At 37.2% G+C, this 144,179-nt stretch overlaps 7 protein-coding genes across 16 annotated transcripts in view; 3 read left to right on the forward strand and 4 right to left on the reverse strand.

The window, feature by feature from the left end:
* Positions 1-7,890: 7,890 nt before the first annotated feature.
* On the reverse strand, positions 7,891-80,587 carry LOC119075956 (casein kinase I). Of its 9 annotated transcripts, none has more exons than XM_037182524.1 (13): positions 80,403-80,587; positions 75,934-76,560; positions 45,897-46,075; positions 38,223-38,333; positions 27,416-27,491; positions 27,201-27,273; positions 22,227-22,341; positions 21,881-22,149; positions 21,635-21,805; positions 17,430-17,507; positions 14,216-14,314; positions 10,713-10,819; positions 7,891-10,462 (listed from the first exon to the last, which is right to left on the reverse strand). In XM_037182524.1, exons 2-13 carry the CDS (start codon positions 75,990-75,992, stop codon positions 10,411-10,413), a joined length of 1,389 nt encoding a protein of 462 aa, XP_037038419.1. In that variant the 5' UTR covers positions 75,993-76,560; positions 80,403-80,587; the 3' UTR covers positions 7,891-10,410. The 9 variants fall into 9 exon arrangements, with proteins under 9 accessions (XP_037038419.1, XP_037038420.1, XP_037038423.1 ...); XM_037182525.1 differs by having other exon boundaries at positions 27,416-27,494; XM_037182528.1 differs by lacking the exon at positions 14,216-14,314.
* LOC119075965 lies at positions 44,511-45,835 on the forward strand. The gene is made up of 4 exons (XM_037182548.1): positions 44,511-44,651; positions 44,712-45,059; positions 45,120-45,404; positions 45,472-45,835. Exons 1-4 carry the CDS (start codon positions 44,592-44,594, stop codon positions 45,724-45,726), a joined length of 948 nt encoding a protein of 315 aa, XP_037038443.1. The 5' UTR covers positions 44,511-44,591; the 3' UTR covers positions 45,727-45,835.
* A 1,265-nt stretch (positions 80,588-81,852) lies between the features above and the next one.
* LOC119075948 lies at positions 81,853-99,777 on the forward strand. 2 transcript variants are annotated; one of them, XM_037182514.1, is made up of 11 exons: positions 81,853-82,011; positions 82,207-82,354; positions 82,416-82,548; positions 82,914-83,033; positions 83,090-83,254; positions 83,310-83,541; positions 83,600-84,123; positions 84,178-84,519; positions 84,577-84,873; positions 84,938-85,077; positions 99,553-99,777. In XM_037182514.1, exons 1-11 carry the CDS (start codon positions 81,984-81,986, stop codon positions 99,641-99,643), a joined length of 2,220 nt encoding a protein of 739 aa, XP_037038409.1. In that variant the 5' UTR covers positions 81,853-81,983; the 3' UTR covers positions 99,644-99,777. The 2 variants fall into 2 exon arrangements, with proteins under 2 accessions (XP_037038409.1, XP_037038408.1); XM_037182513.1 differs by having other exon boundaries at positions 83,600-84,519.
* Positions 95,260-96,601, reverse strand: LOC119075967 (farnesol dehydrogenase-like). The gene is made up of 3 exons (XM_037182551.1): positions 95,776-96,601; positions 95,571-95,708; positions 95,260-95,505 (listed from the first exon to the last, which is right to left on the reverse strand). Exons 1-3 carry the CDS (start codon positions 96,349-96,351, stop codon positions 95,464-95,466), a joined length of 756 nt encoding a protein of 251 aa, XP_037038446.1. The 5' UTR covers positions 96,352-96,601; the 3' UTR covers positions 95,260-95,463.
* A 948-nt stretch (positions 99,778-100,725) lies between the features above and the next one.
* LOC119077181 lies at positions 100,726-104,079 on the reverse strand. Its single transcript, XM_037184363.1, has 4 exons — positions 103,920-104,079; positions 103,495-103,858; positions 103,075-103,446; positions 100,726-100,735 (listed from the first exon to the last, which is right to left on the reverse strand). The coding sequence occupies exons 1-4, from the start codon at positions 104,077-104,079 to the stop codon at positions 100,726-100,728; spliced, it is 906 nt and encodes a 301-aa protein (XP_037040258.1).
* A 4,660-nt stretch (positions 104,080-108,739) lies between these two features.
* On the forward strand, positions 108,740-110,920 carry LOC119077182. Its single transcript, XM_037184364.1, has 6 exons — positions 108,740-108,988; positions 109,055-109,566; positions 109,963-110,062; positions 110,125-110,214; positions 110,384-110,539; positions 110,867-110,920. The coding sequence occupies exons 1-6, from the start codon at positions 108,740-108,742 to the stop codon at positions 110,918-110,920; spliced, it is 1,161 nt and encodes a 386-aa protein (XP_037040259.1).
* Positions 110,921-141,310: 30,390 nt separating this feature from the next.
* Positions 141,311-144,179, reverse strand: part of LOC119075949 (sulfoquinovosidase-like) — a 3,405-nt gene continuing 536 nt past the window's right edge. The window contains exons 2-7 of the mRNA XM_037182515.1: positions 144,045-144,179; positions 143,103-143,979; positions 142,886-143,040; positions 142,669-142,830; positions 141,753-142,006; positions 141,311-141,589 (exon numbers count right to left, since the gene is read on the reverse strand). The exon at positions 144,045-144,179 is cut by the window's right edge and continues 76 nt beyond it. Coding sequence (XP_037038410.1) covers positions 141,404-141,589; positions 141,753-142,006; positions 142,669-142,830; positions 142,886-143,040; positions 143,103-143,979; positions 144,045-144,179 — 1,769 coding nt within the window. The 3' untranslated portion in view covers positions 141,311-141,403. The remainder of the gene's footprint in view (positions 141,590-141,752; positions 142,007-142,668; positions 142,831-142,885; positions 143,041-143,102; positions 143,980-144,044) is intronic.

Consider the following 144,179-nt stretch of genomic DNA (forward strand, 5'->3'; position numbering starts at 1 on the left):
AAATAATTTTTACCAAAAAAAAAAAATTTGACTGGAAACAACCAAAATTTTACCAAAAAAATCTGACGAAATTTGACGAAATTCGAAAATTTGACGAAATTCAAAAATTTGATGAAATTTGACGAAATTCGAAAATTTGACGAAATTCAAAAATTTGATGAAATTCAAAAATTTGACGAAATTTGACGAAATTAGAAAATTTGACGAAATTCGAAAATTTGACGAAATTTGACGAAATTCGAAAATTTGACGAAATTCGAAAATTTGACGAAATTCGAAAATTTGACGAAATTTGAAAATTTGACGAAATTCTAAAATTTGACGAAATTTGAAAATTTGACTAAATTTGAAAATTTGACTAAATTCGAAAATTTGTCGAAATTTGACGAAATTTGAAAATTTCACAAATTCGAAAATTTGACGAAATTTGAAAATTTGACGAAATTTGAAAATTTGACGAAATTCGAAAATTTGACGAAAGTAATTCTGTATCTGCCACCATTCAAGAAATATCTCAAAAACCCCAATTGACCCACCCATTTCCAACTTTCGACATTTTTCACATATGCCCCTCTGTTCTACTCGTAAAACTCTGAGACTTTGCCGAAGAAAGTAAGTCTCTATCTGTCATAACCCAAAAAAATATTAGTCCTTTCATCCTACGCTCGAGTAGCTCAAAATTTGGCAACTCTAATCACTCTAGCTCAAACGAATCTGACCCGATTTTTTTAATTATTTTTTTGTTCGAATCGTGTTACGAATACCTTTCATTTGATGGGTCGCACGCCTCTGTAGGTTTCAATACAGCTAAGCTACAGCCGAAAACGCGTTCCCGACCCTCGAAAACCACACTCAGAAACCACTTCGAGGCCAATAAAACAAAATTCTGGTTTTTCCTGGGGTAATGGCGTATCACATTTTCATTTTTATGCCCACCCTGAGGTTCCTGCAAAATTTCATGGAGATTGGCTGACTGGTTTCCGAGATCGACCGTCGGTAGATAGATAGATAGACAGAAACATACAGAGTAAGTTGAAAGATTTTGATTGTTTGGAAAACGTTAATTTGGTGCATTTTCTTCAAAACGATGTATCTCCGGCAATTTTAAAGTTACATAGTCGAGTGATAGCTCGTTTTGCTCGTATTTGAAGCGCGAATATGTTTTGTGGTGATATAAACCAAAGGGCAGAAACTGAAATGTTCGGCTATATATAGTTGCCGCGTCTCAAAAAAAATTCTTCGTTCTTTTTTTGGAAGTTAGACTGCGTCAAGTCCTCCGCTATCGCTCCGGACATGATCAATGAACGTGTAAAATAAACTAATTTACTATCGTGTGGAAAAATGTCGGTCTTTTCTGTATGAATTTCGCGTAAAAAGGATTTGACAATTTGGAACGGCTTGAAGTTGTATCTAGTTAGGTTGCGTTTCGCAACGATCTGCAGTGCTGGCAGCAACACGGATAATTAGTAATGATTCTGTCATCAGTGTGGTTAAATATTCTACCATATTTAGAACACACAATTGCCCATTCGGATCAATAAAATTGCTTGGGAGGGTACAAGCCTATTGACCAACACTGGAATTAATGTGCAATTACTCTATCATTTTGTTTGAATGAATTTAGGTGTTTGCAACGTTTGACCTGTAGTTGGTATAGAATCGTAACGAAATGGGAGGTTGTTTGACGAAATCAGAAGGATCGAAAGTGTCACCGAAAAATCAAACTCAGGTTCGTACATCGTTGCAGTTTTTGCTAATAAATTAAACGAAATTGCGGCTACCTTTTTTTCTCGTATTGATATTTCCGTAGCACGCGATTCGACTGTCTAAAAATGGTAACTGGTAATTTACCGGCAATTTGTAATCCCAACCAAAATCTCTTCGAGAAAAGGGTGACGCAGTCTTTGAAATACAATTTCTAAAATGAATGATATCGCTAGAGTTGACGCTTTCAGCTTCGTTACGCAAAAATTAAATTTTACACCCAATTTTAGTTCAAACAAGCTGGCTTAGTTTTTCTCATCATCCGCCAAATAATTTTTACCAAAAAAAAATTGACTGGAAACAACCAAAATTTTACCAAAAAAATCTGCTTCGTTCATGGCAGATAAATTTTCTTGCTGGTCTGTTCCTGAACATTTGCCACTTTGCGACGCAAAATGGTAAAAAAAATTTTTGGAAGTTAGACTGCGTCAAGTCCTCCGCTATCGCTCCGGACATGATTAAGGTTGAAACACTTTTATTCTTTCACTCAAAAACGCGAGGTAAAGTTCATTTTACTTCATGGCCTCGGATCGGTAAACTTTACACAAGAAGTACCATAATTTGTCACACTAATTGAATCACGGGTAATTTGCAAAATTGTTTTGATTCATTACATCGGTGTACATTTTACTTCATTGCGTTGAACATGCTTGCTTCTACATAAGTCCGCCTCAGGCAGAGCTTGTCATTTATTGCTGAACACTCGTTATGGATAAAAGGATAATGGTAAGATGAATTATGCTGCCTCCATTGACCGGCGTACTCTTTCAATCGGAGAAGTGCATTGTTGATTGCATTATGATAAAAATAGAAAAGAAACTCTTGACACAATGGACTTTTTTTAAATGATTTTTTCTTGGATTTTTATTTCATTTTTCTTTTTCTTTTTCTTTAATATTTTGTACAGCTTATTTTTCATTAAATAATTTTTTTTTGTTTTTTTTTTCATTCATTCCACCCACTGCTTTTCTTCATCATTCGGTTTTTTGTTTCTGTCATTTTTTTTAATTTCTACATTCCAAATCATTGCATAAATTTCACATTAAATCTTCGTCTCACATTCCGTTTTATCTAGTTTAAATTTTCGCGCCATTTCCTTTTCTCGCTTTTCTATTCATTCTTTTTCAACACCAGAAATGCTGAGACCGTGAGCCTGGTGTTCGAATCAGTTGGTCATTGGGCCACGGTTTGAGTTCGATGCCAAATTGTTACATTAATCAATGCGGAACAAAATATTTCGTTCGATGGCTTTCATTTTTGAGCGCTACAGTTGGAGACGAACGAAGATGGGTGGGCCTACTGTATATCTCTGCAGTAAAAAACATTGTGGAAAATCGAAATGGATGTCAAAGTGAAGGCATATTGGTTCAAAACGATGAATAAAATAAAAAAGTGTCATTAAAAGGACTCGTTGTAGTGTCAGACAATTGAATTTCAACATAAAACGTTCAAATCAAAAATCGAGGGAAGAAAAGTTGAAAATTGCATTCCGAGGGTGTTGTTTACAATTCACACGAGAAAATGTTATTTCCAACTTTTTCCCGTGTTAACCACAACGTTTGTCACAACAAAGGCTTCCGAAGTTTCAGCGGAAAGGAGACAATAACTATTTTCTCGCCTGCGCTGTGAAAATATTTATTAAAACTTATCGGTGAATTTGTGAGCCTCGAGAGTATGGCAACATTCTGATGCGATTGGGTACCTCGCCTCGTTTCACTCGTTTTTCGACTCTTGCAATTCAAAAGACTATACATGCCGTAAGTGCGCCTTCTACTTCAAAACATACTGTTAGCGGGTCATTTTAAACGCTTCTTTTTTGACATCTATTATATGACGTCAGCGTTATTTTGTGCACCTGTCAGCTGTAAATATTTAAATTTATGGCGCACTTATAGCGTTTGAGCTAAAAGTCAACCTATTTTTCATCTCTTAATAGGCCACTTTCGGCCCTTGGGCAAACAGAAGTATGTAAAACGAATTTGTGCCACCGAGAATTGAAATACGACGGATTTCAATATCGATAACTAGATTGAAATGTCCAAAATTACAACACCCGTTTTCATGGCTTATTACAACACTCAAACCAGTGTTGAAATGAAATTCGTATGAGTTATTACAGCATTCGTTTTAAAAAAATGCAAGGCAACGTGATCGATCAAATTCGAAGAGTGATTGTTTACAATGAAAATTCTGAATTTTTGTGCATTTGTCTATTTCAATTCTCGGTTGGCACAAAGCATGATGTGTTACACGTATTGTAATGAGATTTTTTCAGCACACGACCCAATTTTCCTTACTCGCTCCGCTCGTAAGGAAAACTTGGGTCTAGTGCTGAAAAAATCAACATTACAATACTTGTAACACAACATACTATTCTCCTACTGAGTAACATAATTTGACGTTTTTCGTCATGGCAACTACGATCGAAAAGTTCAATATTTTGGTAGCATCCACATAGTAATTTTCTCATCAGGTACACAGGGCCATCGACAGGGACTACAATGGAATTTCATTGTCTTTTCGGACACGATCGAGTGTGCAACGATGGTTGCCAAGAAAAATTGAAAATGGTTGCAGACTGAGTTCTTTATGTTATCGTGGTTTCGCCTCATTATCATCCAGGCGCAGAAAATGCCGTTTGTGACTAGTGATGAAAGCGGAATATTTTAGTACTAGTCGTAAGCTTGTCCCAACGAGGCGAAGTCGATGCATTCCTTTTGACAATGTGGATTTTCTGTGATGTTTGACGGTGGAGATATTCTCTAATGGCTTATTTGTCGTTAGGATCCTTCTGGCGGTCACAAATAAAATTCATCTAACAAAACATTTCTCGTAGTGGGTAAAATGTGGCAATATGGCATGGGTTTCGAACCGTAGCCCGATATGACGAACTGATATAGCAGAGGCGTTCGGTCTACTTCTTATCTCTTTCGTTTTGTTTTTATTAATTTTTTTTGTTTTTGTTTTTGTTTTTAATAATTGTTGGGTTTTTGTTTTTGTAATTAATTAATTAATTAATAATAATATTTTGTTTTTCATCTTGTATTTACACATAAAAATGTTGGTTTTTCATCTCTCATTTTAATTTTTATCTTTTGCTTGGGTTTTTTTTAAGGGAAAATGCTATTTTCTGTAATAATTTTCTTTCTTTCTTATTACTTTGCTCTGCTTCATCTTCCATTATTTTATATAGTTTTTCAGTGTGTGATATTTTGTGTTTTCTTGTTTTTACTTTATTTAATTTATAAAAAAAAATTAATTAGAAAATTATGCGGATAATAAAAATTGGGTTTCCGTTCTGGTTTTTTTTATGTTTTTCTTTCAATATTTACAATGTCTTTACAATTCATTGTTTAATGTTTGTAATTCACAACTTAAACCTTTCACGGACGGCTCATCCATATCGGTTATCGGTTATAATGATCTTATAACTCATAGCAAAATTTATGTTGAAACAATTTGAAGTAATAGATTTTGTACAAAATTTCTTCAAAATTCTTCGATCGATGGAACTTAAAGCCCTGATAGTCAACATATTCTGCTTGCCGTCTGTGAAAGGTTAGTGGTAAAATTAACTGCTATTGATTGAGAAGGGTGCGATATAATGGTTAGCCCGAAGAAAATGACATTTCGATCGTCGGAATTCTTTTTTTTTCGTTAGAGGTTCTGATGAACAATTTTGATAAATTTCTAACCGGGAAATATAAAGGACAACTTTAGTATGTCTTGCCCCGATTGCGGCGGCAAATATTTACACTGACAAAATGGTTTAGAATTTTCCGTGGAATTATTGCACCTTGAAACCTTGACGTAGGATTGTAATTACTTAACGTCTTTCGTTTGACTGAATTTTGCATTTCTCTTGTCATATTTCAATCAAAACAATTTTTTTGCCAAGATTGGTACTCCCCAGAATGTCTGTACTTGTCAGCCTTTTACTGTTTCTCTTTAATACTCCAGTCTGAGATGAAGGAATAGTTTTACGTTCTACTTAGGACGACGCCCGTTTTAACTAAATTTTGGAGAAGGACACAATTGATTTATGGTGAACAAAAGACCTACTATTTGTTAACTGTAGTTCCGTAAAACTAAGCGGAGTCCACACGCAGAGTTAAGAGAATTTTAAGAGAAACTAAATACACAAACCACTGCTCTTGCCCGAACATTTGACGTGGTCATTACCTAACTGTCAGATAATGGTTGTTAACCCATTTTGACGTTCATGATTGCAGTAGAGTGGAAGCGCAACATGAAAATTTGGTTTTGCTAAAGAAAGTTGGGAATTTGTAACAAGTAAAATGGGCTACTGACCCTATGTGGACACCGACTCGTAATCAGTAACCAGTGACGTCTTTAAATTTTCAGTGACGCCACGAACTAGTTCCGCAGTTCCGCAGGAAAAGGTTAGTAAAATTCGAAAAAAAAGGTCCTTTGTCGATATAAAAATGCAAAAGGCTCTTCGGGAATCGTCAGAACTTCCAATATGGCCAGTCTGACACTGCGAACAATAAATTTTTAAATGGGCACCAAACGTGTCTGCTTAAGGCAAAAGAAAATGCAATTATTGTCCTCTTTGCCCAAATTCAACAGGAGACACTGTACCAGGGCATCTGAAATTTTTTCGGAGGAATTTTTCGGAGTCTCTGTACTAGGGTTTAATTTTGAAAAATTCTGAAAATAAACGAAAAATTTCAAACTCCGAAAAAGACTCCGAAAAAGACTCCGAAAAAGACTCCGAAAAACTCCGAAAAGTTCCAAAAACGACTCAAAGAAACTCAAAAAAAAATCGGAAAAAAAAACTCACAAAAAAGAGCTCCGCGCTGTTCGGTAACATATTTTCGTTCAAATCTAAAATGACTCTCTAGCCGCTTGACAATATTTCCTTTTCGATCGGCAAACCACTTTCGCACCCTTCTGCTCTATAACAGAGCCTTTATTGAAAGATGATAGGTGTGACAAAAACCAGGTAGCTGCTGGCTATTATTCATCGCTTTGTACAGTCTCAAACACACGGGCTTACACGCACACTCATTAATCGAAAGCATTCGTACACACACACACACGCTCGCAATTCACATAGGCAATACGGAAATGAATGATGAGTAAATTGATAAAATGAATGGTTGTTTTGTTGTGGCTGGGTTGTTCTGATGTAGCGTTGGTTGATTGTTCTTGTTTGATGAACCGGTCATGACACATTATGAATTGGCATGCAACAAATTGTTTTGTTTTTTTAATTTAATTTTTAAACATCAAATCAATGAATTTTTCGCACTTTTCATTTTTTTTTCTTTTTTTTTTAAATTGAATGAAACAGGAGCGATGTGATATAAAGCTTCTTAATACTATCTAACTTGATTTTATGTTTTGTTTTTTTTTTCTTCTCGGTTATTTCTGGTTTCCATTTTTCACTTTTTCTTTTATTTCATTAAAAAATGTTTTTTTCTGCCCCTCTCCCGCTCATTTTTGCTGTATTTGTTTTGTTTTTATTAGTTTATACACAGGATTTGTGATTTTTTTTTAAATCTTTTTTTTCTTTTATTTAAATAGCCAGTAGCTCTGATCCGATTTCCTGCAGCTGATGATTTTATTAATGCGCGCAAAATTTAATGTTTTTTTTTTAAATTTTAGTTTCTTAAATGTTTTGTTTTGTTTAATGCACTAAATAAGTAAAACATAAAAAAATGGAATAGAGATCACAAAAATGAAAATAAATTAATTAAAAATATTTTTCTTTTGTTTTTTTTAGTCATTAATTGGAACTTTGTTCGTTTTCAATGTTTTTTCTTTCTTTTGTTGTTGTTGTCGTCGTTTTTTTTTCTATTTTTTATCGTGTTTTATACAAAAAAAAAACAACTTTTTTCAATTACATTTAATTTAACAATGGAGCACAATGTTTTCTCTCTCTCTCTCTCTATTTACTCGTGAAGATTTTCTTTCTCTTCATCTGCTTCGATATTTATAAAACAAAAATTCTCTTGAATGCAAATATTTAGTGCGAAAGGAACTGAAATTAGAACATTTTGACTAAGGTAAATTTACTCTCTCTCTCTCTCTCTCTCCTCCTATTCATTCACTTTTAACAATTTAATTTTTCTCTCTCTCTTTTTTTCTGTGTTTTTTTTATTGAATTTTTCTTTTGTTTTCTTCTATTTTCCTCCTCTTTTTCACTTAATTTTACTTTATTTCTTCAGTTGAAATTTAATTGAATTTTTTACCATTCAACAAGCCACATTTATTATTTTAGTCATTGGATTGAAGCAGACCTCTTGTGCCGCTCTATCCTTTGTATCATTGGATAACAACAAAAAAAAAACTCAATTTTATTAAGGGAAATTCGAACCCAAATTCCTCGGAGACCTTAGGACTAAATAAATAATTTTTGGAAAGAAATCCAAAAAATTAATCGATTTGGTTCATTCATCCCGATGTTAATTAATTGAACTGCTGGATATATAGCTGTAGGATTAGGAAGTCTTTTAACGATCGATCTAACTTTCAACAATCACACTAAATAGAATATCTTAAAAGCAGATCCAACTCGATCCAAAGACGAGGATCACATAACACAGTATAGGGTAAGCGTACCAATCCTCCGACAAGAATGAGTCCACAAGCACCTTTTGTTCTTTCAATAATAAAATCATACTTATGAATGAGCGAACAATAGATGTACGACGACTCATTCTAGTCCGATTATTGGTGCGCTTACCGTATGGTGCGTTCGGATTAGCCGAAATAATTCATTTATCGAAACGAGTAATGTAAAGTTTTAATAATCTGCAGAAGAACATCTCGACGAATTTTATATTCCTTCAAGGTTCTCCCGCGCAACCTAATAAAGAGGATCATCGAAAATTTTGACTAACATTCGTCGCGACATAGTGAACCTATAATGATTGTCTTCGGTGACAGAATTTTGGATTTAAATGTGACTTGCAACCGTCGGGTAAACATTTGAAATCTTCTGAAGACGCTAAATGTGCCACCCAAAAATATTCTTCCCGACTCGGTGGCTTCGAATTCGAATTTAGGTTTTTAGATTCCCGGCTAGTAAATCCACAAAGAATTATACATCGCACGCAATGAATTCCATCGCATGTTTGGCGATTGTATAGGCAGAGCCGGGCTGCTTTCTAATTTTAGGACGAAGAGAAAATCTCATCAATAAATCGGGAACAGTTGTTTCCTCATACACTGGTGACTCATATCCAGCAGCCAACATTAACAAAATAATTCTTATAAAAATGATTTGGCAAAACTAATAAAGTCTAACGATTCGTTAAAAACACCGAAAAAACTGAACGAAAATTTAACGAAAATTTATAATCAAAAAAATTAAATCGAAAAAGTCTTCAATTTAGGCAACAGAAACGAACAAAAATAAAAGTTTTTATTGCAATCTCCATGCGAAAGTTGACCATTACAAAGCAGTGTGTCCTCTGCGAAAGTGATCCATGACATGAAGGAAAATTATTGATTAATTTTACGTGAATTCCGCTGTGATAATCAAATCTTTTGCTCGCATGAAACAGGCAATTAACCAGACTGGATGATGTGAAATTGATTTATTACAAATGACAGTTGGGTTCAAAAGTGGGTCTATTCCATCCGTCAACCTGACGTTCTTAAGTTCAAACATAAATAAAAATACGAAGCCGTCGCCGCAAAGTCGTTGATTTGTCTTTAATTCTATATTACTAACAAAATGACTAATTCGTAATTTTTTCGTTTGACGTTTAACACGTCACTTTGACAGATGGAATAAAATATGCGACTTTGTCACAAGATCGTTTATTTTTCCTAAAATCTATCAGTAAAATAGAATTAACGACAAATCAGCGATTTTGTGGCGGCGGCTTTGCATATTTATTAATGTTTGACGTTTAAAACATCACTGTGACAGATGAAATAGAACGACTTTTGAACCCAATTGTCACTTGTAATGAATTACTTTCGCAACATTCGACGTAATCTGCTATTTTCACTCGAAAATCTTCAATTTGGCATTGGAAAAAAACAAACGAAAAATTTTGGAAGTTTGCGTTTTTATCCGGGAAACAAATTACAACAATCCCGTATCGGTAACATAAATATCCCTAAATCCACCATCGGTGTTTTTATGCACATAAATTTCCGCACTTTCTTTTCTTCTCTTTAATGTGTCCAACAAAACAATAATTATTACGAAAAAAGAAGAAAACATTTTCCTAGGAAGTGTAATACAGTTCAACAACGGACGAACGGTCACACACACACAAAAAATCATAATTTATCGCTCTTGGTTCAGAAGGAAAAACGAAACAAAATTTTCTCGTCACAACGCAAAATAAACAGAAAAATTGCTTTAACATTCAAAACATTCTCCACTGTAAAAACTAAAATTCTAAATAAGAAAAAAAAATTTAAATTTAAAAATGAAACTTTCAAAAAAAAATCCTAAATATTTTATTACAAAGGAAGTGTCGGTGTATTGGTTGGTGTGGGCGTCAGCAACGACGCGGATGGATAACGCAAAGTGTGTTGCGACGATGCTTGGATATAGTCCTGGCTTGGATTTAAAACACTATCCCGGGAATTCGAATGTGACGTGGCACGAAGCAAAGTGACTGCTTCACGTTCGGGACTACATTGCACTGCTTCTAGTCATTTTTGTCGTGACGACTTCTTCTTCTTTCGCTTAAAGAAACAACAGCATCTGAAACAACGACAACGGTTAGTTCAAAGTGAAAAACTTAAGAGGAATGGACTCTTTGTACATTTGTAGCCGACATTTAGGCGGAAAAATGTTTGTTTTAGATGATGAATCAAAATCTTTTCTTGAAAAAGTAAAACCCATTTTTGAGTGCTTCATCAAAAAACGAACATTTTCCCGCCTAAACGTAGGCTACAAATTTGCGAAGGGTTTATTGCTCTTAACAAAACCCCTAACACACAAAAAAACTCACTTCGTTTCATCGACTAATTCGACCTCTTGTTGCTGAGTAATTGGAGTATTTGAGTGGCCAGCGGTCGGATCGTCAGCGTTCAATTCGCCGTTTGTTGAGCTCACAACCTGGAAATATTTTTGCCGATAAATTATTGGAAATGAAGTTAGCGGATCGGCGAAGGTTTTGTAGAAATAAGCGGGTGATGGTTTGCCGGTGGCGTCACGTGAGATTTTTGCTTGGAATTTTTCGATTGAAAATCAAAGAATTTACCTAAAAAATGACTAAGAACTACGGCTACAAAAGCTCTACTAGGTCTATGCCATCGGAGCTCCATTACCACTAAATTACATCATGCAGTCAATCCGTTCGAGCGGTTCCCGGAAACCATATTTTAATGAACACTACGCACTACAAATTCTACTCGTTCACATAGCAATTGAACCTTAATGTTCATCCTTCACCCCTGGTTCAAAAACATGTCCACTGCCGTTTAGGTTTAGTAGTGAAAGATAGCCACAAGCCAACCAATGTGCGAGCACCGATTTCTCGTGAGCTTCAACACAGACATTTTTGTGATATTTAGTAAGAGATCGGGTTCGGATTGACCTGTTTCAATTCAGATTAATTCGAACCTGAACTCGATCCGAACCTGAACTAACTAGCTTGACCTAAATCTGAAATCTTGTTCGGCTGACGTCAGAAAATTTTTTATTTTCGAGAAGTTAAAGCTGGAAACACAAGAGGAATTCTGCATTGCTGAGATCGGCAATTGTGCTACCTTGTCGATCATCCCAGAAGGACAAAGTTACTCGTGTGTTTTCAGCTAAAGTCTTTGCCTTTGAAATTGTGACTCGAAAAGCTACATTCAAAAATGTCAACATATCGAAAATGTTAAGAGTTCGTAGGCCCGATGTACCATTTATCATACTTGTCCTCGTTGCTTCGACTGAATATTTTGGGTGTCAGTCGAAGCGCAGTAATAAATGGCCTATAATTGGTTGACTTGGCTGGCAAAGAGAGTTAGACTCAACAGAAAACTGTATGTGTTCTTGCCCTCCCTTGAACGTATTCTAATCGGCCATATCTCATTCAATCAACATGCAAGATTCGGTCTTGTTTTTCGTCATTTTTTGTTAACCAAAGTAATATTGGGAAGCAATATGCATAGAAAGCCTGGGAAGCATTAAATGACCAATGTCGACTATATTGTCTACGTGTAGCATATCGTTCAAACTAACCTCTAATTAAAATGTCATTCGCACTAATTCTAGAAAATTGTTTTTTTTTTCAAAGTCTGGTAAAATGTATTAATCGTAAAAAATGTACCTTGAAAGTATGTAGAACAAATCAATAGAAAACATTAGAAGTGAAAAGGCCAAAAATAAGAGAGTCTGCACGACACGAAAAGAAAAATGGAAAAGAAATAAACAGAAGAACAACCACTATTAGGAACTATGGGAACAGTTTCCAAACGAATTGAAAATGTTTTCATATTTTCCAATTTTAAAAAGCTCGAGCAAGGGTACGGTTTTGAAGCCACAGAATTATCGATATATCCATGAACTAAGAATCTGAGAAAATGGCAGAGTTGGATTGGGAAGTTCAAAGAACCGGGCGACCTTCATGAAACATCAGAGACTCTCAAAATGTTTCTGCTTTGGACACGACAATACGTTTGAAAATACATCCAAGTTAAGTCTTGATTTCCACTTACCAAGAAAGTACTCAGTGTAAGGCTCGGAACGGGTTCGGGTTGACCTGATCAGTTCAGGTTATGACCCGAACCGGTTTTAGACCCGAACCTGAACTAAGACTTTGGGTTCAACCCGAACTTGACAAAACCCTGAATTTTCGATTTCTGGTTCAAACCGAACCCGACCCGAACCAGAAGTTATTCAACCCGAACTTGACTGGAACCTGAATTTTCATTTCGGGTTTGACCCGAACCTGATCTGAACCCGAATTTTTCAAATAGATCAGGTCCGGTTCGGGTGACCCGAAAATTTTACACTAAAAAATGCCAAAAATTTCGGGTTAACCCGAACCGGACTTGATTTGCTTGAAGATCTCGGGTTCAGATCAGGTTCGGGTCAAACCCGAAATGCAAATTCGGGTTCGGGTCAAGTTCGGGTTGAATAACTTCGGGTTCGGGTCGGGTTCGGGTTGAACCCGAATTCTTAGTTCAGGTTCGGGTCAAGATCAGGTTCGGGTTTCGGTCTGACCGAACCCGACCCGTTCCGAGCCATGCGTAGGGTTAACTCAGTGTGAGAGACAAAATTGATTTTTTTTAGTTTTTGCTTTGTTTACTTGACAGCCTGCTCTCTCACGGCTCACACACTGAGTTCTGTCGAGTGGAAACCTTTAAGTTTTCTTTTAGAAATGAATGAATGAATGAACGAAACCAAAGTGAGGTTACGTTACAAGGGAGAAATGATATTGTTTTTGAGATGAAGAACACGCATACAATATACGAATGACAGCTGTATGTCAATGGCGTGAGCGGCCGTTATCATTTTAATGAAAAGCAATGAAAAATGTATTTAATTGTCGATCTGAGCAACGAAAAATTGCTCGTGTGTTTACGTCCTAAGGTATGAGCAAATAGTTGTAATATTCCCATATGGCAAAAAGCATTGTTTGCTTGGCATGTCCTCTTTTGCTCGTGTACGTCTACATTCGAGCTTACTTTTGTAAGCTATTGAAGGATTTTTCTGAAAGTGGCCATGTAAACAAAGAGTCATTAAAAAAAGCTCAGACGAAGAAGCCTGGTCCCCTTTCAAAAAAATCCCTCATTGGATTAGTTTCGTCATCAATTCTAGAACAATCATGTCAATGATAACTGCGGTGGTATACTTGAAACAATATTAAATTTGAAATTTGAAATTTGCCGCAGAGAGGGTAAGAGAAGTAAGAATTTCGATGATTTTGTTAGCTTGGAGGTGAATTGAAGACGATTAGAATTTCTGGACTTTACAAAACGACAAAATCTAAGGTCTTCTAAGGTCGCTATTTCTGGAAATAGTTTCACTACAATCCGAAATCGTCGTGGAAATTGTTGTAGAGAACTCTAACATACTCTACGACTCTCCCTCGTCATGGATACAGAGGCCATTCTGTGGCTTCACTTGTTTTAGCTTTTTCTTATCAAATTCTATCGACTAGGGACTGACCACAATACAATGAAAAGTCTAACGCTAAATACCGACAAACAAAAAATGTATCAAAATCCAAAACATGTACACACATCACAAAAAACGTGCTACTTTGAACGCCAATCTATACACACAAAAAAAACCAAACATTTAATCGTGGCAAATTGGATCCACAAACAAGATAACATGGTCCGAGCAAATGCTACAAATGTACACCACACACAAAAAACAAAAGAAAAATTAAAAATTTTTGTTCGGATCAGCAAATGGAGGGAAGAAGGTCATCTCTCTTTTTTTTTCGTTATTTCATTCTCGAAAGTTTTTAAATTTTTTAGCAAATCAAAAAACAAAACAAAAACAACAACGTACCTGCACCGAACCATGTCGGTCAGCTGGCGTAAGATTTCCCAAGGTTGCTCCTGACTTTTGAACATCCGGCCAAGCAGCAACTCCACTTTTAGCATTTGTCTGTGCATATTTAATGGGACAAATGATGTGGAGCAACGGATTTGTTTTTTCATTTTTTTTTTAATTTTGCGTGTTGTGTGGGTGGATTTGCACCATTTTTAGTCAAAAGGTTTTTTAATTGGTTTGTTTTCGAATTGAAGCGCACAGCAAATTTGATTTTGTTTTTTTGTCAAATGGTTTTGGCCGATTGGTAGAGACAAATTGAGTATTTCGTAGACGATTAGGCACACAAGACGAGCAGGCAAACAGTGTGTGTGTTTTGAATAGCGCAATAAAAAAACAATAAAAAAGAAACACAAACAAAGTCTCGGTTAGTATCAAGTCTGGTAATTGAATAACATTCTTATAAATTAGCTAAATTAACTAAATTAAATGAGATTGTCGGATGGGTTTTTTGTTAATCTCATAGAAACGACAAGCACCGCAACAAAATAGTCAAATCTAGTACTTCATTTGTTAAAAGTAGTATCACCAAATGTTCGATACTTCGATTGTTAAAATACACACTTCGGTAAATTAGAGAACCCCAGCTAGTGTTCTGCGCTAATTCTTATCGTTGTTGTCGATAAGCCGTTTCGATGAGGCTAACAAATCGCAATGAATGGTCTAACATCATAAACAAATCTAAATCAAATTGATGAATGTTCCAGTTACTTATTTGGATAGCTTGATCATATACTCAAAGTTTTACTCTATTGCAGAGCACATAGACCTGGAGCCTGTGGTATTTTGAGTAACTCATATGGTCCTGGAATTCTCTTGGATGCTAGAAGGTGCCCATGAATACGAGTGACAAAAAATGTTCTACGATTTTCCTGGAAAATTCATATTGCATGCCAGACAAAAGGGAAATTGGAAAATAGCCAAAATTTTTGTCGTGGTAAGCCCTTGATCTGAAATTGGTGTCATTCGATGCCCACGGACCCTAATGAACAAAAAAACCATTGCCAGACAAAATTGAGTGTGAACTGTCAGCCGCAAGACAAAATGAAAAGTCCAAAATTGTCAGTTTTCGTCGCGATTTATGGACAGGCTCCAGGTCAAATACGAAAGTTTTCGTGGATCATTTTTCTCTTGTGTTCAATCAATAACGAATGATAAAAGCAACCGACTGAAGAATTGGCGAATGGCGATCATACGAAAGACGAAACGGTAAATAATAATGTCGTGCGCCTAGACTTTATCTTTGCCTTCAGCACTCCGTGAAGGAGGATTTCCATTTGATCCGACAAATTTTTAACCAACCCCCCATAATGCCCCGAATTTAGTGTTAAACGATTGTAAAATGTAAGTGCGCGTCAGGACTGAAATTTATGTTCAAATAAAATCTTCCGTTCGGTCACTGCTACGACCCACACAATTTTGATTATCGCCAATGCTGTGATGGCTTGTTTTGCATAATTTACCCATTGTTTCGACATAATACGTTTAATGTAACTTAAAACTGTGTCAGTCAACACGAGGAAAAATGGAATGAAAAAAATTTACATTTTCTTCTCAGCGCGAACATAAACTAAAATTGAATTTAACCGATGGGTTTATGATGTTAATTTTGACGATGTATAAAAAAAACGTCGGATGTTTTGATGGCAGATCCGACTAATGAGATGAAACATTTTCGTTTCCCGCTTTGAATATCAAAATAACAAAACAATTTTCAACATCTTCTCACGACAACTAACAATGACAAATACGAAGCACATCAGAAGCGTTACACTCAGCAAGAATTTTCTCGGCTCATTAGGTTTGTGATTGAAGAATTGTGACTACGCTAAAGTAGTCTGCTATCCCTTAACATTGTCTTTAAACTACCAAGTAGGGTGGAAACATATCTGATTTTGACCGAAATGGTTGAAAATGCTTTTATCAAGCGACATAGCAAATTCGGGCAATTTTACTTGCTTGTCGTCTGTGACTAAATAATTGAAAGCTTTAATAAAAAAACACATGAGACTGTTGGGGTCAGAACTCATTCTATTCCATCCGTCAAAGTGACGTTTTAAACGTCAAACAAAACTAAATTAGCGAAGTGGTCACAAAGTTTAATTTTACTTCAGAGGCAGTGAAATTTCATTATGAATTTGATTCAGCTGTTTTTCAGCTGATCCACACATACAACCAAAACTGTTTATACGATTGAAGTTGCTATACGCATCCGCTTGGTAGTTGTAAAACCGTATAAACAATTTCGATTGTTTGTGTGGATCAGCTGACAAACAGCTGAAGCAAATTCATGATGAAATTTTACTGTCTCTAAATGTAAAATTATTAACAAAAATTAAACGACCAATTTCTATATTTACTTTAGTTTGACGTTTTAAACGTCATTTTGACAGATGGAATAGACCGACTTTTGATCCCAACAGTCTCTATTAGAGTATTGTTTGAACCAATTGGCAAAGTGCGTGTTAGTCTTCGAAACGGTTTCAACACATCAAAGGTTATGACTTCGCCTAAGCCTCATATATTTCTAAAGCTTGAAAACCGTCCGAGCCAAATTAAAAGAATATTTTTGACAATCGGCTTTTAAGAAGCCGTACATGAAAACAGTTGATCACTGAACAGAATGCCGGGGTTCGATAACCGACAGTTTAAAATTTTATTTTCCTTTCCAATGTCATCCTCGGCTACGAACAAATTGTGTCATAAAGGCCGTCCGAACGTTTTACTAGGACATTTCCGAAACATTTTCTTATCTTAATGAAATGTGAAAAAAGCAGAATGGACTACTGCACTGTAACGATCTCTAGCTACTACTGTTTGATCGACAGAAATTTATGCGATATCAAAGTGACATTTTAGCAATTAGCTACAATCAATGTCTCGACTGAATTAAAATTGAATCTCATTCAGCTAACCTCGAGTATCAAAAGACCGTCATCCATAAAAAACTCGGAATCATCATATTGAAATAAATCGATGTCCTATTCATAGTGGAAAAGCTCAATGGTTTTGTTAATTTTGTTGGTTTTTGTTAAATTATTATCGAACAAAGGTCAAAAAATAAAAAAAAAATTTGAAGAAAAATTCTCAACGAAAAATCATTTTTCATATCCCAAAACATGCACAAAAGAATATTAAAACGGAAAATTCTAATTGGTTTTGCTGTAATCACCTTAGCGTTAGCATGACGATCACGGTTTGGTGACACGACCACCTCATGTCCTGTCTGTATGGAACCAACTGGAGTAGACTGGAAAAAAATAATTTTTAAATTTTCTGGTTAGTTTCAAAAGTCAATCAAAAGCTTGATATCGATTTCGATTGAACGACAACGTTTTTCTAGCTAGGCAGCAAATGGTTCAATGACCGACTATTTTCACTAAAAACTTGTTAGCCTATTCAGATACCAAAGGGTTGACGAGTTCGGATACTTAGGTAAAGGAAGAAAGTTGGAAACACCGACATTCGTGAACGGAATAGATCGAGCTGTTGCGCAGATAGGGTTGAGCGTTTGCACAGTTTTCTCGGAGGAAATACTGACACAGTAAACAGTAACAGACTGTTACTAACAGTGGTTAAAACGACAAATTGCTGACTCATTCAGTTGATCAGCGGCTACGGTAGTTTCATTTCGAAGGAAATGGTAAAACTCGAAAAGTAGACATTACGTCAAAATGGAGCAAATTTTCAAAGACCTTAAAACATTCATAACACCCAGAAAGCGAGAAACATTCTCAGCATCTCAGTACGGATACGTTTGCCACCAATTATTGAATCAGCGACAAAAAATTTTATTTGTTCGTTTAACGATCTCGCTAACACCTGTTACAGCCAATAACAAGTCCAGTTTGGACAACCAGCTTAACGTGATCTCTGAACCACGCCTCGAAGTATGCAAATACTCTCTGAGTATAAATAGGCGCCCAACTCATATCTTCTCGCCTAAATGTAGGCTAGACATTATTTGTGCATCAATTCATCGTATTTGGGTTATGACATAAGAGTCATTCAGTTTGTAAATTGTTGCTGAATGAAGCTTAAATGAACTTTAAGACGTTACCGATGCGTTATGATCGCTAGACAAATTCAATGTGGAATTGTCTGACACGAAACTCGAACCCGGATCATTGTGGTGGAAGGTCAGTAGGTAACCACTGAGCCATCCCGTCCGTAAATGTCAGAGGACGGATGATTAGTGATAGCAATAAATGACTGGCTCTGTTCCTTCATGGCTCGGTTTGATTTTAATCGGATCAGTGCGCATTATGTAGTCCGAGCCGAGGAGTAGCACCAGCCAGGAAATTTCCAAGCAAGTACGTAGTGCATTTGCAAATTGAATGCAAAAACAAACAATTTTCAAGGACGTCAGTAATGACACATTTACGCATCGCCATCACGTAAACAAGATTTGACCTCTGCTTCTTCGTTTAATATTGTCACGGACATGAAACGCTGCCAATTCGAGTGCACATCACCCATTAAGTACTCGACAATGATCGATACAAAGCGTCTACACTTAGAAAATTGAGTGCATTGAAAGTTCATCTAGCTTGCATCAATGATGCATAAATCCAGTGCTGACACCTGTTTTATACATCATTGACTTTGAATATGGCGCAATATTATGGAAACAAAACTACGAACAAGCCGTTCAGCATTTCTTGACTGGTCTACTGTGATAGCACAACCAAAGAAATCGGAACATTTTTTGATCTTGCCAATTTCATTGTCAACTAACTACGAATGTTTGAGGAAAAACAAACTAAAGCAAATAACTCTTACCGGTTTATCGTCTACGGTTAGATAGGGGGGTTGACGTTACGGAATTTTGAAAATTGAATAAAAAATACAGACGTACTTGCGCAGCGCCAATTGGGTTTCTTTTTTTGAATGCTTTGATGTGAAACATGAAATGGAATGATCGGCTTGAGACTTCTGACTTCCCGGTCTGTCGTACTTCGAGTCTAACGATTCACTTTCGTTTTCATTCTCAGAACAGGTCGGTTTCTAGGTTATGTCAGCTGTTAATATGTCATCCATAGTGACATAACCAAAAAATTATTGTTGACGAAATGCTCGCAAATGCATTGAGTTCAGTGAATGCTCTCGTTTGTTTTTGGTTTGTCAAAAATCGTTTTTACAGCACGATGGAACAGACCTATTGATTGACGAATCAAGCTCTCTAAAAAGTTCACACACACAAACACTCACAAAACAACAGTAGCATCAGGTGCTTCATTGCCCGTTACAGTAACAATGTTCCATTTATACAATTTTGCAGTACGGATATACTCTCAAAGGATGTCTTAAGCGAATGTAAATTGAAAGGTTTTTTTTTTTGGTTTCACAAGCGGCCTTCTCGTACACATAATTTCATTCAGACAGGAAGAGACACCACTTTATTATGGAATTGAAAATTTCCCGTGCGGTAAATCGTTTTTCTTTTCTCAAATATAATCCACGAATAATTGTTGCGGAAGACATTCGAGAGAACGAATTTCTTCGGAATTGTTATCCCATTTGTCTTGCGTAGCATCTGTTGACACCGATGTAGGGTGAGCGTACCAAATCCTCGGACAAGAGTGAGTTCACGCACACCAATTCTTCTTTCACTCATAAACTTGTTGATGAATGATAGAACAATAGGTGTCCGATGAACTCATTCTTGTCCGAGGATTGGTACGCTTACCCTATTTATTCTGGGCGTTTTTTCTTCTAATTGATTTTACGAATGGTGTCTAGGCCGAGAAACAGGTCGAGATGAATTCGACGGAGTCATTTACATGACTAGGGATATAAAGTTGAAAAGTCGAGTTTTTGTGTGAATTTTGTTGATCCGAGACGAAGCCGAGGTCAATAATCACACGAAAAGGTGACTGAGATTTATTGCAAAATTGGTTCAACAAAATGAAAATTTGACAGAACTTATGCCGTAGGTTGCCCTTAGCCTTAACACTTCCCCCGTTCTTGTTCCGTTCCCAGTAAATACGTTTCAAGCAATAAGAATTTCACAAAATCTAGCAGTACACGAGAGCTACGAGCTAAAACTTCAATTTAATATGTCACCTTTGCCGACTTCGTTTTCGCTATATGAGATGGTGGTGCGTTACGAAGTTGTCGTAACACATGGAAATTTGACGGCTAAAAATGTAAATTAATTCAAAACAGAAAATTTAATGTTAAAAATTAAGCGAAAAATTTTTCATGATTTTGTCCTCAAATGAACAAACAAATTTTGTGACGAAAATAATTTTGGAATTCGGGCTTTTTGGTTTCTTTTCGAATTGACTGATCATCGGCGTGTACATTCAATTCATACAATTCAATTTGCGACTATAATTTCTTATTCAATTCTTCGGTATCATCATCCTGAAATATGTTGATTTAGCGATAAAATGTAAGACAAGGCAATTAGGTGTTTTCAATGGTCTTGGCTCTTGTGTTAGGGGAAAAAAATCGATCGGTTTCGAATGGCTGAAGAGTTTAACCGGCTTAAACGCCTCGAAGTATGCAAATACCATCTGCAGACCTTTAGGCGCGCAACTGATATATCGCCTAAATGTAGGCGTCATCAGAGTCATTCGGTGTATTCATCGTTGAAGAAGCACCAAACAAACCACAGTCACCCAAATTATGAAGTTTACGCTTGAAAAAACGCTATTTTGGAAGCCTGTTGGAGCGCACAACATTAATGGCACAAATGAGAGGTATTGACCAGACTAATCGGGAAAAAAAGTTTAGGAAAATCGGTTCACTGGATCATGAGTGAGGGTAAATCGTGCGACTCGACAAAATTACACCTGTCTTCCTCTTCTTAGTCCACCATCGTCCCAGTTCTCGAACTTTAGGATTTTGAAGGATTTCCAAGGTTTTTTGGGTTCCTTTCTGGACATTTGGTATTATTGAAGTTGTAGCATGTTGGTTCCCAAAATTCTAGCACCTCACGTGGTCCACCATCTGGCTGTAGCATAATTGCTTCCCAAAGTTCTAGAACCTCACCATCTTCCCAGTTCTAGAACTTCAGGATTTTGAAGAATTTTTGAGTTTTTTTTTTGGGTTCCATTCTGGACTTTCGGTATTATGTTAGTGGTGGTAGGTTGGTTCCTACGATTCCTTAATAAATTTAGCACCCCAAGAGATTTTTTTAATTTTTTTAAATTTAGCATCCAGTCGGTAAGTGGAATTCACATTTCCAAGAAAGGGGATTTTTTCCTGCAACTTCTCATAGACAACCAAAGAATTCGAACCGATCGAACAGACACAAGAGCTTCGACCATTCTTTTTTTTCTTCTTCTTTTCATTCATGTCGAATCGTGGATATTGTACGAAACGAAAACAAACAAAAACAAACAACAAAAATAATCATCGCACACTCACCAAAGTCTTTCCTGTCCAATCGAACTCGCCATCGTCCACGTATCCCTTTCGATCGAACAAATCTTGAAATAAACGACGCAAGTAATCGTAGTCTGGCGTTTCAAAGAAGTCTAATCGACGAACGTAACGTAAATAGGTTGAAAATTCCTCAGGATGGTTTTCGCATAGTACCTGGGGGGGCCGATGAGAAATATCCGATGAAAATCGCACCAGAGAAAAATCAATTGTTCCGTGTCAAGCGCTTACCTCTATCGGTGTGGCACGTTTTGTATCACCAATTTTTTGATATCTTTCCTTAAGCGTATCAGCCTTTAAACCTTGCCATGGCAGCGAACCTCGGAGAAAGTACATAAACATGTGTCCTAGTGCTTCTAAATCGTCTCGCCTCGACTGTTCTCTGCCCATGTGTGTATTTATCGACATATATCGTGCTGTTCCCGTTAATGATTTGTGTTCCCGATATGGTATATGCTTATTTGTATCTAAATCAATATATTCTTTGGCCAATCCGAAATCTGTAAATCAAGAACGTGATGGGGTTAAGTGTGCATTCTCAGAACTTTGGTGTGTCCCGTGTGACGGGTCTCATTACCAATAATGTGGATAATTTTTTCCCGTCGCGTCGATGTCCGTCCAATAAGAAAATTTTCTGGTTTCACATCTCTATAAATTAAGTGTCGACTATGAACGTATTCAATCCGATGCAACTAAAATGGATGGAAGGAAAATCATTTTGATTTTAGTGAGGGAAATTCATTAAACCGTCATTTTGTCAGGTGCGGAATGGATTGTTTGCTAATTGCAAATTTCATTCCGAACTAAAAGCTAATTCCCTTAACATGCGATTATTACCAGTAAACAACATAACAGAAATGGTTAATTTATACACAAACGATACATAAAAACAACAAGAAAAAAAGCCAACCCAAAATTAGTGTACCTATATTACCGCTATACAGCACCATGCATTGCTGGTATAAAAGCTATTTAGAGCTTTTCGTTTGTGAATACATAAATATTAGTCCAGGTGCTTATGTCACCAAAAGTGGCCCCACGGGATTTCAAATTTTTTTTTTCCTATAAAATGTTGGACTGGGTGACAGAGGAGTCAGAACTAATTTTTTTCCGGCAACGGTAAAGCAGTAGTTACGGTTATTTCACCGTTTTAACACAAAAAAAAAACTCAAAAATTAAGCAACATTTTCAATCCAATTGAAAACACGTCAATCTGACGACTATCCTCCAAAAAAACTTGGGACCCCAAAAACCTTTCTCTTTCGCAAATCAACAATTTTCTAAAGTGTCTTGTAGTTACACAAATCTTGGAACGGCGATAAAAAGAATGAATGGAAAGTGCCTAAAAGTTAGAGGGATTTTTTGTCACTTTTCCGTCATTTTGTCTTGAGTAAGGAAATACTATCAGAAGTAAAGCCAAGCGCAGAGCCGATATCTCGCCTGAATGTAGGCTAGAGCAATGGACCCTTTGCCAATGTGTAGCCTACATTAAGGCGGAAAAATATTCGTTTTTTTTATGACTTCTCTGACCTAAAATCGTTTTTTGAAAAAGTAAAACTATTAAAGCTCCAAAAATTGGTTTGTGGGTAACTTATGCCACTTGGAGAAGCCTGTGCACATTATACAAATTTACTCAACCTGCAAAGATTTCTCCAACCGTAAACCAATTTTTCCTTAAAAATTTTAACACATTTTTGCGTGCTTTAAAGGTTTTACATTTTCAAACGATAGAAGTCATCGAAACACGATCATTATTCCGCCTAAATATAGGCTACAAATTTGCAAAGGTTGTTCATTGCTCTTAAGTCTATCAATTAGGATAGGATGACCGCACCAGTCTTAGGACATTTAATCGAGTAGTTGGTTTAATTGAGTTAATTTAATTGAGTAGTTGGCCACCTATTAATTGTTCATTCATTGGTAACTGAATGAATGAATGAACCTTGAATCCGATGAGATGACATAAGCGCCCGGACTATATGTACGAAAGTAACATAAATGAAAAAAAAAGTTCGTTCGTTCGTTTTATACGAACTCGCGCACAACTGAAAACTTGAATGTCCTTTACACTTGAAACGAAAAACCGCGCTATCGTTTCAACCACACATTGTGTGTAATTCGCTTTTTAAATAGAACTTAACAAAAAATCAATAAAGCCGTGAAAATGTTGATCAAACCGTCGAAAAACAAAAATACATTTTCAGGTGACAAATTTATGAACAAAATTATAAGTTTTTTGTTTGTTTATTTATCGACTGCAGTAACCACAATATCACCGCACATTTCTGCTTTGGTTTTATTTGTTCGGCGATAGATAGTTAATACAAACAAATATCGTTCCGCTTGTCAAATTAGCGTCAGGAATGAAGTGATTTCGCTTAACGAACACATCGAAATTCAGCTACTTTGGCACGGTTTACCAAATTAGTAGGTCAGAAATACTAGGAGATTATTACTTGGTGAGAAATGAAAGGCACCAACAGATATTAGCATCACATGGAGCGACCACACGACATTCCTGAATAGGTGTAAATTCGTATACCGAGAGAATTCTTTTCACGTAAGTGAGTAAATATTTGTGGGAGCCGACGACGAGTAGGTTTCCATGAGTTGAATAAAATTTTACACGCGCCAAGACACGAAAGAATACCTAGCATCCCACGCACTATGAAGGTTAAGGGATTATAATAAATTGATTTATTAAAGAAAAAGACAGAAAGCAAAAAAATAAATAAATTGAGTTCCATTCAACAGGAAAAAGGTCATTTTCGTGCAAGCATATGAAAATTGCACCCACTCACAAAAAACAATGTTTTCGCATAATGATGCTTTCATATCACGACACGTGTAGAAAATATGTGAGCGGACTTTCAATAAGTTAGCACTCTCGTTTCGGTTCAGCATTCCGACAAGGACTTCAAACTTTTCATCCTAGTTATATAATAGAACTATTCCTCTATGAACAACGGTCACGCATGAAAAGAACCCTAGAATGCATGTTACAAAAGTAAATGGAAAATTATTAAGCTGACAGTTCGTAACTGTTAGATTGATGTTTTTCTATTGAAGTGAGCTCTATTTCCGTCTCGTTGAAATTGCCGATAAAATCGTAACTTCGAAATCGAAAAGCTCACGAAAACAAAGCAATTCTCGCACATTCAGCCTTTATGTAGTAAAATAATCTGTCCTAACAACCCTCGAAATGATTGGCGCTAGATCGTTACAACCGATACTTTCACTGCTTATGATTCCATTCCTTGAGACCCTTTAATTATCAAATTATTTTACTGTGCGAGTGGTTAGCTAATGCCATCTATGTGTACTAGGAGCGAAACTAGTAGAAGTCGTCAGGGCCTTGAGTAATTTAATTCCATAAAATTTCTAATTTCTTGAATTATTTTCTTAAATTTTGGAATTTTTTGGAATTTAATTCGTAAAAATAGGCGATGAAGTCGAATATGCCGGTTCATCCAACAATGTTTTTACCGGTAAGCCGTGTAAAAGCTCTGTACTTAACTTCACTTCAACCGATTCAATCAGCCTCTTGTGTTGTTTACAAATCTGACAATCGGCTTTGCATCTGTCTGTGGCTGAGTTGTGAACTCTCAAACGGGCAACTCAATCGAGTAGTAGACAGGGCTTATTATTCAGAATTTTAATTCCGAAGAATTCTAACAAATTCTCAAAAGTCTTAAGAATTCCTGGAAAAAATTCCGAATAATAAAGTCCTGGAAGCAGATTCTGTCTGCGGTTGAGTTTTGAACTCTCACACGGGCAAATCAATAGGATGGTGGAAAGCAGACAAGTTGGCAGGGCTTATTATTCGGAATTTTTCGAGAATTCCTAAGAACTTTTTAGAATTCTTAGGCATTTTCAAGAAGATCTTCAGGAATTTCAATTCCTAAAATTCTGAAAAATTCCATTTGCAAATTTTTAGCCTACATTTAGGCGCAAAATGTTGATTGATGATTTCTTCTGAACCAAAATCCGTTTTTGAAAAAGTAAAACCATTGAATGACGCAAAAGTGTTGCTTTTAGAAGAAAAATTGGTTTGTTGATGATAGCTTAACCCTTAACCCCCTTGGAGAAATCTTTGCAGATTGTGTAGATTTATGTAATCTGCAAAGGATTCTTCAAGTCGGTTAAGCTACACTCACGGAATTTTGAAAACCGACACATTTTCTGTTTTGTGGTTTACTAGTTCTTTGTGAATTTTGAATGTATTTTTATATGGAGAAATCAGAAACTCAAGTTAAACACAGAAACAGAAAATGTGTCGGTTTTCAAAATTCCGTGTGTGTATGACTCACAAACCAGTTTTTTTCTTTAAAAGTATCACATTTTTGCGTGCTCCAACGGTTTCACTTTTTTAAAAACGGATTTTGGTTCAGAGAAATCATCAAAAAAGCAATATTTCTCCGCCTAAATGTAGGCTACTGCAAAGGGTCCATTGCTATCTAATTTTTCATAATTTAAGAATTTAAATTCCGAATAATAAGCCCTGCAAAGTCAGCCACTACACTGCGCTATTGAGTTGTTCAACGATATGTAAACATTGTACGTACAACTAACAATTGAACATTGTATGTCCTTGTCACGAAAATAACTATCAAAGCAAGTCACCAGAAGCATTCTCATAATGCCATTCAATATCTAAATTTAGTGCGTGGATATTAATAAAAATGGAGAATTAATCAATCACCTCAATGCAGTACAGTCTATAACTATAATAAAAAACTAAATTCTAAAAATACATCCAATCCAAAGCAAGCAAGGCATCACAAAATATTGTCCTCATTACATATGTAACTTGTAAAAAAAAAGTTAAAATTCAAAACATTAAATGACCATACGACAAGTGATATAAACTAAAAATAAGTTTTTATGGAAAAACCAATGTAATTTTTAGCTACTTTTGTTCACTAAAACAAGTAAAAATTCTAGGTTAAACGGGGGGTGAAATATTTTATAAATTTTAAATAGACAGGGCGCGTGTGGTTGTCGTTATTAATAATTCGATTGATATGGTTATCGATGATTTCAATGATTGTAAGTGGAAAATGTTATGCAATCCAAAAGTAGACTAAAACTGTACATTTATGCATCAAAAACCTAATGGTAAAATTTGTAATATAATAATGAACAAGAGATGCAATCGCTTTATGGTGTTATATAATATTTGTCAGACCCTGTCGCGCACTTCAGTTTTTCACACCGTTTAAGCATTTCTTAGTCTGTCTCAGTCTGTCACACGTGATCTCTCTTCAACCCGTGTTGCAATTGATAACAGCAATGAATATAAACTACCAGGTATGGTCAAATGTCAGACCGTGGAGGACATAACTATTTCAAAAGCGTATTCAAACGCACTCATTTCAATATGATTTTGACATAAATAATGAGTGCGTTCAATGTAAATCGACTTGATGTTGAAGAATAGGCCATACCTGGAATGTATACATTCATTGCACAACGGAACACTGAAGTGAATACGAGAAGTGTACGACAGGGGGCTGAATAGTTTCTTTGTCAACAAATCATCTCTACTTACTAGTTGTATTGCTATCATTAGAACTGTCTTCAATGAAAATCGCCTGCCGCACAAATCAAACAAATCTTCCAGACTGGAAAAATGTTAAATTTAACTTTAGTCTGGTTGTGTCTTTGGTATGAATATACAACGATATTTATGGTATGCATCAAAAACAAAAAATGTGTGTCTCTGTCTCGAACGAAAATGGGGTAAATCATTTGTATCATAATTACCTTGCACCCAGCAATTCCATAACAAGTGCATTGTATTTGCCGCATGGTCCGAAATAATATACTTCGGGAATACCCTCTGCTGCACCAGAAACCGTGAATATAAAAATAAAGAAAGAAAAACGATGGACGTTCGTTTAGTTAAAACAACAAAAATTGCTTAGTGTGTGTTCGTCGTGTGAAAAATGGGGAAAAAGTTTGTTTGGAATCGATCACAATAGTAACATGATTCAGAAGGATGAAGGAAGAAACAAAACTGCACAGTATAATGGGAACTTGACGGGAGGAGTGGAGAGGACAGAGGATTGTACTCAGCTGGGAATAAGTTCGGAAACAGAGGATTCTCCGTGTGTATGAAGTGTTTCGTTTTCGTTGTGTTCATTTCAAGTTTAAATAAAAATCGCAGCATTTTACCAATCAACCTTGATGCTCACCATTCTCGACAATCATAATCTTATGATTGATTGGTGACTCTCTCTCTCTCTCTCTTTCTTTCTTTCTATCTGCATCCGCAGGTATTTTCACCATTTTTCTAATAAAATAATTCAATTAAAGACACACCGTGTCATGTCGAACAGTGATTTGTGCCACACACGTTTGATGCGGCTTTGCAAGTAATTTTCGAATCGAAAATCCGTGAATCCGTAAAAGTTTTCGTTTTTTTTTTTCGCAACGAAATTGAATTAATATTCAACAGTTGAACTACACAACGGCAAATGTTGTGCAAATCTGTTGATTTATGTGATACATTGTGTACAACAATTGACACTTTCGCCGAGCACTGATAGCATTAAATCTATAGTTGACAATCAACATTGGTCGATCGTTAGAACGTGCTGCCAAATTTTGATTGAAACGTGCACGCTTTAACAGTAAGTTACATTGGATGCTGCGAAAGTAATTCATTAAATGACGTAACGGTTCTGTGATTTATAGGTCGCACAAGTGTGTTTTTTGAACAACAAGCTCTCTTTTTGGCAAGTTTAGAGTTCGTATGTTCGAGCTGAAGGCAGAAGACATAACAGCACTTGTCGAAGAGACAGTTGACGAAAGTTGCTCAAAAATACACGAGTCAGTTTGCGAGTGTCACAAGACTGTTTCCGAATCAATAAATTTCTTTCGCAACCTCCTATGGATTCTGTTTCACTGCCTAACCCATGCGGAATTTCAATACCACAAAGGATATCATGTAAAATGAACCGAAAACATTCCTTCATGTAATGGAACATTTTCGCAGGGGGCCAACTGGCATGTAATGGTCAACTTTCGCATGGGCAGGTAATAAAACAAATAATTTCGTTATTTAATCGAAACAATTACGCAGACCAGTAGTTCCACTTACAGTAAAACACTACATACGACATCAGAATGATGAATTCGTGATCTGATACTACATTCGTCCCGGTCCGAGAAACAGGTAAAGTCATTTCGGTTACGAACGTTTAAGTGGTTTTAGTTCAAATCGCGAACATATTTCTCTTTTTCAATGTATTTGATTAGACTATCTTGAAGTACTAGCTTTGGAACTTGTTCAGAGAATATTTTAAGGGATAGAGCTAAGTGAGCCCATCTTTGGCTCTTAGCAACTTTTATTTCTTTTTAAATTGAAACCGCAAAGTAATAAAAGTAGTTTTGACATACCGTGGTCAAAATATATTATTGTGGCAGTCCCACGATATTAATTTCAAAAAGTATAGAAAAATCCTTCTTTCGATGTCACATTTCCAATGTCGTACACATCATTTATGGAAGAAAATTCTCATTTCCCCAAAGACTTTAATTTCCCAACTCCTTGTGAATTGACAACCAGAAATCTTCACCAAACTTCTAACAAAAAGACACAAGAAACCAATGTGTTGATAAGACTTGTTGTTTATCAAATTGTAATTTGATTTGGTTCATGTTCGTTGGAATTGTTTTGGTTGGATTATGTTTTATCAAAATCAAACACAGAAAAATTATTGACGCGATGTTATGTACATACAGTTTGTGGTTATGTGGCAAGTTGTTTCTAGTGGGTAAATCAAAAGCAGCAAGCATTCAATTTCAGAAAATCGCTAGCGAAACAAAATGCTTTTTCCCCGTGAAAAATTTGTGACGCCAAAAAGACGACTGGAAAAGTGTCACACCTTATGAGGCCATGGCGACACTGACAAGCTAACAAACGACCTTAGAATGATATGGCTTTCTGACGTGTGCATCTATAGCGAATTACAAGAGAAATAAAAGCTGGAAAATGTCCAAGAATGCAAGAAATTCCATATGTGAACAAATCGATCCCCCTTAATCAAAGTCGTAGAGGTAACAGAAGTCACATATCGATTTTTTAAATGTGGTAAACAGACAGCAAGTAACTATTCAAACATATGCAAACCGTGGACTGGTTTGTTGGACTACAGCCAAAAACCCGGCATTGATATCGCATGGTAGATAATTACTTGCGAAGCGAATATATCTTGGAAATAATCCTTTTCCTTTTGCATTGCCATAACGGCAGTAAGTGCAATCGGAATATATGGCAGAACATTAAAAAATTTAAAACTTTCGCTTTGTTACAATGCCTCGGGTCCGGAAAAATATTTTCGTGTGCTGGAAAAGAACTGAACAGTCAAAAGTTCAAACATCCAGTACAACGGGGAGAGATTGAAGCGAGTATGTCGTACCTGACACAATAATAATAATTTCGTCCAGTGGTGTAAGAAAGTTGTATCGATTTCGACGATAATGTTTTTGAACTAAATTTTCAGTTATCTTAATCCGAGGTCACAATCACGTTACTATGCTGTAGTTGAAACATTTTAAAACAAAAAGTTTATCGGGGGGAAGACGTAATGTCTATATTTACGTTGCTTATCAACTGCTCAACAATTTTTATTTTCATGTTCGTGAAAATAGTTAACGCTTTCTTGAACATGCAAGTTAAATTAGTTTTGTGATAAAAACACAAGTTATATGGGGGAAACTAGAGATGAAACAAGACACTTATGACCTTTCAACAGACAGCAGTTGATGGATGGAATTAGAGTTAGAGGTTATGCTTCATATCAAAATATAAGTCTCAATGTTCATTAGACTGAATGTCTTCATCTAAGACTACTAATGACAAAGAGTAATTTTAGCTACACACAGCGACGCGAATCAGATCTATTTAAGATTTTTCTTTCGTTTTTCTGTCAAGTTGGTCAGTGAAACAAGGGGGGTTTAAACTTTCTCGTCTCTTTCGCGTTGCTATGTGTAGCTCCGATTAGTCTTATGTCAAAATAGTCTTAGGTCAAATCAGTCTTTGGTCAAATCAGTCTTAGGTCAAATCAGTCTTAGGTCAAAACAGTTTTAGGTCAAATTAGTCTTAGGTCAAATCAGTCTTAGGTCAAATCACTCTTGGTAAAATCAGTCTTAGGTCTAATCAGTCTTAGGTCTAATCAGTCTTAGGTCAAATTAGTCTTAGGTCAAATCAGTCTTAGGTCAAATCACTCTTGGTCAAATCAGTCTTAGGTCAAAACAGTTTTAGGCCAAATTAGACTTAGGTGTAATTAGTCTTAAGGTCTAATTGGTCTTACGGTCTAATTGGTCTTAAGGTCTATTTGGTCTTAAGGTTTCATTAGTCTTAGGTCTAATTAGTCTTAGTTGTAAGCAGGATTGGGTCCAATTAGACTGGGATGTAATTATATTTAGGTCTAATTAGTCTTAAGTCTTTATGAAAATGAGAGAGAATAGGTAAGATGTGCAAATTGTAGCATTCTTTACGCTCACCCGGAATACAGATAATTGAAAATTACTGTAAATGCCGTCGTGGACCAGCGACCATAAATACATGATACACTACGTACAATATATAATCGCGTGAGACAAAACCCATGAAAGATAAATGACAAGTATCGACGGTGCAATCCTTGTGTAAAATTTTGTTATTTTTATGACACGGACCATTTATCAAGCAATTCATTGCAGACACTGCTCCTCTAAATTCCACCATACCCACAACAGTATTATAACTAAAAAAAACCGTAATCTTCAATTCGATGATTTTATGCACAGTGTACATCTTAAGTAGATCATTTTGTTACATTCGGATATCGTGCCACTTTGACATTGGATTACCTCGTACTTTAGAAAAATTTTTAATGCGATTTTCTCTTCCTCTCTTTATCCAATGGTACGGGACATTTTAAATGAACATACATGTCATCCCATAAGCTTCTCTTTGACGAGACAATTTTCTAATCATTTTTTTCAGTTTTGTTACGAGCAAACGGTTTTCAAAGGAAGATAAACAGACTTGGAACAGGCTTTTGAACGGGTATAATGTGACACAATGACAAGTTGCTCACATTGAAATTATTTATCTGTTTGTTGTCAGATGATCTTACTTAAAGCACAGAATGGGGAACAATTTGTCCATCGATAGAGTATGAGGTGCATTGAGGTATCGATTTAAACGTAAATGTTGCAAAAACAGTACCTAATCTGAAGGAAACAATCGGACAAATAATAATCTCGATTGTGGAGGTAATTTTCAAGATAGAAAAAATCCGTAGATAGGACATTAACTGAGGATTCAAATAAAATGAAGAAATAAAGACGTATGGGACTGTACTTAGTGATAAATCAGAGAAGCTATAATTGTGTAATACGATTAAAAACAACAAATTTCACACAAAAACTTGTCAACTCTAATGGCTTAAGTTGAAAACGATAAAAAAATTCGAGTCAAAATTGAGTTGTCTTCATTTTTAGCCCCGTACGAAGTACTGGGGGCTTATAAGATTAATATGCCGTTTGTAACACGTCGAATTGGAAGCAGACAGTAAGGGCAAAGCATTTGGTTATGTCGGCCCTTCCAGAGCTAGGGCCCTATAGGTGTTTTTCAGTCTTTCGACGATATCTACCGAAATACGCACGCAATAGCTGCTTGTGATATATCAAATGAAAGGTATTGACGAGTAGAACAAAGTTGCTGAACATTGTTTTGGGGTAGGATGCAACGTGGGCTTGTTGGGAGGGCTCAAAGGTCGTTACTCGACCCTAAGTGTTTTTTGCACATAAATCGAGTAAATCTCATCCGATTTTGCCAGATTTAGTTTTTTATGGAAGGTAATTGAATACCGAATAGAATGATGGCGAAAAAAGTTTCAAATTCGGGCCCTTGGACTAAGGCCGCTACTCGGCCCTAAGTGTTTTTTGCACATAAATCGAGTAAATCTCATCCGATTTTGCTAGATTTTGTTTCATTTGAGAGATAATTGAATGCCGAATAGAATGATGGCGAAAAAAGTTTCAAATTTGGGCCCTTGGACTAAGGCCGCTACTCGGCCCTAAGTGTTTTTTGCACATAAATCGAGTAAATCTCATCCGATTTTGCTAGTTTTTGTTTCATTTGAGAGATAATTGAATACCCAATGGAAAGTTGGCAAAAAATTTTGGATTTCTAAAATAATGTCGTAAATTGTTGGTTTTATTTGAGAGGTACTTCGTACGGGCTTTCGTAATTGCGCTATGCGCAATTTTAAAAATGAACAGTTTCAGTAAATTTGACCATGCTCATCTTGACTTGCATTTTGGTAACAGACGCATTAGAGGGTTGTAGACGTATTAGGGTTCCGGGCGTATTAAGGCTACGGACGTATTATGGTTACGGACGAAATAGGATTACGGGTCGTACGGGGCTAAGTCGCAGCAAACGCTCCTACTGTTCTGATGCCTTGTTTTACTGCTAAATTAGGAAAAAAAAGAATTTTCGTTCATTTTTCAGACTAAATAGACTTTATTGGAAAGGGAGTTTCTGGTTCAGAACGTTTGTTCATAAAATGTCAAATAAGTGTTGAACACTTCCATTACCTTATTGGAAACATTCTAATGCCCGCCATTTTGTAGCGTCACCGGCTTATGTCAAAGAATATTCAAAATGACTGTCAATCAGATGTTACAACCAACGCACCTCTTGTACCTCTCTTCATGAAACTCATTTTACTTTGACAGAAGTCGCGGATGCATTATTGATGTGGATATCAAAAGAATAATTTGATTAGGACGAAACGTAATTCATTTGCAGAATTTGATTCTCAGGAATATCTGCGTATTCAGACGCATTGCATTCTACTTTGATCACCGATCTAATTTCCAACAAATTAATTTTCCTTTCTCTTTATGGCGAATTTTTCTCTATAAAATCATTAAATTCAAAACCGGTCATAGAGTGTCCACATTCCTTTTTTTCTAGGATGAACTGTGCCTTCGAAATGTAGTAAATATAATGAGAACTAATATTTTATTTACACAAAGCGACTAAAACAATATCACGACACTATTATTTCTGTTGTTGTTTTCATTTTCAGCAAACACACACACACGCTAACAAATGTAAATTAAATTAAATTTAATAAAAACGAAACGATTAAAACAAACGTGATACCAAATAAAACGTTACAACAGTTAATGCCAACCAAATATGTGTCTCAATTTGGAACAGAGGTTTTATCAGCTGGTCCACTCATACAAAGACATTGTATTACATACACATTATATGGATTGTATAGTCACAAACACAGCTAAACCATATAAGCGCGCATAATCAGTGTAATTGCATGATTGAAACAGCTGGTAAAAGATCTGAAGCAAACTTAGAGGCAAATTCGGTTGACATTAAATGTAATTAAGAGATAAACAAAACAAAAGAAAAATCGGTGGTGTCCATGTAAATAAAATGAATGAAATGTAAGGAAAAATCAAGAAAATTATTGAAAATAGAAAATGAAAAAACTCACAATAAAAACACACAAAAATACGAATAAAAATCACATGGCCAGTAAATTTGTAATTATTCAAACAATATATCAACACGGCTTGTAAATACAGAGGCAAATACATTTTTCTCTCACTTTTGTCTGTTCAACAAAACATAAACCAACCAATTCTACAATCCCCAAAAAACACAATTTTTTTCCGAGAAACAAATCAAAATAATTTGGATTTCGAATTCTATTGTCACACGAAAAATAGTGGTTTTAAACGCACGCAATTAAGAAAGAAACAAAATTCCGGATTTCCGTTTCATCTTCGTTCTAACTTTTAGACGAGGCTGACTGCTATCGACAAGAACGACAATCAATAGGTGATTGGTTCTGCAGGTTTTGCTTTGCATATGTTCAAGCCATTGAAGTAGTAAATCTTGTATCAAGTACGTGAAACTCCTTTAAACACGAGAAGTACTAGATTAGGTAGTTATAACCATTGATACTTTTGTCGTTTCTGCAACATTAATAGTGTTATATGCATAAACGGGACATGTCACGTTATAGTGAATTATAAGAAAAATGTAACTTATTGCGGTGTTTTTTTTTTTTTTGTAAAACTACCACAAGAACTTCTAATGACATGGACAGTCTATTGGAAACACTGTAATGTCAAGATTTGTTGGAAAGTGTCGAGGAAAATGTATGAAAATTGACCGAAAAAATCGATATCTTCGCCAATATTTTCACTAGCGCCCGTTGCGCCTCCTATGCTGTTCGAACAAAAGTTTTTTTTTAAATCTTTTGATCTAAGAAAGCCAGGTCGGTTCAGAAACTGTGTGGTATGGTATTTCTGCAAGACCAACATCATTTCCACAATGCTTTATTTGTGGACTTTGATCTGAAGGATCAAAATGAACGCAAAGCTGTCATACAGTCGGCGACTTTCCAATAAGCCCATTTTCTTTCAGCTGTTTTGTCAGCTGATCCACTCATACACACAAATGTGTTAATGCTTGTTTATAAGGGTGAACAATGTACACGCATTCGTGTGAAAGACGTAATTGTTTTAGTGAATGGAAACGAAATACGTCACCTATTTCAAAGTCTCCGACTGTAAGTGGTGCAATGAAAATATTGTCGATCATGATGATCGCATCGACCATAGTAGTTACCTGACCTCGACGCTTAATTTCATCTTTCATCGAACATCGTGTAATCGATTTTTCATTACGAATTTGAAACCGGAAAAGTCCTGGTGGTTTTTTTTAATTTGTTCTTAATTGCGTGTTCACGGTAAATCAATCAATAATCTCGAGAAAAAAGAATTTAATTTACAAAAAAAAAACAAAACTTTCAAACTATCAACCATTGACTGCGCAAAATTATAAAATTTCAATAAAATAATTCACCCGTCCGATCAGATTTTTTTTTTGTTCGAACCGGTTGGTGTGTGGTACAACTATGTTAAACTTACTAGTTGCTTTGCAATCATCAAAACAGTCTTCAGTGAAAATTTTCGGCCACACAAATTGAAGAGATCTTCTAGCGATGCACCCAATAATTCTAAAACCATAGCATTATAACGTCGGCCACACGTTCCTAGGTGGTAAACTCGAGGAATTCCCTCTGAACACATTGATTTATTCATTATTGGTTTCGTATTCGTTACGGACTCTGTTTCAACTATAAGTTTATGATTTTTATGATATATTTTTTAAAATTAATATTTTAATGGTTGTTGTTGCTGTTGTGGTTGTATAAGTTCATTAAATGCAAAAAAAAAATATTTTTTTTTAAATAAAATATTCGACTGAACACAATGGAATATAAAAATTTCATTTGTTTATGTTTATGTTTATGAGTGTACAGAGAGAGAGGATTTTCAAATGGATTAGTTGGAGATTCATTTCCATGTTATTCTGCTGAGTGTGTGTGTGCGTGTGCTTCTGTGTGTGTATATATGTGTATGTCCGTGGATTGTCGCGGGCGGGGAAAAGGATTAAAATAGGACGAGGAACATTGGAAAAGTGAACATGAAAAGCAATAAAAAAAATGTAAAAATAAAATCGAAATGATGTCGCATTCGGAACAGTGATTTATTTACCATCGGGTAAATAAATAATTGACTGAGTTGCATGATCAACATTTTAGTTTTATTTTTAAACCACCTGTTACGAAATGCAATCAATTCATTTTTCACTTGGTTGAATCTCTCACGTTTGAAAAAAAAAATTATTTCCGTACAGAATGAGATGAGAAGACAATTCGTTTGTTCGTTTGAAGCAGATGATTCCCAAGTGAGTCTTATAACACACAAAAAATTCGATTGTTCAATATTTGAAACAAATGTTTGAGTTGGCGTTTTTCTTAGGATCAAGAGGGCACTTGTGTCGTTCGCAGTCAGCTTATATCGATGAGAAATATATTTCAAAATATTAGTGCATGGAGAATCCGAAAATTAGAAAACTTGACCTAACTTATGCGGCACCATCAGTGTCGCACTGGCTACCAAAAGGCGTATCGCGCGAATTGGCTGAAAAAGGTTCAGAGCTCAAATAAACTTTATTGGTCTTAGGAGCGCTGCTCGCCCAGTCCGACACAGCAAGTCAACCAAAAATTTATTTTTGAAATTTTGTTCCTCATGTGGCACAAGAACCTCTTGTTTTTCTCAAGCGCTCAAATGCTTTCGCATGGAAAACTATGGACAAGAAGCGCTACAAAAATAGACTTTACGCAACACGGTACACAATATGTCATTGCGCTTGTGTACTAATATATAGTTGTGAATAGATTTAAAACGATGGGTATATGAGGAACATGATCTAGAGTTGTCATTTACCCTTTCAAAACCGATTAGTCATCTGCGATGACCTTTGGACTAGAATTGGACAGTGAGGGTCGAATGTCGGCCTTTTCTATCTGTCAATGTGACGTTTTAAACGTCAAACAAACAGATGACCGATTAGTCATCTGCGATGACCTTTGGACTAGAATTGGACAGTTAGGGTCGAATGTCGGCCTTTTCTATCTGCCAATGTGACGTTTTAAACGTCAAACAAATGTAAATATGTGAAGTGTTCACACAATCGAATATTTTCTTTCCATTCTATGTAAGTAATAGAGCTAAGAAAAATTATCAGAGAAATGTTAAGTTGGCACACATGCGGCAATATAGAAGGAACATGTGAATGACAGCTGACATATTATGTAAGAGAATACGAGAGAATTTTATACGAATTTTCTTCCATAGGTGTCAGCTGTCATTCACATGTTCCGTCGATCTCCCCGCATGTAACATTTCTCTGAAAATTCATACGAATTCGCGATCTTTACACATATTTACATATTTATTTGACGTTTAAAACGTCACTTTAACCGACTTTTGATACTAACTGTCACAATTCTATAATATAGCAAATGAAGTAAAAGATTTTCAATTGACTGTTCAACAAGGTTCAATCAGTCTGTGAAACAGCCTTAAGAAATCCTGCAAAATGACGTCAATCTCGTATCAGAAATCAATATTTCGCACTCAAGAAGAATGCATAAAGGCTGATTAACCTTTCAAGCGTTGAATCCAGGTCAATTAACTGAATTTATAAAATTCAGATCAAGTGCCGTATTGGGAGGTGTAGTGTTATTCGTTATGAACTTTGTCTGCTGTTTTGATAAATCGATTTAATGGGAAAAGACGAACATTGTTTGCTCCATGAAATTGAATTTTTCATGCAGAAATAACGACCTAACTGACCACAAACGGATTTGTTTGCATGAAGAAGTTAAATTTTACTACCGAAATTGTCTTCATCATATCTAGGAGTTCCTTATAACTTATGCTGATGTTCGCGTTTCATGAGAACCGATTTCAATTTGTTACGGCTACTTTACACATCTGATACAACCATGACGTTTACCAGTAGAAACAAGTTTAAATCGATTCTCATAAGTACGCAAACGTCTGCCATAACGGGACTCATACATACTTGAAATGAACATCCTCTATGGTCTTCTGATCTCATCCCAATTTGTCTTTTTAATAAAAATGAAAATGAAAAAAAGAAATTCAAAATTTTCCTTACCATGCGATCCTAATAATTTGTAAAACCTATATTCTAAATGTAGTTGCGGAGCCTTTGACTTCATTGGTTCCATTTTTATAGCTACGTGCTCATTGTTGTAAAGGTTTTTGCCTGCAAAGAAACAAACACAATAGTTAGAAAAAGTTTGAACATTTTAATCAAAGCCATTGGGGCAGGCCGTGTTGTTATATATGGTCGCGTGATAAAATATTATAATTTTTCTCATTACAAAAAAACCAAATTTTCGTCGACGAAATTAAATAAGTTTTCGTTCGGTTCACTCATGGAGATTATACATTACATCATAACTATTCAATCGGATACGTTAAGCCGATAGAAGGGAAACGAAAAAATGTTGACCTCTAAGATAGCAATGGTCGCATTCTCTTGTTTTGTCGTTTATACCACAGTACCACACACAAATAGTGACAGTTTTATCGATTGTTTTTCTGATAATTTTTAACACGAGATGGCTATAACCTTTACGTCACAATCATCAAAAAAAAAATTCGGAGTAATCGTTCGTGCTACTGAACATACATAATGAAAACAGTTTAGGATTCCGAATTAGATAAATAAATGAAGACAAGAAATAAGAACGAAAACGTGATTTTGTGGTAGTCTTAGCTGTTTGTTTAAGGTGGGTGGTTTTGACATTTTATTGTAATTTAAAGTGGAATGTTAACGCATCGAACCGTCTGCACAGTCTAAGAACCTAAAAAATTAGAGTCAAATAAGAATGAAAGGAAATAGGAAGGGTACGCGAACTGTAATTGCAACTGTGAGTGCCACTGCAACTGGGAGTGCCACTGCAACTGGGAGTGCCACTGCAACTGTGAGTGCCACTGCAACTGTGAGTGCCACTGCAACTGTGAGTGTCACTACAGTTGTAAGTGACAAGCTTGATTATTTCCAAAAACATTAGTGTAGTTGTATAGTCTAAACAATCTTTATGTCGTCTTGGCCTCGTGTACAACATTACCGAACTTTATGATCAAAAACAACACTTTTGAGTTTGCTTTCATCACAAAATTTTGACCTCATGAGGCTCATGTAACCATTTGCATCATCCAATGTAACAAATCTACTATTTCACAACATAGACACCCAAAGTTCCACCTGAGCCTGAGTTGCTTTAAATAATCTTGAAAAACAATCAAAAATGAGGAAATTTCCATTTCAAACGGATTTTAAATTCAAAATGAAAGATGTCAAACCGATCCACCCTGGCATCGTGCACGCTATCATGCATAAACTAATGTACCATGGTATGAAGTTCATTATTTTTTAATTAAAACTTTAGCAGACTAGACATATCCAGCTAACAACTCCTTGACCAACAAAAAAAAGTTATTCAAAAGCGTGCAGACGACCTGATTTTGCACTGTTTCTATGTTAAGTTTGAAAAAAAAAACGATGACACATAGCTGACCCATTTATATTTGGACATTTTCCTGCTTGTCATTTTGGTATGTAGGTCAAACCATAAAAAAATTACAAACTTTATCGCCTTGGTCTGTTCCATGCCCCGGTGTGTAAATGGTTCGGGATAAATTTGAACAAAAGAGACAGGTTTCAGCACAGCGAACGTAAACAAAACATGCCACATCATAGCGATGTCAAAGTGAATATTTGTGTCATGAAGAAGGCAACGAAAAACATTGTTGCTTTCGTAACTATTTTGCTGAATTAAATAAAATGTTTTCTCTCCTTTCATAGTTGTTATGACAGGAAGTTTCGTAAAGCAATGAATTTATGTTAAAGCGCATTCCACGTCTTACGATACTGCAAGTTATGCAATAATGAAATTCATTGGGAGAATGGAATTTCAATTGATCAAATCTATTGCCTTTACATAAATTGACTGAAATACCAAGTTGATGCAGCCCTAAACGCTCAAGGTCACACCGTTCGTAAGAACAGGGTTGACATAATTGAGTTTCAGTTTGTACACAAAATTTTTGAAACTAGGCCTCTGCTGCTGAGTGTGAATTTTGTTAATCCGAGGCGCTGTCACACGTAAATTACGACATTGAAAATGATGTATAGTCATTTAGACATGCGTCTGATTTCCCTAGGGTCGAAAAGTCTTATTACTAGGGAAAACAAGATAATATGCTTGGAAATCACAGCATGACATGCTGTCATATTATGCACCTCCATCCAAATGTTCATATTGACGAGTGGGTTATTGTGATCCTAAGCCGAAGACGCATATTACATTTTATGTGTCGATGCAAAGATAAACACAAACTCCCTCACCGAGCTGATGCATAATGTTAGTCTTACCACACATAGACACGTAAAATCCACTACAAATCTTGGTATGAAATTGAAAGAGTATTTTGCATTCAGGCACTACTTCCAACGCTTTTGGTTTCGTGTGTTTATTGACCTCGACTACGCATCGGATCAACAAAATTCTCACGAAAACTCTACCTTTCATCTTATACCTTGTCACGTAATATGTTACGGACCTGCCACACTGACAAAAAAGAGTTGAAAATCTTACCTGTAGCAGGTAACTTTGTCTTCAGGTAATCCAGAATAGCTGCTACAGCTGTATTTTTTTGGATGAGACGCTACAGCTGTGGCAGTTATTCTAGATTACCTGGAGACGAAGTTACCTGCTACAGGTAAGGTTTCCAACTCTTTTTTGTCAGTGTAGAAAATCTGCCTGTTCACAAGGGGGAATTTTTTATCCAGAGCCGAAGGCAAGGGATATAATTACCAGAGTACGTGTTACATTTTACATGCCAGGGTCCGGTAAGCACTTTTTCACATTCACAAACAGTGATGTAAAGTTCACTTTACCGTGCCTTGACATGTAACATCACTAGATTTTGAGAGGTTTGCCTACTGCGATAAAATATCTCACTTATATAAGGCTGTGTGCAAAGGACTCGTACTAATACTCGCGCAAGCTCTCGTATACGTACATGTCTCTAATATACAGCCTTATAGCAGTAATGTACTATTACATGTGATTACAGGGCATGTGATAAAAAGTTGTAAAGTCCAGTTTTCGTGTGAAGTTTGTTGATCCGAGTTTTGTAATGGATTATACATGCTGTTTTCCGAATCAATTCTATTGTTTTCTTCAATAGTGTAATAAGCCATTTTCGACCCTAGGCAAATGAAAACCATGTAAAATATCTTACTGACAATGTCAGTCTGACATTTAAAGGGACATCTCGGCAAGCCGTGATGCTACTTGTAAGTATGAATTACATAAATTTGAGCTTGAAGCCACTTTATTTTACAACCCCAGGTTTGTAATAAGCCACTTTCGACCCTAATCTAAAGATACATATTCGGCTGAATTCTCCGCTCTCATTTTGTTCTTACAGTGCGTAGAGCACTACAGACAAAGTCGATTAAATGCTATTTCCTCTTGAATGACATCCTTGTAATATTTCTTAACAATACGTACTGACTATGCAAAGACAACTTCCAATCGTTTGCACCGTGTATTACACATTCCAAAGGCTGTGTTTGACATCGATTGACATAATAAAAAAAAATATATTTTTAATATCCTCTTCGCTTAATACTAATCTCAAGTGCTTCGAATGCTCATCAAAATGTTGATAATTTTATTACTTTAACCACAAAATCGGATTAATGCAAAGTGGGAATGTATGAGCGGATATTCAAGTAAATTTTATAACGAAAATTCATGTATCAACACGTCTATCCCGGCTTTATGCATGACAACGACAACGATACGAGAGCCCAGGTAGATAAATGGCAAATTTTATACACAATGTTGGAAAGCACGTTAAACCCGGCTAAATATATATAACCGCGTGTGTATGTACAATAAATACAAAATAAAATAAAAATGTAAATGCGAGTTGATTTATTGTTTATTTACTTTACACGTTGGTCATTAAAACGTTTGAATTGTTTGGTTGGTTGGGTGAAAATTAACTTAGCTGATGGGTAATGAAATGAGACAAACAAGACATTAGGCGAGGTGGGATGATCATAAAGTCAATCCTTGCTGTCGAACATAATGTATGACGCGAGTTTAAATGGCACACCAGCATGGCAATTCAGAAAAAGGTCACCAGAACGTGGAAAAGTATTGAAGGCGAAACAGAGGCGCATTTCTTTCCATATGGAAGCGTAGAATCCTTGAACTGACCGTTGCCACTAACCTCGTTTGACTCGATAGACCAATGCTCCCAATGCTCACTTTGTTTCCCACATACAGTCACGATTTCGAACATTTATACCGAATTACATCACCCACGAGAAACATTTGGTCTGAAACATTTATTTTTGATGACCGGAGCCGCACATGAGAAACATTCATTTTGGATGGCCAGAGCGCCTGTCGTGCCAGAAGAGTTGAAACTTCGAAAATTTGGATTCTCTGGCACGACAGGCCTTTCAACATTTAATTTTTCATTCGAATCGTCATTCGGAACTATTTCTACGATGTGAGCCGGCTGAGAAATGCACTAGGCCTAACATCGTAAGCGTTACCTAACGGTTAGTGTTGAAGTTGGAAGTAGCAGAACAGAACAAATGTAACAAAATGGCATAGCTTTCACATCGAAACATTATGAGAGACTCTATGAGTCAAATGGTTTCGGAGGCTTGAAGGTGCGGGAAAACAGGAAAAGTAGGAAAATATGTATCTTTGCTTGCTTTCTCACCAATAGCTACTGATCGACCAATTCGATTTTCTTTTAAAAATCAAATATTTTGTTTCGTCTCGTCAACACCTTTCATTCGACATATCGCACACGATTTTTGAGCGAAAACATCCTGAGAAATGCTTGAAAAACTAGTGTAAAACAGGCAAAACCCCCTGGGTGAAAATCGAGTTGGTCGATCAGGTGTTATAGGTACGAAGGCGAGCAACACAGCGTGTTTTGCCTGTTTTTCACTAGTTCTTCAAGCCTATCTCAAGCGTAAAATATTAAATTTTTAAGAAAATCTGGTTTGTACAACAGTAGCTATTGACGAGAAAGCAAGCAAAACCGCATATTTTAATACTTTTCATATTTTCCCGCACCTCCCTTAAACAGAAAAAGTATGACGAGAACGTACAAGAAAATCCGTGAAAGCATCACAATCACAAAACTTCCGTAACTCGTTGATGTTTTCGTTACAATTAACTGGAACGGTTGTTAGGTTACCAGAACGTGGCAAAGTATTGAAGGCGAAACAGAAGCGCATTTCTTACCATATGGAAGCATAGAATCCTTTAACTGACCGTTGCCATTGACACATACTACTTTTGACTCGTTATTTGTGCGACGATTTGAAACTCATACCAAATGGTCACATCACCCAATATGAGAAACATTTATTTTTGATGGCCAGACCGCCTGTCGTGCCAGAAGAGTTGGATTCTCTGGCCCTTCATCAATTTTTTCTATTCGATTCGTCAATCGGCACTATTTTCTACACGAAATGCACGAGGCCTATACTCGTAAGCGTCACCTCATGCTTAGTAATGAACGTCGCAAATGTAGAAGGTAATGTTGAAAAATGCCGTAACTTTCATATCGAAACATTATGAGAGACTCTATAAGTCCAATGGATTCGGAGGCTTGAAAATATTGAAAATATTAGGGAGGTGCGGGAAAGCCACGATTTTCCTAAAAATCGAATAATTTGTTTCGTCTCGTCAATTAATCAGGTGATCAGATGTTATAGGTGCGAAGGCGACCAACACAGCGTGTTTTGCCTGTTTTTTACTAGTTTTTTCAAGCATTTCTCGAGATGTTTTCGCTCAAAAATGGTTTGCGATATGTCAAATGAAAGGCGAAATGTCGAGACGAAACAAATTATTTAATTTTTAAGAAAATCGGGATTATACGTGCAACAGTAGCTATTTGCGATAAAGCCAGCAAAACTGCATATTTTACCACTTTTCCTGCTTTCCCGCACCTCTTAGAAAACAGAAAAAGTATGACGAGAACGTACAATAAATAATACCCGTGAAACCATTAGGGGTACAATCACAAAACTGCCAAACTTATCAATAGTGCAGCTCGTTGTTGTTGTTTTCGTTACAACAGTCAACTAGTGACTACATTAACTATGAATTTTCGTAATTAGTGACGCACAGTCGCACTTCATCGAATGAGAAAAATGTCCATTTCCAGATCACTTTGTTTACAAAATTGAGGAGAAAAGTAGATCAATGGAATGGCCTTTTTGATTGAAATGCTATTCCAGAATTTGCATAACAGACCCATACGTTCCGTACGCATTTTTATCTGATTAGAAAACGCATATAAAAGACTGAGGGAAATGCAATGAGAACTCAGACAGAAGTGAAGCTGAATGCTGCTATTGTGCTAACAATAATCTAAATTTCAACAAGGAAAACGGATAAGATCCGCAATGAGTTTCACTTTAAACTACCTGGTAGCAACAACATTTGCAGTGTTGCTTTCCTCGGAAGTAGACAATTACATTTGAAAAAGTCTGTGACACCCTTTAATTCCAAACAATCTACTACAGATCGTCATTACATTCGGATCACTAGAATCCGAGTTTGACTGGAAACGATTCGCACCTCCATCCGGTGTTACAGACAAAATGACACTTCCGTCTCCGAAAGACTTCATTCATCCACGGAACGAAACCAGCGATGATTTCGTTGAACGAGGTGAACGCCATAAACGAGACATTCGCAGTGACATTTTAGAAAATGAACTGCAAACGGTCGTACGGGCATACAATTCCGAAATAACGTCACAAGCGAGAACTACCACGAATTCCATCCTTTCCCGGTCTCGAGATGTGAATGCACTTCGAAATTTGCTGGCATTCAGTTACAATAATCTGGCAACCAGCGGATTGAACGATGTAAGACGAACCGTCGGAGAATTTTTATTTGAATCCAATTTGAATGAATCATATCTACAGCTCAGCAGTATGGCTAGCAAGTTACCAGTCACCGTACAAAATTGCTACAATTCGTATGGATTCAAGTTTTCCGATGCCATTACCGCTGCCAGAGTGACGGCCGGTCAATGCTTAGCGAACAAAATTAATGAAGTGAAAAGCATTGTGGACGATTTCAGAACTAGCATCACCGATGCCGTTGCCAACGTCAGAGATGTTGGCGAACAATTGGGCCAGTGTCGCATCCTTGCCAATCTCTATCCTTCGATTGCTGGACTAATAGCTAAGGCATCGTGTTTGAATATCGTAAGTTCCAAAGTGGAAGACAAACAAGCGCAAAATTCATTCCATCCAGCCAATTCAATTATTTCAGGCAATATTTTCGTTACGCGGCGAAACGGTACTCCTTCCACTCAAATTTGCAATACTAATGGGAAAAGCTTTTAATTCGATCGTGACGATACAGTCGGACATGACCCGATGCGGTTTGGATATTCTAAACACAATATTGGATCAAAGCATTCAATCCGGTAGAGCCATCAACAATTGCATTAATGAGCAAAATGGAAATGGTACACTGTACACCGGCTCGGATAATGTGATAAATACGACAGTGCCGGCAAATTAAAATTTTCAGAGGCTTTTGACATAGTTTGTAAATATATAAAATGTCGAACGAACTAAATGTTTGGGGCGCGGCAGGTCAACGACCAATATTAAACTAATTTCATCAAAAATATTGTTGTCATTTCCATGCAATGGTACATGCGATACAAAATGCCCCTGTTTGTCACTCACCTAATCGTAGTTCGCCAAAATTACCACAACCAATTTTTTTGCCAACGCGAAAATTTGGTCCAACCATGAGCACGCCGGACGAGCCCACAGAATGTCTCGGTGCATACATTCCGCTCGAGCTTCGATTGGCTGTTCCTACCGTTGCACCTCCACCCATTGCTCCAGACGGCGGTGCACCGCTATAAATTGAAGAGAGAAAGAGAAGAAAAAAATTAAAAATTTTATTTTTCAAATCCGTCGAAATGACTGTGCCAGTTCATAACTTAATTAGGTAATGCAGCAGGAGAAAATTGGATTTCGAATTAATTGGAAATATGTTTTCGCTAAACTTACATATCTCGCAAAGCGAACACTCAATGTGTTTGTGATTCATTTTTAAGGTAATTTCCACACGGCATATCTATTGCCTATACACACGAATAACTAAGTAAATAGCTATTTTGCTAACTAGTTAGTATATGGGGGGGTTTGTGCACTAGATGTGAGTTTGACGATACAAGCGAAGCGAGTAGTATCATCAGTGAAAATATTCATAATTTCCAAGCAAAACCACATCAAGTCGTAACTAACACAGAGTCCTACTACACATGATCGTAGTAGGATTCTGTCAATTGCGTGTGCAAATCTTGGTTATACACCCTTATGTCTTACATAGATTTGGGCGCGATAATTGTGACAGTTGGGATCGAAAGTCACTCTATTACATCTGTCAAAGTGATGTTTTAAACGTCAAACAAATACAAATATGAGAAGCGCTCGCAAAATTATTGATTTTTCTTTAATTCATTTTTACTAAGGCTTGATTTCCACTTACCAAAAAAGTACTCCGTGTGAGAGACAAAATTGAATTTTTGTTTACTTTGCTTACTACAGTGGAAACCATACTTAGTAGAATAAAGTCTGAACTCACAGTCATCCGTTTCGCCTCCGTTTTCTCTCCGTTTTACCTCCGAGTATGTGACAGTTGACATTTCAAATGACATAGCATATTTTGAATCTATTGTTTGAATGGTCAACCGTCATGACGCGTCATGTACACGGAGGCAAAAGGGATGACTGTGAGGCTCCCTTCAAGTTGAATTCACAGTCATCAGTTTAACTTCCGTGTACATGACAGTTGACATTTCAAACAATTTACCACATGTTAGACCTATTGTTTGAATTGTCAACTGTCACGTATGTCCAAGGAGGCAACACAGATGACCATGAATTCAATTTAACACGTAGCGGATGATGCTCGAGCAGGCACTTTAGGCACACTGGAAAGTGCTAAGGGAGTCGAGGAATACCTCCAAATAAATTTCTAAAAATCAAAAGTCAAATTTTTGATTTTTATAAATTTATTTGGATGTATTCCTCGACTCCCTTAGCACTTTCCGGTGTGCCTAAAGTTGACGAGTCACAATAACCGGCACCGTGTTAAGAAAATTAAACGACTTTCTGACTAGTCCGCAATTTTATTTTTGTTTGACGTTTTAAAAGTCACTTTGACAGATGTCGTAGACCGACTTTCGATTCCAACAATTGTCACAATTGACGTGTGCAAATCAACTACGTTTGCTAACTAAAATTGAAAATTATGACTGTTTTCTACTTGCAGTAGATAGATCCAAACTTGGCTGTGTGTAATATACGGAAACCGTTTTGCTGAATTTATTTTCAAGGCGTCAACAATGTTGCATGTTCAGTTGCTTGGTAAATATATGTCTGTCTGGCTCATAAGTTTGTCTAACATTGTTTTGCGTTTTTTCTATCATAATGCAACACAAAGTAAATGACGACCGAAACACACCGTATCCACTTCTAATTCACGTAATATTCGTCCGGATTTAAATGATTTATAAAATGATGCAATGGAAATAACGCCAATTTTGTGCAAGTCTTTTCGGTCTAGAAACGAATTTTCAAGCAGCCGAGTTTCAAACAACAACAGAAAAACGCAAAACCTTGAACTCATTCCACACATACCCAATTCTTCGCATCAATAAATCAGATTGTACAATTTGCAGGATTCTTTAATGAATTCCATTGATTTTACGAACATGTTGATTTGAATAATGGATAAAATTGGCTAATAAACTGAATTTTAAATATGGCATTCAATCATGCGGGCTGAAACATTTTAAAGAGTATGTTGCACACACCAATATTATACACGAGGCCACAGGACATTGGAGCGAGTTAATAATGAGGACATGTAGCTTACAATGTTGAATGTCTATCAACAGAGGCAGTAATGTAAGTAAATTATGAAAATTGTTGACACAGAATTGTTAAATGCTAAATACAGAAATGAGACGTGTCACGTTAGCGAATTATAAGAAAAATGAACTTTGATTTATTTAGCTTTCAGATAGACTGACGAATGGAAATTTTTCTTGGTAGTTAAAACATAGTAAGACAGTCGAGCTCGGATCGAGGCAAGAGCTGAATGTTATAGAAAAATGTAGACGATGAAAACACGAATCGATTGCAATCGGCACGTGGTTTTTACTCTTACTTTCGCAAATCGATTCCTATGTTCTTTGTCTACATTTTTCCCAAAAGGCGAGCCGAGTTGGCCTCAGGAAAAAAGCTTGGGTGCCATACGACGTTTTCTTTTTACAAAAAAAAAACTTCTGACATCGACAGTCGATTTGAAACGAAGCTTAATTAATGAAATTCCAATTTTCGTACAATTCGCTAATGTGACACGTCCCATTTCTGCATTTAACTATTAAATACTGTTTAATAAAATGGAATATATCGGATGAAGATGGATAAAAATACTGAACGCCAAATCAATCATAATTCGAATTGACGTGATCCAGATTTAGAAAGAAACTTCACACATCTCGTAGTTATTTATAAAGTGACATAACACCAACTACTGAGCAGACACGTAAGAAGAGAAATACTAAATTACATTGGATGCGGCGAAAGTAATTCATTACGTGGGGTAACAATTTTGTGATGAAAGCAAGTCTGTCGTTTGACAAACAAGCTTCGGTAACTGTCTTATCGACATATGTAGAGTATGTATCTTCCGAGCCATGTAGGCGGGGTACACAAGCACACTTATCGAAAAACTGCTACCGTAGCAAATTGTTCAAACAAACACAGACGACTGAGTTTGCGAGTATCACAAGGTTGTTTCCGAAATAATGAATTGTGGCGAGACCACCCAATGTATTCTGACTTATTCCCTGTCCCTATACGAAAGTTGATTGTCACACAAAATCTACGCAAAATATTCACGTAATGGTCAACATTCACAGGGCGTAAACTGCTACGTAATGGTCAGCTTTCGCATTGGGTGATCAATAAAATAATTTCTTCCCATGTTTCATCACTTCATCCATACGCACATCAACTGTTTAACAGTGTCTGTTACATGAAGCAGAGGCACGTACCACATATTTCACGTCATTACGTTTGCTATCAATTAAAGTTAATTTAATGAATTATTGTGATATCGCTCAGAACAGAAAGACAGAGACACACGAACCGTTTCCATTGAAGATTATAGATTGTTTAATTATCCGACGACGACGACGTTATATCATTTCAGTACATCCTGTGTTATTTACATTTTAACAACTGCACTTTGTACTTGTGTGCACTGCTCGTTGAAGATTACTTAACTGAACGATGCACACAAATGGAGCAAACATTGGCAGTGTTAGAGGTTGCAATCTATACGATGCATAATCGTAATCAAAAAAAAAATGAGCCAACAACACAGTAAATGGAGATGTGGAAGATATAATACAATGAGTGCAGTGACATAATTTATATCGCAGTCCCATAAAACAATGGCTCATCTTCCATATTTGAAAGAAATTTCCTTTTTATCATCCCGTCGTTTTATGTTCCATTTTATGCATTTCCTGGCAAAGAGCTCGCAATGAGAGTTCGTTAAGGGCGCCATAAAAAAAATTAGTTTTACGACATCCAAGGACAATCCGTACATAGTTTACGCAAATTAGGTCGAGAAAAGAAACTTGTTGTGCAAAAGAACTTTCGGATGGATATTGATTTATCCGACACACACACAATTTACTCTATCCAGACACTCAATATGGAGTGACAGAGAAAATGAAAACGAACGGATTGTTCCAAGGTTTCAAGCCGGAATATTGCGCAAAGCAAATACACATTGTAGGCAAGCGATGTTAAAATTCGTTTCGTTTGATCAAAAGGATGTTTACAAAGTGAATAAACAATTGAGATGAATCAGCAGCTAATACGTAGAATTAACCATTCAGAAAGGCGAATTTCTGACGACGACACGATGAACGGTTCAATTTTATGAAAATTAAATTTTCGTTTTTTTGTTGTTGTTCATTTTCTCTTGTAACGAAATGCAAATTTCTCCGGCAAAATTAAATTTGCGATTTTCTTCTGACATGCAGAAGCGTTGGATCGAGGCAAGAGAAAAGTTTATTTGCTCGCATTTCTATCACGGCTGGTTTGACATCATTTTAGTAGGAATTTGATCCGTTACAGCAGCTGTATAATGAGATTGAAAGGATATTTTCTCAGGCAGCGTTTTGGTTTCGAAAACCGATTGAAGCTTAATGGTACAAAATTTGCTTACTGATAATTTCAAATAGAATTTAAAAAGTGATCTGGTGCTGGCCATTGAATTGAACATTTGTCTATAAACACTGCTAGGATGGCCCAGTGGTTATTAAGGCTTATCGAATTTTGAAACTTGTAAGGTCCGCGAAAGTGCCGAAGGTGCCAATGGTAGGGAAGTTGCCAATGGTACAGAAGCTGCAAAAGATACAGAAGGTACCATTGGTACGGAAGGTGTCAATGGTACAAAAGGTGCAAATGGTTCAGAAGGTGCCAATGGTACAGAAGTTGCAAATGATACAGAAGATACCAATGGTACAGAAGGTGCCAATGGTTCAGAAGGTGCCCATGGTACAGTTGGTGCTAATGATACAGAAGCTGCAAATGATATAGAAGGTGCCAATGGTACACACAGAAGGTGCAGAAAACATATATGAGACGTCCAAAATTTCAATCAATCTTCAATGAAGATTCTTCATAGTGGCTCGGAAGTCACGCTAAGCCTTTGGCTGGACTGAACGTGTTATTTGTCGTAAAAGGCTGGTAGTGATCATCTTATTTCAAAAATTTACATTAATTAGTCTCATATAACAAGCCTCTGTAGCATATACACATATTGCCATATGGTTAGCTCATTAAATTAACGATGAAAATTGCGAACTTATACCAAGGAAACACCCGTCGTATTTTGATTACCACAGGTACGATACACGCGTAAATCTTTTTTCACCATCACACCATACCAACATTAAATATAATAAGAGCCCCGGATTGAACAGTAAATAATTTTCTCTCCATCATCACGAAATAATGACAAACTTTCTCATAACCGAACACTTTAGCCCGAAATAATATTAGTCAATCGTTTCGCAAAGTTGATTCGGGTTACAACAGAAAATTATCTACATAATCGTTTTAGGCAGGTACGGCGGTGATATCAGGGAAGAGTTAATGACAACCACACTATATCCAATATAGACAACCATTTTCGAACGTTTTTCGCACCTAAAAATGTGAGATTTTAAAATCGTTCGAAAATTTCTGCATGACAAATCGCAAATGTGTCGCTAGCTTATGTATTGAGTGAATGTCGACACATATTATCCCTTTTAAATGTCGAAATGAGTGTGAAAGAGGACATAAATTAGAGATGATGATGATGATGATGATGGTAGTGACGATGATGCTCGTCGTGTATAATATCTTTTGAGAACGGACTTAATTCCAGTTAATAAGTACAATGTTATATACATACCACCGCACCGGGGCATACAGCATATGGCTGGAGTGTTCATTTTTTTATAGATATAGAGACATTGACAGCATGGACAGTTTAAATATTCACGGCATAATGTTTGTGTTCATTGGGATACGAAAAGCGACCCTTTCGATGTTTAATGTGGTGCAAATAATTGTAATTTCTTCGGTGTGTATGTGTGTATATACCTTCAGCGGTATTCGAGGCAATGTAACATACAATGTTTGCTATGCTCGTTTTATGTACCGATAAAAGAAGACCTGATGACCGATAGAAACTTTATGGATATTTAAATGAAGTAATTCCGGTTCTACAGCCATGCATCAATTAGTTGTGAGAATCATTTTGTAGCACGACATTAGCTAAGCGAATCAAATGCTAGAAAATAATTAGAAACCAAATTGCAATAAAATTTGAAAGGATGAGAGACTTGTGGGTTGGGATCTCTAACTCTTCACAATTGCGGTTAGTTAAGCAGGGTCCAGTTAGCTCAATCGATAGAGCAATGCACTCACACCCTGTGTGTCACGGGTTCGACTCCCGTTTCAAGCATACTTCGTAGGGTTTTTCCAAATCGTAGATGATTAAGGTTTTGTTGTTAGTTAACACTAGTCAGCTTTATCGACCGTAATAGGTCTCTTAAAATCTCTGAACACAGTTCTCATACGACACATACATAAGTCAGAATCATGATTCTAAAATATTAACTACTAACGACACCTATGGCCCAATAGATCAATCATACGATTTACAATTAACAATTTATTTCATTCAATTGCGGCTTAGGTGCGTGGAAAGTATCAGTCTTCCTGTGCATCTTATCCTATCGTAGCAAAGCAGACAAAATTCTCTCAATAAACTGATCTGATTGAGCCGTAGGCAATACTGTAATTTACCAATTTCATGCTCTGACGGACTAATCGACAGGATCTGACGGAATATTTATCTGAATCTGAAATTCAATACTTTCAAAAATAAGAACTGTCGTAGCATCGTTAGATTTCGCAAATTAGAGCTACACAGACCGAATTATAATTCCAGAGATGGACAACAGACACCTCACAAGACAGTATTTCAATTTCTTATCATTTCGCGTTATCTTTCCGTCGGCTTTGTTTTGGATTTGTTTACGCAAACAAAAACACCCATGTCATCGTTTCATAGCGATTTTTTCAGGCATTAAAAAGAAGAAGGTGAGTGTCGCTGTGCCCATATCTAGCCTGCATTTAGGCGAGATATCAGGCTCATGCGCCTAAATATCCTTAGAGAGTAGTTGCATATTTTAAGGCGTGGTCTAGAAGTCATATTAAGGCTATCAATGGTTCAGATTGAACTGGTTGTTGGTAGTGAAAGGCTTTTAGTGAGGTGTCTAAACAAAAATAAAATCCCGAGACTCACTGGGATGAATATAATTCCAATTTTGTCCCACACTTTTGATCATTTGAATTTTAATCCCATCATCAACCGATATTTCATGCATTGCTGACGCAATGATTAAACAGTCCGTGCTTCCCCCGGTAATTTTTCTCCCTTGTCATTATTTTAACCCGGATAAGAGTCTTTGTAAACCATATTTTAAACTCACCGAAGTACGGCGGAACTATATACACGACCTTGACATCAAATTTCACCTTTCTTTCGTTTCTCTCATTCTACATTCGAAATGTTCACAAAATTTCTACAGCATTAAATCGACTGATAAAGGATAACTTTTCAATAGATTGTATGCCACATAAACTGCACTGGTATCACAACATATCACACGCACAGTTCTATTAGATTGTGATCAAAAATAAAATTCAAATTTTTCTTCCTCTGAATATTTTCCCGTTTTGCTTGTTGGTTCAAACGAAGCGCAAATTTTTTAGTTAAATTGAAATGAAATGCTGTGTTGACTTGAACCGGTCTTAATCCATTCAAAAGAACTTTTGCGGTTTGGATCGTTCGATGTTCCGTAATACACATTTTGTAAATTGGTAAATTGTTGTGGAAGTTTCCATTTTAATGAACAAACTTCGTGTTAAACGCCATACACTTATAATGACCGTGAATATATATACAGATGATCCGATTATTTATGTGTACATTGTGTGTGTACATAAAGTGTTTTCGGAGTGAGTTTGCGAAAATTTAATACAATTTCGGAACAAGCGGTAAAGTTGCGAAACGAGTTAGATGGTGTCGTAAAGTGATATCTAGGTAAATATATGAAAGAGACGGTAGTTTCAACTCTCAGCAGAAAACGGCACACTTTGTCCATTGAGACATAGTAAATGTATCCGAGGCTTGATCTCCAAAAGGTGTACGTACAGCAAGCAAAAAATTTTACAAAAGAAAAATATTTGCAATAGCTTGTTATGACAACTAGAATAGATTTAGATAGAACATCGCGGACAACCAACGGGCTCGATACACCATTCCTACACTAAAATTTGAACATTCATTGGAACGTCAAGTTTGTCTATGTTTGGTCGTAACTAAGGCTCGGATCGGTTTCGGGTTGACATGTTTTAATTCAGGTTGACCCGAACCGGATTTCAATCCGAGCTTGAACAACATTTCTTGACCTGATATTTTCGATGTCAGGTTCAGCCCGTCCCTGAATAAATTCGACTCGAATCTGACCTGAACCTGAACTTTTCGGATTTGACCCGAACCTGAAATTTTGAGGAGGTATTAGGTCGGGTATCCCGAAATCTTTACACAGATTTTAACGAAAAATTGCAGTTTACCCGACCCCGACCTGCAAATTTCCGGTTCAGATCAAACCCGTAAGTTCAAGTTCAGTTCAGATTCGGGTCGAACCAATTCAAGTTCGGGAAGAACCCGAATTTGAAAATTTCGGATTCTAGTCCAGTTCGGGTCGAGTCTGAAATTTTTGATCAGGTTCGGGTTCCGAACCCGACTCGTTCTGAACGTTTGTCGAAACACCAAATTTTTCATGCGAAAAATTCACGAATTCGCTCTTAATGTCTTCAAGAACATAAGCAAAGAAATTAAGATCTTCCCGATTATTAAGATTTTATCGAGCGTGCTGTGCACATAATAACCTGTTATTAGGAGTTGTTTACGCCATTCACTGTCAAAATACGCGCAATTCAAAGCAATTGGTAACATTATATGCCCGAAAAATTCTCTTCAACACAGAACAAAAGCTTTCGTGGCGATGTAACGTAATATCTCCTTGGTGAATAGCAGACAGTTGGTGTGTTTGAAACATTTATTTACGAATGTATACCATACCCGTGGATGCGAGTAATGTACGACAATCTTCCACATAAAGAGAAAATATTGCAAAATCATTAAACGGAAATCGATCGCACACGAATAGTGTACAGACTTCCCAATTGAGACACAATGTTCTTTAACGGGGTATAGGAAATGTTTAACGGAAAACAAGAAGGAAATGTTGAAGTTACAAGCAATTAGTGGTAACGAAATTAGATTAGAAGCAGGTGCTTCTTTTAGAGAGATTTGGAGTGTTCAGAATCTTTAAAATTTCCATATTTTTAACACATTTCTCTTGTATGGTTTTTGTGGCCGACGGAGTCATCAGTTAGTTTGTGACAATTTGGTATAGATCAGCCGTACAACAACCATTTTCCTTTAAAAGCTTTTGACAAGACGCTCATTTTGAGCCTCATATGAGGTCTATCATGTCACTGACTCATTGAGACAGAGTAATGGCCAAAAAAGTGGGCTTTTTCATCGGGTATCGGTAGAAGTTTCACAAGATTTTGTTGGTAAAGATACCAATAAATATGCGTAAATGAGACATCAAACGAGCGGTGGAGACGATACCTTCCAGTGACCGAAAGTTTCGACAAATCGGTCAAGTAATTTGGTAACTACAGCCATTGGGGTAGACGCAACTGACCACCCTTGCTCGTAGAATAATCGATGCATTGTTTGAGAAAATTATGGTCGATGCTGACTTCAGTTTGCACTGCAGTGTTATATGCTACATTCTTTGGCGTAGAATTTTTCGGAATTGTTTTCCTATTTTGCTGTTATCTAAATTTAAGTGATGTCACCTGAACCATTCGGCCTCATGAAATTTTTCATTTTGAGCTTTTCTAGCTCTAAGTTCACCCAAATCGGTTAAAATTGAGAGGGGAAACAGTTCCAAAAAAAAGTAAAAATTTCTCAGGAAAGTAACAATGTCATTCTGATCTTCCAGAAACAGCATCCCGGAAATTCGGATACGCTGATGACTGGACACTTGCAGTACAGGACAATTTGATGGAAATTACTCAGGAACTTTTAAAGGCAGATCTCATCATAATAAGCGATTATCTGAAAAAATGGCGTCTAACTCCAAGCCTCGACAAGACAGAAGTATGTTGCTTCCATTTGAACAATAAACTGGCCAACGCAAAACTTAACGTTGAGTTCAACGAAAAGATGTTAAAACATAATTTTTGTCCAAAATTACTCGGGGTCAATTTAGACAGATCATTAACGTTCAAAGAACATCTCACCAAAACATCATCAAAATTACGCTCTAGAAACAACATTGTAAGAAAATTAACTGCCACGTCATGGGGAGCATCAGCACATGTTCTAAGGACATCTGTCTTAGGATTGGTCTATCCAACTGCCGAATACTGCGCTTCTGTCTGGCTCAACAGTGCACATACAAACAAAGTCGATGTTCAATTAAATGAATCAATGCGATTCACTAACGATTCAATGCGATTCAATAACTGGGACAATACAATCGACACCGTTATATTGGCTACCAACACTGTCCAATATAGCCCCTGCAAATCTACGACGTGAACATATCTTAATGAGAGAACGTAACAAAATCATGAACAACACCGAACTGCCTATCCATGCCGACATCATATCATCACCACTTAGGCTCAAATCAAGACACCCACCACTACTAAATTCTCTGTCAATGAACTCAAATGATTTTAATATCAACGAACGTTGGTTGGAGGAATGGAATGGAAAGGCACCCTCGGAATGGAAACCACTCAAAAATGACAACAAACATGAAAACCCGTCTGGATTCGATCTGTCAAGAAAACTATGGTGTAAAATCAATAGAATTCGGACAAATCACGGAAAATGTAAAGATTCATTTTACAAATGGGGTCTAACTGATTCACCGACATGCGATTGTAATAGTGGCCCACAAACAATTCGACATATTACGTTCGATTGCCCACAACGTGCCTATAATGGAGACCGATTAGATTTCATAGACTTATCACAAGATGCCATTGACTGGATGGAACGATTGGATGTCGACATATAAAATCTATGATGAAATTGTTTACACTTTGTATAAATCCATACGCTAATAATAGTAATAATTCTGAAACTCAAAGAGTGAAGTAAAGTCATGTCTCGGAAAATCCCGAAAAGTCACAGGAAAATCACAAAAAGTAGCGAAAAGTCAAGAAGTCAAAACTTCCCACAAACATAAATGATGAGCGACGATTCTCGGGTTTTCGTAACTTGACAGTTGCGTGTATAAAGTCCCATAAGAACTGTCACGTTACGAGATCTTAAAGTCACGAACGGCATGAGAATCGAGGCCCCGATCGGTTCTTTATCAAAAATTTTTTAATTTTTGGGTTTCCCTTTGTCAACGAAAATGTCGAAAATAATCGAAAATGAAAAACGTTTTGCGACGATTCTGTTAAATGTAAACATAATGAGTCGGTGTTAGCACAATCAAACTGCGAATTAAGATGTAAAAACAAAACAATTCGATGAATCAAACTACTATCCTCCCATTTTATTTGTCAAAAACGATTTCAACCAAATACGGCAAAAAAAAAATTGTTAAAAACTCGTGTGATTCATTTACTTTCGATCGAAACACTCGAAACACGACACTACCATTCTCTTCAATTTCGCAAACGAAACCAAAACTCGCTTCTGTTTTGGAAAACTGAAAACAATTTTTTTTTTCCATTTTATACCCAACCACCATGCGCATTTGATTTCGAGTTCTCGATTCTATTGAATGTATGTGATGCCTATATAACACACATTCGGAAATTAAACAGAGTGCTAAAAATAAACTCTTTTCGAATTGAATGCGATCCATTGCTGTTTAGCTGCAATGTAACAGAAAACCAATAAGCTCGAGAAAAATTTATAATTCTAAAGTGGCAAATATTTGTTTTCATTAAATTTCTATGTGGTTGGGTGTCATTCTCATGCGGGACTTTTTTCAGTTAGTTTTTGTAAATATTTTATATTTATGAACAGAGCGTCAGAGCTTGTTTGCATACATGTTCTATGTAACTTACATTACCGCTGCGAATCGGAAGGTATTCGAAAAGAAATAACTTGTCCATGTGAACAGTTTAAGAGTTTAGCTGGTTGTTTACAAGTTTTAGACATTAATGCTTGATTTCCACCTACCAAAACAGTACTTCTTGTGAGAGACAAAATTGAATCTTATCAATTTTTGCTTTGTTTACTTGACAGCTCGCTTTCTCATGGAGTACTTTTTTGAGTGGAAACCATACTTAAATGTCTAACACTGATTTGCTTATTCACAGAGCCGATTAGTGGTAATTTGAATTACCTAATTTACCGATGAAATTACCGAAATTACCAAATTTACTCTCAAAATTACCAAAAAGTAAATTTGGTAATTTCATCGGTAAATTAGGTAATTCAAATTACCACTAATAGGCCCTGCTTATTCATATAAGTGTACCGGTAAAGCAATTCAGAAAAGAAGAACAAAAACGTTCATTTCGAAACAAGTTCGCACCAACGATAGAAAATCTGTTTCGTAAAGAGAGATTCTTCTGAAAAACAGACGACCGAAATCGGACGCATTTGCCATTGGAATTTTTTGTTATGTTCCTAGAAAGGTGTTCGACCCAAAAAGCCGAAACCAATTTCTAAAACATTCTTCGAAGCTTCTGTGGCTGGTAAGAGGTCATCAAAAACCGAAAACTTGCACTTTTCTTACAAAAATTTCTCCAGTTACACGAGCCGTACAGAGTCGTGTGGGGTGTCATTAGAAAAGTAGTTGCATGTACTTCCGGGGCAAATAGGGTCTTATTGGGTTTAAAATTCATCTACACCGAGATATGTACAGTTGAAGTTTTCAACCGAAGACTTACACTTTTCTTATAGAAATTTGTCGAGGTACACGAAACGTACATGCTCATGTGGGGTGTCATTAGAAAGGTAATTGCACGTACTTTCAGGGCAAATAGATCTTATTGGGGTTTGGAAGCATCTACGACGAATTATGAGAAGTTGAAATGTTTAAGTGCTTATATTGAATCGCAGATGCTGCCAAACTTCCGTAAGCTCTACTTTCCCTGAAAGTATATGCATGCAATATTGCAATTACCTTTCTAATGACACCCCACACGACCACGTACGTTTCGTGTGCCTCGAGAAATTTCTGTAAGAAAAGTGTAAGTCTTCGGTTGAAAACTTCAACTGTACATATCTCGGTGTAGATGAATTTTAAACCCAATAAGACCCTATTTGCCCCGGAAGTACATGCAATTACTTTTCGAATGACACCCCATACGACTCTGAACGGCTCGTGTGACTGGAGAAATTTTTGTAAGAAAAGTGCAAGTTTTCGGTTTTTGATGACCTCTTAGCAGCCACACGAGCTTCGAAGAATTTTTTTGAAAGTGGTTTTGGCTTCTGGGGTCGAATACTTTACTGGGCACATATAAAAAGTTCCAATAGAAAATGCGTCCGATTTCGGTCGGCTGTTTTTCAAAAGAATCCCTCAAAACGATTCCACGTACTAATAAAGCGACACTCCATCTCAGAAAGGGTGTGTAGCTGAAACATACATACAAAAGCATGAGTGAGAATGTTTTCTATTATGAATTATGTATATGTAGATCGCTGTGACTGTTATAACTACCAGAGTGAGTGAATTGATGGTTACGAACTGGTATACGAGGTGTTGAATGCTTCTGATTGAAAATTCATGTACTTTTTTCATAGAATTTCTGAATGGAATTGTTCAACTAAATTTGTAGAAAAGTTAAGTTTTCTCCGTAACAGAGGATACAGCAAAACGGCTTCGCATTGGTTTTATGTAAAGCATATTTTTGAGCGGCGGAGGTATTTTCGAAATAAAGAGAATTTCCTTTGTTGACGTAATTACGTAATGAAGTACCCAGACGGATTGATAAAAAGCCTCAATTCCTAAGAGTATTGCCACAATTTTCATAAAAGACTTAGTGACGCCATCGCTACGTGTAATTTAAATGGGACGATGACGTCACTAAGTCCCTTATGCAAATTGAGGCAGATTACTCCACTGAAAGGGGGAAGTGGTTTAGAAAGTTGAAGTTACGGAATTTGTGAACAGGTGCAGGAGAACTAAGGAAGTCAATTGAATCTTGTTGTTTTTGTGGGACAGTAGGACTTTCTTGGGGATTAGGTATGTACAACATCATAGACGTCTATAACCGATGTTATAAAAATCCAACTTGATAAATCTAACGTATCCGTCCCGGAACGTTGACTCGTAACATATTTGTTCGCTTGAGATCAAATATTATTTTCGATAAAAATGGGAACAGCAAAAAAAGTAGAAGATAAGAAAAATGGTTGAATCCGCTTTGATGTAAACGTTACCAATGTCTGTGCGGGAGTTCAAGTGAGTTGCGATGAATATTTGAAATGAATAGAAAAATGCATGGACCGTAAATATTTCAGCATCGATGTGTTCTGTGTGCGTTCAACGTAAAAATATTCGTCTGATGCATACAGCATACAGAAGAAAAGAAAAATTGGATCATCCAAATATAATTGCCGGAATAACGATGCGTATTCTTTGGCAACCAAACAGCGACAACAACAACATCAACAGAAAATGATATGCTACAGCACGAAACAGCATTTTCTATGTGGAATAGACACTGATGTGCATAACAGAAATTGATTTATCAAAGGCTAAACGATGCTTCTGCGATTCGACCAGAGTATCGCAACAAAGTCATCGAATCTGGTACTTCATTTGTTTAAAGTTGACTCCGAGTGATTGGTAGAAAATCTACTACTTCAATGTTTGATTAGCTAATAGCAGATGACTGAGACATCATGACACTACGCCTTCTATAGCTTACAAAGACTTTACCATAAGAAGAATAGAAATATGCGAAAAAGGCAAGAAATTTTGTGGCTCATACAATGTCACTTGCATTTCGGTTATTTTTCACTATCTTTCGCTTCGATAGAAATTTTATTGTTTTAAAATTCACGGAAGCAAATGATTCAGAACTGTGCTCGGTGTTTTGTATGCTCTCCGATTCAGCAGATTTTCGTAAAAAAACCAGAATGTAAATGGAAACAGACTGCAATTTCAATTATGTGAAACTGTTCCTAAAAAGGGAATGATGGAGGGAGTTTTGTAGTCATACTGAAAGCATGGTGCGCCCGAAATGAACATGAGATTTGGGTTTTTTGGGTCAAATGAAGTAACTTTCGTTCGAACGATATGGAAGTGCTACGGGCCGCTTTTAGAAATAGTGACGAAGATGGCGGTGGAATTTTTTGGTATTACAAAAAAAAACATTTTTTTGTATGACGGCTCAGTTGCTGGACCCGTGAAACCGGTCAAAATGCCGAACTTCAAGCCACTGTTTGCCATACAAAAAAAAACATTTTTCTTGTAATACCAAGCACGTCTGTATCTCCAAACCACACATACAAAATTGGACGAACCCTGCGAAAATTTATGAAAGTTGACTAAAACAATCGTCATCTTTCGTCTATAGATCATCTTCAAGTTATGGTACATTCATACGTAACCTAACTTAAGTTTCGTTCATTCATTCAAACGTCTTTGAATCATCATGTGCCTTTGGATTGGATTGGATGGATTAGATGGGAAGAGGGTTAGCCCAGCACCTAAGCCTCTAGTGGGCCTGTTGTGCTATTGCACAAGTCACTTGATCATATGAATTGTGATTTTTCATCATATCTCTTCGGACTCAGATAGCTCACAAATCGACCGTGTAAACGTCCCATACGTTGTGAATTCTCTAAGCCACGAGTAGTATGCGAAGACAACAACCATCACTAATGACTCATGCATTTTCCCAATGAGCGTCTAGTCGATCATAGATGGCGCTTATCCTACAGTCTGTTGTATATTGTGAATTGTGTCATTGACATTATGTCAATATGGCGTGATTGTTGCGAAGAAATCGAATATTGGATTTCTTTGAAATTTGCGACTTTGTTACGGTCGTACAGCCATTAGATAACTAATAGCGAGTGCTTAATCACCAAGTGATTAGAATAAAACCAGGCAAGCATTTTTGCACCGGGAGTCGAACCCGGGACCTCTTGGGTATGAGTCCTATGCTCTACCGATTGAGCTACCTGGACCTTACATCATGTGCCTTTAAACGTAACCTCACATAATCTATCGTTAAGTTGTAATTTTAAGTAAATTCATTCGTTCAAATTCGACTGACCTCTTTCGTGGTGTTTGACGTTTCAAACAGCCTTGAGCATGATGCATATTTTCAAAAACGCGCGTTGCGCACCCTACTGTTCGAACAAAAATTATTTATATCGACCCAATCTAGACAAATCGACAAATCTGTGCAGAACCGGTCAAATTGAGTTTAAACAAAGTTGATTCTTTTGCGATGTACAGAGCTCGACTAGAGATATGAAGCGACATGATTTGTTAGCTTGAATGTGGAGGTACTTAGGACCTTAATGAACAAAGGAAAGCGTCAGATTCAATCCACAAATGATTCAATTATCAATCCATGGTCGATCTCTGCACAAGTCGAAATGAGTCAATTACGTACAGCCCGATGAATTTGACCCGTTCCGATTCATTATCGGTTCGGTTCAGAAGTATACTTTTCCTGACAGTAATCCTTCATTTCCTCTTACCGAAGAAAAAGTACTCCGTGTGAGAGACAAAATTGATTTTTTTTTCAATTTTTGTTTGTTTATTTGACAGGTTGCTCTCTCACGACTCTCTCACGGAGTACTTTTTGTTGAGTGGAATGGAAACTTAAATCATAAGCAAAATAAAACCAAAAACAAAACGTTACCCCGATAATTTCGATGAGACAATCAACTCCTTGACCAGGTGTACCGATGATGAACGCATTTCGGCACAAAATGTTTCGCACACATCGTTTTCACGTTTCAATAATTTCAAAATTTGTCGTCTCTGTTTAATTACCGCAAAAAATGTTTTGTTTTTTTATGCGATAAGTTTCTGCGCAACTGTTGTTTGACTAATTGTTTCCACTTATCGATTCAATTTATCGCTTTTTGTTCGGAGAGACGAAAAAAAAAACAAATTTTCGTTAGTCACATTTTGTCACTCACTTTGATTTTTAACGAAATTTCATTTCGTTAAGCAACTGATATTACGATAAATCATTCACTTGATATTACGTAGGTAATCGAAACGTCTATACACAGCCGAACGGCAATGCTCAATCATTTTTCTTGCACGTAAACCATTTGTAAGTTCAAGTGCAATTTAGAAAAGAAAGAAAAAAACTAGAAATGTCTCGATGGTGCCCATAAAACGTCATTTATGCCATATGATACACTTGACTAATCTACGGAGCTATATGCATGTTTCACCAGGTATCTATGCCCGTACAATGTGGTAAAGTGTATGATTGTGTGACAGATACGTTTTGGCTTTGAAAATACTCAATTAATATTACGGTCGGAACCGTTGAGGTAATTCGTTTTACTTTAATGGTAAGAAAATTAAATTAATTGGTCAACCAACATACAGACCGGAATATTGTGTCACATTGAGATCATATGGTTGGTTGGGTTATGTATGATACAGTTTTGATAGATGAGAAACAGATTGTCGGCTCTCTATGCTGCACAGTAAATTTATTAATAATTTCGTGTAGACAGACTGGAAACCCTGGTGGAACATTTTGCGGATTGTTTGAACCGAACCTTTTGCGGTCAAGTTTGTTTAATCCAAAACCTTTATTCCATTTTCCATTCAATTTTTTTTTTTATTTCGTAAACCATCATCAGCCACAGCAATCCACTTTGCTAATAGAAATCGGTGAATTATTTACGCTTTTCTGACTATATGAAGTCGATGGAACATATCGAAATGTTGAAACCCCGAATGCGAAAACTATTTTGGAAGTTTAATTATGTAATTGGAACGGACCGTTTCGGCGGCAAAAATGATATCTAGGCTCGGTGTACGCGAAGGGTTTGTTTCATTGTTCGTTGTTTGGGAGTGGACGGAAGTTTGTGTACGAAAGTGAAACTTGGTTTTGGTTTGCCTTTGAGACAACACAGTAATTTGGGTGAATTGTTCCGAAGTTTTGCATTGAACGTTTCTTGACTATTTTTCACAGAAGAAGAAACTTGCGATTACAATGAATGCTCCGTTGCTCCCAATTAATTTCTGTTTATCAAGGTTTTTGAAATGGAGAGTGTATCTCGATGTAATGATTAGGTCTGTTACTTCATTTGTTTCAAGCGTTGCCTAGTGTTTAATGCAAAATCTTTTACTTCATTTGTTTAAGCAAAACATTTTGCTGTAAAAAGATAGGCTGATTGGGGCTCCGGAAAATCGTGACACAGTGCCGATAAAATTCACGTCCGGAAAGTCACAAAGTCTTCTGGAAAGTCAACTACTGTGACGGAAAGTCAGAGAAAAGTCCGAGAGTACTGGAAAATAACGGAAACTACTGGCAAGTCACAAAACTCACGAAAATACACAAAATGTCACGAAAAGTCACGAAGTCATGAAAATTCGACAATATCCGGAAAATCCCGTATCCATTCAAAAATCACGGAAAGTCGTGGAAAGTGCTCCGGTTTTCGAAGTGGTGTCCCCTAGGGTTGGATAACACGGATAAAATTATTGAATTTGATCCGTATTGAACAGAGGGGAGTGAGTACTTAGTGCTAAAAGCAGAGATTACTCATAGTAGAGAGAGAGAGAGAGAGACATGTGATCATTCGATTCACAAGGAAAAGCGGTACACTGTCAGTATAACACCGTAAACTACACGATAAGAATGTGTATTCAATGTGTGAACGAAATGCTATCGAATGTCATGCAAATCACTAATGTCATGCAAATCACTGCATGACCTATAAGCTATTTATACGACTGCTCGTTTTCACTTTTCACTATCAATCAAAACGATCTCGGCGAGATATTTTTGAACAAACACCTCGACAAACACACCACAAACCCAAAAGCAATCTCACTTTTGATTAACAACAATTTATCGCGATAGCCCTCCCAATTTAACAATTTTTTCCTATTCGCACATCTATATAAAACACCTCCGGTTTCATATTCCTTACGTCATTCAGACAATTCAATTAATAAAATTTTATTGTTGTTGTGTTGTTCATGCGGTTAGTGTGTCCATCTCTCATATGCAAAACGAAAAAGAAACAAACATCTCGAATCGAGTCGTTTCAATCTCTAATCTCATTAATTGTTGGTCAAGGTTACGGATAGAAAACACAAACAAACAAAAAAATCAAAATGTTGTTTCGAAGCACCGAAAGCACCGATTTGTTCGGTTGTTTTGTTTAAGGCAGACAGATAATATTTGAAAAGAAATTTATTGATAGAACCACACTAAAAAACACTAAATCATTTAACAAACAAATAACAGCAGAGCCACACACACACACTATTACACCTAATAGCCACGCCACGACACTGAATCATCATCATCATCATTACGTTCACATATGGTACCAATATTTTGTGACCAAATTATTTCATTTCGATTAAAATTTATTTATCCAAAACAATCGAATTGCACTTATTGATTTGGGTTATAAATACGAATTGAGACGTTTCGACGAACCAATTTTTTCTTTATTTTAAACGATTCGATGTGACAATGTGATCGAATTTCTATCACGTTTCGTTTCCCGATGTTTTTTTTTTTTCGTGTATTAATAATCACAACGCGTTTACATTGTATGTCGCTTGTACGTCTACGATAAGTCTTCCAAAGACGATTGACGGATTTAAACTAGAAAAAATGTAACTAAAAAGTAGCACGAAGTTAAATACAAAAATGATGGAAAAAATTAGGCTCGCGCGATTTGTCGTCATGAGTTTCATAGGTTTCATGAAGTGTGTGTTGACAAGATGTAACTGTCGTCGTAATTTTGTCATGTTAATAGAGACGTCATAAAGTTAATGAATAAGTACGACATCGTTTTGCAGCCACTAAACACGCTACGATTACTCAAATTGAATGTAGTCGAGATGTCCGTTTTTGCGTTCAATGAAAAATCAGAGAGAATTTTCGATGTCTTTCAAAGCTTCGAAAATATTGGAAGAGAGTGTTCAAGATCGAATTCGAACATACACAAACTTTGTCGGGCTGAGTGCTGTAAAAAAAGCGATTTGTTTGGGATTGCGTTAAGTATAGTTTCCACTTAAAAAGAGCACTCCGTTTAGCCTCCGTTTACATGACAGTTGTAAAACAGAACAAAGGAACTGTCACGTAAACGGAGTGAAAAATTGAAATAAATTCAATTTCCACTCCGTTTGCGTGACAGTTCTTTTGTTCTATTTTACAACTGTCATGTAGACGGAGGCTAAACGGAGTGCTCTTTTTAAGTGGAAACTATACTTTACCCTAACAAGGTTGGTGTGTTATTGTGTTCGAATTCGAACTCGAACCCTCTATACAAAAAAAGTGTTGCTTTAAGTATAGTTTCCACTTAAAAAGAGCACTCCGTTTAGAATCCGTCTACATGACAGTTGTAAAATAGAACAAAAGAACTGTCACGCAAACGGAGTGGAAATTGAATTTATTTCAATTTTTTACTCCGTTTACGTGACAGTTCATTTGTTCTATTTTACAACTGTCATGTAAACGGAGGCTAAACGGAGTGCACTTTTTTAGTGGAAACTATACTTTAGGGCGCGTACAAAAAATGTAATGGTTTCTCGCTGTTAATTTTTAATGACACTTCGGCCGTGAAACAATGAGAGAACTGTCATTAAAAATTACTTGAGAGAAACCGTTACATTTCTTGATCGCGTTCTTAGAGAAATGACGGCTGGGTTGAATGTGAGATTATGAATGAGCCCAGTCTGAAAGAATTGTGAGAGAATTCTTTCCCCTGCTGCCAAGATGTCATTCTAGGCGTTCTACCTCGCAGAGTCGGAACGTGAACCATTGATTGTTGTTAGAGACCAGAGAAATGATAAGTTGGTACGCCTGTGGCGTGGCGAGATAGAAGAAACATTGTAATGGCAGTTGGCTCCTATGGGAGAGAATGTGAGAGAATTATATACAAATTCTCTCACATTCTCTACCATATGAGCCGACTGTCATTCGAATGTTCCTACTATCTCGCCACAGTCGTACCAACTTATTATTGACGAATTTAGACTTGGACGCCGACAGATAGAGATGACATTTAAATCAGGGCTTTGTCTGAATTCAAAGTCATTCCGTTTTGCCTTCGTGTACATGACAGTTGGCATTTCATACAATAGAGCACATTGTTTGATATGACAACTGTCACGTACACGAAGGTAAAACGCAATGAAAACGAACGACTCTGAGGCCACCTCTATTATGAAAATTTTAAAAAATTCGGAAAAATTTCGGATAATTCTAAGATAATTCCGAAAATTTTTTGCAATTTTTTCTCCGAATTTTTCGGAGCTTTTCCGAATTTTCCGAATTAAAATTCCCAATACGAAGCCCTGCATCTGAATGACAATTAGGTTGGAGGAAACATCGTTTCAAACGAATTCGTCCATCGGTACGAGTCTCACATTACTCGCATATGTAATACACACCATCTAACTTAACGAACACATTTGTGTATTGGTGTGACAGCGTGTTTTATGGTTCGATTATATACACACGAATAATCGAAACGTTGAGTGGTTTTCTTCTCGAACGAAATTTGCGTAAACATTTTCGTTAATTCCAGAGATAAAAGTTTGGAAAATGATTTTAATTTGGCGAAATCGTATGCCGGTGAAAGAAAGAAACAACAAAACTTATCAACACCCAGAGTATGGGCACTTGCCGGCCAGCAGCAGCAGCAGCAGCATTAGCACTCGATCTGTTACAACATCATCGTCATGCGTGCGTATGTTTGCGTATGTATTTAACAGTCAACTATTAATAAACCAATTTAAATCATCATTGTTATCATTCAACATAAATAAATTCTGTAGGCGAGCCATCCATAAATGAACGAAAAACCGAAAAAAAAAGTTTTTCTTCAAAATGTGTTACCGAGAGAGTTTTGATCTCTTGGCTCATTTTTCTCTTAATCACCGATGGAATGACTAACTTTGCTAATAGATAAAATTACAATTTGTATATCAGCTACGTAAACACTCAGTTGTTATCCTGAAACATCAGCCAATGATATGCGGCAAATGCGTAACGAGAGATAACACACAGTGGAGGGTGATTCGAAAGTTCGTTTGGACAGAGATTATTTTCGATTTCAATAGCTCTGGGTACCGATTCTCGTGGATTTAGGAATTAAAGAATTCTTAACTTGACAGCAGCTGTCATTTTAATACAGACGGTGGTTGATACGATTCGTAGCTTTTAAGTTGAATGATAAGGATGCAAGAATGCTCATTCTTTCGAAGCACCTAGGCCGCAAAAGGGCCTATGTCCATGCCGATATTTTAGATTGATCAGACGAGCCGACTTTTTATCAGCAATCAGTATGGGGCAAAATTTTGGTAAACAAAAGAAATACGTAAAACCGTATGGGGCAACGTATGGGGCGACAGGAAGTCGTATAGGGCATCTGCCCCATACGCCGTACAGAACTCGGCGCGCCTGAGATTGATTTTACAGTTGTGATTGATCTATAAGAACATAGGTGTCGAATAGCCACACAATACAGTGCCTAAGAGACCTATTACGGTCGATAGAGCTGACTAGTGTTAACTAACAGAAATTAATCATTTACGATTGGGAAAAACCCTAACTATGTTTGACAGGGGAGTCGAATACGTGACATTAGGGCGTAAGTTCATCACTCTACTGATTGAGCCACCTGAACCTAATTCAGAAGCATTGTTCGTTTAGAATAATGTTTCACGTTGTGTTCACAATTGGTATCATCTGCGTAACGTTGTCACAGTCACATGTTCTATGTGAGCATAAACTGCGTCACTCAACATTTTTCAGATCAATTTTCCGTGTTATCAGAATCAGTTACCATTTTAGAAACGATTAGTCATCTGTTATCGAAGAAAAGTACAAAAAGAGGCGTCGATGAGTTTTGACTCTCTGAGAGTCGTTATCTTTGCGATTAGTACCTTTCGAAAGTTCGTAACTCCCACTTAAGACGTAACCAACTTCACTCTCTTAAACAGGGACGCCAACTTGTGTTTGGGAGTAGTGGTGCTGTTACAACAAGCGAATTTGGGAGTAGTGGTGCTCTTTCAAGTAAAACTGGAAAGATGTAGTGGTGCTCATCATTCAAGTAGTGGTGCCCGAGCCTCGCTTGTCCTTAGAAGTCGGCGCCCCTGCTCTTAAACCATTTGTTTGCTATAGCGAATTCGAGTGAAGTTGTCCTAATGACGAACTATTGCGAATCGATCTATTTCGTTTCACTCGATACTATTTAGGACCACCCTACGGGTACACAGTTCACACACAGTATAGGGATATTACATAAATACAGAGAAAAAGTGTAAAAACAAAAGCGACTTATGTCGAATATGGTTGTCATTAGTCACTTGCACCACGTGACAATAAAATCAATTTAAAAGATAATAAAACATTGTGGATGGGATGGATATACACAGTACATACGCATACTAAAAGTTATTTCATATTTTATTGTGTATGCGCTGTGCATATTGTGTGTGGGACGTTGACAGAACCGCATGCAACGATGGTTTTTGATATTATTATTGCCTATTGCGGGTACTACGTACACTGTGTAGTTATTATTGCGACAGGGACGACAAATTAATCGAGATCGAAACACTGGCGAAGACATTAAATTCAGGCCCGTAGCTAGAAGATATTGACCACTGGGCAACGAGTTATTCGTATGGATTTATCAATGATTGCAAAGACCAGTTGTGGTGTAGTATCACCGCGGATGATAGAAGATTTCAAAAATGGACACAAAAGCACTCATTTTCATATGATTTTGACATTAATAATGAATGCGTTTAATGTAAATGAGCTGATCTTGACTGACCGGCCGTACACGTTCTATACATTCATTGGTATTTATGCCTAAAAACACATTATCTGACAAAATAAAAGTGGCGGGAGGCTGTTGGAAGTTCAGAAAGTTATCAAGTAAAAACACTCACTCGAAAGACGATATTTCTTGATAATTTTCTTAACTTCCAATAGCCTCTTTTGTCAGAAAATGTGTTTTTAGACATAAATAGCAATGAATGTATGGACCAGACATGGCCGATCAGTCGATATCAGTCCAACTACATTAAACGCATTCATTATTTATGTCAAAATCATATGAAAATGAGTGCGTTTGTGTCCATTTTCGAAAACCTATGTCATCCGCGGTGACATTAGACCATTCTTTGTCTTCACATTCATCGATAAATCCATTATCGGAGAAATGAGTTTGTACATACCCAGAGGTCAGTATCTTCTAGCTACGGCCCTGATTAAATTTGTTGATATTTTCCTGGTTCGACGAAGAATTACGGTCGACGATTAATGTATATATGAATAAACAACACTAAGGGGAGACGTTGTCGGATATTGAAAGACAATATAAACGGGCGCCTTTGTTTGTGATAAAATTTAAGCAAATGATGTTAATTTCGGTCGTTAATTTTCTTTTCTTAAATTATCATTGGCCGTTACACACACACGAAACAAAGATCGTTTGAATATTGAACGGAAGAGTTATCGGAACATGAATTATGTTCCGGCTAATGTTTCGTTTTCGTTTATCCATCCAAATTTAGACGGACGAGTAATGTGACTCTCGAAATAGTCCAATAAATTAGAAACATTTTTCGTCAATTAATAATAAATAACCGAAGCCGATGTTAAAACACCTAATTAATATTGTATACACAGGGGCTGGTAACCGGAGAATGTATCGTGAATCGTTTAAGTTTTAATGACTTCCACGCGGTCGCTCTGTTTCCCGTGTAATATTTGATTTGAATGGAATGAAAGAATTGTTTTCATTTTGTGTTATAAAAGGGGAACATAACGATCGTCAATAGAGAGACCAATTTTCTTCAGAATGTTACGCAGCAATTAGATATCGTTTTGTGTTCGATTGAAAATTTTGTTTTTGGAATGTCGTCCAATCCCATTTTGTCATCGAGTTTATTGACGGCTAAATTGTAAGCTCATAAGACCCGTGCGTGCTCCACCAAATCAAGTTGCATCTCTTTCTATCACGTTTTCGTCAATGTCTTGCGTCTCTTTCGCGCGAGTGATTGATTTTGGAGAAGTAATTCACCGAAAGTTCCTAAATTTAACCAAATTTCCTACAATTCAAGAAAGTCACAAAATACTCAATAACTTCCAAAATTCCTTAGATTCCACAACATTTCCTAAGTTCCACAGAATTTACTAGATTCCACAAAATTCTACAAGTTCCACATAATTCTCAGATTCCACAAAATTCTTTAAGTTCCACAGAATATTTTAGACTCCACAAAATTCTCTAGATTCACAGAATTCACTAGATTCCACAAAATTTCATTAAATTTCACAGAATTCCCTAAGTTCCACAAAATTCCCTAAGTTCCACAGAATTTCCTAGACTCCACAAAATTCTCTAGATTCACAGAATTCACTAGATTCCACAAAATTTTATTAAATTTCACAGAATTCCCTAAGTTCCACAAAATTCCCTAAGTTCCACAGAATTTCCTAGACTCCACAAAATTCTCTAGATTCACAGAATTCACTAGATTCCACAAAATTTCATTAAAATCCACAGAATTCCCTTAGTTCCACAAAATTCCCTAAATTCCACAGAATTTCCTAGACTCCACAAAATTCTCTAGATTCACAGAATTCACTAGATTCCACAAAATTTCATTAAAATCCACAGAATTTCCTAAGTTCCACAAAATTCCCTAAGTTCCACAGAATTTCCTAGACTCCACAAAATTCTCTAGATTCACAGAATTCACTAGATCCACAAAATTTCATTAAATTCCACAGAATTCCCTAAGTTCCACAAAATTCCCTAAGTTCCACAGAATTTCCTAGACTCCACAAAATTCTCTAGATTCACAGAATTCACTAGATTCCACAAAATTTTATTAAATTTCACAGAATTCCCTAAGTTCCACAAAATTCCCTAAGTTCCACAGAATTTCCTAGACTCCACAAAATTCTCTAGATTCACAGAATTCACTAGATTCCACAAAATTTCATTAAAATCCACAGAATTCCCTTAGTTCCACAAAATTCCCTAAGTTCCACAGAATTTCCTAGACTCCACAAAATTCTCTAGATTCACAGAATTCACTAGATCCACAAAATTTCATTAAATTCCCTAAGTTCCACAAAATTCCCTAAGTTCCACAGAATTTCCTAGACTCCACAAAATTCTCTAGATTCACAGAATTCACTAGATTCCACAAAATTTTATTAAATTTCACAGAATTCCCTAAGTTCCACAAAATTCCCTAAGTTCCACAGAATTTCCTAGACTCCACAAAATTCTCTAGATTCACAGAATTCACTAGATTCCACAAAATTTCATTAAAATCCACAGAATTCCCTTAGTTCCACAAAATTCCCTAAGTTCCACAGAATTTCCTAGACTCCACAAAATTCTCTAGATTCACAGAATTCACTAGATCCACAAAATTTCATTAAATTTCCTAAGTTCCACAAAATTCCCTAAGTTCCACAGAATTTCCTAGACTCCACAAAATTCTCTAGATTCACAGAATTCACTAGATCCACAAAATTTCATTAAATTCCACAGAATTCCCTAAGTTCCACAAAATTCCCTAAGTTCCACAGAATTTCCTAGACTCCACAAAATTCTCTAGATTCACAGAATTCACTAGATTCCACAAAATTTCATTAAAATCCACAGAATTTCCTAAGTTCCACAAAATTCCCTAAGTTCCACAGAATTTCCTAGACTCCACAAAATTCTCTAGATTCACAGAATTCACTAGATCCACAAAATTTCATTAAATTCCACAGAATTCCCTAAGTTCCACAAAATTCCCTAAGTTCCACAGAATTTCCTAGACTCCACAAAATTCTCTAGATTCACAGAATTCACTAGATTCCACAAAATTTCATTAAAATCCACAGAATTCCCTTAGTTCCACAAAATTCCCTAAATTCCACAGAATTTCCTAGACTCCACAAAATTCTCTAGATTCACAGAATTCACTAGATTCCACAAAATTTCATTAAAATCCACAGAATTTCCTAAGTTCCACAAAATTCCCTAAGTTCCACAGAATTTCCTAGACTCCACAAAATTCTCTAGATTCACAGAATTCACTAGATCCACAAAATTTCATTAAATTCCACAGAATTCCCTAAGTTCCACAAAATTCCCTAAGTTCCACAGAATTTCCTAGACTACACAAAATTCCATTAAATTCCACAGAATTCCCTACATTCCACAATATTCTCTAGATTCCACAAAATTTCGTAGGTTCCACAAAATTCCTTAAAATTACCAAATTCCCCAAACTTAGTGCCATCACGATAGTGAAATATAACTTCCGCCTAAGAGTACATTAGTCATAATATCTATTCCACCAGAGTGTACTCTTGTGTGTCCTCTGATATGATGTGGCAACATTAAACGTTCGCTTACTACTTTTCGAATCAATCGATCGAATCGAGAATTGATTGGACACTTTACCGTTCCGTTTATTTCTCCAATCTAATATAATAAATATAAATTACAAGTCGAATGTATACGCCATACGTACTGCCTACAATCTTACACACCGAGAATATGGAACATGAAAATGCCATTATACGATGACTTTGAAAATAAAATCAAAGATGACTGACTCGAATACGAAAATCGATGAGACTGTCATTCATTGTATTAGACGGACAATACTAGACATGGTGAAATCGATGGAAATGTCATGTCGTCGTATTTAGAAAATTAAGAGAGAAAAAATCGAACGGAAGACACAAGACTCAACGGGTCAAAGGACGAAGAACCTTTTTACCATCCCGAAGTTGTGGTATGAAATGGGTCACAAGTGATTTGTTTGTTTCTTTAAAGACTTTTACGACCAATAACAAAGACAGTCTGGAGAACCGGCTTAACGTCACATTCGAACAACGCGTCAGAGTGTGCAAATACTCTCTGTGGAAAGTAAGGCGCATAACTGATACATCTCGCCTAAATGTACGCTAGACATATGTACACAATTCATCGTATTTCGGTTACATCATACGAGTCATTCAGTGTGTACATTCCCTTGCAGCCACCAAGACCACTGACACTACCAAAATTATGAAGGTTGAGTGAACTTTAGGATTTTACCAATGCGATAAAATCGCTAGAATAATTCCATGTGGAATTTTGTCGGACACGGGAATCGAACCGTGATAATTTTGGTGAGCCATCTTGTCCCCGTCACGTAAGTTACTCGTTTTCTCTAACGGCTAATCATCTGTTATTAACAACGACGTCAACATTGAACGACAATCTCCAGCTAGTGCTCTCTTATATACAGCTAAGTCAATGATAAAACAAAGGAAGTACAAGATTTGCCATCAAACATTACGCGATACTTTGAACAAAAGAAGTAGTAGAATTGAATCGTTACATTTGCCGTCTGTAAACGGTTACAGAGGAATGTAATTTGTCGACCGAGCAATTCATATACAACTTCATTGCCGGCAAAAATGAAATGGAATGGAAACGAAATTAACATCCCATAAAACATCTGTACCGTGGTCCTGTGCGTGTGGTATAATATTATAGTTGAACCACAAATAAAACATGCGTTGAATGGGGATCGGTTGGTGTGTGTTTTTTTCCCGTCTTCTTCACTTTCTTGTGTATTTAAAAGGGTCAATGGAACTGACGACAAGCGAGGCATGTATACCAATAAATACAGAACGTGTATGATGTGTGTGTGCGTGTGTATTACTTATGGCAACCTCATATGTCACGTTATCCACTTTTATTGCTGTTTGAGCTAAACAATTGACCGTCATTGTTATTCGAATGGATATGAATGTAATGCAAATAACTCGTCAACACAATCGCGTTGCATTACAAATTGATGCGTAAATGTGGGACAGGGAAATAGAGAGACAGAGACAGGTATGAGCAATTGGTAGACACGGCATAGTACTTTTTGTAGCCAAGTCAGTACAAGTTTGATAAAATAGGGCACGAGGGCTGAAAAAATTCATTTGATCAACGTTTGCCACGATTAACGAATGCACGACAAACGGTTTGTTGCACTCTTTAGTCGGCTTGTCTACGCTATGTAAGCAGAGCCGAAAAACTAACTTCGTCTAGCCGTAGGAGCCGAAGGTCACATGCTTTTCCATCCCACATCGTGGATCGAAAGGTGAAAAACATTATGTTCTTTCCACGTCTTTCCATCTTGGTGCAGCAAGGGTCTACCTAGTGTCTAACTCAACTGTGACAAGCCAAATGAAGAACAAAGCGACACTCATTTTAACACTAATTTTTGAAACTTCCTACAATGACAGTCGACTGGGTAACGATTCTCGTATTATCGTAACTCAAAATACTCGTAACTTGGCAGTTGCGTGTATAAAATCCCATAAGAGCTGTCAAGTTACGAATTCTTAAAGTTACGAAAGCTACGAGAATCTACGCCCTGAGATAAACAATTAGAACCGTCGTAAGCCGTAGATTGACCTTGGATTTCGGTCATATGGTGATAGGGTTTGAGTGATCGGAAGTGACTTTTTCCTTACCGTTTTGTTAGTATGGAAATGGCAACAACAATGCGGAAAACAAAAGCAGTGCGGAAAAGTAACTGATGAGATGGGACGCAGCCAAATTGAAACGTTTGTCATAACGGCGAAGCAGCTCTTCATTACGATTGTCACGTGCACAAAGTATCGTTTGCATCATACGATGCACAGGAGTTAAATAATTTTTTTTCAGCACACGTCAACCGCAGAGTGCTACACCCAGCTACACACTGACGCCTTCATATTGCGATTATCTCACAGTAAAAATTGATAAACCACAAAGAAGCAGCAGCAAAAAAAAAAATGAAAATTGTGAATCACTCACCCGGTTTGTCTATTCATGTCGCGATCCCGCGATTGTCTGCCCTCTCTCGACGGCTGCATACCACAATTTCTGAATTGATTTTTTCACTGATTGAGCCACTTTCATACACATCAATATGGAATTATATGGAATATTGGGCTCGAGTATGTAACCGCACTATAATGATGGCATCGACAACAACAACGATGATGATAACACTGTGGCCATTTTTTTTTGTTTTTTCGACTTTGACTTTTTTTCCTGTGGCTTGGTTTAATTCGAAACTTTCTCTCTTTCTCTCTCAATTTACCTTGGGTTTGATTCTATTGAATTCTTCTTATCACAAACTTATCAATTTATAGAAAAACAAAAAAAAACACAGAAAACACTTATCGATATCTAGATTCGTTCTCTGTGTGTGTTGTGAATTATATCGATTCGATAATGAGTTTGTTCCAAGATAAATTGAAACAGGGCACACAAATTAACGGTTAATTTCACTTGTTTTTCTCACTTTTTATTTCGATTAAAAATGGGCCAGTCACACAACGTTACCACCGTTTCACCGAAAACGTTGGATTGATTTCGGCTCACTTTACTCGTTGAACTGTTTGAACGGTTGACTCTTGATGGCAGCAGAAGTTATTTCTGGAAAGAGAATTGTGAAAAAGGCAAAACGTCAATAACGTTGGATAGAATAAACGAAAATTAAACTGGAATTGGATCAATGTAATTAAGACAAAAGAGAGGGAAAAAAACAAAATCGTCAACGACCAGTGTACAACACACGGTCAGCGTATATCTAAACAGTGTACGGCAATTTGGAAAATATTAGCTTAACCTGTTACAGACGGCTGTCATCTGTTAACGACAACGACACCAAGAATAAACGACAAGCTCTGATGAGGTCTGATATAGCAAAAATCGCGTTCAAAACAAATGAAGTAAAAGATTTCTGAAATTAATTTTTGAAAATCTTCTATCAAATGATAATTTGAATCGTAAAACTGTTGCTTTGCTTGCCGTCTGTGACAGGTTAATGGACTTTGTCATTGACGAAATCAAATTTTTGCAATCAAAAACTCATTAAATCTACTACTTCATCTGTGTAAGGTATCTCCTAGTGTTTGATCAATACTCTTTGCGTTGCGTTGATACAAAATCTAAAACTTCAAAATGTTCGTCCATCAACCAGTCAGCTTTATAGCTGTTTGTATAGAGTGTTCCAGTTCGAACAGTTAGCACAGTTTTCGAACAGTTGAAGTTACGGCCCACAATTGTGTTATAACGAACTGGAACACTTAATATGGTTAATGGATTCTTAAACAGCAGGCAGCGGTTTTAAGACCAATAGACTAACATAAGGGATCATACCACGGCATATGGGACATATAGATACTGATTTCTTAAGGTAATGCAAACCTACAGTAAATCGCAAAAAATGGGGATGCCAAGTTTCGGGTGCAGCGTCATGTATAGCTTAGTGTAGCCGCTAGCGATTTCTATATAACTGATATGGAATGTGGTGAATATGATGCCTTGAATGTTGGAAGTGTATTTCACCACTGAAAAATTTCTATTGAAATCTTCGCTGCTAAAGTAAGATGCGCTGCACTCGAAAGTTCCAGGTGTCTTGTGAGGATTTGCATTGCCTTCAATGGTTTGTATACTTTGGCAACATTTGTTATTTGTTCAACGAGGGAAGGAAAGTTGTAAATTGAATTTCGATGGAGTTGTTTGTGGCCAGGGCGTTGCGAACGCTATTTCCAACTTTTTACCCGAGTTAGACACAACGTTTTTCAAAACATAGTCTTCCGAAGTGTCAGCAGAAGGTAGAAAATGACAATTTTCTCGCCTGTATTGTCAAAAATCGTTAAATCTGCTACTTCATTTGTTTAGAATAATGTTTCACGTCAATTACGATTTGTGAACACCTCTATCCCCTTACCATGCTGACTATGAAATTGAACCGAATTCATGCCCGACATTGACCATTTTTCCAAGCGAAAACACCAATCGGTTTCATAGTTTTTCGAAAAATTAGAATTTGCTCAAGACATTATCACCGCGTTAGAACAATGTTGGCGCAATATTCACTGACTTACAAAAAACGAAACGAAAAAAAAATGAAATTCTTTTAGGAATATTATGGAGTTAACTTTCCATGCCATGCACAGGTAACGTGGTGACGATCAATGTCTTAATTTATCGCTGGAATTCAAAATGGCAACATTTTATGAATTCATTTTTGAACGAGAACTCTGTTGTGTGTTGTGTTTTGTATATAAAATTCTCGATAATATTATAGCGCCGAAGAGACGTAATATACGAGCAGTTTTATTTGCACTGTTTTTTGTTGGTCGGTTGTTGTTCTTGAAGACAGTCAAAATTCGTTTAATTTGAATATGATGTTCCTTGTATTCATATACTGTACTGTCTCTTCGTTCTTCTTGAGACGAAATGAAATGAAGAAACTATACGTAGCAGTCACGGTATATAATACGTAAGACAACAAAAACTCACATGCAGATACTCAACACTCTCATTTCGCTGTATTTACGAGATTCTGTGTTGTAACAATGTCTGCAAAATATCACGGTCAGCAGTAAAGCAGTCATCAGAGTCTCTTAGCTCTGACCATGGAACAAAAAACTAGATAACCGGATGACTTGTAAATGGTTTAACGGATTAAATCTGCTACTTCGTTTGTTCAGAGTATCACGAAATGTTTCAAAAATCTTTTACTTCATTTGTTAAACCATTCTATTGTGGTGTATGAGAGTGAAGGACGTGGCCTGTTATTGTCATTGCTGTCGGTAACAGTTGATGATGATGTCTCTCGACGTCTTAGGCTCATCCCGAAGAGATATGCAGACACCGGCTTTGAAAATAATTTTAGCCTTTCCGGCAAGGAAGACAATTTTCTTTTAAAATTTTTGGTAATTTTGTGGCTGACAAATCGAGTCGTGAGTTAATACACAGACAACCTAAAACTGTTCTCACAACCGGAGACCACAAGTTTTCGATTTTGATCTTACCACCTGAACAACAAAACGAAATGTAAAATAGAATAGCAACAAAAGAGATAGACGTTGTATCTAACCGAAGCAATGGAAAACATAATTTCGTGTTTTGTTAATGAAACTGACGATTGATGACGGGGCTGTGACGAGTAATAATTTCAGTAAATTTCGGTTGAACGGTAAACTAGTTCTTAAGTCAAAAATTTGAAATTTTGTTTCTCTAAAAATTTTAATTTTCTTTTCTGTCTGTTTCCGGGACATTCGGCATTGCATATGAATGATGTGTGTTTGTTTAGTGTTGTAATATGTACGATGTAAAACGTTGGTTTAGCTGTGTGAGTGTTATAGCGGCGGTGGCATTAAAGCATAAAACTTTATGAATAAATGAAAAGTCAAGACAGCTGTGGCTTTGTATTTCGATAGTATGTGGAATCGAATAACTTTTGTATGGGTAGAAGGTGTAATTCACAGGTGATTGTATGAGGTATGGTGGCCATTCACCGTCACAGCACTTATTTGTTTCTGTTGTATGTTCTACCTCCTCCCATCAAAAAGAAACGAAAAAATGTAAACGAAATTCGAAAACAATTGGATTACATTCAACAGCAATGAATGGGGCTGTCTGAATGGATTCTTGAATTTGAAGCATATGGGTAATAGGAAGAGATAGGAAATGAACCGATCAAATGAATCGTTACTTTCATGATGACCGAGATCCTCGGCACAATTCTACTTTCGAAAGTAGACCGAGTCCAGAGCCAGTTGAATTTATCGAAGCCAACTGTTTAGGATATATACTGACCGAAAACCGATAAAAATTGTTTATGGAAATCGGTCTGTGGAAGCGAAAAAGTTTCGCAATATTACCGACTATATAAACCACTACCAAGACAGCGAAACATGCACTGAATACTCGCTCTGGTAATACCCCATATAAATTCCGAATATATACCAATGTGAATTAAGCAAAATGGCAACAAATTAACTTAAAAAAAACGAGATGTAAGGCGGTTACAGCTCACGAACGAAAGAGTTCTCAATATCGAATCAGCCGGATTACAAAAAACTTTGATCGAACACACCTTACCGCTTTTTGTTATGAATGGAGTCACCAATCCACGGTTTTTATTACCGAACAATTTTCTTTCAAAAGAGTTTTTCACTGAAACTTTTCACAAATTCTTTTTTTTTTTGACAACTAACCACCACTACCAGTGCATCGATGATGAACTTACGTACAAAACCAACACCTTTAAATCATTTTTTTCTTCCTTTTTCTTACTTCAAAAAATGTTATGTGTAAAATACAAAGTAAATTCGATCAATCTCTCTCGATTCTTTTTTTTTAACTCAACGAAGAAGAAGAAAAAAAAAACTTTTTCCAAAAAGCCGTAAAATGTTCCCGATACGAAAAAGTGTAAAATGAGAATTTCTTCTCTGTCCAATTTAATGTATTTAAAATCTCACCGCATTTATCATGAATGGATGTAGCACCGATTTTATGGAACAGTAATTCACTACAGGAAAGTCTTTTCTTTTTCAACTTAATGGATTACAATATTTTATGTACAATTATCGATGGAATTGAGAAAAAATACACCCCGACAAAAATTTGATGCAGTCTGCAGGAAAAAAGAATGGCTACCGACCGATGTGCTATGAGTCATGTGAAAAATGAGTTCGTCCGATGACATTTTTATTGGAAACAGAGATGCGAGCCGTCCAAATTCGTAATTTTTATGCAATATCCGTACGATGATGGATTCTAATTGAAAAAGTGTTTTCGCAATTTATTTTCAAGCGATTCAAGTCTTGAATTTCAAGATGGACGAACGGTTAAATAGTCCTACATTAGCCATTTTACTTATACTGTGACTACCCTCAAGTAAAGCTCCTGTCATTAATATTGAAATATCGCAAAATATCGTGTAGACGAGTGTGTACATACGTTTGTGGCAAGGGGGTAACGATATGGATTTTTGTCTTTTTTTTCTCCAAACGACTAGTTATGGTCAACGACGAAAACAATATGCGATGGCTAATGTTCTCTCATATAGAGCCTATAGAGCGCAAGGAATGTAAAATACATTTTTTCATGACAATCATATTTCGACGTTTTTTAAAGGGCACGTACAACCATTGGTCATCAACATTCACCAGCGAATTTTTGACAGTTTTTATAGGGCTACCTATATCGCACACATGGGTAGAGGAGAGAGATGGACAGTGAACTTTGGCAGTTATCACTTAACGAAAATAAATCGGTTCTTCTCAGAGAAAAATTTCTGACATCTGACAATTCCACTTTTCATCACTAAAACGAGATGGTTATTTATGACATCGAGTGCAAAGTATTTTATTAAGCTCTCGACGTGTCATTAAGACACGAGGCATGAAACCGATAAACAAAGACAATTACTTGATCTGTCGCGACTAAACCAAGAAAACCGATTTGACCTAATTTCCATTGAAAGAAAATGTGCACACTCTCCAATAGGTTTTGAAGAATTGTAAACACGAATTTTCACTGGCCGAACGAACACGATTTTATTTATAGATTTCGGTGAATCAACGGTGATCATATGAATGTTGATAAGGTTATGTCTGTAGGATGAAATTTAACATAAATTTGACACTGCATATAACCTTATAACAAACCCGTGAACTCTACCCCTGAGTTTGTTTAACAAAACATGTCTAAATTGTCGAAATTTGTGTTTCGCCCGCCATCGTAGGTGTCTTTCAGAACGCCGTTTACGGTTTGAACTAAAGAAAAGAGGCGTGGTTGCGCTCAACGGAGGAAGAACGGCGTAAGTAGAAATCAAGCATTAGATTCAGTTTGTTTGCGGCTCGAATAAATTCAAAACGAAAATGTGCGCAAAAAACGAACGGTCTGAGCCGTCAAAGTTGCATTTTGATGACTTTTTGGACTTTTTGTTATGACAGCAGCGGTTAATTTTTTGTGTGGCTGTTGGTAAACAGCATAGCGAAGGAAAACGGTTGAAGTTTCATTTATTTTAAAAAATAACTAGAAATCAATTGCGTGTAATGTTAATACTAGTTTACATCGTTGAAGGTGAGTGATATTGAAAGGGTTGGCGCTACGAAACTTACCGTTTGCAATAAAAAATTTCCAATAAAAGTTGAATGGAACCTATATCAAATATATCAATATTACGCACACACGCACCACCCGCACCCTTTTTTACGTATCAAGGTTAAATTTCAAGTGAAACATTTGCACGAAACATTTTTGTTTCCCTTTCTGTAGCTTCTGGCCTTAACTACCCGAATCAGAAAATTATTGCCACTGCATCCCTGGGACGAAATGTTTTGGAAACAAAGGTGTCATCGCCACGGAACACTACCCGGTTCGACAGCAGTTTAGCCTGGAAAACCGATGTAAATTCGATCAAACGGTAGGTACGACAACAGTGAGCCGATAAGCCATTCTAAATTTCAATTTTTTCTGCCGTTCAGCATGAAATCGGAGAACATTCCGATAAAAGTGGAATGTTTTTGTGTCGGCAAAACGGGAGCACGCGAACTGATAGGATTCGTTGTGGTACCGTTGCGGTCGGTGAATATTTTAACGGGAAATAAAGTTATGACGGTATGGTCCCAGTAACATTTCAAGGCGAGTACACTGTTCGTGAAAGATGTCTGAAAAATACGGTCCAACGGCTGAAAAAGCTCCACCGGCTGCAAAAGGTCCAACGGCTGAAAAAGGTCCAATGGCTGAAAAAGGTCCTACGGCTGAAAAAGCTCCACCGGCTGAAAAAGGTCCACTGCCTGAAAAAGGTCCACTGGCTGAAAAAGGTCCACTGGCTGAAAAAGGTTCACTGCCTGAAAACGGTCCACAGTTACCCTTTTATATTTCAGTGGACCGTATGCTATTTCTCAACAATTTCTCACGAACCGTGTACTCATCTTTCGTCGATGGGGATGTGTGTGAAATTGTTGCCCGTTTTGTTTTAGATTTCACCAAAGTGGCACCGATTGATTGGACTGCGGTGTACATGGAAAACGCTAAAACCGGAAATTCTCATGTTTGTCACCATCACCGATGTGGTGGGCGTGCAAATTGTCAACGAAATGGTAAGGCCGATATTTCTTCCAATCGATCGTTCCATTCCAATACACCACAATTCTAGCGAAACTCAACATCCGCAGCCACCAGAAATATGCTAATTCCACAGCAAGGCATTCACATCGAACTGAATCGAAGCGATCAGCACATTCAAATTGGAGATGCTGCGGTGGACAATGATCGTTTCACCGTCGAAATTTATTGGCAACAGTGCCGGTGGTTGAGTTATGTGAGTGAAAGAGGTAGTTAAAATCGACAGCACTGACATTGAACCATCCTAACAGCTGACGGAAAACCCATCGGCCGAAGATACATTCCAAATGCGATACACTCTCCTGGATTGTCCGACAGTGGAACGTAATCTACCGAAGATGTTCGGTGCCGTTGACGAGGACCGTTACATGGTCCATGAGAAAATCACAATTCAGTTGCGCTCGTCTCTGCAAACGCTGCGGAAGTACTTCGAAAGCGTTTTCTACATTCCCATCTACATCTACTGCAAGGAAGAGATTGTCGGTGCGTAGAAGGTTGTCTCAGCATCGGGTCGTTGCTCACCGAAGTTACTGTGTTTCAGGTCGAGCTTTTTTCAAAATTTCATCGGCTCTTCCCGACACAAACGATCTGACCGATTTCCTACGACTGACCAGAGACGATACGTTTGTCGCCATCAGCGAGTCGTTTATCTATTCAACCAAGAGCACCATCACTTTCATTGACGAAGAGCATCGACCGACATTGAAGTACAATTTGACGCTCAAATATCACGATCCATCCAAGGAAACCGAGGACAATCAACAATATCGCCTTCAGTCTCTAGTCAATGAAACGAAATCCAACGAAGGTCGGCAGTACTTTGAATCTGAGAATCGCCAGTCGGAGGCTAACAAGCAATCAGATAAGAAACAAATGCACAGCTGTGATCCCGGGGACCAATATCATCATGCGAACGACAAGACGATATCTACCGGACGGGAAACGGTTCAACAATCCATCGAAAGACGGAATGTTCTCATCCAGCAACTTCTGAACAGTCAGATCGATCCACCAATGTCACCGCAAAAAATTGAAACAATTCGGTTCGTTGATGTAGCAACGCCACCGTTAACAATACGAGCACCATCACCACCACTGACAACGCGAACACCATCATCGCCGTTGGCAACGCGAGCACCATCACCTCAACTGCCAAAATCACCGAAACTTTGTCGGCGCAACGATGAAAATAGAGCCAGAGACGGTGCATTCACTTCCCCATTGCGTTCGCCCAAAAACGTTTCGTTCCATCCGCAGTCCGATGACGAAATTTTAGCTTGGAAGTGTAGGCAACAGGAAGCATTTCTGGCTGCATTGCAGCGAAAGGAAAACGAACATCTAAAGTTGGTGGAAGAGGAATGGTTGCAGCGACACAGTAAAGAGGAGGAGAAATTGGCGGTGAGGATGAGAAAGTGCAAAATGTTGACAGAGGCTCTTGAACATGGTCTGAGTGTCATTAAGGTAATTCGGTTCCGTTGGTAGGTTGGTTCTGCCCTAACGCTTCGATGATTCTTCCAGGACAAAGACACAATTTCCAAGGACCATAAGAAGCTTAACGAAGCTGCCCAATTGGAACGGAACAAGCAATACGACGAGAAAATATCCGCCCTGACCGATCAGATAAGACGAACGGCCATCGATCACGATTATCAGTTGAAGTTAATGGAAATCAAATTGAAAGAACTGGAAATGAAGAAAGCGTTCGCCGATGACGAAAATGACAAACTGAAGGCAACGGTTAAACGGCTGGAAGACGAAAATGAACTGCTGAGAGCACGTAACATGGAATTGGACTCTGTGTCGAGCAGAAAATTGGTGAGGGAAAAAATTTGTTTTTTTTCGGATTTGGCTAAAATCAACGCGTCATTTCCTCCCACAGCAATCAATCGAATTGAAGCTGAAGCATGCGCAAGAATTGGAATTGTTTTACAAAACTAAGTGGCAGTCAGCCGAAAGTAAATTAAGCGAAGTGCAGACGATCAAACCGGGACATTTCGCGCAGAACACCAAGCATTTCAGGTAAGGGAATTGGGTTGGGGAATGACTAGAAAATGAATTCCTCGAAAATAACTACGCCTTGAACTGCGCCTGAAAGAATTGAAGGATTAGGCGTCCTAAATACGAAAAATTTCTTGCTCTGGCGAATGTCTTTTGCTTAGAGTCCTAACGTGAGTAACCCGAGAATCGTGACTGAATGAGAAAATCTAAAAAAAAAACAATTTTTTCAACGGAACCTCTCTAGCAGAAGTAATATTTGAATTTTTCGACGCAGCACGATCTTCAACGAAAAATTTTGTTTGCAAATTTCGTATTTTATGGGAAACGGTCACGCCCTCATTTTCTACACCAATTCGATTTTTTGAGCTCGTCTTCTCCAGCCTGAACAAACGTTACTCGCCGTAGATATGCAGCATTTACAACGGGACTTTTAACTGATTCGATTTCGATAGTGAGGTTCATAAGCAGTGCCGGACTGGCTCAAAAAAGCCCTTCGGGCGTTGTATGGAGCAATTTTTGAAAAAGCTTTTCGTTGTCATTTATATTCCCGTGAAGTATCGCCAAAGTCAAATCGCCAAGAAAAAAGTAAATCGCCAAAAAAAATCGCCAAAGTGTGAAGAACCGCCAAAAAAATCGCCAAAGTGTGAAGAAACGACAAAACGAAAAGAATCAGCTAATTGGCGTTTCTTCACACTTTGTCGATTTTTCTTGGCGATTCTGTTGTACCATTGCCAAGGTATGTATGTGAAGTACAGGCGAACTTGAACCAGCGAATAGTCAAGTAGTTATGACCAGAGATGGGCCCGTAATATTACCGTGTAATATTACCCGGTAATATTACGTAAAATTACGTAATATTACCCGAAGCTCGGTAATATTGGTAATTTAAAGCCTCGGTAATATTACGTAAGTTACGTAATATTACCAAAAATCAGTTAACATCTTGTAAATTTTAATCATTTTCAACAAAAATTACTCGTTTTTAGCAAATTCAAGTGTATTTTATCGTATAATTTTGTTTTAGTTAGGCCTAGTTCAGCCTAGTTAAACAACTTGTTCAAAAACAGTCGAGTAGTATACACATTTGAATGAGCTTCAACCGAAATTGATAATTAAAAGAGCGTGGATTTTTTCGATTTCTCTCAGAGTTGTCATTGAATGACGCCGTCGGCAACTCGGTCTTCTGTCACTTCATAAGAACACGGGCTTAGATCGAAAACTGACATTTGTTAGCAAATGAAATTTCATTTCAAATTTCGTATCCTAAAAGACCGAGTCTCCGGCACTGCCATCGTTGAATATTGTGGTAGCGACATACAATCTAGCGTGATAACGTAACACAAGTGCTTCCAAGTCTTTCGACTCGTGTACCCCTTCTTCAACGAGTTTGGTTATCTGAATAGCCGAAACAAACATTTGGAAACATCTACGCAAGAAGTAAGATTCCACATTCTTGTTCAGTCAAACTATACTTTACTCAACAAAGCTCAAAGTGAAGCATGTAATAGTAGTCTCCATGGTGCTAATGTAATTCATTCATTTTTACCTGTTGTCTTGTTCAGTAAAACTATACTATACTGAGGAAAGCTCAAAGTGACGCATGTAATAGTAGTTTACATTCCATGCTGAGAAAGTAATTCTTTTATGTGATAAAGGTGTTTTCCAGCAACAAGCTCCGGTTACTGTCTTTTTGACAAATGTAGAGTCAATCAAACAAGTTGCTCAAAAACACACGAGTGAGTTTCCGAGTATCACAAAGTTGTTTCATAAGCAATAAATTATGTAGCAGTATCGAAGGTACTGGTTTACCGTGTGACACATGCGAAAATTGAGTTTCACGTAAAATTCACGAAAAATGAACAGAAAATAGTCCACCGTATAAAGGATAATTTTCGCAAAGGACATATTGCTGAATAATATTAAACTTTCGCATGAGTCTGATAGTAAAATATCTAATTGTTACAATTTTGTATTGGTAAATTACGTAATATTACCGAAACATCGGTAATATTGGTAATTTAAGATTTCGGTAATATTACCCAATGTTACGTAATATTACCGTAATATTACGTAATATTACCGACAATAAATAAATTACCGGTAATTTCCCATCTCTGGTTATGACGATCATAATGCTCAAAACAAACGAGACATTAAAAACGTGTTTTGGTCCTAGTTTTCATTGACAGATGCAGCAGTCGCGATTTTGAATAGAAAAAGTTCTAACTTCATTTGACAGTTTAGAAAATTTCGTCATGAAAAATAGGACCAAAACACGTTTTCAATGCCTCGTTTGTTTTGAGCATAAATAAAAATTTCGAAGGTTTGAACCCGCGAAAAAAATCGCCCATTCAAACTGCGAAAACAAATACACAAAATTTGCAGATAAAAATCGCAGGATTGAATCATAAAAAAAAACTTGCAGGTTTGAGTTGAGATCCAACTTAACTCAATTCCTAACTTTCTTCTCGCCATAAAAGCGTGTTGTTGGTTCCTAGGGAATTCATCCTTTTACGAAATGTAACAGAATTCATTTTGCGAAATGAATACCAATTTTCATTGTACATAAAAAGTGTTTTAACACGCCGAGCGATCCGGCCCATTGCCCCGGAGCGAAGCGGAGGGCCGCAATGCGAGCCGGGCGCCGGAACGGTGTCGGTAACTTGGGAGTTATTTTTTTTCTCTCGCACCGTCTAATAATTAGTCCTTTTACAAAATAACACGCTAATAAAATTTCAGACAGAGAAATTCTTCTTCTTCTTCTTCTTCTTCTTTTTCAGCCTGTTTCTATCCACTGCTGGATGTAGGCCTCTCCAACTTCTTTCCATTTCGTACGATCCATTGCCATTTGCTGCCAGTTTGTACCTGCAATATTCTTAATTCCGTTTGTCCATCTCTCTGGTGGTCTACCTATAGCTCGTCTTTTAAATGGTCGCCAGTTCATGATCTTTTTGGTCCAACGTTCGTCTGTCCTTCTTGCAATATGTCCCGCCCAGCTCCATTTCAGAGATGCTATTCTTTCCATGACATCAACGACCCTGGTTTGTTGTCGAATCCATTGATTCGTCATTTTGTCTCTGAGTGTTATTCCAAGCATACTCCGTTCCATGGCTCTTTGTGTCACTCTCAATTTATCTTCGGATGCTTTCGTTAAAGTTAACGTTTCCGCTCCATAAGTGAGCACTGGAAGGACACAAGTGTCGAAAACTTTGCGTTTCAGACTATTGTTCATTTTGCCTTTGAAAATTAGTCTGAGTTTTCCGAACGCTGCCCATGCAAGACCAATCCTACGTCTTATTTCTGCAGTTTGGTTGTCCAGACCTAACTTCAGTTTATGTCCTAGATATACATAGCTGACGACTCGTTCAATGACAGCGTCACCAATTTTGATTTCTCTATCGTCCCCGATGTTGGTCATGACTTTTGTTTTCGATAAGTTCATCTTGAGGCCAACTTTGCTTGCCTCTTCACTTAACTGTTGTAGCATAAGCTGAGCCTGACCTAGATTCGCTGCTATCGGTACAATGTCATCAGCGAAGCGGAGATTGCTCAGGTACTCTCCATTTATCTTTATTCCCATTTTACTCCAGTTTAACTTCCTAAAAACACTCTGCAGAATCGCCGTGAATAAATTCGGTGAAAGTCACCCTGCCTTACACCTCGGCCAATTCTCAATTTCTCCGTGCTCTTATGAAGTTTTATACATGAAGTAGCATTTTTGTACACAGAGAAATACTCCGCCTTAAATGGTGGACATGTATCTCATTTCTATTGGTAGTTTATTAATTTTTATCGGTAGTATTGAATTAAATTATCGGTCGTTTATTACCATCCTTTTTAGACCCGTACGAAGTACTGGGGTCTTATAGGTTTACGCATACGTTTGTAACACGTCGAATTGGACTCCCTGAGTAAGGGGAAACCTATTGTGGTTGTCTAGAGATGCCAAATCCGCGAAAAAAAAATGTCCGTCTGTCTGTCCGTCTGTCCGTCTGTCCGTCTGTCCGTCTGTCCGTCTGTCTGTCTGTCTGCACGATAACTTGAGTAAAACGCATTCGATTTTGAAAATTCTTTTTTTTCCCGTTTGGTAATGTCAAAAGACAGGCTAAGTTCGAAGATGAGTGATTTTGGATCGACCCCTCCCGAGCTGTGGCCCAATAAGTGCTTTACGGTTTTTCGAAGATATCTCCGGACATTTAAACGTTAAACTTGTAAGTGATACGTCAAATAAAAGGTATTTACAATACCGATCGACAAAAAAAAAAGTTTATGGAAATCGGATGACCGACTCGTGAGTTAGACCCCTTGGTGTGGAACAGGCACAGGGCGGCAAGCAGTTTTTGCTTGTAGGTCGGCCACATTTGAACATATTTCGTCTGTTTTAGCTTTATTAGATAGGTATTGACCGTACCAATCAGGGAAAAAAAAGTTTATGAAATTATGTTCTCCGGAGCGTGAGCTAGGTCTCTTGGAGTGAGCTCTTATCTGGCTACTCGGAAGTACAGTGAACGTGGTGTATTTTGACAATATCTCGAGTAAATTTTGACCGAATTTCATGAATTTTTTTTTGTTTGAAAGGTATTAACGAATGTAAAGTGTCGGTACTATTTACGGTCTCCTAACAAAATGGCTGCCGGCGGCCATATTGGATTTTAGTAAAATAGAAATATCTTGGGAAAAATGGTACTAAGAGAGTTTCTGTTAACATGGAAATAATTTGTTATGTGTGTGGGATTTCAGGGATTCCATATACGGACATCTATATATACCTATATACAGCTATATTGAGCTATATACAGGCATATAGAGCTATATAATAGCATATATTCCTCTGTGAAATGTTTATTTACAGTGAAATATAGGTAAATATAGCGGTATACAGCTGTTTAAATAGGAATTTATGAAATTTGACTTCGTACGGGGCTGTCTATATTGCCTCCGGCAATTTAGTTGTATATGATAACAAGGCAAAGAGTGGATAATATAAGTGATTTTAAAGGGAGAATAGTTTCTCAGCAGAGAAGAAAATGAAGTAAGAGAAATGAAGAGTTTCACATTAAAGGCTTTTGATACGAATAGGTGTTTCGTACGGGTCGGCGTTAGCTATGTTTTCACACTTTTTTTCGCGATTTGTCAATTTTTGAGAAATTTTGTAGTCGCCAAAAAAATCGCCAAAGTGTGAAAGAACCAACAAGAAAAATCGCCAAAGTGTGAAGAAACGCCAATTTTATTTGACTTTTTTCTTTTTGTCGTTTCTTCACACTTTGTCGAATTTTCTTGGAGTTTCTTCACACTTTGGCGATTTTTTTTGTCGTTTCTTCACACGTTTTTCAATATTTTTTTTTTGGCGACTCGACTTTGGCGATACTTCACGGGAATGTCATTTTTCCATACAAAAATCAAAAGTCCCTTCAGGAATCGCCCGAACGCCCATAGGGCCAGTCCGGCACTGTTCATAAGGACCAAATGGTTCAGGTGATTGTAAAACAATTGCAACGCTAAATAATTGTAGCGCCAAACAATGAATTAAACTGTAGCGCCAACGGTGGAATCTAGGGAACATCAGAATTTCTGAACAGAAAATCCAAACGAAAACACAAACGGAAAGGGTAAGTTTGACAGATTCTCTGAAAAATGATTAAATTCTGACACGTTTTCAAATGCTTATCGCATATTGGTTCGTTTGAGAAAACAATTAGTTTACCGGTATCCTGAGATCATATGCTCTACATAATGGCAATTTGTTTAATTTAAATCCTTGGAGTCAGAATTTAATAATTTTTCAGAGAATCTGTCAAACTTACCCTTTCCGTTTCCGTTTGACTTTTCGTTTGGATTTTCTGTTCATAAAATCTGACGTTCCCTTTTAGAGAAAAAAAAGTTTGTCGAAATGGACCATAATTTAAACAAGTTTATTGTCGATCATTTCACTTCCACTCCAATCTCTCTAGCCTCCGAACTAAAGCTGGAAACAGCTCAGGAAAGTCATGGCCCAGGGCCGAAAAAGTCACAAATTTATACGGAAAGCCACAAAGTCATTTAAAGTAACAGAAAGTCACTGAAAGTCACAAGAATCACAAAAACGTGCATAAAGTCACTATAAAACGAGGGGGAAACAACCATGGCGAATGGTGGGACAGGGTCTATTTTCCGTTCGCTGAAATGAATAGAATATGGGAGCGAACGTCAAATAATTTGCTTTTGGGAAAAATGAGGAAAATGCAAATGCGAATAGACGAACGAGGGGAACGACCGGCAAACATGAGCGAATGACAAGGAAATATGAGCGAATAACTTGCCAATATGACCGAATGACATAATGAACGAACGGCACGCTAATATGAGCAAATGGCATGAGAATAAAGGCGAACGACTTACTAATGAGCGAACGACTGGTGAATTAGGAAATTTAGGAAGCAAATGTCCAATAGAAGGAAATTAGGGCGAATAAATGTCGAACGGCGAAAGTCAGGTCACCAGAGCAAAAAAAAAAAAAAATCACGAAAAGTCAAAGTCTTGGGCTTCTTTCGCGATTTTCGAAGTTTCACTCGCCCAAACTGCCTGACCGACTTTTGGAAACTTTTTTCTTCCCTGTGAAAGATACAATCTAAACCTTTCTTTCGGTGTCTCATTTATGTATATTTGTTGGTATTAACCATAGCGAATTTCTCAATGTGAAACCTATATCTAAGACCAATTGTTTGGCCATTACTCGTATGCGGCCCAAAATAGGCGTCTTGTCAATAGTATTCAAGAATAAAAGCTTTAAGCAAAATGGATGTTGTACCTGGGCTATACGAAAATGTCACTAACACAACTTAAACCAGCAGCTTCGTCTACCACGTGATGTGATTTGTTTCGGTGAAGAAAAATAAAGATCCCTCACCGCGAACCATACCGAACACAATACACAGTTTATGGCTCATTAAATGACGAAATCTGTCACGCAACTAACTGTGGAATGTCCCATATGTCCATTTAAATGTGTCAATGGACCTTCGAAATGTGAAATCGTGTCTCAGGACACCCGCCTAGTCCGAGTGAGTTAACTAGAAAAGTAAGCAAAACGGGTTTCTACAAAGTATCGGTTAATGCTTGTTCAAAGGTAGATGCTAATTACACCCGGGTGGAAATAGCCTAATATACACTCTACCTGCAAATAGTATTTCGTTGACTGCATAGAGTATAAAACAGTGTATTTCAGACGATCTACAATTCACCCGAGTGCAAATAGTGTGTCTTACTGCATTTTAGACTAATTGCACCCGGGGACGAATAGTCACTTCGTTAAAGCAATTTTTACTCAGAAAATTTGCGAGTTTTCCTAGTTGCTGGCATTCTAAGGGTTCTCCTTACTTTTTAATAGAATATTGCGGAGTCGCATTGATCCCGACAAAAATATGCAATGAACCTCAGGCTGCTGTTCTCTTATATTATTCCCTTGACTGAAAGTCATGGGTCTTACGGATGATAAACACTCTAAAATGTTTGTCACACAATGTTCACTACTATGATTGAAAATACATGAATGTATGACCAAAAACCTTAAATACAGAAAATGTTTGTCACACTTTGTTCATTCCTTGATAACACGACAACTCGAGTAATTTTCAATGGATTTCCAAAAACTTTTTTTTATTCGACGGGTAATTAAATTCCTGAGGTTAAGTTCGAAGATGGACTATAACAGACGGGTGATCTTAGAGATATTCTCAAAAGAATTTTTGTCTGGTCGCTTGATTCCACGATAACTCGAGTAGCTTTCAACGGATTTTTAAAAACTTTTTTTTAATCGACGGGGAATTAAATTGCTGAGGCTAAGTTCGAAGATGGGCTGTAACGGACGGGTGATCTCTGAGATATTCCCAAAAGAATTTTTGTCGTGTCGCTTGATAGCACGATAACTTGAGTAATTTTTCAATGGATTTCCAAAAACTTTTTTTTGTTCGACGGGGAATTATATTCCTGAGGTTAAGTTCGAAGATGGGTTATAACGGACGGGGATCTCCGAGATATTCTTAAAAGAATTTTTGTCTTGTCGCTTGATAACACGATAACTTAAGTAATCCTCAACGGATTTCCAAAAAAAAACATAGCTAACGCCGACCCGTACGAAACACCTATTCGTATCAAAAGCCTTTAATGTGAAACTCTTCATTTCTCTTACTTCATTTTCTTCTCTGCTGAAAAACTATTCTTCCTTTAAAATCACTTACATTATCCACTCTTTGCCTTGTTATCATATACAAATAAATTGCCGGAGGCAATATAGACAGCCCCGTACGAAGTCAAATTTCATAAATTCCTATTTAAACAGCTATATACCGCTATATTTAACTATATTTCACTGTAAATAAACATTTCACAGAGGAATATGCTATTATATAGCTCTATATGCCTGTATATAGCCCAATATAGCTGTATATAGGTATATATAGATGTCCATACATGGAATCCCTGAAACCCCTCACACTTAACACATTATTTCCATGTTAACAGAAACTCTCTAAGTACCATTTTTCCCAAGATATATCACTTTCATTAAAATCCAATATGGCCGCCGGCAGCCATTTTGTTAGGAGACCGGAAATAGTACCGACGCTTTACATTCGTTAATACCTTTCAAACAAAAAAAAATTCATGAAATTCGGTCAAAATTTACTCGAGATATTGACAAAATACACCACGTTCACTGTACTTCCGAGTAGCCAGATAAGAGCTCACTCCAAGAGACCTAGCTCACGCTCCGGAGAACATAATTTCATAATTTTTTTTTCCCTGATTGGTACGGTCAATACCTATCTAATAAAGCTAAAACGAACGAAATATGTTCAAATTTGGCCGACCTACCAAGGGGTCTAACTCACAAGTCGGTCGTCCGATTTCCATAAACTTTTTTTTTGTCGATCGGTATTGTAAATACCTTTTATTTGACGTATCACTTACAAGTTTAACGTTTAAATGTCCGGAGATATCTTCGAAAAACCGTAAAGCACTTATTGGGCCACAGCTCGGGAGGGGTCGATCCAAAATCACTCATCTTCGAACTTAGCCTGTCTTTTGACATTACCAAACGGGAAAAAAAAGAATATTCAAAATCGGATGCGTTTTACTCAAGTTATCGTGCAGACAGACAGACGGACAGACGGACAGACGGACATTTTTTTTTCGCGGATTTGGCATCTCTAGACAACCACAATAGGTTTCCCCTTACTCAGGGAGTCCAATTCGACGTGTTACAAACGTATGCGTAAACCTATAAGACCCCAGTACTTCGTACGGGTCTAAACAGATTATCTGTCTAAATAATAGTCTCCTTATCATACGGAGTAATTTTCGACTTTCCAAGAAAATTTTGTTTGATAAGGTCTATGCTAGAAAAAAAATCAACGAGTGTGAACTTTGCGGCCAGAGCGAAGCGAGGGCCGTAATCACACGAGTTTCATACTTTATTCATGATCAAATAAGGCCGAGTTTCAGTAGATTTAATTGCTAAAAAAATTCTCATAATTAAGAAAATTTAAACGAACGTGAGCTTTACAGCCAGAGCAAAGCGAGGCCTTCCATAATTTTTTTTAAATCGACTAGGACTGAAATTCATGAGGCTTAGGTTAGTAAATGGAAAGTATTGGAGTAACAATCTAGACTTTATTTCGAAAAGATTTTTTTGAGTGATTTCGATGTAGTTGTATACAAAAAATTGAACAAGTGTGGACTTTGCGGCCAGAGCGAAGCGAGGGCCGTAATCCACACGACTCATTTTTGTTCAATACATAATCAAGAAATCTTTTCACCACCGTTTTTAGCAGACAATGGGACTTTCTGAAAAAAAAAATTGGAATATAATAAAGCGAATGCGCAATTTATAAGAAAATAAGAAGCGCGCAGATTCTCGTGAATTTATGATTTCGTAACTTGACAGTTGTCATCTTAAAAGTTACGAATCGTATGGACATTCGCATTAAGGTGACAACTGGAATTCTTAAATTCACGAGAATCGGCGCCCAGAGTGCAGATTGTCTTATTTTCGTAACTTTAAAGAATTCGTAACTTGACAGTTCTTGTATGATTTTATACACGCAACCGTCAAGTTACGAATATTTATTCAGTCAGTCAAGGGACCTGACCCATCCATAAGATGGGGCCTAGTAGTAAAACGTAAGCTTTAACAATTGAAGTAAAGGATTTTGTATAAAACACTCTGCGATATTTTAAACAAATGAAGTAACAGATTTATAGATTCTCTTGCGACATGCTTGCCGTTCCTACAATATTAACTTCCGTAAAATGATTGAAAATAAAATTAAATTAAAAATTACAACATCGACTATCACCGACAGCAGTTGAATCGTATACACATGATGATTGAAACGAACCAAAAAAATTTGATTTTTTTTTCTTTGTTGTTTAAAATGGTTCTCCAACCGGTCGAATTGTCAGCTCATGCACCTACACAAAATATTTTACATTTAATTGAATGACTAAGCGCTCTATATGTCACCTTCTGTGCATACCTGAACATGAGGAGGTGTTCCTAATGCGTACATAACCGCTGCTGACACGTCTTCCGATTGCAATAGCGGTAGTCCGGGAAATTTATCCAAAACTTCTTGCGTAAATATTTCGGTTTTGGTTGCGCCGGGACTGATGCTCTGCCGGAGTGTGATGGAAATTTAAAACCAAGAATAGGACAGATTTCACCTCCAGTATTACCCTTACCGTTATTTTGATCCTTGTTCCGAATGCCTGAAATTCCTGCCGCAACACCTCAGTCATAGCAGTAATGCCATATTTGGTCGCCGGATAAATATTCGTGGATGCCGTCTGTCCAACCAAATAAAACACCTTGTGACCCAGCGTACTGTTAATCATAAAAATGTGCCCGTCAACGCCTCGTCGTCGCATCGAATGGAACGCTTCTCGCGTACACACCACCGGTGCCATTAAATTCGTTTCGATCGTCGATCGGACAGCATCCGAATTGTTTTCATCGATCAAATTCACTTGATTCATGATTCCCGCGTTGTTTACCAACACGTCCACTCCGCCCACATTCTCTTCGGCCCATTGAAATGCCGCCTTGATCTCACTTTCTTTGGTGATGTCGCATCGGATTGCGTACAGTTTACCGGTGCTGTGCGATGGTATTTGTCGTTGCAGTTCTTCGACCCGTTCGACTCGTCGCGCTAGACCGATCACATTCAATCCGGCTTTCACCAAATCGATTGCGATTGCTGCACCGATTCCAGAACTGGCACCTGTTACTATGGCCGTTTTATTCGCCCAGCGATCCATTTTCTCCACACACAAAAATTGGTTTTCTTTTCCACAGAGTAAATTATCGAAAAACGAAAATTGTGACGACAAAACCAAAGTTATTATTACACACCGAAGGTCAGTACGACTTATACGACTCAATACGCAACACGCACAATAACAGCGACAATGTGTGTATGGTATTGCTACTAATGCACGACTGGTGTCTTCACTTTTCAAATCGAGTTTATAGTTTTGTGTTTTGATGAAATTACAGGTGTTCGGGTTTATGAGCCATGCATGGGAGAAATCTCTCAAGACCAATTATACACATGCCAGCGACATGGTGGAGATCTTTCATTTTTATTCCATTTATACAATCGAAGCGCAGAGAATGTTTTTGCTGAAATTCAATCTTTGAGAAGCGGCAGTTAAAGAGATAACATTTCCACTGAAATGTTTCGAATGTATCACAGCAGTTTCGTGTTACTCATAGTTACAATGTGATGAATTAAGTGCGTGTATCGAGACTAAAGTGGCAATCATGTCCGCAGCGATAGCGGGGGACTTGACGCAGTCTAACTTCCAAAAAAAGAACGAAGAAAACTTTTTGAGACGCGGCAACTTATGTATGGGCGAGAATTCTACTTTCGCCAAAATGTCCAATATCGTTGACCAAATTATTTTTAAAATATTCTCACTTGAAATACAAAAAAATGAGCTATCACACGCCTACCAAAGTGCTCGGGAACCGGAGATATTGCATTTTCCAAGTCGTCATTTTCAGTACAAATCCATGGAAAATGGCATTCTCCAAACAATCAAAATCTTTCAACTTACTCTGTATGTTTCTGGCTATCTGTCGATGGTCGATCTCGGAAAATCCGCATGCAATCTCGATGAAACTTTGCAGGAACCTTAGTCAGGCCATTAGAACTTAAGTTTCATTCATCATTATCCCAGGAAAAATCAGAATTTTGTGGAATAAATGAATTAATTTTCGGAACAATTTCTCTCATTTTGAACTGTACAGCCATTTTGAGATGACTGTTGTGAAGTTGGTTGTAATTTGGTCGAAATTTCAAAATTCAAAATTTTTGAATATTATGGTTGGAATTCGGAATACATGGTGGGAAATTAGAAAAATTTGGTCAATTTCGGGGTAGCTGATTTTCACCAAATTTTCGATTTTTGTCAAATTTTCGATTTTCGTCAAATTTTCTATTTTCGTCAAATTCGTGAAATTTTGGCAAGTTTTGTGAAATTTTGCGAAGTTTTGTGAAATTTCCTCAAGTTTTTTGAAATTTCGTCAAATTTTGGATTTTCGTCAAATTGTTGACTAAAAACTTCCGGAACGAGTGATATCTCAACAAAATCTCTACGAGAAAAGTATGACGCAGTCTTTGAAGTACAATTGAACTAATTGGGTGAACAATTTAATTTTTGCGTAACGAAGCTGAAAGCGTCAACTCTAGCGATATCATTCATTTTAGAAATTTTACTACAAAGACTGCTTCCCACTTTTCTCATAGAGATTTTGTTGGGATTGGATGTAAGAGACTCTCTCTTATTCATGGTTCATAAGTTAGATCACCTGTAGTTTCATCAAAACACGATATTGAGAGATTTGTTATCGATAGCACCCAGAACCAAACAATAATTTTTTGAGGGGATGTCAAAATCCTCCTAAAACTCCTCAAAATAGTAAAATTTCAAAAAGTCTCCTACAGTCATGAACACCTAAAAGTGCCGCTATTTTATCTACCTCTTCTGTGTTCAGTCTACTTTGTGCCACACATGCGTATCTGAAGTTAGGTCTGGACAACCAAACTGCAGAAATAAGACGTAGGATTGGTCTTGCATGGGCAGCGTTCGGAAAACTCAGACTAATTTTCAAAAGCAAAATGAATAATAGTCTGAAACGCAAAGTTTTCGACACTTGTGTCCTTCCAGTGCTCACTTATGGAGCGGAAACGTTGACTTTAACGAAAGTATCCGAAGATAAATTGAGAGTGACACAAAGAGCCATGGAACGGAGTATGCTTGGAATAACACTCAGAGACAGAATGACGAATCAATGGATTCGACAACAAACCGGGGTCGTTGATCTCATGGAAAGAATAGCATCTCTGAAACGGAGCTGGGCGGGACATATTGCAAGAAGGACAGACGAACGTTGGACCAAAAAGATCATGAACTGGCGACCATATAAAAGACGAGCTATAGGTAGACCACCAGAGAGATGGACAAACGGAATTAAGAATATTGCAGGTACAAACTGGCAGCAAATGGCAATGGATCGTACGAAATGGAAAGAAGTTGGAGAGGCCTACATCCAGCAGTGGATAGAAACAGGCTGAAAAAAAAGAAGAAGAAGATGCGTATCTTGTTACTCATGCAGTTCATAAGAATAAGTGGAACAGTGGACAAATAACAGTAAGAGATTGATAACTCGGCGGCACGTTTAAGTGTTCATGACTGTTAAATGAAGCTATTTAGATATCAAAATAATTGGTACGGCCTTGACCAGATGTTCGACGAAGCATACGAGGCCCTAAACAAAATAATCAATCGTGTCACTCCTCTCATTCCTTTACCTAAACTCGTTTTGGTAAAAAGGGAACGAACCAATGATACAGCGACATGATCAATGCGTGTTCTTATAAAATGGACGAATTAAACGTTTTTATTCACCACTCCATGCGAAAGTTGACCATTACATGACACTTGGCCCCCTGTCAAAATAATCCATTTCACGAAGGAATATTTTCGGTGCATTTTACGCGAATTTCTTTGTGATAATCAACTATCGCATGGGACAGGCAATAAGCAAACACTGGATGCTGCAACTGCCACGTAATTTATTAATTCGGAAATAACCTTGCAGTGCTCACAAAGTCCCTCGTGTGTTTTCTGAGCAACTGGCGTTGACAAATGTAGTTTTAAAGCTCGCAGTCGGCTCGGATATACAAACTCTACACTTGTCGAAAAGGCAGTTAAAAACCGCTTGTGAGTTTGCTTTTATCTGAAAAATTGTTACCTCTTGTTACGAATTACTTTCGCAACTTACACTATTTTAAACAAAAGAAACAACAGATTCAATGATTTCATGGTAATACGCTTTCCTTTTACGATATACAACCGGTTTTGATACTCTTCAATGTAAAACATGAAGTCTCATCTAATGTCATCAATCTGTTTATCATCCTCATTGTAAATACAACTATTTCTCCCCAACAGCTCCTGCGTGGTGGACGTACTGAACAGTGTGCGGAGTGACTTGGAAGCAGACAAATTCGAACTTCAATCGATCAAAGATATGCTTGAATGAACGAGACAACAAAGGAACAGTTTTAAAGTGCCTCTAATCTCATCTTAAATGTCGAAACGTAAATGTGATACACAAAGTTATAATGTGAACAAAGCGCCTGAACTTACGAAAAATAAATTAAATTTTGACGAAAATCGTGAAATTATTCTTCAAAAATTCAAAATTTCGCCGGCTGATCTCTTACTGTTTTAAGCCATTCTACTTTTACATACGTGATGGAGCGATCAGTCCAGTGCGATCCATCATCTGTTATCGATAAAAACTGCAAAAATAAGCTCTGACTTAAAGCGGTATAGCAAAATGTTTTATGTTCAAAACAAAGGAAGTAATAGATTCGAAATCAATCTTTTGAAAATATTTTAAACAAAGGAAGTAATAGATTATAATAAATGTGGCTGCTTATTAATGGAAATAATTGAGAAAAATTGCCGACTCACCCACTGGTGAGGTGATGCAGTTAGAATTTACCGTTATTAAGGGTAATTTTCGTAATTATCTCTAATAAATGGGTCTTTACGATTATAAATCGGACTTAGTTCGAGGGGTTACGCATTTACTCCCATTTAAACAATTGATTCCAGTAAATTACATTGGACCATGTAATCCAATTAAGATAACTTAGGCTAGGCCAGAGCCTACTATTTGGGAATTCATGAAGTGCTTGAAATACGAACACAATTTTAAAAGTGGTATTTGCAATGAAATGTTTGAAGTGATTGAAAACCCAAATTTATTTTATGATGAACAAATAAGTGACATTTTATCCACTATATTACCGTATTATAATCCAGCTTGAAATGTGGGAAATATTTTTACAAAATTTGGTTTTTCAAAAAAAAGTGTCGGGACTAATGATATGGATCACCGGAGGACCTATTTTATATAAAATAGCAAAGAGTGCTGGTTTGAGCTTAAACACATTTTCAGCGAGTCAGTTGATGGTGAAATTCATTGAATTTTTAAAAGAAATTTATGAAATGCAGGTCGTTCGTATCGAATTGTCGAAAAAGTCGCACTCATCAAACTCCTTTAATGGATACATTACAATCAATGAAGATCATTTTAACATTATAAATTATACCTTAACCGCAGCTGTAAGAAAAACATCCAAATTTAACGTTTTTTGGGTGAAACCCCCTTACAGAGAGCGGACATCAAAAATGTACAATGCGAACTTCGAACTTAGTGTGAAAAACGTTCCCCGCTTTTCGTCGTGAAAAGCGGGATTCAGCTGATATTAACATTTCGAGTCTAAATCTTGATTGTACGTTGTGAATAACTAGGAACCACTTACCATTAGATTGGAAACATTTATTAATTTGAACTTACACAGTTTCGACGTTTCAAGCTTTTCTCAATTAACAGATGTATTTATATCTTAAAGGCAGTTATGACTAAAAAAAAGTAGAGCAAAATTTTGTATCTTTCAATTTCAATTTTTTTTCATTTATTTCCAAAAAAACTTCTTAAATTAAACACACAGCGTAGCTCCAGTATGCGTTACAATTCTAAGGAGTTGAACTCATTTTCAACTATTTCCAACTCTTACATGCTGCTTTGTAAAAACTCCACACAAATCATATTTCTACACAAAAAATTTACAAATTTCCGGACACAAATAATTTTTGTTATTTTACATACGGATACGAGACACAAAAAAAATTGTGTTGACACAAATTCATACATTAGAAGTAGTAAAAGTTTTGCTACAACTTTTGCCAACAAAAAGGCCGTCAGTGCACCTATGTCTTAATGTTTTGCACGAAGACAATGTTGCAAAACATTAAGGTGAAACGATCGGTTTTAATGTTTTGCCCCATTGTCTTCGTGCAAAACATTAAAAGAAATCGATATATTTAATCGATACCATTAAAAGATGATACCAGAAAGTAATTTGTCTTGCGATGACTATGTGCATATCAGCACGACACAAACGGAAGTGAGCAATCGCTTCAATTGTACGAGCATACATACATTTTGTCGTCATTTGTTAAAACTCTTTGTTTTTCGTGCTATATCTCTCACATACAGCTTTTGTGGATCTCTCACATCCGACAATTTGTTTTTTTTTTTTTGGTAATTTTAGTGACAATAAACGAATTATCACTACAACCGCGCACAGTATGGCAGCCGTGGCGCCAACCACAGTTGCGATGCCAAACTTCAAAAAGCATCAACAATTTTATCAATGAGAGGTTCATTACCGGTAAAAGTGGCTGATCGAAGGATACGCTACTATTAATGCAGTAGCCATAGAACATCCTGTGTCCATGAAAGGTGCAGGGAATGTCTTGGGTGATTTGGAAAGCTCTTGATACCGAGATACCGTGGAAAAGTGCAGAAAATGTCGACTGCAGAAATAAATTCTCTTTCGCAGCAGACGACGAAAACGAATACAAATTAATTATTTAACAATGAGTTGATTCTTTTTAATAAACTTTTTATGAAAATTATTCCTTTGAATATTTAAATATTTATCGTTTTTGAGTGACCCTGAACTAAATCCACGATAATGAACTAAAAATGAAGTAAAAGATTTGAAATCAATCTCTTGATTTTTTTTAAACAAATGAAGTAATAGATCCAATAGTAAAATTGTTGACATGCCTGTCGTCTGTAACAGGTGGAAGTTCCGTCTGACTATATAAAAAGACATGTTTTATGTAGCTTTTATGTAGTGGACATTCAACATTGTTGATAGGTCGCTGTACGTCATTTCCATGTAACTGAATTGAATTGAATTTATTGACACCGCCAAAAAACTGGCTGAATATAAAAATGTGCAAAATATACAAACGTAGATAACATAAATACTTAAGACTACTTCCGTCAAACACTAAAAACCAAGCTCCTCTAAAATTAAACTTTTAAACGTCGTTCTATTCTCACACCTAGTCACAACCGCTTTATGCTTATTAATAAGTCTAATCATCCGAACGATCGGTTGTTCTGATAAATACACATTCGAAAACCGCGGCTCAACCAGCAATTTCATAGTAGTCTCTCGAAAACCATAAACACTTTCACTTCGAACAAATCTAGGCGAGATAATATCATCAGTCACGTTTCCTTTATACAAATCAAAAGCAAGCATTGCATCAGCTATTGTTCGACGAATATCCAAACTTTGTAACTTCAGTTGCTTGCATCGATCCTCGTACGGAGCCAACCTGTATGTCGTTGCGTTGCAACGGCTTTCTAGCAAATAGATAACGAACTGTTTCTGTATAGATTCAATATCGTCTTTGTAGATTTGCGCTGCAGGATTCCAAATTGTTGATGCAAATTCCAGCCTTGGACATACATAAGCCAAATAGAGTATACGTTGTGTCTCTTTGGTAAAATTGCCGTTGGAAAAATGTTTAATGCATCCAATCATCTGGCGACACTTCGTTCCCATATGCTCAATGTGACTGCCCGGGTGAAACCACCTGTTGACCAAAAATCCCAAATCGTTCATTTCTTCGACTCTCTCTATGACGTGATCACCCATTGTGTAATCGGCTTTGATGAACAATGATTCACTTCGGTAAATGCTGAATATGTAACATTTGTCCTTGTTGAATTGAAGACGATTCTCTGTGTTCCATCTATTAACGTTATCGATATCTCGCTGCATTCGATGTATATCGCTGTGATCGAAGATAATGGACGTCAACTTGATGTCATCCGCAAATAGTAGAGGGCACACAAATTCAAGAACGTCGACTACATCATCGATAAACACTGTGAACATTTGTGGGCCAAGAGAACTTCCGGCCGGTACTCCAGATGTAGATTCGTACAATCTTGACTTAAAAATGCTGATTTGAACGTAATTTGTCCTCCCAACCAGATATTGACACATCCACCTTGCTGTTTTCTTCCCAATACCAAATCTCGCAAATTTCACAATTAACAAACGTATTATCACTTTGTCGAAGGCAGTTTTGTAATCACCATAACACAAGTCGAGTTGACATGATCGTTCGAACGCATTGTGAGCCATAATTGATAGACCTAGCAGATTGGTGACAACTGATCTCTTATTCCTGAATCCATGTTGCGCGCTTTTCAGTTGAGGTTGAATAATCTCACTAATCTTCTTCTTCACTGCAATATCATGGATTTTTAGTACGATCGTTTGGATGGCTACGACTCTATAGTTCTTTACGTATGCTTTGTCACCCTTTCTTTTGTATACCGGAACGATTCGTGATATTTTCGATGTGGCTGCTATTTCACCAATATTGAAAGATTTTTGATACAGCAACCATATTGGCCATATTGGCACTACTTATCGGAACGTAAATATCGTCAAAATCCCAATTCTCTTCATCAGGTACGTAAATCGATTCGAAGTAATCAGCAAACAAGTCAACCACTTCTTCCGTTGTATTGCCAATTTTATCACCGAATTTTAGTGTGTCAGGGTACTTTTCGATGCCACCATTCATTTTCGCAAACTTCCAAAATTCAGCTGGATTCGATTTGATATTTTCTTGTGTCTGGCGGATATATTCGTTGTATCGACGGTCGCTTTCCTCACTGAATAATTTATGTGCCTTTCGTAAATACAGCTTTGGAAAAGGTGTACCATTACATATAAGTTTACATTCTGTACGTACGTCATTTCCATGTAACTGAAAACTTCAAAATGCAGCTGACACACTCACACATTCAGTGTGTATAATTACATGAACTGCAAATTGAGCGTTGCAAAACGAACGAACATCCCCATTTGCATGAATTTTTACTTCGTGCACTGTGTACATAATAATTAGAAAAAGAATCGAAGTCAAATGGGCATCCCATGCACGATTCTGAGCATACTGAGCATACTTATCATTTTCAATAAATTATTTGGATAAGTAGAAAGCGAAAGGTCGATTTGATTGATGAACAACGATGATTTTTCCTATCAAATAGTTATTTACATAACAAGAGATAAACAGCTGAAAAGTAGAGTTTTCGTGTGAATTTTGTTGATCGGAGGCGAAGCCGAGGTCAATAAACACACGAAAACGAGTGTAATGGATTTTACATGCCCTTGAAACCTAAACCAAATTTCTTGTTTTCCGTAGTTTTCCGTGCAATAAGCCACTTTCGCCCCTAAAGAAAACAGAAGCATGTGACATATTATTACATAAACGGAGAACCGATACGACTACCGTTTCTAAAAGGATCTCGACAAGTACAATTTACGACTTATTAAGAAAATGAAAAAAGCGACGAAGAAGGATAATAGTAATTGAGCACAGAGCAGCCCACTTTCAACTTTCAATCCACACTTTATGCAGCCACACATTGTCTTAATAATAAATGGGGCCGCTTATTAATGGAAATAATTGAGAAAAATTGCCGACACACCCACTGGTGAGGTGATGCAGTTAGAATTTACCGTTATTAAGGGTAATTTTCGTAATTATCTTTAATAAATGGGCGTTTACGATTATGAATCGTATTTAGCTCTAGGGGTTACGCACTTCATTTACTTCCATTAATTCCAATTATTCCACTGATTCCAATCATTCCATTGATTCCAGTTAATTACATTAGACCTTTGAATGAAGATAACCTAGGCTATAGCTATGATGGTTGCTTGTCACATTTGTTTGTCTAAAAATTAGTAAAGGAAACCTTGTCTTGAACTCTTGAACCATTCTAATATCGTCATGAAAACGTCCTGCATTCACAAGCGATTTTCACTCATTTTTAACGACATCACATTGGAAATCTTTCCAAAAATTTTTTTCAAAAAATCCTTTTTTTTTGCCTGTCCCATGTGAAAGTTGACCATTACAGGCCAGGTTGCCAACTGTGAAAATGATCAATTACATGACGAATATTTTTGGTTCCAGAATACCGTGGATGCTGCCGAGTATTACATTAATTGCGAAACCATTTTGTCACATTAGAAGACTGAATCGGGAGCTTTTTGAGAAACAAGCTTCGGTTTTGACAAAAGTAGGTGAATACGTCAACTTCAGCTCGGATATCCAGAGTGTATAATGTCGAATAGACGTTAACCGAAGCTTGCACAACAGTTTTACCGCCAAAAAGATCATTCAACTCTTTGTTGTCTCTTGCTCGTCCAACGAATGCATTGAGTGACTTTTTCAGTAAAACAAATCAAACTGTTTGCTGTATTTTCAATCGAATCGAGCCTACTACGAAAGTTTGTATCGAAAGCGATCATGATTTATCTTCCTCCACAGAAGCTATTTAGTTCCCACTAACACTTATCGTCGATAGCCTCGAATCTCTGTTGACCCCACCTATCAAAATCTTTCTTCGTCTGTCTTTCAAAAGAAAAATCGACGTCGAAACGAAGTCGTCATCTAATTACCCCATCACACCATATTTTGCACTGCTACACGCTAAGTTTTAACATCACCAATAAGCATGAACTGGCTGGGCATGTTATTAGTGTGTGAATTTTCGCAGGTCGAGAAAGTGAAGCGGATTAATTATGTGCAACTACAATTGATTATATCCTTTATTCATGGACATGTAACACATCGTGTAAATGTAAAACCAATAAAATTGAGTTGGTTCTTGGTTAAGTTTAGCGCTAGAAGAGTATCAGTCGTGAAAAATATTCTCAAAATGGCTGAAGCAAAAAACATTTGGTCGAAGGTAACGCTGAGAGTTTTACTAAAATTCTTTCGTTTTCTTTTAAGATTACAGCGAAGATTGTTCTTGCTTAGAGCAGATGATACTTTAACGCTTTACGAGTTTTTCGTTTCTATAAAATAAATTCAGAATTTTGAGGTAACACTTGCAACTTGCAAAGTATTGTGATATCATCAAAAAAAACGAGCCATCAGAACAGTCGGAGCGTTTGCTGCGACTGAGCCCCGTACAAACCCGTATATCTATTGCGTACGTGACCCTAGTGCGTCTGTCACCCTACTTTGACCGTAAGCCTATGCGCCGGTTAAAGTAGTTAAAGTAAAATTATTATGAAATGTGTACATCTTACAAATTGCGCATAGCGCAATTACGAAGCCCCGTACGACGTTCCTTTCAAATAAAACAAAAATTTCAAATAGCCCTAAAATTTTAATTTATTGAGTATAAATACACATAGGGCCCAGTACCGGCCTCAGTCCGAGGATCCAATTTTTTTTTTCAACTACATTCTATTCGGCCTTTGATTACCTTCCAAATGGAACAAAAATTACGAAAAACGGATGAAATTTGCTCGAGTTATATGTAAAATACACATAGGGCCCTAGTAGCGGCCTTAGTCCAAGGACCCAAATTTAATTCTTTTTCAACAACATTCTATTCGGCCTTTGATTACCTTCGAAATGACACAAAAATTACGAAAAACGAATGAAATTTACTCGAGTTATATGTAAAATACACATAGGGCCCTAGTAGTGGCCTAAGTCCAAGGACCCAAATTTAATTTTTTTTCAACAACTTTCAATTCGGCGTTCGATTACCTTCCAAATGAAAAAAAATTACGAAAAACGGATGAAATTTACTCGAATTCTATGTAAAATACACATAGGGCCCTAGTAGTGGCCTTAGTCCAAGGACCCAAATTTATTTTTTTTTCAACAACTTTCTATTCGGCCTTTGATTACCTTCGAAATGACACAAAAATTACGAAAAACGAATGAAATTTACTCGAGTTATATGTAAAATACACATAGGGCCCTAGTAGTGGCCTAAGTCCAAGGACCCAAATTTAATTTTTTTTCAACAACTTTCTATTCGGCGTTCGATTACCTTCCAAATGAAACAAAAATTACGAAAAACGAATGAAATTTACTCGAGTTATATGTAAAATACACATAGGGCCCTAGTAGTGGCCTAAGTCCAAGGACCCAAATTTAATTTTTTTTCAACAACTTTCAATTCGGCGTTCGATTACCTTCCAAATGAAAAAAAAAATACGAAAAACGGATGAAATTTACTCGAATTCTATGTAAAATACACATAGGGCCCTAGTAGTGGCCTTAGTCCAAGGACCCAAATTTAATTTTTTTTCAACAACTTTCTATTCGGCCTTTGATTACCTTCGAAATGACACAAAAATTACGAAAAACGAATGAAATTTACTCGAGTTATATGTAAAATACACATAGGGCCCTAGTAGCATTTCACTTCTAAGGCCCTAACTCACGGTCCGCTCACCCGATTTTAAAAAACTTTTTTTTCCTGGATTGGTATTGACAATACCTATCATTTGCCGTGTCATTTCCATCGTTTATTTTGCCATAAATATCACCAAAAGACCTTAAATCACAAAAAAAAGTTGAAATCGGATTTGATTTACTCAAGATATCGACGTGACGGACAGACGGACAGACAAAATTTTTATTGCGGATTCGTCATCTATGAACATAGGCAAACACTTTGCCCTTACCGTCTGCTTCGAATTCCATCAATTCCACACGGCATCGTAATCCTATAAGCCCCTTTGTACTTCGTACGGGGCTAAAAACTTTCAAGGCGCCCGTTGCGGACGGCTATCTAGAAACACCAACTTCAGGAATAAATGATAAGCTCTGACTGAATGTGGTCTTGAATAGCAAAAAAAAATGTTCAAAACAAATGAAGTAATAGATCCGAACTGTTGAGACGCTTGCTATACTGTCAAAACACTGTATCGCGTTGTTTGTGTGCTTTGGAGAGCTTTCAAAATCTTTAAACTTCTCATGGACTCCATTGGAAAGGTGTGATGTTTCGTGGAATAAGAAAAAAAGCTTAAAGCTCTCGAAATCTCTTTTAAAAGCAGATACAAATGTGATACGGTGTTTTAGCTTAACACGGCAGTATAAGTGGAAGGTTAAATAGAAAAAGTCAGGAACAGGGTTGCGTTCGTTTGTAGTTCTATTCACAGGGAGTAGCGGGAAATGAACAATTTACATACATAAAAAACCAATTTTGATTTACAAATCATTTTTCGAAGCAAATAAAATGAATTTTTCAGTCTTCACTAAACCAATCCGATAAATTTCAAACAAGTCGACTGTAAAGGCAAGCGAAACTCATGTTTCGGCTTCAACAAACGATTCTCCAAATTCGCCATTTCCCGCAACTCCCACTGCTAACGTGGTTTTTTGATTCTTCTCTTTGCTCCCAAAGTTCAGTGACAAAATGATCAAGAACAAAGAACAAAACTTAGGATCGGCCTTCGACCAAATGAATGGCATCATGAACTTTATCAACCGATTCGGATACGTTACCGGTCTGGAATTTACCGATGATTGGAAAGTAACTGGCAGAACTGTATTCGCTGCCTTCTTTAATTTTTGCCTGCCATCTCTTGGATTCTACACCTTACATCTCACTTTTCCGTCAAGTGAAAACATTATCATCGTGGGCGGTTACGCCTTCAATATAACGGTATGCGGGCAGCGGAATATTCTCGAACTGTTTGTCATTTTTGGAATTATGTTTTTGATCAAACAGGTCTGGACGAAAATAATATTCATTACCCTGAACCACGAGCAATACATGTCGGTGGTGCGCTTCATTTTCAAAGTGATCAAAAGCAATTCATCCGGACCACGACAGCGCATCCTCTTGAATATGATCAAGAGGATAAACTATCACTTAAAAATCAACATTTCCGGCTTTCTGGGCGGTGTTGGTTTCTACTCAGCGTTCCCGTGTTACGACTTCATCTTTAACGGAAACTTGACCTTAGTTTCTCCGGTGCTGGTGCCTTTTGCCGATGCGAAGACCGTCCGAGGTTATTTGATTACCACCGGATTTAACATATTTATCGTCAGCTTTTGTGTTACGCTGTGTGTCGCGATCAGTTGTCTATTCTTCGCAACGGTTGACGCATACGACGGCATGGTTTCGTTAATCGAAGACGATTTTGAAACGTTTGATGCTATGTGCAAGAGGAAGGAGCGTGGTCAGACGTATGAAGCACAGTTCCGAAATATAATGATGGAACTGAATGACTTGGCAAGGTATTACGAACATGAGATGCGTCAGAAATGGTTTAGGCTTTCTAGTAAAGTCAGCATGTAGCAAGCAGATGAAATTATTTTTGCATTGCATGGCGTTGCTAGCTTGCATACACCTGCTTTGAACCAAGACTCCAAACTTTTCGGTCGTCAAGTAGATCACCATTTTATCCGAGGTTGTAAACTTTGGAGAGGTCACGCAGATCGTCATTTCATTCCAAACACCTTTTTCATTACAAAGAAATTCATCAAAATCAAATGCGCATGGCGGGGTGAATTTGTAGTGTGGAAAGTGGTGTGTCACCCGCGTATTACAATTTCTCCAAAGTTTACAGCCTTGGCCAATTTTGGGCCAATGTCAAATATTTCGCTTCGGCAATACTTTCTCCAATGCTTTAGTTTCAGCTCGTACACGAATGACCTGTACGGTCTCATTTCGACTGTTCAAGTATCTACGTCCTATGTTGTGGTTGTGACGTGTCTAGGTGGATTTTTTGTGGTATAAATCAGAGTCGAGTGACTGGTGAATTACGTGTTTCTAACAATTTCAATTACCTTCAGGCAGGCTATGTTAGTGGCATTGGGGCGTCTATGTCTTTCTACACAGAAATGTTAATGTATTGCTACATAGGACAGCTACTGGACAATGCGGTAATTTTTCGAATAACTTCATTTCATACTTGCGGGAGGTTAATCGCCTTACTTTAGCTTACGCAAGCATGAAAAAGTGTTAAAAACGTCACAATAGTCAGAATAAAACATTTTCCCCTGAATCTACTACTTCCAATTTGAATATCGATATTTTCCGTTCCGTTAACAGAACAAACGAATTGTAACAGTAATTTGCAACGCCAAATGGTACACGTATGAGGTGAAATATCAGAAGGACATGATTACAGCAATATACGTAGCCCAAAACCTGCAGTCGATCTGCCTAGCAAACGTATTTCCGCTAAACTTTGATACTGGCCTACAGGTTTGCAAATCTACTTAAACCAAGGCAGTTTGAATTGACCCAGGTAGTCGATTTGATAAAGGATTCACTACGATAAGGCTTTCCAAATTTGATTTTGTGTCAATGTTTAAAAATGTCACACCATAGCACTTTAGCTCCAAGCATGAACACACAAAGAATACATGCCTCCTGTCCCTAAGAAAGAAATGCAGAGTTTTTATGTTATTGCTTGGAAGCTAGGTTTCTAGGTTGACCTTTATTTACAATATGAACATCTACTGTCTGGGTCTCTTTTACACAGTCGTGCGTGACGTATTGTCATATATTCAATCATTTTTCAACTTTCAGATAACAAACAACATTTATTCAATAATAACGTTTATGATTAGCATGTTTAACTAATTAACTTTCATATTACCGACGCCTGTCACATTCTATACTTGTCGTTCAAATAGCTATACAATAAAATGTTTCCCGCACCTCTCACTCAATAAATTTGAAATGATAAATTTTTGAAACACCTCGACAATGAAATTATTTTTCGAAACAATTCTCTGCGTTATGCTTGTTAGACCTTCAATACGCCTTTAACCTGTTACCGTCTGTTACTCACACTCATCTATTACTGACAAGACACAAGTTTTGACTAATGACAAGCTTCGATTAATAACAAACAGACAAACTTTGACTAATGAGTCCTTACATTGCGTAAAGTACGTTCGAAACAAATGAAGTTGAAGATTTTAAATCAAAATAGAAGTAGCAGATTCTATAGAAACGAGCCATCAGAACAGTCGGAGCGTTTGCTGCGACTGAGCCCCGTACAAACCCGTATATCTATTGCGTACGTGACCCTAGTGCGTCTGTCACCCTACTTTGACCGTAAGCCTATTGCGCCGGTTAAAGTAGTTAAAGTAAAATTATTATGTAATATGTACATCTTAGAAATTGCGCATAGCGCAATTACGAAGCCCCGTACGACGTTCCTTTCAAATAAAACAAAAATTTCAAATAGCCCTAAAATTTTAATTTATTGAGTATAAATACACATAGGGCCTAGTATCGGCCTCAGTCCGAAGATCCAAATTTTTTTTTTTTCAACTACATTCTATTCGGCCTTTGATTACCTTCCAAATGAAACAAAAATTACGAAAAACGGATGAAATTTGCTCGAGTTATATGTAAAATACACGTAGGGCCCTAGTAACGGCCTTAGTCCGAAGACCCAAATTTATTTTTTTTTTCAACAACATTCTATTCGGTGTTCGATTATCTTTCAAATGAAACAAAAATTACGAAAAACGGATGAAATTTGCTCGAGTTATATGTAAAATACACGTAGAGCCCTAGTAACGGCCTTAGTCCGAAGACCCAAATTTAATTTTTTTTTCAACAACATTCTATTCGGTGTTCGATTATCTTTCAAATGAAACAAAAATTACGAAAAACGGATGAAATTTGCTCGAGTTATATGTAAAATACACATAGGGCCCTAGTAACGGCCTTAGTCCGAAGACCCAAATTTAATTTTTTTTTCAACAACATTCTATTCGGTGTTCGATTATCTTTCAAATGAAACAAAAATTACGAAAAACGGATGAAATTTGCTCGAGTTATATGTAAAATACACGTAGAGCCCTAGTAGCGGCCTTAGTCCGAAGACCCAAATTTAATTTTTTTCAACAACATTCTATTCGGCCTTTGATTACCTTCCAAATGAAACAAAAATTACGAAAAACGGATGAAATTTGCTCGAGTTATATGTAAAATACACATAGGGCCCTAGTAACGGCCTTAGTCCAAGGACCCAAATTTAATTTTTTTTTCAACAACATTCTATTCGGTGTTCGATTATCTTTCAAATGAAACAAAAATTACGAAAAACGGATGAAACTTACTCGAGTTGTATGTAAAATACGCATAGGGCCCTAGTAGCGGCCTTAGTCCGAGGACCCAAATTTAATTTTTTTTTCAACAACATTCTATTCGGCCTTTGATTACCTTCCAAATGAAACAAAAATTACGAAAAACGGATGAAATTTGCTCGAGTTATATGTAAAATACATATAGGGCCCTAGTAGCGGCCTTAGTCCGAGGACCCAAATTTAATTTTTTTTTCAACAACATTCTATTCGGCCTTTGATTACCTTCCAAATGACACAAAAATTACGAAAAACGAATGAAATTTACTCGAGTTCAATGTAAAATACACATAGGGCCCTAGTAGTGGCCTTAGTCCAAGGACCCAAATTTAATAATTTTTCAACAACTTTCTATTCGGCGTTCGATTACCTTCCAAATGAAACAAAAATTACGAAAAACGGATTAAATTTACTTGAGTTCTATGTAAAATACACATAGGGCCCTAGTAGCTTTTCACTTCTAAGGCCCTAACTCACGGTCCACTCACCCGATTTAAAAAAACTTTTTTTCCCTGGATTGGTATTGACAATACCTATCATTTGCCGGGTCATTTACATTTCCATCGTTTATTTTGCCATAAATATCACCAAAAGACCTTAAATCACTTAGGTGGCCCTAACTCACGAAGGGCCGACCCGAATATGCCCATCTTCGAACTTAGCCTCACTATTTTGACTATCTTTCAGGAAAAAATTTTTTTTTTTGATATCGGATTTGATTTACTCAAGATATCGACGTGACGGACAGACGGACAGACGGCCCAAATTTTTATTGCGGATTCGTCATCTATGAACATAGGCAAACACTTTGCCCTTACCGTCTGCTTCGAATTCCATCAATTACACACGGCATCGTAATCCTATAAGCCCCTTTGTACTTCGTACGGGGCTAAAAATGCTGATATGTTGTCTGTGATATGTTACAGCCTCACATCGACGACAACTCGATTTTATTTGTAAAGTCATAAAATCACTTACTCGACAGGATGGGTTATCAAGTATATAGTTCCTGTACTTACTCTCGACGCAGATAATTCGGCTGGGTATGGATGTTCAAGTACAGAGTTGGTAATTTAGGACGTCACTCGCCCACTCAACCCTCAAAATCTGGGTATTTACTTCAGAAAAAAACGTGTTCAGTCCATTGGAAGTGAAGCTAAATCAATGAAATTTCATTTTTCCTATAATTTGCTATAATTGGACATGTCTCCTTTTTGCGCTTAATCATTCATGTGACATCACAAACATAACGATCATTTTGCATAAATCCAACCTGTCCAACGACGGCTTTGGCGATATGTCAAGTAAAAAGGAAAATGGTTGTTACTATCACCACTAGCGAATCGCCTGACTGACTGAATGAAAATACAAACGACAATAAGACTACGCCATAGAACACTTAGTATAACGGTAGGACGAGAGATGTCGCTCGAAGATACTATCACAGCCCTGCCCTACTTTGCAAAAAAAAAACTTCTTAGCCTATTTTCCAATTTTTTGTATAAAAAAAAATCACATAAAAAACGTTTTGGCGAAAAATGGCATCAAATAAATTGCATAAAAGACATGTGTTTTTCTTGCAAAGTAGGGCAGAGCCGCAAACCAATGAACCGATGTTGTTAGTGTGGACACATCTGATTGACAGAATCTGAGTGTTGCGGTTGAAATTCCAACCTACGAACTGGCACCTCAATAATTCAATGCGAGTCCTCGGTCAACTACGCTTCAGAATATTTATTTCTGATGTCCCCGGATGCACCTTGAATGTCGAACAAATGAATTGGAAAATAAATTTCAACATAGGGTAAATACACCAATTTCGGCAATGTAAGTCGTGTCATCTGTTGTTTCAACTACTGAACACAAAAAGACTGAACACAAAAAAGGCTCTGATATGAACTAAATCACTTGCGTGAACTTTATTACGTCAAATCAAAACTGTTCAGCGGTTAATGCCTTAATTTCAAAATATTGAGACCCGGATACCAGAACCACATCGGAACCATTTATTTTCTTTGATATAGTTATATCCACTGTCCACTCTCCAGCTGGAATAAGTGGAACTATTGGATAATCAAAGTCACCGAGATTCGTTATTCCTGATTTTATGTAACGGTGTCCCTATAAGATTAAATGCGTTGCACATTAAAAACAACATTCACGACACAATACTCGAACATACGCTAAATGGGCATGGTTCCACCAAATTACCAGCCTCCACCCTCTCATTTTTTAGTTGAAAAAAGGGATGAGTTCTAAGCAAAAGCTGTGAGCAAAGTTCTACCTTCAAGTTAAGCATGTGTGGTCGATAGACAGTTGCGAATTTTTTGAACGCAACCATTTCCTCCTACAGTAACGTGTACCTCTTAGAACATTAAAAGCTTTGGATACAATTTTACCATCACCTACGTAAATTGGAGCTTTCAATGTTATGCCGGAGTGTATATAAATGTCCAACGAAACCAATTTGGATGTCCGATTTATTGGTCGACAAACTGACTTAATTTTGCAATAATCTGGATTGCAGTAGCTGTTGCATCTCTGAAGAACAATTGACATGAGGCGCTAAGAAAATTATTTGAATAAGATAATGGAAACAGGTTCAGGGAACCGAGAATGTTGAATTTTGAGCCGTAACTTCACTGAAAAAACAAATTAGCAAATTAGTGCTTTAGGCCCGTGGATGTTGCATATTGCCTCCAGACAAAATACTTTGATAGAGTAAAGGTACCATTATTCGGCCAAGCATCTAAATCTGGTTATTCGTTTGTGTCCCATTGTTTTAACAATAGATGGCCGGATTTAGATGCATGGCCGAATGCTGGTTCCTTTACCCTACAGTGTTTGTTTTTATTATGTTTGACGTTCCGGCTCGAGATTCGACATCCTAAGCTTCGTGAACCAAAAAAACCTGTCGAATGAAAATACTTTATTTGCAGTAACGTGTCTGAGCGACAAAACTAGAAGCGTGCACAGCATCAGAGTCTTCATGACTAATTTTTTCCAGCCAAATTAGTTCAACCAAGTCCAGAGCAATCTGTTCGCAAACTAACGCCAAATTTCGTTGACAATCGCCAATTTATAGGAGCTGCAAATTAAACATTTCAATAAATTGTGATTGAGCAATTAAACTCGGAAATCTATCCAAATTATTTGTAATTTTGCGATAGCATCGAGTGCAATTGACTCCGTTTAAAAGCATCACCAAACGAACGATAATGACTGGCTTAATTACTATCACCGCTGTTATAATGTGTACGCAGCTAGTTTCAATATAACACGGGTGGCGGATCATGGACGCGTTTTAGCAGTGCGTCCGTGACGCAGGGCCGATTTCAAGAAAAATGGAAAAAATATTATTGCTGCAGACTGCTGCAAATTTTGTTCCATTTCGGTTCAAATAGCACCAAATTACAAATGTGACAGTTGTGATCAAATGTCGATCTGTTCCATCTGTCAAAGTGACATTTAAAACGTCAAACAAAAATCTAATTGTCAAATGGTCAGAAAATCGTTAAATTTACTTAATTCCATTACACTAAATAACATTTACTTTGTTTGACGTTTCAAACGTCACTTTGACAGATGTAAAAGACCGAATTTTGAGACCAACTGTCACAAATATCTGGTCGTCCGTTCGACTTTAAGGAGCTATTGGTGGTCATTTGAACGATTTCAGTATTTTGAACTAAATGGAAGATTCTTCGACTTGCGTCACATTTCCCTAACGAATGGGTGAGACAGATTTTACGCAGAGAATTTCGTGGCGCCATAGTTTGATAGTAGATTACGTATCTGTGGAAGACAGGATGGAAAGTGGATACGAGGGCGATTGTGTTATACGTCATTACCCCGTGGATTAAATGAGTAAACTAACTTACGTACATCCACATCAAAATATTTAGCAATATTCAGGCGACTCTCTTAGTTGAACGCTTTTCATATGTTAGTATGATTTCCTTTATGTACTCGGATTTGCTGCTTACACACGTAGAAGTGTGATAAGCAAGAACAATCAGAAGTTAAGAATAGCAACCAAAGACATGATTTTCTTGCTAACTATTTTGAGGTGAGTGTAATTGTTGAAACTTTTTATTTCGCCTTGTATGATGATGTCAGTCCTTATCTGCAACTGCAACACTCATACTTGGGCAAAACAGAAAATTCGAAACAAGGACGTAATCTACTATCCGCCAAAAAACCCTAAAGGGTAAAAGTGTGACGCAAGTCCTTGTTTCTACTTACAAAATAACTGATATCGCTGAAGGTGACGCATTTTTCGCCTCAACGCAAAAGTGTTATCAACAAAAAATTGAACCAAAAAATTTAAGATAGAAAATTTTAGAAAAAAATTGCGTCACAAGTGGCAGATGATTCAGGACATTATTTTCTCTATTTGAACTATTTTTCTCAACATCTGCCACTTGTGACGCAATTTTTTTCTAAAATTTTCTATCTTAAATTTTTTGGTTCAATTTTTTGTTGATAACACTTTTGCGTTGAGGCGAAAAATGCGTCACCCTCAGCGATATCAGTTATTTTGTAAGTAGAAACAAGGACTTGCGTCACACTTTTACCCTTTAGGGTTTTTTGGCGGATATCAGTTCTTTTGGAAGTTTAGGTGTAAGGGTAACTAGTTTCGTAAGCAACTCATGTCGACAACAGCTGAAATCCAACAAAAAATCCGATGGAAGTTTGGAAGTGCCAGAGGAATCATCTTTCATCCCAAAATTTAGGAACCAACCTTGGAACACCTTACTTATATTGAAAATATCCCAAATTCATCGAAAAATCCGATGCAAGTTAGGAAGTGCCAGAGGAATCATCTCTCATCCCAAAATTTAGGAGCCAACCTTGGAACACCTCACCTATATCGGAAATAACCCAAATCCATCGAAAAATCCGATGGAAGTTAAGAAGTGCCAGAGGAATCATCTCTCATCCCAAAATTTAGGAACCAACCTCGGAACACCTCACTTATATCGAAAATAACCCAAATCCATCGAAAAATCCGATGGAAGTTAGGAAGTGCCAGAGGAATCATCTGTCATCCCAAAATTTAGGAACCAACCACGGAACACCTCACTTATATCGAAAATAACCCAAATCCATCGAAAAATCCGATGGAAGTTAGGAAGTGCCAGAGGAATCATCTCTCATCCCAAAATTTAGGAACCAACCTCGGAACACCTCACTTATATCGAAAATAACCCAAATCCATCGAAAAATCCGATGGAAGTTAGGAAGTGCCAGAGGAATCATCTGTCATCCCAAAATTTAGGAACCAACCTCGGAACACCTCACTTATATCGAAAATAACCCAAATCCATCAAAACACTTTTTCCAACATTTACCAATCATAATTCATAATTACTAGCTGAAAAAAAATTATTCCTTTTCACACACACACACAACACACGCTGTTATATGGCATTGTATGGAAACTTCCGGGAGTCCTAGCTCCCAAAAACGCTTGCATACCCCCATTTTTTAAAATCTTATTTTGATCTAGGGCCCGAGATTGACCTATAACCAAAATTTCAGGAAAATCGTAAGAAACGTTTAGAAGTTACGAAATCGTCCTTTTTCATAGGAACTAACTAACTAACTAACTAACGTAGGCAATTTGAGTTATCTGAAAATACGAAATTTTGCTTATTTTCAAACAAACATCAATATTTCGAAGTTCAATATCTCGGCCAATTTTGAAGCTGCAGTAACGTGTGATAGCTCGTTGAACTCGTATGGATTCCAAGATTCCAGATATCCTAGTTTGAGGGTCGTTGGAGTTAAGGGGGAGAAGTCAAAAAGTTGCTGTAAATATGCTCCGCCGTCCTCAAAAAAAATTTTTTAAAACATTTTTGGTAGTGGACTTGCGTCACGCCCGCTAACTAACGTGCGGGCATGATTTCTGGGTGTAGTAGAGCAATTGTAAACTGCGTAAAATAGCTTTCAATTGCGTCGCTGATTTAAATGAAAAAAAGTTCAAAAATTGCGGTTTTGTATTTACGCACGGGAAACGACTAAACATTTATCAGCACTATCGCTGTAACAAGTAGACCACGCACACCACCGTTTAGCAGCATTAAGTCATTAACGTTAAAATTTCGATTGCTAGAACTAGTCACGTTTGACCAGGCTCAGTAATGACGAAAACATATTATAAAGTGTGATTACCGCCGTATTAACTGAGAGAAGTTGGAAAATTATTTTGGTTGACCGCCATTTTCAAAATCCGATCGCTTTGGAGTTAGTCGGGATATTTCGCTGAGAAAAGTAGTCATGAAGAAACTGATGTTTTGCTCGCTTCTATTTATGTCGCTCAGACACGTTACTGCAAATAAAGTAGCTCCATTCGACAGGTTTTCTGGTTCGCGGAACTTAGGATGTCGAATTTCGAGCTGGAACTTCAAATAAAATTTAACAAACACTGTAGGGTATAAGCACCAGCATTCGGCCATGAATACGACAAAACAATGGCCAGATTTAGATGCATGGCCGAATCCGCGAGGAAAATGTCTTTTTTCTGGTTCTCATCGTTTCTCATTTTTGGGTTAGGTTATGGCTCGAAATTCAACATTCTTGATTCCGTAAACCTGTTTCATTCATTGTCCTGATTCAACTTATTTTCTTAGCGCCTCATGTCAGTTGTTCTTCAGAGATGTGACAGCTATTGTAATCCAGATTATTGTAAAATTAAGAAAGTGTGTCGACCATTAAATCGGACATCCAAATTTGTTTCGATGGACATTTATTTCCACTCCGGCATAACAGTGAAAACTCCAATTTACGTAGGTGATGGTAAAATTGTATCCAAAAGTTTTAACGTTCTAAATCGAGATGTGCTGCAGCAAGAAATGGTTGCATTCAAAAAATTCGCAACTGTTTATCGACCACACATGCTCAAACTGAAGGAGGAACTATGTGCGCAACTTCTGCTTAGAACTCATCCCCTTTCGAAACTTAGAAACGACAAGCTCGAGTCGGGTAATATGTTGGAACCATGCCCAATCAGAGTATGTTCGAGGAGTCTTCATACATTTTCGTTGATGGTTTTCATGATTTAATCTTAGGGACACCGTTACATGAAAGCAGGAATAACGAATCTTAGTGACTACGATTCTCTCTCTCTTCCACTTGTTCCAGCTGGCGAATGGAGACTAGATACAACTCTATCAAAGAAAATAAATGGTTCCGAAGTGGTTCTACTGTCTTGGTCTGAATATTATGAAGTTAAGGCATTGACCGCTGAACAGTTTTGATTTAGCGTAATAAAGTGCACGCAAGTGATTGAGTTCATTTTATAGTATAGTAGGGTAAAAGCACCTGTATAGGACCGTGGGCCTTAATTCGGACATATTGATGCTTTTACCCTATGTTGAATTCATAGTTTTGAATACGTTTGTTAATCCCCTGATCCATCAAAATTCCAATTCTCTGGAAAGTGTTCCAGAAAAACGAATCTGAACGAGACACAAGAGAAATGGTTTTCCAAATTTTTATTCAAATGACAAAATGACATAAATAAAAATTAATTAAATTAAATTGGCGGTGATTAGCGCTCTGATTCAAAGTTAAGCTTTGAATGGTTATTCAATCCACCTTTCCGTATAAATAAGACACAACACCGTTCTGGCAAACTCACTTATCGCCTTGTTTTACATTGAAAATCATCCTTTTTTACTTCACATTTCCTTAATTTTACTCACTTTTCGTTCCTTTTTTTACTTCACACTTTCCATTAATGTCCACCTCACTTCAAAGTCCTCGTACATCGTTCACTAATTCGGTTAAAACTCAAATTCAGTGGCCGGCATCGCTTTCTTCTGCTTTTTCGCCTTTTTCCCTTTGTCCAGGTCCGGATTGATAGCATACTGAAATCGTTTCTGCTTAACTCGATCGCTGCCGGCTGTAACCTCACGTTGAACGAATTTTGCGCTTGAAGACAGCGCGTGACGGATGCTACTTTTCCATTTCTTGGACGCTGTTTTGTCCAAGTTCCTGCATGCCGGATTCATCTTGTAGTAGAAATCGTATATTTCTTCCACCTTCACCCATTGCTTTCCTGAGCTTCTTATTGCCTTCATGATGTTAGATGGGTACGTTGCCTGTTTGTGCACGGCTTGCTGACCCATTTCGACATTGCATTCACTCAGTTGGTTCGGTTCAACGGGTTCAACTGGTTGAATCGGCTCCATGGCATGATCCGGTTCAATGGGCTCAATTGATTGTATCGGCTGCACGCTTGGATGACTGTCCCAGTCTGGCACCATTCGAACGTTGCATACGTGTGAAAATGGAACTGCTATGTATCTCGTGTTCAAGTACGCGTCGAAATCTCCGTACAGTTCCTTTATTGACTTGCCATCGCTGTAATCAGGTTCTACGTAATTCTGAAAACGAAAAAAAAATCTTTGTTAAAGCACCACTCTTTAAATCGCAAACTACGTGTGTCAAACTCTCTAGAATGCTTGCAATTCCGAATCAGTCAAAAACACTCAAAGAGTAAAAGTGACACAAGTCCCTGTGCATACTTCCAAAACAACTGATATCGCTGGATGTGACGCATTCTGCGCTTGTACGCAAAAACTGTAACAGGAAAAATTTGACCAAAGAAATTCTAGAAACAAAATTTTACCAAAAAAAATTTTCGTCACAGGTGGCAAATGTTTCGGACGTATTAGGACGTATTCTTGCCTATTTTAAAAAATTTCTTAAAAGTACTTTCCTCAACATCTGCCACTTCCGACGCAAAATGTTTTTGGTAAAATTTTGTTTCTAGAATTTAAAAAAATTAAAAAATTTGAAAAATTTAAAAAATTTACAAAATTTTGAAAAAAATAAAAAAGTTTGAAAAATTTAAAAATCTAAAAAATACTAAATTTTGGAAAATAATTGATGCGAGCAGAGCTTACCAAAAGCGAACAAATTAGTTCTACCATACCCATCCACACACACACACTTAAAGGTGTTCCTATATGGAAACTTCGAGGAGCACTAGCTCCGAAACGAGGCCGGTTCCCCCCAAATTTTTTTTTCTGGAATGTCTTAGAATGACTACTAGAATCTACTCACAAAATTTCAACAAAATCTAAAGAAGACTTCAGAAGATAGGAAACACGGACGGACGGACGGACGGACGGACTAACAAAGTAACGTAGGATTTTTTCATTTCGTTTAAAGTAAACTGGGCTCAAAATAAGAATTTAAATTCTGTGTGGTTCAAGAGTTTTTCTTGTTCCACACGATCCACAGCGCTTTGAAAGCTTATTTAGTAACCATGCCCTGCTGCCCTCTCATTCAATTTAGTCGAAACTATCAATTTCATTCGAGACATACAAATTTTTCGGTTGAACATTTACTGTACCAACTACATAAATACCAAGCGATTCAAATGCAAAGTGTTACAAGTCAGGTTCTGTTTGTAATTGATCAATTAGTTTTTGTGCTTCTTTTACAAATTCTGACGCGTTACTTAATTGTAGAGTTGACTCTTCTGTGTACATATAGAATTCTTCTATCTTAGTTCTTATCTTATGTATCAATACTGTGCGAAATTTATTCTACAAATCGAGTCCGCTGGTGATGTTTTATGTTCTCATATGTCTAATGTAGGACAAAATACAAAATTCCTAAGAACTAACCGAAGAATAAAACATTTTTAGGATTGTTAATAGTCTACGTTCTACAATATGAAAATGTAACGACATTTTAGTGGACAACATACCGAGGTGATTATGGAAAGTTAAGTTAGAACAGACATCTGAAAAGAATTGCGATAGTCGCCTTTCGACGAACACACACTTGGTGTATGACATTTCTTTTATTTATTATCATTGTTGTGCAAGTGTCAACCAATTCTGTTTTTCTTGTGAGGTTTGATCTGTGAATCATGGGCGCGCGTTAGCATAGCGCCCGTGACGCAAGTCCTATTACTAGAAAAAATTTATAAAAAATTTTTTTGTCGTAGACTGCAGATCATGGGCGCGCGTTAGCATAGCGCCCGTGACGCAAGTCCTATTACTAGAAAAAATTTTAAAAAAAAATTTTTGTCGTAGACTGCAGAACCATATATACAGCAAATATTGAAGTTCTACAATTCAAATCCAAATGACTCTAAATTAGCTTTAAAAAAAAACTAGGCGTCCGTACGAGTTCAACGAGCTATCACACGTTCTTGTAGCTTAAAATTTGGCTACTCAATAAATCTTCCAAGAAGCCACTATCCCATACATTTTGGTCTATTACAGTACTTTAAACGAAATGAAAAAATCCTACGTTACTTTGTGGTTTTTCCGTCCGTCCGTCCGTCCGTGTTTCCAGTTAGAGCCTATCTCCTAAAGTCTTCTTTAGAATTTCTTGAAATTTTGGGAGTAGATTCTAGTCGTCATTCTAAGACATTCCAGAAAAAAAAATTTGGGGGGAACGGGCCTCGTTTGGGAGCTAGCGTTCCTCGAAGTTCCCATATAAGTTCCATATAAGAACACCTTTAAGTGTGTGTGTGTGGATTTTTTGAGTGTGAAAATTTGAAATTTTTTTTTAAATGTTGGGCAGTAGGAAAAATTAAATTTGGTGTATTGTTGGGCAGCTAGAAAAATTTGGTCACTTTCGGTGTATGGTTGGGCAGCTGGAAAAATTTGATCACTTTCGGTGTATGGTTGGGCAGCGGGAAAAATTTGGTCACTTTTGGTGTATGTTGGGCAGCGGGAAAAATTTGGTCACTTTTGGTGTATGTTGGGCAGCGGGAAAAATTTGGTCACTTTCGGTGAATGTTGGGCAGCGGGAAAAATTTGGTCACTTTTGGTGTATGTTGGGCAGCGGGAAAAATTTGATCACTTTTGGTGTATGTTGGGCAACGGGACGTATATACAGTTATATTGACATATATATAACTATATTTACCTATATGTAGCTATATTTACCTATATATAGCTATGTTGACCTATATATAGCTATATTGACCTATATATAGCTATATTGACTTATATATAGCTATATTGACCTATATATAGCTATGTTGACATATATATAGCTATATTGATCTATATAGTTAGTATATAGCTAAATTTTTTTTTTGATTTCAAAAATTGTCAAAACATTTCAAAAATTTTCAAAATTTTCAAATTTATCAAATTTTTTGAAATTTATCAAATTTTTCAAATTTTTCAATCTACTAATTCTTCCAAAAGAACTGATATCAGTCAAAAACACTCAAAAGAGTAAAAGTGACGCAAGTCCCTGTGCATACTTCCAAAACAACTGATATCGCTGGAGGTGACGCATTCTCCGCTTGTACGCAAAAACTGTAACAGCAAAAATTTGACCAAAGAAATTCTAGAAACAAAATTTTACCAAAAAAAATTTTGCGTCACAAGTGGCAGATGTTGAGGAAAGTACTTTTAAGATTTTTTTTAAAATAGGCAAGAATACGTCCTAATACGTCCAAATCATCTGCCACTTTGTGACGCAAAATTTTTTTTCGTAAAATTTTGTTTCTAGAATTTCTTTGGTCAAATTTTTGCTGTTACAGTTTTTGCGTACAAGCGGAGAATGCGTCACCTCCAGCGATATCAGTTGTCTTGGAAGTATGCACAGGGACTTGCGTCACTTTTACTCTTTTGAGTGTTTTTGACTGATTAGATAAATAAATTTGTTTTCAACTATTTTCCCTAAGAAAAAGTATGCAGAAAAGGCAAATTCAAACGTTGCACTGTCGTTTTATTTAAAATTTCGACAGTCAACGGTTTGATTATCTTTTCTCATGCGAATCGCGAGTGTAAAATTTTTTGTCTTTTGTGCTGACTTACAAAATGAAATTATAATGAAATTTCCAGAGTTTTAGTTCTAATGAAACATCGGACAAGCAGAATATTTACAACATATTTTTTGTTGTAATTTTTGATGCTCGGACAAGCAGAAGCTTTCAATAGAGAAGTGGATTTACAATTATATTTACAATCGCCAAACAAATGCTCGATCTCGTCAAATCTTTTAGTATATCCAACGCTGCGGATTACCGTTCTTTTTTCTTCTGGTAGTAGCACCTTGACCTAGTTACTTTACTGACAATTTTGAAACATTCAAATTTTGTATTGCGTAAAATCGTCCAAGAATTTCAAAATGTAGAAGACAGCTCCAGGCATTTTTTTTTGTTTGATCGAACCTTTAATTGGAATCCAAATATCAATTGAGTTTTGACGGCAAATTAAGTTAAACTGTAGATTATTACGGGAGTTCCTTGTCAATACACTAGTAATGTGAGCACACAAGCAATTATGTAGGAAGACCAACAGAAACGTCGCTTATCAAATAGGACAGCAGATTCATAAACAAAGTAGGAAAAAAGGACTCCAAAAATTGCTATGAATATAAAATATCAGATACATTGCTACCATTGTCGACTCTGCTTTCACATAGAACATTTTTTCCTACCCTTCTCACTTGAGTGATCATCAACATAATTTCACATTTAGGCTTAAATCAATCGGAAGTTTTGATTTTAATTCAGGTCATTTAAACGGTCGAAACGAAAAAGTTGATTAATTGAGTAATTTTAAAAAAATGAAGAAAAACGAGAAGTATGTTACTAATATTCTGCTTGTCCGATGTTCATTAGATAACTTTCGGAACTAAAACTCTGGAAATTTCATTATAATTTCATTTTGGCCACCAAAAAGACGAACATTTTGTATGCCAGCACAAAACACAAAAAGTTCCACACTCGCGATTCGCATGAGAAAAGATAATAAAACCGTTGACTGTCGAAATTTTAAATAAAACGACAGTGCAACGTTTGAATTTGCCTTTTCTGCATACTTTTTCTTAGGGAAAATAGTTGAAAACAAAATTATTTATCTAATTCACAGATCAAACCTCACAAGAAAAACAGAATTGGTTGACACTTGCACAACAATGATAATAAATAAAAGAAATGCCATACACCAAGTGTGTGTTCGTCGAAAGGCGACTATTGCAATTCTTTTCAGATGTCTGTTCTAACTGAACTTTCCATAATCACCTCGGTATGTTGTCCACTAAAATGTCGTTACATTTTCATATTGTAGAACGTAGACTATTAACAATCCTAAAAATGTTTTATTCTTCGGTTAGTTTTTAGGAATTTTGTATTTTGTCCTACATTCGGCATATGGGAACATAAAACATCACCAGCGGACTCGCGTCAGAATTTATTAAAAAAACGCGAAAACTAATTGATCAATTAAAAATAAAACCTGACTTGTATCACTTTTCATTTAAATCGGTCGGTATTTATGTAGTTGGTACAGTAATTTTTCAACCGAAAAATTTGTATGTATTGTCTCAAGAGAAATTGATAGCTTCGACTAAATTGAATGAGAGGGCAGCAGGACATGGTTATTAAATAAGCTTTCAAAGCGCTGTGGGTCGTGTGGAACAAAAAACTCTTGAACCACACAGAATATAAAAACTTATTTTGAGCCCAGTTTACTGAAATTGACCAAAATGTATGGAAATGGGGCTTCCTGGAAGATTTTTTGCGTGGCCAAATTTTAAGCTGCAAGAACGTGTGATAGCTCGTTGAACTCGTACGGACGCCTAGTTTTTTTTAATGGTAATTTGGAGTCATTTGTATTTGAATTGTAGAACTTTAATATTTGCTGTATATATGGTTCTGCAGTCTACGACAAAAAAATTTTGTTGAAATTTTTTCTAGTAATAGGACTTGCGTCACGGGCGCTATGCTAACGCGCGCCCATGATCTTATAAATTATCGAGAGAAAAATTCTGAAAATATGCCCTGGTTGGATCCCCGATTAGGATGTCGGAAACACTTTTGTCACGGTACTTCAAGTATACCAAACTTCATCATCTCACACTTGGATGCGTTGACACTCGACCGACTGTTTCTATCAAAACTGGGATGAGTTTGAAATCACCTGGTGAAATTCAGGAAAAAACTCAGAAATTCTTCAGAAGCGTTGAATAGAACCGCGTAACTACTAAGCTCGGATACGCCTCGAGTCACCATTATTATGAGTAGTCTTTTTTACAGAAAAACAAAACTTTAAGCCGATAGTCATGAAAATGCGTCGAATTGTTTAATCGAAACGGATTACTAATTATTTCGTTGTATTTCGACATGAAGAACATTGGAGGAACATTTATCGAAAATTTCAGCCATCTCCAGTTGTACTCATATTACAAGCTATGGAAACTCTGTCATGTTTAGATTTTCAAACCTAAAAAAGGTGCGCAGCTCTTATAGGTCAAGTTGACATGGTAAAGAATCGGCTATTTGGATATTTAACGCCTGAGTCTACAATTCTGACGCCCGAGTCCACAAAATACGTTTTTTGATTGGCCCTAACGTTTGATTTGCCCATTTAAAAATTGCCTTTAGCGCCAAAAAGCAAAAGTCGGCGCTGTAGGCTCCTTCTTATTGAAATTTCATAGCAAGACATAGGTAAAAACTTGAAATGCCCGTCGCGGACTATTAATTCTAAATAAACTTCTTTAAACAAACAACGCGCCACAATCAAATCCACTTTTTATTGAAAGCAGACATGGTCTTCCATTTGCAAACAAATATCACCAAAAAGCACAATCGAGAAAAAGACTGGTAAAATTTCAGCGAAGCGAGTGGAGGCTTTTGACCACGTATGACAGCATTCGCTTGGTTGAATTTAATTAAAATGTGAATCAACTTACCTCGTTGATGTATTCCATTTTGAGGACTGTCTTAACACTGGCGCGAAATAAATTGAAATTAAACTCGACACTTAACAAAAAACGTCTTAACCGTGAGAAATCGGAACCAGAAATGAACTGCTAAGGATGAGCGTTTCAATAGACAAATTAACATCTTAACATAAAGGGAAAGGGAAAAGGAAAAATCAGAATGTGCCAAAAAGTGACGAAAAAGAATGAATGGTTGCGATGCTAATGACTTTATGAGGGCACAGTAATTAAGAAAAGAATTTAAAAAGAAATCCAAAATTTTGTGGACGAATGGAAACATAGCTTCGTACAAGGCACACTGTACATACACACACGGAATTTCGAAAACCGACACATTTCTGTGTTTTACTTGAGTTTCTCATTGCTCCGCATAAAATTAACATAAAATTACACGCAAAATGCACGAAAAGACCACTAAATGACGAAATAGAAAATGTGTCGGTTTTCAAAATTCCGCGAGTGTACCTAACTATTGTAACTAGTGTCCACTGTACGATGAAAATGATCGAAAATTTGTGCGACTTTTTCGCTTTGCAACGACAATATTACGGGTACCATTTCGACTACACAGATTCTAACACTTTCAAATTAAAGAATGTAAAGAACGAATGGTTTATCGTCTATCGGGCAACTTAAAGTCATTAGAATGGGGAAAACTCCAAAATGAATGATTGCTTAAGGGTTGATCCATTATTATTGTTTTTATTGCATTTTTGCAGAGAAATGATAACAGAGGGTGTTGTGCTGCACCATCTGTTATCATTTCTCTGCATTTTTGGTATGAACGACGAAAAAAGAAATTTTTGAAATCAAGTCAAAATCAAGGTAGATATGTAACCGAAGTCTGAATAGCATTACCTCTGCCCATACCTTGGTCAAAGTAAACGACCCTGCATACAACGGTGTTGAGGAATTTCGCGCCGTATCATTCACAATAAACTACAAAGTGACATCTTCCTTATACAAAATGTGTCATTTTGTCAATTATTGTGAATGACGCGGCGCGAAAGTCCTAGCAGCCCATACAACGCTGTACGCGAAAATATTCTCCAGACCAACAACAAATGCCAAATGTAACAGAAAGATTTGGCATTTGGTGTTGTTGTGGCCAAGGTAGATATAGTGACCACATCTGTCAAACAAATCACACTTTTTCACATTTCCACATTTGATTGGTAATTTTGTTGTGGCACTCATAAAAAGTATTTCCATCCAAGAAATGTGGCAAACGTGCCATGTATAGGTTCATTCAGAACACCGCTAACTAAATCAGCGTTGGATTTTTAACGTTACAAACTCGCAACGGACTAAAAGCAAGAGCTAACCCACAGCGCGAGGCTATTAGACTAAAGAGCAGAAAACCAAAACAATTCCACCTTCCACAAAATGTATTCAAAACAACTAAAACGCGCAGTCCTTTTCCAAATTTATTGGGGAATCAGCACTCAGATAATAAAACAAAATTGCCTCACGTTTATTTTTGTATGAAGATCCTGCGTAATTTCAAATCGTTGCGCTCTGATCAGAGCGATTGGAATCACTAAAAATACCCCCAGCTGAAATGCCTAATATAAATCACTAAAACAAAAGCAACAACGAGCCATCAGAACAGTCGGAGCGTTTGCTGCGACTGAGCCCCGTACAAACCCGTATATCTATTGCGTACGTGACCCTAGTGCGTCTGTCACCCTACTTTGACCGTAAGCCTAATGCGCCGGTTAATGTAGTTAAAGTAAAATTATTATGTAATATGTACATCTTACAAATTGCGCATAGCGCAATTACGAAGCCCCGTACGACGTTCCTTTCAAATGAAACAAAAATTTCAAATCGCCCTAAAATTTTATTTTTTTGAAGGGCCTAGTTTCGGCCTCAGTCCGAGGACCCAAATTTTTTTCAACCACATTCTATTCGGCCTTTGATTACCTTCCAAATGAAACAAAAATTACGAAAAACGGATGAAATTTGCTCGAGTTATATGTAAAATACACATAGGGCCCTAGTATCGGCCTCAGTCCGAGGACCCAAATTTAATTTTTTTTCAACTACATTCTTTTCGGCCTTTGATTACCTCCCAAATGAAACAAAAATTACGAAAAACGGATGAAATTTACTCTAGTTGTATGTAAAATACACATAGGGCCCTAGTAGTGGCCTTAGTCCAAGGACACAAATTTAATTTTTTTACAACAACATTCTATTCGGCCTTTGATTACCTTCCAAATGAAACAAAAAATACGAAAAACGAATGAAATTTGCTCGAGCTATATGTAAAATACACATAGGGCCCTAGTATCGGCCTCAGTCCGAGGACCCAAATTTAATTTTTTTACAACAACATTCTATTCGGCCTTTGATTACCTTCCAAATGAAACAAAAAATACGAAAAACGGATGAAATATACTCGAGTTATATGTGAAATGTGAAATACACATAGGGCCCTAGTAGCGGCCTTAGGCCAAGGACCCTAATTTAATTTTTTTTCATCAACATTCTATTCGGCATTCGATTACCTTCCAAATCAAACAAAAAATACGAAAAACGAATGAAATTTACTCGAGTTATATGTAAAATACACATAGGGCCCTAGTAGCATTTCACTTCTAAGGCCCTAACTCACGGTCCACTCACCCGATTTTAAAAAACTTTTTTTTTCCTGGATTGGTATTGACAATACCTATCATTTGCCGTGTCATTTACATTTCCATCGTTTATTTTGCCATAAATATCACCAAAAGACCTTAAATTACTTAGGTGGCCCTAACTCACGAAGGGCCGACCCGAATATGCCCATCTTCGAACTTAGCCTCACTATTTCGACTATCTTTCAGGGAAAAAAAAATTTTTGAAATCGGATTTGATTTACTCAAGATATCGACGTGACAGACGGACAGACGGACAGACAAAATTTTTATTGCAGATTCGTCATCTATGAACATAGGCAAAAACTTTGCCCTTACCGTCTGCTTCGAATTCCATCAATTACACACGGCATCGTAATCCTATAAGCCCCTTTGTACTTCGTACGGGGCTAAAAAACAAACAGAGAATTCGATTCTCTTCCCTCCCATGGGGTGCGTGAAGCAATGCTCAAAGAAAAGCGGGCTGCTTCGACCTCGAAACTCAACGGCGGTCACGAAACTAGAGTGGGCTAGTTTTCATCAGCTCATTCAGTTTATGTCCCATTGTTTTAACAATAAATGGCCGGATTTAGATGCATGGCCGAATGCTGGTTCCTTTACCCTACAGTGTTTGTTATTATTATGTTTGACGTTCCGGCTCGAGATTCGACATCCTAAGCTCCGTGAACCAAAAAAACCTGTCGAATGAAACTACTTTATTTGCAGTAACGTGTCTGAGCGACAAAACTAGAAGCGTGCACGGCATCAGTTTCTGCATGACTAATTTTTTCCAGCCAAATTGGTTCAACCAAGTCCAGAGCAATCTGTTCGCAGACTAACGCCAAATTTCGTTGACAATCGCCAATTTATAGGAGATGCAAATTAAACATTTCAATAAATTGTGATTGAACAATTAAACTCGGAAATCTATCCAAATTATTTGTAATTTTGCGATGGCATCGAGTGCAATTGACTCCGTTTAAAAGCATCACCAAACGAACGATAATGACTGGCTTTGGCTTAATTACTATCACCGCTGTTATAATGTGTACGCAAGTTTCAATATAACACGGGTGGCGGATCATGGACGCGTTTTAGCAGTGCGTCCGTGACGCAGGTCCCATTTCAAGAAAAATGGAAAAAATATTATTGCTGCAGACTGCTGCAAATTTTGTTCCATTTCGGTTCAAATGGCCTTAAATTACAAAATTGAGTAAAATTTACAATTTTCTGACCATTTCAAATAAAAACATTTGTTTGACGTTTTAAACGTCACTTTGACAAATGGAACAGACCGACTTTTGATACTAACTGTCACAAATATCTGGGGAACTGCATATAATTTGAACGATTTCAGTATTTTTAACTAAATGGAAAATTCTTCGTTATTCTTCTAGAGGGAAATAAGTCCAGAAATAAACACATGACGGCTTTTTGACGGAAATTTTCTTTTGTTTGTTTATAAAATATTTCCTCGATGCACAGCGACCTGCGTCACATTTCCCTAATTATTGGTTTAGACTGATTTTACGCAAAGAATTTCGTGGCGCCATAGTTTGATAGTAGATTACGTACCAACGGAAGACAGGATGGAAAGTGTTATATACCTCGTGCACTTACCGTGGATTTACATAGCAACGTAAAAGTGACAGATGCAATGTTTTTTAAATACTGCAACCCGAAATTTCATTCATAAAATTAAAATTATGAATGAAATTTCGAGTTGCCGTATGAGAAAATTTTTGCATCTGTCACTTTTACGTTGCTATGTAAATACACACTTAGTGAGTAAACTAACTTACGTACACCCACATTAAAATATTTAGAAATATTCAGACGATTCTCTGTTTTTCATATGTTCAGTATGATTTCCTTTATCTACTCGGATTTGCTGTTCACACGCGCAGAAGTGTGAGAACTGAGAACTGTTAGAACTGTTAGAAAAAGAAGTTCTTGCTAACTATGTTGAGGTGAGTGTAATTGTTGGAACTTTTTATTTTGCCTTGTGTGATGATGGCTTTGTCTGTAACTGTAATCCTCATATTTGGGCAAAATAGATAGAAACAAGGACGTAATCTACTATTTCTGGGTGTAGTAGAGCAGTTTCAAACTACGTAAAATAGGCGTCGTCGCTGATTTAAACGAAAAAAGTTCGAAAATTACGGTTTTGTATTTACGCACGGGAAACGACTAGATTTATCAGCATTATCAATTTTTCCCATTACATTCAGCTGCTGCAACAAGTAGAGCACGCACACGCACATCACCGTTTATCAGCATTAAGTCATTAACGTTAAAATTCAGATCAAAATTGCTACAACTAGTCACGTTTGACCAGGCTCATTAATGACCAAAACATATTATAAAGTGTGATTGACGCGGTATTAACTGAGAGAAGTTGAAAAAATATTGCTTTTGGTCGGGTTGAAGGCCATTTTCAAAATCAGCTAATCTCCTTTTGTTAAACGTTTGACGGGCTACCGCCAAACCTTGCTCAATCGCCACTCTCAGCTAACAACGTCTAGATAACTAATTATTTTGATAGGTTTCCGAGTATAATTGCTCAATCACAATTTATTGAAATAATCAATTTGCAGCTCCAATGAATTGACGGTTAACAACGAAATTTTTTCGTTAGTCTGTGAACAGATTCCTCTGGAGTTAGTTGAACAAATTTAGCTGGAAAAAATTAGTCATGAAGAAACTGATGCTGTACACGCTTCTATTTATGTCGCTCAGACACGTTACTGCAAATAAGGTAGTTTCATTCGACAGGTTTTTGGTTCACGGAACTAGGATGTCGAATTTCGAGCCAGAAATCTATATCCGTCCATTTATTGTTAAAACAATAAACAATGGCCAGATGTATGGCCGGTATACTGGTACCTTTACTCTATCAAATCATTTTGTCTTGAGACACTATGCAACATCAACGGTTCACTACTAGAGCACTACTGTGCGGGGATTTGCGAGAAAACTTAACTCTGCTATGGCTCAAAATTCAACATTCTCGGTTCCGTGAACCTGTTTCACTCATTGTCCTGATTCAAATAATTTTCTTAGCGCCTCATGTCAATTGTTCTTCAGAGATGTAACAGCTACTGCAATCCAGATTATTGCAAAATTAAGACCGTGTGTCGACCATTAAATCGGACATCCAAATTGGTTTCGATGGACATTTATATACATTCCGGCATAACAGTGAAAGCTCCAATTTACGTAGGTGACTGATGACAAAATTGTATCCAAAGCTTTTAATGTTCTAAGTGGTACTACAGCAGGAAATCGCTGCATTCAAAAAGTTCACAACCGTTTATCGACCACACATGATAAAATTGAAGGAAGAGCTCTGCGCACAACTTTCGCTTAGAACTCATCCCTTTTTCAAATTTAAAAATGAGAAACTCGAGTCTGGTAATATGTTGGAACCATGTCCATTTAGCGTATGTTTGAGTACCGTTCACACAATGACTTGAATCTTGTTTTTAATGTGCACCGCATTTAATCTTAGGGACACCGTTACATAAAAGCCGGAATAACGAATCTCGGTGACTATGACTCTCCAATAGTTCCACTTATTCCAGCTGGAGAATGGAGAGTCGATATAACTCTATCACTGAAAAGAAATGGTTTCGAAGTGGTTCTACTATCCTGGTCTGAATACTATGAGGTTAAGACATTAACCACTGAACATTTTTGATTTTAACGTAATAAAGTTCACGCAAGTGATTGAGTTCATATCAGAGTATAGTAGGGTAAAAGCACCAGCATTCGGCCAAACATGTTAATCGGGCCATTCTTTTGTATTTTTTAGTTGAAACGATAGATAGCCAGATTTATGTAGTTGCATGGGCGACTACTGATGCTTTCACCCTACAATGAAGCCTTATTTTTCAATTCATTTGTCCATCCCCGGATTCATCAAAAATTCAAATTCTGGAGACCATCTACGGCATGAATTTGGTTGAAGTGATTCTGTTGGTTGGTGTTCTGTTGCTTTTTGCATGGAAAACACAGACTAAATCGTTGACGACACGATACATAGTAATCTATCCATTATTGGCCATCATCATGCAAACCATGTTCAGTGGCCGCCAAAGTTTCAATATGGGATGTATTTCCAGTACCAATCCATCTATGATTGGCTTGTTGGAATAGTACATACCAACAATTATTCCTTTTTACTTGACATATCGACGAAAGTCGTCGTTGGTCAGGCTGGGTTTGTACCATATAATGGAGATGCTAATATGACCACTGGGACGTCGTTTCGACGGAAAGAGGAAATGTCATGCCCGCACGTTAGTAAGCGGGCTTGACGCAAGTCTCCTCCGAAAAATGTTTTTTTTTAATATTGAGAACGGCGGAGCATATTTACAGCAATTTTTTGACTTCTCCCCCTTAACTCCAACGACCCACAAGCTTAGGAATCTAGGCATCCATACGAGTTCAACGAGCTTTCACACGTTACAGTAGCTTACGATTTGGCTGAGATATTGAATTTCACAATTTTGGTTTTTGTACGAAAATAAGCAAAATTTCGAATTTTCAGATAATGCAAATCCTATGAAAAAGTGGATCCAGCTACTCCTAAACGTTTCTATAGATTTTCCTGAAATTTTGGTTACAGGCTAATAATGGCCCAAAAATAAAAATGGAATTTTCAAAAGTTGGAAAAAACCCATATCTTGGGAGCTGAAGCTCTCCGAAGTCTCTATACAAATGCCATATAAAAGCCAATTTGTATGTGTGTGTTGCATATTTTGTTGCATGGTATGGATGGTCATGTGGTGAAAGGTGTGTGTTGTTTTGGGATGTGTTTCTTGTTGGAAATTGTGTGCAGCATTAAGTATTAACTTCCCCTAGGTTGGTTCCTACATCATGTCCGGAGCGATAGCGGAGGACTTGACGCAGTCTAACTTCCAAAAAAAGAACGAAGAAAATTTTTTTAGACGCGGCAACTATCTGCGTCGCAAAGTGGCAGATGTTCAGGAACAGACCAGCAAGAAAATTTATCTGCCACATGCGACGCAGATTTTTTTGGTAAAATTTTGGTTGTTTCCAGTCAAATTTTTTTTTTGTAAAAATTATTTGGCAGATGATGAGAAAACCTAAGCCAGCTTGTTTGAACTAATTGGGTGTAAAATTTAACTTTTGCGTAACGAACTCTAGCGATATCATTCATTTTAGAAATTGTATTTCAAAGACTGCGTCACACTTTTCTCGAAGAGATTTTTGTTGAGATTTTGGCATGACAGATTGTTCCTCTGGCACTTCCTAACTTCAATCGTATTTTTTGATGGATTTGGGTTATTTTCGACATGAGTGAGGTATTCCAAGGTTGGTTCTTAAATTTTAAGATGATATTTGATTCCTCTGGCACTTCCTAACTTCCGTCTGTTTTTTCGATAAATTTGGGTTATTTTCGACATGAGTGAGGTGACGCCCGAGTCCACAAAATAAGTTTTTTGATTGGCCCTAACGTTTGATTTGCCCATTTAAAAATTACCTTTAGCGCCAAAAAGCAAAAGTCGGCGCTGTAGGCTCCTTCTTATTGAAATTTCATAGCAAGACATAGGTAAAAACTTGAAATGCCCGTCGCGGACTATTAATTCTAAATAAACTTCTTTAAACAAACAACGCGCCACAATCAAATCCACTTTTTATTGAAAGCAGACATGGTCTTCCATTTGCAAACAAATATCACCAAAAAGCACAATCGAGAAAAAGACTGGTAAAATTTCAGCGAAGCGAGTGGAGGCTTTTGACCACGTATGACAGCATTCGCTTGGTTGAATTTAATTAAAATGTGAATCAACTTACCTCGTTGATGTATTCCATTTTGAGGACTGTCTTAACACTGGCGCGAAATAAATTGAAATTAAACTCGACACTTAACAAAAAACGTCTTAACCGTGAGAAATCGGAACCAGAAATGAACTGCTAAGGATGAGCGTTTCAATAGACAGATTAACATCTTAACATAAAGTGAAAGGGAAAAGGAAAAATCAGAATGTGCCAAAAAGTGACGAAAAAGAATGAATGGTTGCGATGCTAATGACTTTATGAGGGCACAGTAATTAAGAAAAGAATTTAAAAAGAAATCTAAAATTTTGTGGACGAATGGAAACATAGCTTCGTACAAGGCACACTGTTCCTACACACACGGAATTTCGAAAACCGACCATAAAATTACACGCAAAATGCACGAAAAGACCACTAAACGACGAAATAGAAAATGGGTCGGTTTTCAAAATTCCGCAAGTGTACCTAACTATTGTAACTGGTGTCCACTGTACGATGAAAATGATCGAAAATTTGTGCGACTTTTTCGCTTTGCAACGACAATATTACGGGTACCATTTCGACTACACAGATTCTAACACTTTCAAATTAAAGAATGTAAAGAACGTAAACCGTTTGTCGGGGACCATAAAGTCATTAGAATGTGGAAAACTCCAAAATGAATGATTGCTTTAGGGTTGATCCATTATTATTGTTTTTATTGCATTTTTGCAGAGAAATGATAACAGAGGGTGTTGCGCTGCACCATCTGTTATCATTTCTTTGCATTTTTGGTATGAACGACGAAAAAAGAAATTTTTGAAATCAAGTCAAAATCAAGGTAGATATGTAACCGAATCGGAAGTCTGAATGGCATTACCTCTGCCCATACCTTGGTCATAGTAAACGAACCTGCATGCAACGCTGTACGCGAAAATATTCTCCAGACCAACAACAAATGCCAACAGAAACATTTGGTATTTGGTGTTGTTGTGGCCAAGGTAGATATAGTGACCACATCTGTGAAACAAATCACACTTTTTCACATTTCCACAGTTGATTGATAATTTTGTTGTGGCACTCATAAAAAGTATTTCCATCCAAGAAATGTGGCAAACGTGCCATGTATAGGTTCATTCAGGACACCGCTAACTAAATCAGCGTTGGATTTTTAACGTTACAAACTGGCAACGGACTAAAAGCAAGAGCTAACCCACAGCGATGCAAATAATGTGATAATGCAAATCCTATGAAAAAGTGGATCCAGCTACTCCTAAACGTTTCTATAGATTTTCCTGAAATTTTGGTTACAGGCTAATAATGGCCCAAAAATAAAAATGGAATTTTCAAAAGTTGGAAAAAACCCATATCTTGGGAGCTGAAGCTCTCCAAAGTCTCTATACAAATGCCATATAAAAGCCAATTTGTATGTGTGTGTTGCATATTTTGTTGCATGGTATGGATGGTCATGTGGTGGAAGGTGTGTGTTGTTTTGGGATGTGTTTCTTAAAAAAAAAATTTATAAAGAAATTATTCTAATTACAGTGAACGACATCTCAAATGTCTCACTCAATTTTATTTTACTGTGATTATGTTTATGACGTTCTGATTGATCTGCGACCGAGCCAGCGATTTTCGCTGATTGGGCCAGGTATGAAGGAGCAACGGTGTCGCTAACTGTAGCATCCCAAATCAAAGATTTTCCTCGTTCCCATGGAGTTACACCGTCAACGCGCTTTCCGTCCGATCTGCTTATTCCAGGCGGTTCTAGCATGCTCGGGAAATCGATTTTAGATAAGGCATTCAAGGTTATTTTATTGAATCCTACATGTCTCGGAATTCTGCCAGCGCTCCTAATGCATGATAAACCGTGGTGGCCGTTTTCTTCGACAGTTTTTCCACATCGGCAAGTGTGTTTTTCGCATACTTTCCCTCCCAAACGTATGGCAATCGCAATTCGAGCTGTATTGTTGTTCAAAAGTAGGCCCAACTCAGACGACGGTATCACTTGCAACCACTTTGACGATTCGTTTTTGGATGATGCAAGTAAGCGCGCTCTATCTGTTTGGTCAGCATTGCTCAACAATGTTTCGAAAATTAATTTCATATTCGGGTAATCCCAATTTGCTTGGTTTTCACGTTTTGCTTCTGTGTCTGGTACCAGGCTGGACGGCAGATCATCGATCAATTTTTTGATTTCGGTGTCAACAATGTCCAAATTCAGTTGACCTAATAAAACATTTGATAAATTTTTTGATTGAAAAATTGAAGAAAGATATGCGGGAATCGCCAAATCTTCAAGTTTTCTTATGCCAATTCCAGCCAACGAATAAGGTAACGTTGTTTGTCTCCAAACTTTCGGGGTCATTTTAATGTTGCAAATATTTTCCAATGTTTGTCGAAAAAGTTCATCAACTTCTTCCAGAAGATTTTGAAACATGAAAGTTGGACAAGTTCGTAACAGATAGATGAATTTCGGCGATAACATGCAATATCGGAACAGGCACAATGCGGGGTGGACATCTAGGAGTTTCAGTCTTTCGCACATCGATTGTACAATGTCTTTTTTCTGTTTAATGAAATTTGGAATTAATGAATTATGTATTGGCGATCCGAGAAGATCAACTTCTTCCATCAGACGAATGCCGGGTAATTCTTCCGATATAGCAGTGTACATGGCATCTTTCTGTTCTTTGGTTGCGTTTATGCAATGTACTTCGCACTTCGATGGATTAAGTGTCAGTCCTGAAACCTCTCGGAAGTCTTTGATACGTTTTACATCTTCCATGGTATTTTTAAAGTTGTCTCCAGTTGTTCCATCATCGAGATACCATGCATTTAAACGGGATGACAATGAGTGGACTAGCTTTGATATTCCGATACAAAAACCCGCTGGACCTAATGGATCTCCTTGATGGACCCCTCTTCTGGATAAAATTACTTGATGGTTGAAGTATAAGTTAGTGAAGCTGCCGTAAGCTTGTCTCATCATCGGATATAGGCTCGGACAAATGTTCTTCGTTTCGTCCAGTAGGTATTGTCATTTAAGTTCATTGAAGGCGTTTGAGAAATCGTATTTCAGGAGTATCATTGGTTCATCGTATGAATTGGAAATAAATGATCGGACAGCGTGTATTATTGCTTCTGCACCTCCTTTAGCACCGAAACCAAGTTGGAATGGTTTTATTTTTTCAGAAAGCTGATCAATAATGTCACCGCATTCTACTTTTCCGGCCAGTCTACGCCAAAAAGTTCCAACCGCAATCGGTCTTATATCGCCATTGTCTTTTATGAAAGCGACTAATCGTCCACTGTAGACTATTCGAACAACATTCTGATCTATTTTTCCGTTCTTCACCAAGTCAGACAGTTTGGCTATTGATTTTCTCAGTTTCTCAGCTGCATCGCCACAAGTGAACGACGTTAAATCTTTAATGTGGCGCGGTCTCAGACCATCAATACCACCTGATGAGCTTATCGGGAAACTGGAAATGCTCTTCGAGATTGTTTCACTTGAAGTTATTGGCAAAATTTCTTCGGGTGTATGTTTGTCTATGACTGGCAATGTATCCAATGGATGTTTTGATTGTAATTTTGACAGCGTTTCATCGTTTATCTCTGCTATCATTTCTTTGGAACATAAAACTCTCATGGCGCCACTGAAATCGCCTTCGCCAAGCTTTTGGTTGACTGTCTTGATAACTTGTTCGTTCTGTGAACAAAGTTTTTTTTCTCTAGGCTTTGTATCTTGTAGAAGGAATGCTAAGTAATCGTTCACATTTGTGATTTTCTCCAGCTCTTTTAAATTTTCTCTAATACCATTCATTCCTCCTTTTGACTTCTTAGGTCTTGATCGCAGAACAATATAAGGAAAAGCCAATAGACGACACCATGAATTTACGTCATTTTTCGTAACCACTTGATCGACTAGCTTTGATAGTTCAAGACTAACTGCTGAACGAACTGACTTTTGAATAATACGAACAACTGGAATAGCTTCTTTGCATTTACTAAGCAATACACCAAACTCGTCTATATTCATGGAATCGACTGAATCCGTTTTTCACTCCTATTGCTTTCGAATCGCTAGGTTGCATGGGCCCAGAAACGAAAAAATTTGTCTACAAATTGGGGTCATTAATGAAAGCAGCTTCAGGAGAACTGCGCTCCACTTATTACAGAAAATTTCAATCGCTATTCAAAGAGGAAATGCGGCATGCATTCTAGGAACATTAGGGAGAAGTAGAGTAGATGATTTTTATTTATTGTAATATTTATTTGTTGATGAAAAGATCGTTTTTTTACTGACTGCACCTTTGTGAGCAGTCTTTTTTTTCGCTTGTTTAAATAAATAAATAAGTTTTTCGATTGTTATTGGTTGCTTTGGAAATTGTGTGCAGCATTAAGTATTAACTTCCCCTAGGTTGGTTCCTACATTTTGGCATGACAGATGATTCCTCTGGCACTTCCTAACTTCAATCGTATTTTTTGATGGACTTGGGTTATTTTCGACATGAGTGAGGTATTCCAAGGTTGGTTCCTCTGGCACTTTCTAACTTCCATCTGATTTTTTGATGGATTTGGGTTATTTTTGACATGAGTGAGGTGTTCCAAGGTTGGTTCCTAAATTTTAAGATGATAGTTGATTCCTCTGGCACTTCCTAACTTCCGTCTGTTTTTTCGATAAATTTGGGTCATTTTCGACATGAGTTAGGTATTCCAAGGTTGGTTCCTAAATTTTGGGATGACAGATGATTCCTCTGGCACTTCCTAACTTCCATCGGATTTTTCGATGGATTTGGGTTATTTTTGACATGAGTGAGGTGTTCCAAGGTTGGTTCCTAAATTTTAAGATGATAGTTGATTCCTCTGGCACTTCCTAACTTCCGTCTGTTTTTTCGATAAATTTGGGTTATTTTCGACATGAGTGAGATGTTCCAAGGTTGGTTCCTAAATTTTGGGATGACCGATGATTCCTCTGGCACTTCCTAACTTCCATCGGATTTTTCGATGGATTTTGGTTATTTTCGATATAAAGTGAGGTGTTCCAAGATTGGTTTTTAGATTTTGGGATTCAGACTGATTTCTGTAGAAGTTTTTAATTTCTATAAGATTTTTTGATGTTGTCGAATTAACATACTTACAAAAGTGCTGATATCGGTCAAAAAAAAACCCTTAAAGGGTAAATGTGACGCAAGTCCTTTTATCTGACTTATCAATGAGGAACCTATTGTTAGGAAAATGGTTAAAAATGTACGGAAAGAATTTAAACGGAAGAAAACCGATTCATCTGCCACTTGTGACGTAAATTTCTTTTTGTAAAATTTTCTTTCCCAAGTTTTTTGGGTCAATTTTTTGTTGATAAAACTTTTGCTTGACTGATGTCGACAGCTGGTTTTTTTTAGACCCAGTTGTCGTATTAGCATCTCTCTGGTTTATACAGAATGGTCCATATATTTTTGATGGCATGTGTTTAACATGATAATATTATCAGAGTTGAGTTGTAAAGGCCGTCTTGTTCGAATCATATTCTTTCCAGTATTCATGGCGATACCTTTTTAGGACGTATAGCATGGAATGCAACAGTGTTGACAGGTGACTAAAGGGAAATTCCAGAAACAAAGATGAAATTCCATCCTCGGTCGTATTACCCGTATTACACTAGATATATGACACTAGAACTGCAGGTGGCATCAAAATATTCAACAAAGCAACTGAACGAAAATAATTTTAATTTTGCCTCGTAAAATGATACTTAAGCCAAAAACACACGAGCAATTTTGCGCTGCTGGGACCAACAATTATGCTGAACAATTCAACTGACAGTCGACTGTTCGTTACTATTTTGAGTATTTAATCCTTATATCGTCGAACAGATCCGTCCAGTTCGAACGATTGCGATAGAAAACCGGTGTGTGTCCCAATGGACTCGGTACCGTTACGTTAAGTGGCCCGAAATGAACTACTTTTTCGTTGTCCCACAAAAAAATCCACTGGTCGGGTGGTAAGTATACCCGTTGATGATCCTGTAATTTTAAGTTAAATCAAAAAATTGAATTGAGGTTATTGAGTAATACAGTGACTTTGGATCCCACACAGCAGCGTCTATGTTTTCGGAGATTGATTTCCTTGGCTTATTCGCAGTCTACTCGGTTCTTTGACTAACATTCCCAAAATTTGAAGTCTTACCTGACCGATGTGCAAAACTGGTGCAACCAACAAATCGTCTCCGTACATGTACTCGTAGTTGATGCCGAAACTCTGCGGATCGGTTTCATACTGCAAAAATAACGGTCGCATCACGGGAATTCCATCGATTGAGTTTTGTCTTATTGCTGTTCGTGAGTAATTGCCCAACGCTCGGAATATTTGAGTTAACCGAGCAAACTTTGTCCACGTGTCTTCCTCTGAGTACACTTGATGATTTGCTGCTGGTTGATTGCCTGGCATGTGAGTGGATATTATTATGTTGTCGTTACCCCAGGGGTAAATTGAATAGTCTGACAGTCTGAATAGCGGAATTTCGATAAAAAATCGGGTAAGGTAGGATGGGTCCGATGGAATGAGATGGCAATTTGTTAGGGAGAAACGCCATTGCGATGAACTACCAAGAGAAAATGGCCGGAGATTTAGATCGTAGCTCTAGATTACATTGCATGCTGCGAAAGTAATTCATTACGTGTATACAGCGTGTCTACGGCGAGGTATACAACTACACTCGACGAAAATCGCTCGGAAAACACACAAGTGAGTTTGTGGGTATCACAAGGTTGTTTCCGACTTAATGAACTTAGCATCTCGTTTGTTGCCTGTCCCATGCGAAAGGTTTGATTTTCACAAGCGAATTCACGTAAAAGGAACTGAAAGAATCCCTCGTGTAATTGGTCATTTTCGCTGTGTGCAAACTGCTACGTAATGGTCAACTTTCGCATGGGGCAGGCAATAAAAGCGTTCATTTGACACAAAGATCAGAATCCAGAAGATGTTGCCATTTTAGTAGTTCTTATCTCAAATTTTGGGGCTTCATCTGACATTGAGTGCTTTTTGAGTCTTCACACTAATTACCATACAAACAGGAGCTTTGATCCCCCCTTTTCCAATTTACCTTCGTGTGTTCGCATCACTGGCGTAAACACTGCATACTCAGCCGACCGCAGCAACAGTTCTTTCGATCTGGTCAGATTGATAAGATTCAGCGCTTCTTTAGTGGTAAATCCGCCGATATCAAAATGAAACAGTCCCATTCCACTGAACGCAGCCGAAAAAGCTGTAAATTGAAGCGATCTTGAAATTTTCGAAATGTCTGTCTACCATGCGTATACCAGCCGTTATTGTCGACGGCAGTCCATCCGAAAAAGTCCAATCAACGTTCTGGTCTCCTCCCCATAACATAGTCGTGTAACCAGAAGCACCTGCTGCACCGGATCTCGTCCAAAACATGACGTCGTTGAGCAGACCAGCTTCTTCCACGGCTTCTCTATGTTTAACAGTAAAGTATATTGATCGTCGGTGAGATTGACGCCGAGGAGTCAGTCAAACCTGTTCACTTTTGCCCACAGCATTGGCAGTAAATTATGTCGTTCATATCCGGTCAGCTGGACGGAAATGTTGGAAGTCGAAGCAGTGATCGGTGTGTATTCTTCAAAATCGGCCATCCATCCAGAAAATCCCAATTCCAACAAGTTTCGCTTGATAACATTTTTGTACCAAGCTACCGCATCGGAATTCCACACATCCACTGTGCCGCAGTAAAATTCGCCAAAGTCTTGCACGTACGTTTCACTTAGGTCATCCTCTTTTCGCAAAAAATATCCGAACCGATCTCCGTCAGCAAACAGATTCCCTTCGACATTCAGACTCGGATTGATGTAGCTCAGAACGCGAATGTTTTTCAGTTGCCTCAATTCGGCAATCACTTCATCCAATCGTGGATACCAGTCTCGGTTCCATTGCCAGTTCCAAAAGACTCGGGTACCGAAAGTCGTTGTGATTTTTCCAGACCAGTCCTGGATCCACATCGCGCTCAGTGCGACATTGTGCTTCTCAGCTTCGCTTACATACTGGAGCATTTTATCGGTTCCGCCTTGGACTCCCAATATGGCACCAGTGGAAACCCATTCTGGTAATTCTGGCTGTCGCCCGAAGATCTGAGACACACTACGTACCAAACTCATCAGACTGATTTGGTCCACCACGAAGTAACCGGTGGCTTGGGCAGATTGAATGGATATTTCGACAGCAGACGAATTCTCAAAGTTGAAGATTGAGTAGGCACTGGATTCTAAAGCAAAGAAATAGCGACGACTGGAGACAAAAGTTGGCTGTGGCCAATAGGTATAGTCGAAATCTCCACCCGTTCCCGGATCAATCAGTTCCATTATTTGCGTTAGCGGATGTGAGAGATTTCGTCCAACGCCTGAAAGATTCAATCAACGAGATTCACTGCTTGTTTGAACACACACCGTATGAAAGCCTCATCACCCTGTTCTCTCGTCCAAATTGTATATTTGTGTCCTTTCAAATCGAAGTCGGTGAACTGTTCACCCAAACCATAAAAGTGCTCCGAGAGCAGGGAAGGAATTCGCATGACAATTCGATTATATTGACTGTCTCCGA

Source organism: Bradysia coprophila, unplaced genomic scaffold (assembly GCF_014529535.1).
Source record: "Bradysia coprophila strain Holo2 unplaced genomic scaffold, BU_Bcop_v1 contig_232, whole genome shotgun sequence".
NCBI lineage: Eukaryota > Metazoa > Arthropoda > Insecta > Diptera > Sciaridae > Bradysia > Bradysia coprophila.

What these genes read in the sequence shown, in the direction of transcription:
- LOC119075967 (XM_037182551.1), bottom strand. Translation starts at nt 96,351, where the DNA reads ATGGATCGCTGGGCGAATAAAACGGCCATAGTAACAGGTGCCAGTTCT. An exon ending in GAACAAGGATCAAAATAACG is followed by an intron (nt 95,709 to 95,775) that starts GTAAGGGTAATA and finishes ACACTCCGGCAG; the next exon opens with AGCATCAGTCCCGGCGCAAC. An exon ending in GAACACCTCCTCATGTTCAG is followed by an intron (nt 95,506 to 95,570) that starts GTATGCACAGAA and finishes TATTTTGTGTAG; the next exon opens with GTGCATGAGCTGACAATTCG.
- LOC119075956 (XM_037182523.1), bottom strand. Translation starts at nt 75,992, where the DNA reads ATGCAGCCGTCGAGAGAGGGCAGACAATCGCGGGATCGCGACATGAAT. An exon ending in AACGTGCCACACCGATAGAG is followed by an intron (nt 21,806 to 21,880) that starts GTAAGCGCTTGA and finishes CGGCCCCCCCAG; the next exon opens with GTACTATGCGAAAACCATCC. An exon ending in ATTGGACAGGAAAGACTTTG is followed by an intron (nt 17,508 to 21,634) that starts GTGAGTGTGCGA and finishes ATTTTTTTCCAG; the next exon opens with TCTACTCCAGTTGGTTCCAT.
- LOC119075965 (XM_037182548.1), top strand. Translation starts at nt 44,592, where the DNA reads ATGAGTTTCACTTTAAACTACCTGGTAGCAACAACATTTGCAGTGTTG. An exon ending in CAACCAGCGGATTGAACGAT is followed by an intron (nt 45,060 to 45,119) that starts GTAAGACGAACC and finishes TCATATCTACAG; the next exon opens with CTCAGCAGTATGGCTAGCAA. An exon ending in AGGCATCGTGTTTGAATATC is followed by an intron (nt 45,405 to 45,471) that starts GTAAGTTCCAAA and finishes CAATTATTTCAG; the next exon opens with GCAATATTTTCGTTACGCGG.
- LOC119075948 (XM_037182513.1), top strand. Translation starts at nt 81,984, where the DNA reads ATGTTAATACTAGTTTACATCGTTGAAG. An exon ending in GATGTAAATTCGATCAAACG is followed by an intron (nt 82,355 to 82,415) that starts GTAGGTACGACA and finishes TCTGCCGTTCAG; the next exon opens with CATGAAATCGGAGAACATTC. An exon ending in CAGAACACCAAGCATTTCAG is followed by an intron (nt 85,078 to 99,552) that starts GTAAGGGAATTG and finishes TCTCCCCAACAG; the next exon opens with CTCCTGCGTGGTGGACGTAC.
- LOC119077182 (XM_037184364.1), top strand. Translation starts at nt 108,740, where the DNA reads ATGATCAAGAACAAAGAACAAAACTTAGGATCGGCCTTCGACCAAATG. An exon ending in GTTACGCCTTCAATATAACG is followed by an intron (nt 108,989 to 109,054) that starts GTATGCGGGCAG and finishes TTGATCAAACAG; the next exon opens with GTCTGGACGAAAATAATATT. An exon ending in GACAGCTACTGGACAATGCG is followed by an intron (nt 110,215 to 110,383) that starts GTAATTTTTCGA and finishes TTCCGTTAACAG; the next exon opens with AACAAACGAATTGTAACAGT.
- LOC119077181 (XM_037184363.1), bottom strand. Translation starts at nt 104,079, where the DNA reads ATGAATGGTGGCATCGAAAAGTACCCTGACACACTAAAATTCGGTGAT. An exon ending in CGATATTTACGTTCCGATAA is followed by an intron (nt 103,859 to 103,919) that starts GTAGTGCCAATA and finishes TTGGTGAAATAG; the next exon opens with CAGCCACATCGAAAATATCA. An exon ending in ATTGGGAAGAAAACAGCAAG is followed by an intron (nt 103,447 to 103,494) that starts GTGGATGTGTCA and finishes CGTTCAAATCAG; the next exon opens with CATTTTTAAGTCAAGATTGT.